General features: G+C 42.8%; 5 protein-coding genes and 1 long non-coding RNA gene across 8 annotated transcripts; 2 read left to right on the forward strand and 4 right to left on the reverse strand.

Annotated features, from left to right (window-relative positions):
- Positions 1-212: 212 nt before the first annotated feature.
- On the forward strand, positions 213-13786 carry lamc2 (laminin, gamma 2). Its single transcript, XM_018753554.2, has 22 exons — positions 213-413; positions 2339-2512; positions 3258-3378; positions 4277-4404; positions 4576-4707; positions 5057-5246; positions 5799-5911; positions 6649-6864; positions 7147-7323; positions 7420-7653; positions 7801-7937; positions 8242-8398; positions 9029-9234; positions 9694-9773; positions 9929-10066; positions 10276-10420; positions 10569-10718; positions 10936-11050; positions 11660-11856; positions 12026-12184; positions 12393-12492; positions 13400-13786. Exons 1-22 carry the CDS (start codon positions 332-334, stop codon positions 13651-13653), a joined length of 3405 nt encoding a protein of 1134 aa, XP_018609070.2. The 5' UTR covers positions 213-331; the 3' UTR covers positions 13654-13786.
- Positions 13787-13812: 26 nt separating this feature from the next.
- nmnat2 (nicotinamide nucleotide adenylyltransferase 2) lies at positions 13813-29861 on the reverse strand. Its single transcript, XM_018753555.2, has 11 exons — positions 29432-29861; positions 25429-25517; positions 25149-25216; positions 22340-22418; positions 21892-22015; positions 20325-20405; positions 19983-20027; positions 18195-18271; positions 17746-17847; positions 17352-17419; positions 13813-16201 (listed from the first exon to the last, which is right to left on the reverse strand). Exons 1-11 carry the CDS (start codon positions 29514-29516, stop codon positions 16099-16101), a joined length of 921 nt encoding a protein of 306 aa, XP_018609071.1. The 5' UTR covers positions 29517-29861; the 3' UTR covers positions 13813-16098.
- LOC108935174 (uncharacterized) lies at positions 28435-35182 on the forward strand. The gene is made up of 3 exons (XR_001966187.2): positions 28435-28807; positions 29104-29239; positions 35003-35182. It is a non-coding gene; the product is annotated as an uncharacterized LOC108935174 (long non-coding RNA).
- A 3331-nt stretch (positions 35183-38513) lies between these two features.
- On the reverse strand, positions 38514-84587 carry LOC108935245 (xenotropic and polytropic retrovirus receptor 1 homolog). Its single transcript, XM_018753703.2, has 15 exons — positions 83816-84587; positions 77025-77076; positions 52266-52367; positions 50233-50453; positions 50004-50153; positions 49804-49887; positions 49068-49149; positions 48629-48816; positions 47955-48134; positions 46974-47142; positions 45629-45823; positions 42450-42616; positions 41902-42041; positions 40512-40733; positions 38514-40190 (listed from the first exon to the last, which is right to left on the reverse strand). Exons 1-15 carry the CDS (start codon positions 83882-83884, stop codon positions 40130-40132), a joined length of 2082 nt encoding a protein of 693 aa, XP_018609219.1. The 5' UTR covers positions 83885-84587; the 3' UTR covers positions 38514-40129.
- Positions 84588-85134: 547 nt separating this feature from the next.
- On the reverse strand, positions 85135-86041 carry LOC114910201 (uncharacterized protein DDB_G0271670-like). Its single transcript, XM_029250361.1, has one exon. The coding sequence runs from the start codon at positions 85594-85596 to the stop codon at positions 85165-85167; it is 432 nt and encodes a 143-aa protein (XP_029106194.1). The 5' UTR covers positions 85597-86041; the 3' UTR covers positions 85135-85164.
- A 14344-nt stretch (positions 86042-100385) lies between these two features.
- On the reverse strand, positions 100386-106925 carry LOC108935066 (LIM/homeobox protein Lhx4-like). 3 transcript variants are annotated; one of them, XM_029250570.1, is made up of 7 exons: positions 106667-106925; positions 105087-105258; positions 102914-103116; positions 102535-102689; positions 102265-102436; positions 101604-101738; positions 100386-101089 (listed from the first exon to the last, which is right to left on the reverse strand). In XM_029250570.1, exons 1-7 carry the CDS (start codon positions 106746-106748, stop codon positions 101016-101018), a joined length of 993 nt encoding a protein of 330 aa, XP_029106403.1. In that variant the 5' UTR covers positions 106749-106925; the 3' UTR covers positions 100386-101015. The 3 variants fall into 3 exon arrangements, with proteins under 3 accessions (XP_029106403.1, XP_018608856.2, XP_018608855.2); XM_018753340.2 differs by having other exon boundaries at positions 100386-101092; XM_018753339.2 differs by having other exon boundaries at positions 101016-101738.
- Between the last annotated feature and the right edge of the window lie 25879 nt (positions 106926-132804).

Here is a 132804-nt window from a genome sequence, read left to right on the forward strand (position 1 = left end):
GAGGGGCCGCAGTAAGCGCTGTACATGGTGTGCAGTACACAGCAGTACTTGTGCAGTGCTGCTCTTGCGGTGTGTGCGTGCGCGTGTGTGCGCGTGTGTGTGCGTGCGTGCGTCTGTGAGCTTCCTGCGTGTTAATCACTGATCGGTGAACTTGAGTCTTTGAGTCACCATTAGTCACCACGCCGCTGTTTATAAGCACACACACCCAGAGGTGTCTCTCTCACTCACTCACACTCACACAGTTCGTCTGATATAAGCGCTGCGCTTGTTTACCGGGGTTTATTAGGACAGCGGTGCCCGAGATCCCTCTACCCTTACAGGAGTGTGAACCATGAGGACCGTGTTCTTATTTCTCTGCGGATTTTCCTCGCTTCTTATTTTCTCTCCAGTCCAGGGTACCAACACATACAGATGTGAGTATGAACCGCTGTATTCATATTTCTTTCATGATCTTTTGTAATCGATATCTACTTATTCTACAGATATATTTCATTTGGTTTCTGCTTATGTACTGTATTTTATTGTTACGTAATTAAAAGGAGTGAGAAAAATATTTGCGGGTTTTTTATGTTGGAGAAAATGCAGACTTGGGTTCTTTTTGGCTCTTACAGAAAACATTAACATAGTATGGTGTAGAAACTTTAGAAATTTCCAATGTATAAAAAAAGATGGGTTAATTTTTCATTTTGATTTATGTTGAGATTACAGCATATTATTTATCCTTTTTGCTGGCTACATAAAACTATTACTTTTTTGAAAACAAGCAATTTTTTCTTCACTGATAATCTTCACAGTAATTTCACTAATAATCTGACACATCATACCCACAAAAAGGGTACAGATCCATTTTTGAGCTAAATTTGTGACATTCAGAAGGATAATTCATGTCCCTCCCTTGTGGTCTGAAGGTGTTTTATTTATAAATCTCTCTAATCCTGCATTTAAGTCCCTTTGATCCACATTCTTAATCCGTATTGCTTCGGTGTACGTGGCTATAAGGATATGTAAACAGTTTAAATTATTTTTGGAAAAAGTTTTTTTTTTTTTTTTTTTTTTTCCTTTTTTAATTTAAAACTGTAGCGTTCGGCCTCCCGACTTTTTCAGTTGGCGGCTGAAATCCCATTTAATGTCTTTCATTTCTCTAACTTTAATAAACGGAGTTAACGAGAAGTGTTGCTTTTCCGTTATTACGATTTTACAACGGGATTTCGCCCTTTACTTGAGCCTAACCGAGAAAAAGTCTCCTCGCGCAACACGAATCACTCGTAAGGTTTTGCCATTTGGCGACACACGTGCACCTGAGAGAGAGAGCGGGTGGTCGACCCCCTGGCAGGAGACCCTCTCTTCATCGTGGTACTTTACCTGAATCACTTCAGTAAGAATTCTTGCCTGCTGTTTGAATGGAATCAGACGGTAAAGTGCTCTGAACAAGGGCATCGGCTTCATAAAGGTTAAGGATAATAATAATAATAATAATAATACTATACACTCAGGCATAGTAAGGTACGCGAAGATGTGACTTACGGCACCGGTTGACGGCTGTGGTTTTGCTGGTTTCTCACATCGATATGAATTTATTACCAGGCGCCTCCGCAACCCTTTTACATTTCATACGATCCCAGTGTCCTGTTGACGTTCTTTCCTGCACTGATTTTTTTCGCACCTTTACAGCCCAATGATTGTATTTGCGTAGGTCCACAGGCTGAAGGCCACACACCTGTTTATTAACGTCTGATAAATTACTTAGCGTGAGGGTTAGTCAAAAAGTTTCCAGGATAACGCTTTAACCTTTTCGTAAAGATTGTAGCAGCTACTTTTTGTCTTCCCCTGGTATTTGCTTTTAAGTGCAATTAATAGCGCTCGCTGTAGGAAGCATTGCTCGTTCGTGCCGCCACTTGTTCGCTTTCCCATGTAAAAGGGGAGATGTGCTGCGCGCGATCTGTGCGCGTCTCCGTGCATCAACTTGATCTCAGAAGCTGCGGACTGTAAGACTCCTTCGCCCTTCTCGCCGTGTTGCCCGCTGCGTGATTTAACATGTTCATACTCGGGTATGGATTATATAATTCATTCCTGCTCCGAACTGTCAGTGTGAGGTGTGGTCTTTCCCTCCGAAGCAAACTTGTCATTTATGAAAATAACAGGGCGAGATACGGAGATGGGCTGATTTTACCGGCGGCTGTTAAAAAGGCCCCGGCAGCAGAAAATATTACGTGAGAGCGGAAGAAAAGCCCAGTTAAACTATGCATGATTTTACTGCTGAAGCGTCTGGTCTGCTGCGTGTTTTTCTCCGATATGTGTGTCATTAGCGTTATTGTAACGCCTTAAATCGATTCCGTAGCCACGCTGTGCCGGTGCAACGGCAAGTCGAACCTGTGCGTTTTGGACTCCGACGGCGTGCGCTGCCTCAACTGCCGGGACAACACGGACGGGCGCAACTGCGAGAGCTGCAGACCGGGCTTCTACCGCCAAACGCCCGGAGACAAGTGTCTGCCCTGTAACTGCAACTCTGCAGGTGGGTGAACATGTGCACAGCTGATCGTCTCCCATGTGTCCTTGTGGAAATTATAATATAATATTTGAATTAACGGGGGGGCGCGGTGGCGCAGCGGGTTGGACCGGCCGGGTCCCGCTCTCCGGCAGGCCCGGGGTTCGAGTCCCCCTTGGGGTGCCTTGCGATGGACCGGCGTCCCGTCCTGGGCACGCGCGCCCCCTCCCCCTCCGGCCTTACGCCCTGTGTTGCCGGGTTAGGCTCCGGCTCCCCGCGACCCCCTGTGGGACGAGCGGTTCGGACAATGTATTTGAATTAATGTTAACGGCAGCACATTCCTCATCTATTATCAAAGGCCCTCACTGACATCGGGGTCGCGGTGGTCCGCGGCCTATCCCGGAAGCAAAGGGCGCGAGGCAGGGTACGCCCTGGACGGGATGCCAGTCCGGCACACGCACTCAGCAACTCGCGCGTACGCGCACGGCCTACGGGCCGATTAGATTCCGCGGGTCACCTAGGAAGGGACCCAGGCGAAGACGAGGACGGGAAAACGTTGCGCGCAATGAATCTGATTCAAAGTGAAGTCCAAACCCTCAGGAGCTTGAGGCTCCGGTGCTGCCCAATTTCCCCCCTTCGAAAAGGGAAACCTACACATTCTTTTCATTGTAGTCGTGCACCGTGAACAGGACAACGTGCTGTACCCCACGCGTGTATCACAACGGCTGTACGCGAGGGCTTTTGCAGTTACCCCCGCTCTTTTTGGATCCAGGTTCCGTCGGTCCGAGATGCGACGGTCAGGGGCTCTGCGGCTGTAAGCCCGACGTCCAGGGGCCCAAGTGTGACCGCTGCGCCGGCGGAGCCTCCCTCACCGCACACGGATGCACGATCCCGTAAGACTGACCTTTTCCTCTTCAGCCTCACCTCTTTCGCGGTAAAATCGCTGATTCCGATACTCCCTTTTTGTCCGCCTCTCCTGCAGTTGCTGGAAAAAGGGATTTTTTAGGAGGAACTTTTTTCCTGTAGAATATTCATGACTAATGAGAACGTTCCTGTAAAGGAACAAAATTCCTTTGATGCAAAGCATAACAAAGTGTGTCATTAATGTGAATGTTGTTTTTGACATAGAATTAAGTTTCTTTCTGGAGATGCTTCAAAAAGAGATGGTCGTTATTATTGTATACAATATTAAAATGAAGTTGTTCTAATAATGAATGATTTTGATTTACACACCTGATTCAACTTACCTGCTTGGTTTAACCAAAGCAACTTGGGGTTCCGTTATTTCTGCACCTGCCCTGCTTCCCTTTTTCTAATACACATACGATTTCTTCTAAACCAACATATGGAATTGGTCATTACACACATATTGTGTCAGATGAGAAAGACTGCTTCTCACTGAAGACCCATTTTGTGGTAAAACGAAGAGACACGGGGCTTCACGTACTTTGAAATAGCCCCATATACTGTTCCCGTGCTGTGATTTAGATACCGGTCGCACTGAAATCATGTATATGGATTTGTGGGGCGCTTGCTTTTTCGAACGTTTGTTTTGACGATACGACGGCTTACCACGTCTTTGGTTTTTTTAGAGAAACGTCCTCGCCGTACCGCTTCACTGGAGTCCCGTCCGGTCTCCCATCGCGTTTTTCTTTTAACCGTTTTAGAGAGCGGTTTAGGAACAGCTTTTAAAAGCGGTCCTCCGAGAAACGATGATCACTGGAGATGAAGCGAGTCTGGCGGGAATCGCTGCGGGTGACAGGCGCTGACAGTGAACCGTGTTTCCCACAGCTGCAGCGACGGACAGCTCGTCGGCAGCGAGCCGGACTGCCCGTCCTGCTTCTGCTATGGACGCGCCACCGGCTGTTCCCCGGCCAGGGGCTACTCCGTCCACACCGTCTCCTCGTCCTTCGGCACCGGTAAGCGTTCTCGCGTCGCTTTTTCCGCGACGGGCCGCGGGCCGACTCCGCTTCGGAAGCGGCCGCGTCAATCGCGGCAGGGACGGACTTTCTGCGGGGAAATCTTTGGGAAACGCTCACCGGATCCATCGCGCGGGACGGTGCGGTAATCGCGCTCGTCTGTGTCCTCAGGCTCCGATGGATGGCGCGCCGCAACCGCCGGCGGAGTTTCTCCTTCCGGAACGAATTTCCGCTGGTCCTCCAAACATCAGGACCTGGAGGTCTCCTCCGCAGACGGCACGCCCGTTTACCTGTATGCCCCAGGTAGGAGCCGTCAAAGCCGCCGAGGGAACTTCAGAATCAGAATCAGAATGAGAACGAGCTTTATCGCCAAGTATGTTCACACATACGAGGAATCTGTCTCGGTGACAGGAACTTCCACGGCACAGACAGAAAGACGGTGACAAGACACAGATGAGAAGATAGAGTATGTGAATAAGGGATAAAAAATCTAGAAAAATATATATACTTAGCGTAGGTACTGTTGCTGGCACGTGAACCCCGGGAAGCCGAGAGGTGGAAGCGGCTGGATTTTACCTTGCGTGCAGCAGGCCGTCCTTGCGGTTCTACATATGCTTGACCGCAGCTGTGCTTTTTCTCCTCTCCCTCCAAGCCTCGTATCTGGGCAACCAAGTCTTGAGCTACGGCCAGACTCTGTCCTTTTCCCTGCGGCTGGACCGCGGACATCGCCGACCATCCGACGCCGATGTGGTACTCGAAGGGGCGGGTCTGCGGGTCGCGGCCTCGCTCGGGGACCAACGGACAGCCCTCCCCTGTGGCCGCAAGACCGCCTACGCCTTCAGGTAGAAAACCGTCGGGCGGCACGACAGCCTTCTGTCACACGGGGGGGCGTGACACCTAGATCTGTCCAACCGGGTGCTGCTCCCAGAGGTCTCGCTGCAAATCGCTTCTTTCCGTGGCTTAGATCACGAGTGGGAATCCTGCAGTGGCGGGGATGAGCGAAGGAGGGCGCAAATAAGCCAGGGTCGGTCTCCCGGCCGCTGTACGAAGCGCCGCCGCTTTGACGGACACCGGCGTGTCACCGGTCGCTCGTTCTGGGTGTCGCGTTGTCCCAGAGTGAATCTCGGCAGGGAAGAGACAGAGGGGTTTGGAGGCGCGCGCATCGGCGGCCCTCTGTTACCGGGAGTCAGGAAGGTGTCGAATAAACTACGTGTATAGAAGTGACGTAGAACTGGAAGCACCTAAAATGGGAATTAAACATAGAGTAAACTGGTGACGCTGAGATACGGATTTGGTCTGGTGAGCTACGGCAGACCAGTTGCACGTATGAGATATACTGGTCTTCGGTTCCCAAGAAACGTCCTCACTTCGGTGCCCCGTCACGTGCTCCGCAGGCTCCACGAGCGCCCGGGCGGCAAGTGGCAACCGGCGCTCTCCGCTCTCCAGTTCCAGAAGCTCTTGCAGAACCTCACGGCCATCAAGATCCGCGGCACCTTCGGGGAAAACGGTACGTGCTCTTCTTCCGGTCGCGCTCCTTCTACAGCTTCGCGAAGGGCTCAGCAAATATTCACGGGGGCGCGAACGTCATACGGCTTCGAAAAAATCCGAACCGTGACCGCTTTTAGCCTAACGCGGGACGTGTCTCTGCACAATGGAGGTCGTGTCGCAGGAAGTTCACACACGCACCACTGTGCACCACTCCTCGCTACACTACTTGCTACATATACCGTAGTAAGAACAACTTTGAGAGTCTAAATATTGAAATAAAGGAAAGGTAAACATTACATGTTTAAATATAATATTGTAGATGTTAAAACTGAAAGGGGGATGCAGTGGCGCGGTCCTGTTCTCTGGTAGGTCTGGGGTTCGAGTCCTGCTTGGGGTGCCTTGTGATGGACTGGCGTCCCGTCCTGGGTGTGTCCCCTCCCTCTCCGGCCTTACGCCCTGTATTGCCGGGTTAGGCTCCGTGACCCCGTATGGGACGAGCGGTTCAGATGATGCGTGACGTTAAAAATGATTATTCATCCGATTGTGTGATACTTTTCTGCACTGCATCTTACTGTTAGGTTTGTATACTAAGCTACTTAAGTGGTTCCCCGAGGTCATTTTTAGTGTACCAGTTGAGGGTTAGTATCATGATCATGGGAACTGCAGCAGGAGGGGCTTTTGAACCTGGGCTCTTTGAGCAGCACGCCACCTGCTGTCCCGGTGCTTTCATTCAGGGTTTCCTCTGCTTTTTTCCAGCCTACGGTTACCTGGACGACGTAGAGCTGATGTCCGCACTCCAGGGGCCAGGAATTCCGGCACGATGGGTGGAGAACTGCAGCTGTCCCGTGGGCTACGAGGGACAGTTCTGCGAGCGGTGTGCTCCGGGGTACGGGAGGGAGGACCCCGCGGGGGGCCCCTTTAGCCCGTGTAAGCCCTGCAGCTGCTACGGGGGCAGCTGCGACCCACAGACAGGTGAGTGCAGCCCACCCCCGTTCTCTTCTGCCTGTTGCAACGCATTTTGAGCCATCGTCACTTGATTTACTTCGTCGGAATAAGAACGCATTGTTTGCCGCCTATTCGCTGAGATCATGACTGTGCATGTAGGATGATAAGACGCCTAAAACCACACTAAATACAGGGAGGGGGGAATGGCGCTGAGCTCACGCTCGGGTAAACGCGTGCCGAAGGAACGGCACCACCGTGTCCCGTAACTGCGCACCCCGTATGAACGTGGACCGATGTGTTCCGCGGCAGGAGAGTGTTTATCCGGCGACGAGGGCGCGGCCGTGCGCACCTGCTCTCCTGGCTTTTACCAAGATCCAGAGCGGCCTCAGTCCTGCGTGAGATGCCCCTGTCCCCAGGGGGTCGGCTGCTCGGTGAACACGCGGACCTCGGAGGTGAAGTGCGACCGCTGTCCCCTCGGAGTCACCGGTAAGGGTCGTCTTGCCGTTCCCGCGGCTCTAGCAACGAAACCGACTTTCCCTTAGTTTTCCCGGCCCCCTCACCGCGTCTCCGCCGTCCCGACAGGCCCGCGCTGCGGCATTTGCGAAGATGGCTTCTACGGCGATCCCTTGGGCGAAAGCGGCCCCCGGCAGCCGTGCCAGCAATGCCGGTGCAGCGGACAGGTGGACCTCAACGCCGTGGGCAACTGCGACCGCCTCACGGGTCGGTGCCTCAAGTGCTTGAACAACACGACTGGCTTCTTTTGCGAGAAGTGCCAGGAGGGCTTTCACCGCAGTCACCCGAGCCACAGCTGCAAGGGTGAGCACCTCGAACGCCTCCGGAGCTTCGTTATAAGAGCCCATCTTCTGGGCGGCGCAAAAACGTCGACAGAATTATTGTAGGAAAATTTCCAAACGAACGCAATTTCCAAATGACTCGATGTGTCCTGCGAATTTCCCCCCCAAGCTTGCAACTGCAACCTGCTGGGATCCCTGTCAAGCAAGTGCAGCGACGCCGGTCAGTGCGTGTGCAGAGAGGGCTTCGAGGGGCTCAAGTGCGAGCGGTCTGGCTGTCCAGCCTGCTTTGACCGCGTCAAGAACAAGGTGGGACTTGGTGATTCACGGGTACAAACCCGCCTCTTCAAACACGTGCCGGAACCGTAGGCGAACGCTGCCTTCGCTCGTTATCTTCTATACTATATTGATGTTGTTTTCTATCTATTGTGTTTGAAAGTGTGAAGTTGTGCTTGGTGTCTTTACAGTTCTTACCATGTTCTGGATGCAAATCCACAAACAAACCCTGACGCAGCTCGTGATGTTTGAAACCGTTCTCTTGAGCCGTCTCAAAGTAAAACGCGTATTTGTGAAGCAATTCATTATTTTTATGACCTTGTGTCCTTAACTGCAGATGGAATTATACTCTGGTAAACTGCGACATTTGGAAACTTTGCTCGGTGGGGTAGACAGCGGCAGCTTGCCAGTGACCAACGCCCAGATGGAGAAGGCAATCCGGATCTCGGAGTTCCTGGTGGCAGACATGCAGAAGAATGCCAACCAACTCCTTGGTAAGAGTTAAGGACTGCGCGCAACTTTTAAAAAAAAAAAAAAAAAAAAAACACGCTAAATACAAGCTGAATATAGATGTATTACATACATGCTGGGAGTCAGCAAATAGTTGTTCCAGCTTGGCACGTTACAACCTGAAGGTTGCTGGGTCAAATCCCCACTGCTGCCGTAGCGCGCTTGCTGAAGATACTTACTCTGAGCTGATGCTGTATGTAAATCATATAAATATGGCAACGTAATGAAAATATGGGCTGTTGATAGCGTACTGCTTAGAACTGCTGCCTTTGGACCCGAAAGGTGGCAGGTTCGACCCCCACCTCCAGCTGTAGTACCCTTGAGAAAGTTACTTACCCTGAATTGCTCCAGTAAAATTGCACGTATTGCCTGTATAAATGGGGAAGTAGTTGTAGGTGGACTAAAACTGTAAGTCACTTTAGAGAAAAGTTTCCCCTAAATGAATAACTGTAGATGAAGGTGAATCCAGAAGCGTTACAGTGTATTGCAGGGAATAAGGCGGTGCGTCAGTGCCCTCTAGCGGTCACGATTGGAATCACCGCTCGTCTCTGCGCGCTGGGCACCGAGTAACTAACTGGCATAAGTTCAACAATGTCTTGTCATCTTTAACGCAGATGCTGAGAAAGAGCTGCTCGTCCGGCTGACCGACCTGCCCAAAATACAGGCTATCGAAGGCCGAAACCTGCAAGAAGTGGTTCAGACTCTGGATGTAATCAGGATGCTGAATCAGCAGTACCAGCTGCAGCTGAATGACATCCAGTTCCTGATCAGCGATATCAGGAATACCCTGGACAAAGCCAAAGAGCACATTAGACGGGCTGTGAGTCTCGGTTTTCTGCTTTCTGTCTTTCAGAAGTAAACACTAGGGACCTGTGCACTTTTTGAACATGTTAAAGAGGAACAAAGAGGGTGATGCAATCAATTTTATACATAAAATATTATATGGTCTGTCTGTATGTACAGTATGTATGTCTGTGTGTATGTGTATATATTCATATATTTTAGTACATTTTGTTAAGATATATTTTAATATGATCATATATGTTAAAAAGAACTGAAATACATTTTCTCTATAGAATTGCGTCAGATGAGTATTCCTGGATAGGCACCCACTGAGGGGAAATAATGCCCCATATATTTTGTCCGTATTCCTGAAAATGAGAAATTAGACGAGCTTTAAAATCAGACATAGAAATTCAGCTACATCCTTCTTAGGGACAGATGTAGGCAATGAACTCTATTTGCCAGTGATCGCTAAGCGTGTTTTCTCCTGCGTCAGGAACTGCCACTGGGTGATGCAAGTGAAGATGTGGGCACTCTTTCCATGCTGGTGGAAAAGGCCACCTCCTTGGCTGAGAAGTGAGTACAAGTGAAGTTCTGCAGAAAAGTGAAAGTGGTCAAACTTGTGTAATTAAGGTTCCCGGAGCTCATCAGGAATGGCTGGTGCCCATGACAGATTGTCTTCTTCCTGCAACTGGGCTCCTGTTCCTAAAGTCCCTTTGGTGATGTTTCAGGCATCAGGGCGAAGCGGAGATGGTGGAGGGTGGGACCAAGAACGCCCTCGCTGATGCAGAGAAGGCTCTGGGTCTGATGCGCTCTGCCATCTTGGGAGAAAACAAGATCACTCAGCTTGTGAATGACCTGAGAACAAGGTAAGGTCAGGAAATCAGGTTCACCTTCGGGAACATGGACCGAGTAGAGGTTCACAAGAAGGTGAAACGCAAGACGTTCCGCTGTTCCGAGTTCTGCTCTTGCTCTAAGAACACGTGCTGGGATTACACAGCATGTCTTTCTCTCATCTGGTGCACGAAGCGTGATACTCCTTACAACGAGCTGAGCGCTGTGCTCTTGTCCTCCGCAGCTATGACGGAAGCGCCTCGCTTGTCAAGACCATGGATAGGACGGCCGATCGTCTGAGCACCACGGCTAGAGATGAGATCAGAAAGGCGGCGGACGTAACGAAACAAATCCCTGCGATGGAGCTCAACCTGTTAGATACTCTGGGGGTAAATACTCTTATGATGAAATGACATTTTATGTTTTCATCATCTGATCCGGAGCAAGAACAGAAACCTGAATGTCTGCAGTTGGCCTTTGTGCGAAACGTGCTTCGTGAAACCTGTAAGAGCAGCGTAACGATCGGAATCTTTGCAGCCGCAGATGGGAAGCCTGTCGACAAAGTTGGACGCCCTGAAAGGCCAAGTGGAAGGAAACCTGACGGATTACGCCAATTTTAAAGCACAAATCCAAGATGAGCAATCGCAGCTGCGTGATCTTCTAGCCCAAGGAAAAGCAGCCGAGGAGGTGCGCATGCCTAATCCTGCTTTACGCCACCTGGAAATTCTAATAACTAAGCTTCAGGCTACATTGAAATGTTAATATTGCATTCGTGCTGCGCTGCAGCTTCCATTTGTGCTAGGAGTAACTGAACCCGTGGAAGTGTCATTTTAGAAACCCGGGTGGGCCTTCGATCGGTATTGCGGCGTCAACTCCGCCTCACTCGTTTTTTCCTTCCCGATAGAAACCTAAAGAGCTTCTGGCGAGAGCAAAGGCAGCCAAGGCTGATGCAGATGCATCTCTGAGAGACATCACAAAAAATCTCGACGGGGTGAATGATGTCTATAACCGGCTCAAAGGTAGGCTCGTTGTTCTAAAGTGGCCTATTTGACTTTCTTTCGAGAAGTGCAGCGTTTTACTTATTTAGGTTGTCGTTTCTACCGTCGCTGGGTCTCCATAAAACTGAAACAATGAAGGATTCCAGACAATATAGAAGAAAAAAATTTCAGCGTAATGATAATTTTGTTGCTTCGTAATATTGTCGTATCACCTAACTTTATACAGATGAAGATAGATGGGATTTGATGGAATTTTCATTTGACAACAGCAAAAACATATGTATAAATTATGGTTTTGTTATTACTGCAGACAAAATAAGAATTTATAACTTCTACAGAACCTGTGTCAGTTATGTTACAAAGTATTTCATCGTTTCAGTTTATTTCTTCATCGATGTACTTAGTTTTTACGACATCGTGATACTTTAATTCAGCCACCTTTTGGATTATTACAGACGTTTATGAAGAACGTCCATCGTCTAAGGCCTGTTGTGTGATGCGAATGTCAGTATATGTACAGCACATGCATGATACAATGACTGTGAAACAGGTCCCCGGAAAATTCTAGGGTTAGTAAAAATCCGAAGACACGTACGCTGATAAAAGGTCAATGTTGTCATTTTACTCAAGGGTTCAATAAAGAGATCGGCACCAACAAAGCTGAAGCAGATAGGAGCATAAAGAAACTCCCGGCCATCAGCAGGACCGTTGACAACGCTGTCAGCAGCAACTCCCGGACTCTGTCAATCCTGGACGATGTAGATAAAGACTACAAGAAGGCACTGGGCACTGTCAGCAACCTGGAAGCCATTGTGTCGCAAATGGAGGTAAGGACACGAGATGTGGCTTTTTTTTTTTTTTTTTTTACGCGCTGAAAATATACGATTCGCATTACCTTATTATATTAAGCTCCCTCGAAACGGCCGAGCGGACGTGACAAACTTCTCCTCTGCGAAAGTAGCTGAACTGCAACGTGTCTTTTTGCTGCGTCCGCAGGACATCTCCTCCACAGCGGCAGAGACTTACGACATCCTGAAGGACATCGACGCGTTCAAGGGCGACGCGAAAGAGCTGAGCGGCGAGACGGAGATTACGATGGAGGAGCTGAGCTCGGCGGTGGAGGACACCAAGCGCCAGGAACAGGAGGCCAGAGAGGTCAGATTAGAGCCAAGCGCTGCGGAAACTTTTGAAGGGCATCACAGAACCACCTCAGTCCTCCCTTTGGTCCAGTGAATACCAGCAGCGAAATGAAACGCAATCGCGTGTCAGTTTTCGGATATTTGATTCGGGACCGTGGCAGTTCGGCGTCGTGTGGAATCGTCTTCCCTAAAATACGTTTTCCTTCTCTATGTTGCCTCTCTAGGCGTCTGCACAAGGAGCAGGATCCTACCAGTTTGCCAAGAATGTGAAGGATTCCGTTACAGACACAATGACAACCATTAAAAATCTGCTGGACTCATTTGGTATGTAACCGTGGTAGTAGTCATAATAATAATAATAATAATAATTAATAATAATAATGGGGGCATGGTGGCGCAGCAGGTTTGGCCGGGTCCTGCTCTCTGGTGGGTCTGGGGTTCGAGTCCTGCTTGGGGTGCCTTGTGATGGACTGGCGTCCTGTCCGGGGTGTCTCCTCTCCCCCCTCCAGCCTTATGCCCTGTGTTGCCGGGTTAGGCTCCGGCTCGCCGCGACCCCACTTGGGACAGGTGTTTTCAGACAGTGTGTGTATGATAATTTTTACAATTTTTCATAATTTTACCATTTTTCATTCACTGATTTGGGATCAATCCCATGTGTTCACTTTGTTGTGTCAGATCTCTGAGTACAGCTGGCAGCCAGTAAGTATCTGGCTGTAACACAAGCTTCGCTGTCAGGAATTACATGCGAAAAATAAAAACCCTCTTTGTAACCGTTCTTCTTTCCTACACACATTATCTGTATGACCAGAGTACAGTTTAGACATTCGAATTTTTCGCATACGTGCTTGTATTTTCCCTTCGTTTCTTGTGTACAGCAGAGGTGGCAGTACACAGCCTGGCTTTCTAGCAAGAGAATAACAGATCAATGTGCCAGGACACGTGATAATTTCACTTTTACGATAAAATGAATTTTATGCGAGTCGTTTGCATTAGAGTAGATCTTGCCATGATGGTTAAAAAAGTGGTACCGGGCTGCATAGGACATTTTCTTGGAACGGTGCTTAACGTTCACCGAAAGCTGTTTTTCATTATCGCGCCGGACATACAGCATCATAGAGTTCTGGAAAAGCTCTGCTTTTGCCGCATTTACCTCGAAACGGCGCTCCGTGACACACAGGGAGCCTCGAAGCTGTGCGACTCACTCACTCGCCGACCCGCGTTCTTCATACAGACGCGCCGGGCACCATGGACGGGAAGAGGCTCGAGCAGCTGGAGACGTCCATCGCCAACACCCGCGACGTGGTGAACCGGAAGCTGATACCCCGCATGAACTCCCTGGATGAGATGGAGGCGAGGCAGAAGGCCAGGTCCGCTATTCTCCAAGCGGAAATCGACAACATCTTGAGCGACATCAGCAACCTGGCGGAGATCCGGAAAACTATTCCCGACGGCTGTTATAACTCGCCCCCCATCGAGAGACCCTGAAGGCTCTTGGCCCGTGACCCCGCTTGTGACCCCGCTTGTACCGAGGACACAAATATGACGCTCAAAGGAGATGACATTTTATATTTAAAGAAAATGTGAGTTTTTAGGTCAGGCAAAAAAAACCGAAGACCTTCTGTATTGTTTTTATTGTGTTTTAAGTTTTGTAATTGTAATTTAATATATGTATTTGTATTTTTTATTTTTGTAATATTGCAAGTTACATTTAATGGATTTAAAAAAGCAATACAATCCCACTTCAAATACAATTAATTGTCCGGTCACATGCTCCATATACATACAGTACAAAGGATGAAAAGATATACAAAAGATTTCTTGGGCCGAAAACCTGACGATATAACTTTAGATGCCACACTGTTAAAAAATAAATTTGCTAAATTAGTAGGACCGGTGGTACTAAAATATATGCCATTAGTTCTTTGGAATCCAGAGTTCAGAAATGGTTCTTTTTCACCAAACAAGTAAATTTAAACCTCTCTGTTCATTACTCAGTCTCCTGTGAGAGCAGACAGTGACGTACAAAATTACTTACATACCTGACAGTCCTACACTTGAACCTTTTATACAGCTGGGTATTTTATTTGAGCGACGACACTTAATTCACTTGCTGGATGGCAGGGCCCCCTTCTTGGACCGGTACTGGGAACCACTTGGTCGTACATTCGGTTCCCTTTCCTTCTGCTACTTCAGCAAGAAAATAAAAAACATTTCGATGCATTTTTTTTTCACCTAAACAGCATCTACATCCAAGAGTAAATGCCCTGTATTTTTTTTTAATGCCCTTTATTTATGACGCAATTCTGCATTGACAAAACTGAGCAGCCTGAAACCTTTAGAATAAATATTTACCTTTGGATGTGGCACGTTGAATGTGTGGAGAAAAAACTGAACGAACGAACGAACGAACGAACGAACGGGCACCGGGAGGTGGGCAGTAATTCCTTACAAGGATCACAGGATGTGTAGTTTTTGGCTGTCTGGATGCGAAATGACACCTCCTTGGCCTTTTAGGGTCTCAGGAATGTCCCCGTTCGGAACAGATTCCTGCCAGCTGTTAATATGCTGTACGCCTGCAAGAGCCAGATGATATTCTCTCCCTCAGCAAAGGCTTTAATAAATCAGCGAAAACCAGCAGATCCCGATGGCCTTCGCAGGTGACGGCTGCCCGCTGCCGCTGTACTCTCCCTCTCCTCTCTCTCTCTCTCTCTCTCACACACGCAGGGATAGGGCTCCCCGTGCGTTTACACCACCGAGTGAATGAGTGCTACAGCTACTACACTGAAAATAACAAAGTATCCACCAGATTCGTGTTCCCTTTCTCAGAAAGCAGGCAGGGTTTCCAACGATTGCTTCGCCACTCAGCATCTCAGCATTACTTCGAAACAGGAACATAAAGGTACACACCCAGAGCTGCGCTGCTACTACTGAGACACCGTGTGCTGCAAACGGCCATGCTGCTCTTCACGGACAGATCCGTCCAGTCAGGTCAGTCACGAAATGAAAGCGGGGACAGCGATGGCAGGCGTTTAAGCGACACACAAATATCCACGCTTTTCAGTGTCCATTAAAAAATCCTCAGAAAATAAGATTTTTGAACTGTACATTGATTTCCTTCTTTTTTTTTTTTTTTTTTGCTGATTTCAAAATGACCTGCGTTCCCTAGGCTTCCCAGTATAGGCTCCGCGTTGCCACAGCCGTCACGGTACGAGGGATCGCTGGAAACATTCGTATTCGAAAAGCTTTTGAATCAAGTTCGACTCAGTTTAAAAATACAGGTGTGGGGAATGGGAGCTCATCTTACCAAAAAGTAATGAAGAATCTTACAATCGTGTGAAAGTCGGGAACTAACGTGGCGTGTGACACGGTGCTAATGCGCATCCAAAAAGTATTTTCCGTCTCGGACGCGTCACAAACGACGCTTCCTCTTTCTCTAACTCAGAACATGTTGACTTGAATCTGTTGGAGAAAGACAGGCATGCGAAAGACAGATATGGTTCTCTCTGTGCACAGACACCTTCGTTTCCTAGCAGTTTAATGCTAACACATTTACTACCAACTATATTCTACTGTACGAGTAAACAGACATGCCAAAATAATACTTCAAAGCATGCAGTAGAAGGAGATTAAACAATCAGGAACGGAGACCCAAGGTGACGTCTGCGCCCCCGCTCTGTCTCTTACAGACGGACTACTTTGTGCATTCGCTTCTGGCCTTTTGGCACATTAAAAAAACCGTATTGGATGGGGAGGCGGGGGGGTCTACAAACTCCTGGCTTTTACTTCCTCAGGATCCTTATGCTACACTTAGAAGGAATGGACACATTGACTGCTCTCGCACACAGAAAAGCAGAGGACTGAACGGATACAGCTTGTACACGAGGGGACGGGGTGGGGATCGGGGCTCGGGGCTCGGCGTGGAGCTGCGCTCTATCCAGAAGTGTTGATGTACAGTTGACTCTGAAGGATGTAATCAATGACCGGCTGGCAAAGGTAGTCCAACACATGTCCGTCCCCATGCTGAAGAGCTAGCCTGTGCAAGCAAAGGGGATATTTCATATCAGAAATGAGTGCAATGTCTTCCAAAGAAACGTCATTACAGAAAATACAGCGTGTGCTCTGGTTTCCTCGCACAGTCCAAAAACACATGTTTCAGGTGAATCGATAATTCTAAACTGCTCTTGGTGTGTGACTCTGTGTGTGGCTGCACTGCAATGGACTAGTGTCCTGTTCAGAGTGTACCCTGACTAGCATTGTGCCCTGTGCTTCCAGGATAGGCTCAGCACCACCATGACCCTGACCTGGACAAGCAGTTAAACACAGCAAGTGAGACAGGAAGCCAGTAATATACTAATAGCACACTAATATTACTACTACTACTAGTAATAATAATAATAATAATAATAATAATAATAATAATAATACTAACTATTACATTCCCATTTGTCTTTATACTGAATGGTATTTTCTTCACTGACCTATTTTAGAAAACTGAATGCTACCTGTGTTTCTGTGCACAGTAATTTGCTGGCAGCAAAAACACACCCTGGATCATCTTAAATCATCTCACTTCTACAGTAATTAGCCTTCAGTGATACAGTAACTGTGAACTTGTTATATTAGTGCTGAAACAGGCAACTTTTCACGCAGCTTAAACTGTTATTCCCAATGGCTTTCAACAACTCACTCAGCCACTTCTGTTAAGTGTTAAGCCCAACCCAGAATCACTGGATACAAGTGTGATCAGAGTGTCCAATTACCCCTCAACTGCATGTCTTTAAACTGCGAGAGGAAACCAGAGCATCCTGAGGAAACCCACACAGGCATGTGGAGAACATGCAAACTTCACACAGACTGAGCAGGATTCGAACCTACACCCAAACAGCCCAGGTGCTGTGAGGCGGCAGTGCTACCTGCTGTACTACCTTGCCAGATTCTAAAAGTCTGACAAATTTAAAAAAAAAAAAAAAAAAAAAAAAAAAAGTGATATACCATAACATGTTATTTATCTTACTGGATGAACCATCTCCATTACTAGGTAGTACACTACTGTACGCTACACTACTCTATGCTACCCTGCTATAATACCTGTAAAGTAAAAGATGGCGTATATGGCATTCAAATGCTGTTTCAGAAATGCAAGTGAAATACAGAAAAGGAGAGTGAAGAAATATTTTCCTGACCTGCTCTTGGTAGAACTGACAATGGACATAGGGTGGTTGATGTCATCTTTGACCACAATGATGTTATCCTGAAAAAAGACAAACAGCTTTGGTCTCAGAGAACAATAACAGTCCACAATCAGTCCCAGAATTTTACTGAACTGCACATTGTTATAATTCTTAGACAAAATGTGCTACTGGCAGCGGGAATAATGATGCTTTTGTTTTTCTTTGCATTGAGTATTGATCTGCTGGTTGAATGTCCCCTGGTTTACCGTGTTTTAGGAACATACATGTGAACAGCAATGCCAGGGAGCCGTGCCGTTTACCGTGCTATACACACGTGTAAAGAACAACGTGCGCACCTGATGCTTTTGCTGTGTCGGTGTGAAGTGAGAGTAAGAATAAGGGTCACCTTGTACTTGCGGAGCACAGAGGAATAGTTGATTATTCGCTCGGTGTCAGTGCCGTCACGGGGTACCACAACGATGCCAAAGTCGCCCACAATAACCTCCATCTGAGAACAGAGGGAAAACAATGACACGTCCTGTCAATCTGCCTTTCGTCTATACAGAATACACTACATAGTGACAGCAGACTGTGATATAAAATCACACGTACTGACAAATGGAAAAGGTATAATGTTTAAACCTGCTGACCACGTAATAATTCTGTACCTCACTGTCCTCAGTGGTTTCTTGATTGATTCCTCTGAGGCTGAGAAGTTTAATTTATCGAGTGCTTTATTTAACCTCACAAGTGTTTTTCCAGGGGTTATCCTTGGTTGCCTTACAGCGCTGGACCAGCGATCGGATCCGGAGCAAGAAATGGTTAACGGAACACGAACAATGAAAGGAAACTCACATCGGTGATGTTCCACAGTCCGGGGATGCAGAAAGACTCCAGCAGATCGCTTCCGCACAGCAACAGGATGCGCAGTTCTGCACAGCGCAGCAGACAAAATGCCACAGTGAGCAAGACAACACACACACAAACACACACAGCAGCAATAACATGTATCTGAATCTCAACTGATTTCATCTGACCTTAAGATGCTGAATCATTTGTCCAGCTTTACATTATAAAATAAAGAGCAATAACAGGCACTAACAGTGAACAAAAGGGCTATTAACTGAAATAACGTAATTTCTTCTCTTTGTTATACACTTACAGAGCACTTTATTAAGACCACTATGCTAATACTTGGTAGGGCGTCCCTTTGTTTTCAAAACAGCCTCAACACTTCGTGGCATTGATTCCACAAGATGTTGGAGACATTCCTTTGAAATTCTGGTCCACTGTGACATAATTGCATCACGCAGTTTCTGCAGATTTGTCAGCTGCATATTGTACCAAATCCCAAAAGTGTTCTACTGGATTCAGATCTGGTGACTGGGAAGACCACTGAAGAACACTGAATTCACTGTCATGTTCATTAAACCATTTTTAAGACAACTTTTGGGACTTTTGTGATATGGTGCATTATCAGGCTGGTAGTAGCCATTGGGGGGTGCAGTGGTGCAGCGGGCTTGGCCGGGTCCTGCTCTTTGGCGGGTCTAGGGTTCGAGTCCTGCTTGGGGTGTCTTGCAATAGACTGGCATCCTGTCCAGGGTGCATCCCCTTCCCCTCTGGCCTTGAGCCCTCTGTTGCTGGGTTATGCTCCAGTTCACTGTGACCCCACTTGAGACAAGTGGTTTCAGACAATGTGTGTGTAGTAGCCATTAGAAGATGGATAAATTGTGGCCATAAAGGGATACACATATCAGGAATAATACTTGGATAGGCTGTGGCATTAGTGATGACTGACTGATATTAATGGGTCCAAAGTATGCCAAGAGAACATTCCCCATACCATTATACCACCACCACCAGCCTGGACTGTTGACTCAAAGCAGGTTGGATCCATGGATTCATGTTTTGGACACCAAATTCTGACCCTACCATCTGTGTACCTCAGCAGAAATCGAGATTCATCAGACCAGGCTACATGTTTCCAGTCTTCAACTGTCCAGTTTCGGTGAGCCTGTGCCCACTGCAGCCTCAGCTTTCTGTTCTTGGCTAAAAGGAGTGGAACCCGACGTGGTCTTCTGCTGTTGTAGCCCGTCCACCTCAAGGTTCAACATGTTGTGCATTCTGAGATGCTTTTCTGCTCACCACAGTTGTAAAGAGTTGTTTTCTCAGTTACCTTAGCCTTTATGTCAGTTCGAACTAGTCTGGCCATTCTCCTCTGACCTCTTCCTTCAACAAGGTGTTTCCATCCACAGAACTGCCACTCACTGGATGTTTTTTGTTTTTTGCACCAAACTGAGTAAACTCTAGAAACTATTGTGTGAAAATCCCAGGAGATCAGCAGTTACAGAAATACTCAAAGCAGCCCATCTGGCACTAACAATTATGACATGGTCAAAATCACAGAGATGACATTTTTTCCCCATTCTGGTGTTTAATGAAAACATTAACTGAAGCTCCTGACCTGTATCTTCATAACTGTATGCATTGTGCTGCTGCCACATGACTGGCTGATTAGATAACTGGATGAATAAGCAGGTGTACAGGTGTTCCTAATAAAGTGCTCCGTGAGTGTATATAAGTAACCAAAATACCTTGAAGTCAGTGTTAAGACTTGATCCATGTTGGCATGAAGAAACTTACCAATTTCTTCATAACGCACTGCAGTGCCCAAGTTTGCATTCTCATCTGTACAAAATCACACAGACATAAGGATGTTATTTCTCTTTGTACTCATTCTGAAGGCAGTGGTACACTGAAACCAGGGCACACCAGTGTGTGAAAGTGGAATTTCAACACCTTTGTTTTTAAGACATCCCTCCTGGAGAGGAACACATTTGTGTGCACCAGTGGTTTTACACTTTGTCATTATAATTTGTTTCCAGTGACCATGGCTTTAATCAGAACACACACCCCTTATGGGCACAGACACAACCCATCCCTACTGGCCAATGAACAGTCATCAGACAAGGTTCACGCGCTTACCCACAAACGCAAAGCGCTCAATGTGCGGGCGGACACAGCAGATTTTTCCAAGGCTGTCGCTCATCTTTCCCCACAGCTTAACTGCAGAAGGAACACAGGAGAAGCAGCAAAATTCTCAATAGACCTTAAAAAAAAAAATTCACATTTACTTCACCGGAACACTGCGCACCGGGAAGGAGGTCTCAATGTTTTTGCTTCGTTCACAGTTTCATCCAGACCCACTTACATCATACACACTACGAGTAAAAAGTGTGTGAGGGCACCTGGGCAATCTGGGAAATACCTGTATGGAACAAACTAGACAGAAGAGTGAAAGCAAAGCATCCCACAAGTGTCCTACATGTCTGCGAACTGCTGCAGAAGATCTGAGATCAGAAGATCTGATCATGTTGGCTCATTTCCTGATCAAATCAAATTTGGTAACCAAATTCTGGTTTCCAGCAAATGGACTGGCACTTTTGATTCTACATATACTGTACAGCTATATTTTTTTCACTAGGGTAGTTCAGGCTATATACCTGTCACAAGAGTATTAAAGCAGTTCACCTTGCAGTTGAGCTGGCAACCTCCAGGTTACACACTGTGTCCTTAATCATTGCACTACTTGTTTACCTGGCAGTGAATCAGGAGAATCAAGGCATCTATTTAATTGCTGGGGTGTAGCATACGATATTTATGGGCTTCCAGGCCTATAGTGTCCTCATCCACAAAATTGTCTCCTACTGACTTGAAATGCATGGATGACAACAGGTCAGATATTTTCAAGACATATCTTTAGAACCTGACCCAACTCTTGTACAAAATAACTATACTCTTCCCCTGGATTAGAGGACATACTCATTTCTGAAAATTTACTAGCAACATTTCTGTTTAATGTGGAATCCATTTAAAACTGTTCACAACGAGGCAAATGACTTATGTTCCTTTACCCTCCAAAACTCACCCAAATGTTACAAAAACTAAAATGAACAGTCACACTGGATAAGTGGTCTCAGGAAATTGATGACTGAATGGAACCATCTAAACACTAAGAGTAATTGACTGGTGTGCTGGTGTGTAATAATTAGTAAGCCGTGTAAGGCCGTCATCAAACAGCAAGACAGCATTGAAGATGATGCTAACAACTTGTTATTATCATAATCACTGTCATTATCATAACAATGAGTAAATTTCCATAAAACAAATATCTGGAAACCCACCGATTTTCAGTGCTGGATTAATGAAATCTAAAGCACAGTTTTGAAGAGAAAAAAAACAATATCTGGTTTCCTTCACTATTTGTGGTTCTCTCCTTCTCCTTCACTGCTGCATACTGCTATATCTTAGCGATCGGGTCCAATTCTTGTCGTACACAAGGTCTATCAACAATATAATCAATAAATGAGAACGTTTCAGTAGTGATTATATTTCAAACTCGTTGATTCCCAGAGAATCAAATGTTATTATAATGCAAACTATTGTGTTACAGGAACTATTGTGTTGCAGCATTACAGACAGCCACGGACTGCCCTGGGAACCACGTTACATCTCAGAAAACCACAGTGAAACAGAAAACCATGTTACTGACTGGCTGTAGGCTTGTTGTTGGGGACGGGACTCTGGTAGATGGGGGTGTTGTTGTTCTGTGGCTGACCGATCACTGGTGTTGTGGACGGGGAGTTGACATTGGAAAGAATACATCCAGTCACCCTCTGTGAAAGAAGAAACACACTTGTGGTGCCCCACTTACACACACTCTGATTTGCAGATTCAGCTGGCATCACTAGTCACAGCATAGTTCAGTTACAATCTGTCCAATAACAGTACAGTTGATGCACACGCACCAAATGTTGAACACAACAAGGAAAGCCAGATTCTACACTCATGAGCTCACATTTCTGTCCTGGATTTTGTTATCTTGCGTAACATGAAACTTCACATGAAACTTGCGTACGGACCCTAAAAAATTACAAGTACCGGAGAATTCTTATAACTGATAGGCATTGTCTTTATGACGTCACAAGGCTGATGCTGACCTTCATGAGGTCACGGTGGTGTTCCAGCACAGAGCAAGTGGTCTGCCAGGTGTCCTGGTAGCATTCCCAGGGGTCTACCCTTTTAAAGCAACATGAAGCATATTCATTGACAACAAGAATACAGGTAATACAGACATGACTTGAAATAATGCCTCTGGTGCAATAAAGTTAACTCAGGAAGTACAATTACTTTGTGATAGTGAGAGGCTCAACACCAGTGGAAATCCCACTCCATCACTACTGTGCTGTCCTGTGCTTCCTGTCCCCGGGAATGAATCTCATTACCGTTTGCACGTATATTTAATTAATCACCAACTACACCAGGGAAATGCAAAAAACCTTTTCCAGTTCTATAGAATTATATATATCTCTCTACACTGGAGAAAATACATTAAAAAAGACCTGTAGCCTGTTATTTAGAACGTGACTCTACTTATCGGTCTCTACACTAGAAGCTGTAATAATGAGTTCATATGACCTGTTTATATAAATTGTTAGTGCAATTTCTTTATTGGATTATCAATGACATGTATATTTTCATACTTCAGTCTTTATATTATTTTTTCCACACAGGTCTAAGAACAACATACAGGACTGCGTCATAGATGAGAATTTAATGAAATCCATATTACTTCTTGTGCTGCATAGGCATGCACAAATATTTTTCTGGGAAAGAACATCACCCTAAGAGCTATAAATCAAATCCACATCTAGTCTACCAAAGTGTGTGACCACTAAAAATGGAATGACACTAGAGACCGATGTTGCTAAGAGCCACACTGTTCCGTGTCTCAGCACCGACTATTCACTCTTCATTCAATATTCAACGTGTCTCTTACAGGCAACATGCGCGACACAATATAATCCGTCTTATTGTACATCCGAGAACTACTAAATGATGTTTCAATCCTCGAATCCCATTCAAAATTCCACACTTTCCTCTGTCTCCAAAAAGCAATTTTTCTTCATCATCTAAAATTTAGAACTATAACTGATACTATGCAAATACTGTAAACATATGAGTAGTAGAAACTGCTATTTTGTTAACTGTGAAGAGAAAGATACAGGACTAACTAAATGCTGCTGGAAAAGAATTTTCAAATGCAGACTGTGACATTAGTCATCTGTGAATATGATTTACATGCATAATTTTAAAATTAATGAATGCATTTAACAGAGGAGAAACTTCACAGTTACGTTCATTCATAAAACATGACTGCACGACTGAGGCGAGACTCGTGTTTGAAGAAGGGCTACTCGGAGTTTAACATTAGTGGTGCACAAGTATTACTGTGCAGAAAAAATGATCGAAGGCGCAGACCTTCAACACAGAAACGCTATACACAGGTTGCTTGTGTGTACCAACCAATTTACTTGGCTTCATTTGTCCATTATTTAGCCAAATATATATTTACTATGAGCAATTTCTGTGCATTTTAAATATATTATGAAGGTATGTCTCAGTTTTAAATTATGAAGAAAAATCTCATCATTCAGATTTATGTAAAATCATGCCTACATTCTGATTAAGTATTCTAATTAAAATGGTAATGAAGTGTTCAATAGCAGGAAATAGGCAAAAAGAAGCACGCACAGCAGGACAATCATGAAATGATTTTCAAATCCCTGCCTTAAAGTGTTTGAGCAGCTCCAATATGTGCTAATTTCCTTAAATTATTCAACACGTTATAATCCATTTGAGTCTATCTGATCATTTCATAAGGTAAGCAGGATAAGCGGAGAATTCATGAAATACTGAAGCCATGCTAATAAGCCTGCTTGATCAGTGAGGTTTGCCTGACATCAGTCCCAACAGCAGCAGGAAACAAACCTCTCCGCGCAGCTGTGGCATCTTTTTGTTGCTACCCTCTGTACAATAGTGCTGTGACCTATTTTTCAGTGCTTCTTTCTAAAAATTACGCTCCATTCTGGCAACTCAAGATACAAGAACAAAAGAAGTGCTGCAGAATAAATCCTTTCAAGCCGAGATAAAAATTTATTTTTTAGATCAGCAAAAAAGTAAAGATCATGTTTGCATGTTTAATAGGATTCTGAATTTTTTTTCTTTGTGGTTTGTGCTACTTGAACGTAACAGCGCCTTTGAACGCCTTTGATTTGTAGGGCACCCCCTGCTTGATCTCAAAATCATATTAATAAGCTAAATAAAGAGTCGGCCTCTTTTTCCTGCCTCTCCCATCACCGAAATCCCTTGTCAGTGCTTGTAGTTTTTTAACTGCTGCTGGAAGTGCTTTCATAAATAAACAGGTTGTATTCGAAAAACAACTACTCTGTGCTCTGCTGCTAAATCCGTATTAAACCTTTAAACACAGAACCCAAAACGTAATCATTTTTGGACACTTCTTGGACATCTGTATTTAGAGTGTGGTCCTGGGTTGGTCTTCACCGTTTCCCGAGGACACCTGAGATAATTACAGAATTCCCATTTGGAGCCGCTGTTAATCATTTTTTTGAAATTCACATCATATAGGCATCTACAACAACCCCTTTATTCATGTGCTCATTATAATTACTAACCTTTATCTCTTTGACACTTTTGTCCAAAGTGCCTTACAATGACATGAAACTTAGATTTATAATGGTTTACTCATTTATACAGCAGTTTACTCTTACAGTATCAAATCAATACGATCTGGGAAGCTTCATACTGCAAGGTCACAGTCCTGAACACTACACCAGCTGCTCGTGATGTTCCCTTTCCCATCCCTATATATAGACACACACACACACACACACACACACACACACAATTAATGTCACATGTGGTCCAGAACTTCCTGACAAGACTCACCTTATCCACTCAGAGGACTGAACTGCTAACTGACACATGGCCAGCCGATGTTTGCTGGACACCAGACCCTGAAAGAAAACAGCACAGGAGAGCTGTTACACCTAGGTATGTCTCTAACAGTCTCTTTGTTTACTTAGAGAAGTAATATTATCCCGATATTCCTGTCTCATGTAAAACTTCATGAGCCAAAAGTGTAAATCTAAAAAAGAATCAGACAATACATTTCGCAACCTGAAGGGTCACAGCAGGTTATGATATCAAATAAAACAAATGATCTTACCGGTTTTCCATAGGAGTCATGGACCGGGGAGATGATCCCACCAATTACAATGAACCTTCCTGTCTTGTGCAGATATTCTCTGGCTTTTTCTGCACAAGACAGATATACACAATTACCATGTGATGAAAATTGTTTCACTTCCTATAAAACTCCACTAAACTCCAAAATGACCCAGTTGTTACACTTGTGTTTTTTTGCAGATTTGTGCTGTGTTTCAATGTGATGAGTCTGTACCTCCTGCTCTGAACTGCACAGGCTCGCACGTTGTATTTAACACCATGTAACGTCTGTGTCCCACATACAACCCCGATGACATATGAGTGCATAAAACATGTGACAATCTGCAGGAATGGCCTATTCTCTCATCTGAAACAGCTCTATCTGTGCTTTCCCAGTTGGACACATCAGCAGAGTGCAATTTTTTTCCTGTTTCTTCAATCAACATGTGATCAGACTAATTCAGCATGGATTTGTGGGTCCATGTAAGCAGCTCATGGCCAGCAATCTCACACACACACACACACACACACACACACACTTTCTGAACCGCTTCTCCCATATGGGGTCGCGGGGAACCGGAGCCTACCCGGCAACACAGGGCGTAAGGCCCGAGGGGGAGGGGACACACCCAGGACGGGACGCCAGTCCATCGCAAGGCACCCCAAGTGGGACTCAAACCCCAGACCCACCAAAGAGCAGGACCTGGTCCAACCCACTGCACCACCGCGCCCCCTTCTGGCCAGCAATCATTATGAAATAATTTAGCTGAGGCACATGATTTGATATGCTATAATATTACTATACAATAATTCAGTTACAATTATATCATCATAGCACCCACCCCAGCCATAACACCTTTGGAGCCCTACCTTCTGGGAAGCAATACAGAGCAACGAGGACTCAAATGAGGCATAAAAAAGCCTTTTCCCTCGGAGTGTCCCTTATTGACCTCCGAAGTGCACATTATAAGCCATATCATCCTCAGAGAAATCAGTTACAATTTTTCACTGGTTTCACAGTGTGTGCGTGTGTGTGTTTGTAGGTATGTATATATATATATATATATATATATATATAAAATTATACATTAATTAAAATGTCAGGTATTACACAAAATCATATTTAGTTCTGCTGCTGTTTCCACTTCTATTCTAATACAATCTACTCATTCCAGCAAACAAATTGTATTATTTACTGTATTTTCTTCAAAATTTGATATACTGTTCTTTTAATGTTGTGTAATGTCTGATCTTTTACATAAATTTGACTGAATGAGCACCCACTATGTCAAATTTCCATTTATATTTACATTTATTTATTCAAATTTCTTTCACCCACCAATGTACTTGCCCTATAAATTGATATCAGTCTTATATTAGTAATTACTAATATGGGCACACATGGAGGCAATTCTGCCCTCATATGAGTTTGTGTGTTGAGGACAAATATTCCCACATTTTTTTCTAATGCCTATACTTGAACTTTCATAGTGTAGTAGTTTTTATTGATTCCACATTTCAACTTACATTTATTCATTTAGCTCATACTTTTCTCCAAAGTGGCTTAAATGTTATTCTAGCTACAATTATTTCCCCATATTTGTACAGATGGGTTATTTTACTGGTGCAATGATGGCTCTGCCAAAAAAATAAAAACTTCATCACAACAAACACACTTATGTTCTGGATCAGCCGTTGTCCCCCAAAATGCCCTGTGGTTTTACCTCCATTCATCATACACACAAACCTATGATTCAGTAATTGCCCAATTTTTCCCATGGCCACCAGCAGAATGTGATTTAATTCGTTTACTTGTCCACAGCATGGATATATTACTAGAAAATCTACCCAACTCTCATTAGAAGAAGCAGTCTGCAGAGGGCTGACACTGCATACACACTGTATTTCCATTTGAGAAAATACAGTCACCTGCCATCTGTCTGCCCCCCCTTGTCTCAGATCATAATGAACATTAATAATACACACACATGTTCACATCAAGCTTCTTTCATGCTCTGCAAGTCCTTAAATATTTTTCCATTTTCTGGCGTTGCCACGTCCTCCCTAAACCCTGCAACTGGTGCTTGTAGTTGTATTTATCAATTTTTGGGTGGTCAGTTTAGTCTTTCAGTGCAGATTAGCAATATTGCATAAGGCGGTGAGTCTCTAACCACATAAGGGACAGTATATAGAACAACGGATGTACTGATGGATGGAAAACCTTTCCTACTGGACTTTTTGCTGCATCACAGTTTTTCCAAGGTTCCATGTAAACATTGATATGAAGGTTAAAAATCACCATATTATAAAAATGGGCATGAATGTCACTCAGATTACATTTAAAAAAAAAAAAAACCAGCAGGACTCTAGGATGGATGAGATAAGAGGACCACCCCACACAGGGTGACCGGAAAATGATGCAAGGCGCCAGAGACCGTGAGGAGCTTGCGAGGTTGCAGCGCTCGAGGAACGACTTCCTATTTCTGTGCGACACACACACACACACACACACACACACACACACACACACACACACACACACACACACACACACGCTCCATCCATCAGGTCACAAAATTCATCACCAGATTCAGAAAAATCAGCATCTAATGACTGGCAGTGATGAATTGAAAAGGATAAGGGTAAAAAAAAAAATCATGAATATCCTCAAACAAGACCACATCTAAGGTTGGCCATGGCATCGGTTATGATGAAGCGCAGATAATGGAGGATGTGAATTGAAATGCACGCATATTTCCATCGCAGTTAACAGTCTTTCTCTCGCAGGCTTATGAAAACCCCCTTACTGACAGAGCGCTGGAAATAAGCAGCAGTGCATGAGATCAAATGTATCAGGTCGATTTAAAACGTGAAACGAAAAGGCAGCAGATGAGGTTATTTGCTGGTGGAAAACAGGTCATAGGAGCTGTACTGCGGATGTGTACGTGTGTGAGCTGTGAGCTCTGCCTGTGTGTGTGTGTGTGTGTGTGTGTGTGTGTGAGAGAGCTGTACGGGGGTATTCCCTGAACAGGAGCGACATGCGTCACAGCTGTTTCACGTGTGTTTTCGCAGGACTCTCACCACATTTATTCCCCACATTCACGCACACTTGATTTAGCAGAACATCCCTCCCTCCCTGCGGCCTCCCACTCATTCACTCACCCACTGCCTCCCTCCTTCTTGCACCGATCGATTCCACGTCGTCGTCGCTCCACGGACGGAGCCGCATGTCAACAGTCAGTTTCTGTCTCGGCCCCCGTGACGCAGTGCCAGTCAGTCAGTCAGTGTGTTGCCCTAACACACTTCGACATGTTCCTCGCACCACCACCGTCTCCGCATCAGATCACGTACACCTCTGCCATTTTCTGCTCTTTCTGCAGGTAACCCTAATTACTCTATTTAATAATTTTTCTTGCGTGCGGCACAAATATGTCACAACAATGAAGCGTCGTTACATATATAACACACACACACACATATCCCGTGAAACATGTTTGTTTAAAAAAACGACTGGCGCTACTAGTCTAATCCGCTTCATAAATATGGAGCACCGTTACGCTTATAGCCCAAAGTGTTTCTTGCGGAACATCACAGACAGAGAAAGGAGGATGTTGAAAACGTCGCGAACGTGACGGAGATGTATGTCGTTATGTGTGTCGGACGGATGCGGCGTCAGGTTTCAGCACCGCGGCGCGCGGACGGCGACTGACTGGCGCTCGAGGCCCGGCGGTTACGGCGGAGACAGACACAGCAGGAACTGAGGAAGAATATTATCGACACGGAGGAGGAGAAACGGAATGGAAGGCAAAAAGGTTAGCCGAGCATCGTGCAATATGATCGGGAGTCTCTCTCTGTGTGCGTGTCGTGTGTTTGTCTGTTCTGTGAGCCGCTGTACAGAGCGCGCGGCTGCATTCATGATTCAGTGGGTGACGCGGCGCGCGGGACACAATAAGCAAGGCGAGCAGCAGCGCGCGGCACGGAACGGAGCGGTACGGCGCGCTCACCGAACATGTGGATGTGTCCCTTGGTGATGGGGTTGAAGCTGCCGCACGACAGCAGGATAACGTGCGTCTTGGCCGCCTCGGTCATGGCGACGTCGCAGCTTCTCCCTCGTTCCTCTCCGGCGGACTGAGGCGCTTTGTTTGCTGTCTCCGGCGCTGCCGACGGAAGGCGAGGCTGAGTCGCGAGGCTGCGTCGCGCGGCTGCGCTAATCCCCGTCAGTGCGCGGACACGGCGCGCGTCACCGCGGCCTCCCCCTTAAAGGCGAAGAGCCGCACTGTGCGCTCCTGCGAGGCGAGCCTCGGCTCATCCCGTTATTGCTGCTCCGTAATCCCGGTCTGCTTTTGTACAAAGAGCAGGTGCGCGAACAGCCCCATAATAATGGCTCGTGGGGACACTCACTCAGCATGAAATATTTGTGCCGTTTTGCTGGGTGTGGACAGTACCACGCTGCAGGCGCCCTTCTTTGGGTACCGCTCCTGAATTTACTTGGCTTTAGGGCTATACTATACTAGCGGCTTGTAATCTCAAGGTTCCCATTTCAGATCCCACCTGCTGCCTTCCTACTTTTGATCCAAGCTCTCACCTAAGCTGATGCAGTAAGAATACCCAGTTATATAAATGGGCAAATCAACGTGAAGCTGAATTGAAGAAGGGTGGGACACAACATGGGGCTGTCACCTCATGATCTGATGGTTCTTGCTTCAAAGGCCCCGTCTCCTGTGGAACCCTTGGTTGAGGTGCTTACCTTGAATTCCTCCAAGAAGATACTCACTTGTATAAATTGGTAAAGCTGACATTCTATGCAAGAGCAGCCACTTGCAGCTTGTCTCAAATTAGCAATAACCAAAAGTTACTTTCATCCGAGGCCTTTGAGCGAACCCTGGAATCCAATAGTGGAGTGTGTGCTGTGGTGTGAAATATGTTCAAGTGATTAATATGCTCTAGTTAATACGTTTAGAAAATGTATGTCGTGTCTTGGCTTCATGCTCTGTGTGACGGTTTAATGCAATGGAAAATGTTGGTGGGGAAACAAGATGAAAAGAAACTTTGATCTTTAGGATGCGTCCCAACACTTCTTAAACGGGGAAAAATCAGAGCATTGATCAATTTTGCGTCGGACGCAAGGGAAGTTTTGAAACTGTTGCCATGCCTTATTGATGACCTATGTATGAGCTTGCAGATAAAAGGAGGCAACACAAACTGATCAGGGAGACATCCAGCTGTCGGGGGCTCTCCCACCGGCCGATGTCGTGAAAAGTCTTGACGTGTCTGAGTGTTTTGTGCGGACCTCCTGCGGCTGATCAGTTCCGGAAAAGGAAAAAAAAATTCTTTCACAGAGCATAGAGGTACGACGAAGCCGTGTTTCAGTCCAGCTTTTGGGTTGTGTGCTACAATGCGTGCTTGCAGAGGTATGAAAAGAGTAAAATTGCTCCCTAGTAGAAAAAAACCAAACATCTATGATGACAAAGCAAGGATGACCCTACTTGGATTCTCACTGTTTTCCAAGAATCACCACCAAACCAAACTGAACTCTCTATCCAAACAGAGGAGTGCATGGCTGCAAGAGTAACTGGAAAACCTGGCTGAAGCGGGCGACGCATCCATATCATACCCACGTGGGGTCTGTAACAAATTTCCAAAAACACAGGTTTATGGGTCACTCTGATGTTGTACAAAAGGAAGTGTCTGGACTTCAGGTGTAGGAGATGTGTTTGTACAACAAAAGGATCGGGGATCAAACAGGCCGTTCTCACAGACTCCATTCTCCAGGATCGTGGTCATCGGTGTTCTGCTCAAGAGTACAGTTTAAATGAATGGTGAGTGATGAGGTGTTAGAGGGAAGATGTTCTTTAGGTGTCTGTTCCCTCCTCTCGTTGTGGGTGTTACAGCCTCTCAGTGCCACAGCAGGTAAACAGGTGTTCACCTGACTAGGAGTGTGGGCTTGTTCCATGAGGAAGTTGACTGTTCAAGTCCCACATGCAGACCTGTCGATGACCACCTGAAAAGTCAATTAAACTGGGCCAATCCCTTTCTGCAGGGTGACATCTCCTTCCTTAGGAAGGTGTTCTCTACAGTGTTATGGTCAAACAGCCCCCAGTCCATCTTCAGGTCCCAGATGAGGGTGTTTGCAGAGAATACGCGTAGAACACAAATTTCTATTTTTTTTCTGTAATTTCAGTTATTATGCCTTAATATATCACACTTTTTTTTCATGTTGCACATTTCCTTAGCTGACTTATGTAAGAACTGGAACTGAACTGTTGGTCACCAGTACAGAGAGTCATTCCACAGGTACAGCCTATCTGTCTGTATATTTTATACCTTCCTTTGAAACCACATGGAAATGGTAATAACTGTCTTTCAAAAAAAATGAGTCAATCAATAAAATGCTGTCATGTAAGTGGAAACCAGAATGTAAAGTAAATAAATTCATATTCCTATAATGTATTCAGAATTGATTACTGTGATAATGTTGACTAAACCCTCAGTAAGACTAGTAGGCTACTTTAGCATTTAAAATATCCTATACTCTACCTGTTAGTATTTTATTTACTGGCACCTTACTTTTTAGTTCTAGTTTGGAACTTTAGTTTAGTGTGTATAATTGACCTCGCATGACTCTCCTATCCCTTCCTGCGAGTAACATCAGTCTCAGAGATTGGGCATAAGATTGACATTCCGCTGTCTGCTGCCAACTGTTAAACATGGTGAGGGACCCATAATGGTATGGGCAGCCATCTCAAGGGAGTCATTGGGTCTGATTGCTGCTCTGCATGATCGTGTAACGGCCAAGAAATATGAGGCCATTTTGCAGGACCTGGTGCTTCCATAGTCTAGGATGACAATGTCCCCCAAACACACTGCTAAACAAACGAAACCAAAGGTTTCATGAACACCAGGATGAAGTGAAACACTTTTCATGGCCTCCCCCATGACCAGATGTCAATCTTGCTGAACCTTCATGGGAAGCTCATTTTTACACATTTCATCCCTTAAAAAACTGGAGGCCTTTCTCCTTGAAGATGTAATGAGATTTTCTACACACAGTTCAGGACTTGTATGGCAGCATTCCAAGGAGGACTGACGATGTTCTGAAGGTAACGAATAGCCCTGCTCCTTATGAGGTCCTTGACAATAAAGTTTTGTTCACCCCTGTACTTAACCTCTAGTACTTCCAGTGTTCTCATCTATTTTATACTGGAAGAGCATAAAGGAAGACAACTCGCTTAAGGTAGCAAAATTAAAAACTTTAAACAATCAACAGAAAGGGTACAATTAGAACAGTTCTTAACTACACTAATAATTTCATGTATGCCACCTCAATTTGCTGCATTAAAAACAAGTTAGACTTTATGCCTTACAGCGTGAGCATTCCAACGTACCCATGTAACTTCCACACACACACACTATATAGATACATATATACACACACACACACACATGCTCACATGCTACTGCCAGCCAGCACCACTAGGTTTACATTTTTTTTATTTAGCTGATACTTTTCTCCCAAGCAACTCACAATGTTAAGCTACTTGTAATTATTTAGCCATTTATACAGCTGGGTAATTTTACTAGAGCAATTTAGAATAAGTACCTTGCTCAAGAGTACTACAGCTGGAGTTGGGAATCAAACCTGTGACCTGTCACTCCAAAGGCAGCAGCACAAACTACTATGCTACCAGCTGTTCCTGATTGCAAATGAAATGTCACAGAAACAGAGCATGAACCGTCTCAGCTTGCCTACACCTGCACAGTAATTTACTAAACAAGATGCAGTTTGTACACTTTGCAGCTTTGTGGGAGAACCTTGTTAAAATTCTGTATATTTGCAGGGGATCATGATTCTGAAAGAGAGTAAAGAATGGTCACTCCTGGTCCTACAGAGAGGGGTCTAATAGAAAAATTATGGTAAATGTCAGTGTTCCTTGTTCTCTTTAATAACTTCGTAGCTCATGATGTACAGCTGTGGGTGAACACTGATTCACCAAGTCCATCTGTTAAGGGGTTCAAATAAGGTTCAAATAAATTTTAAAGAACTCTTTTCTGCCTTCACATTTTGTGTCACGGTTCTTGAAATGTTTTCTTCAATATTCCATATCATTAAGATAATTTCATGCAGTCATGAAGTTCAAATAGTGAAAGCAAAGGTGCCGGGACAGTAGAATTGTCCATTATGATTGCTATAGCGTTTCCTATAGAGTGCAGTTCCCACTTCTTGGATTCAAGTTAACGTCTAAATCAGCATGGAGTTAACTGAACTGGTCTCATTCCTTCAAGTTACAGGGAGGGAAAGTTTCCCACTGAGGACATGCAGAATTTTCTTTATTTGTTCTTTGACATAAAAGAAAGTGCAGTAAAGAGGTCTGTCGCTGCTGTAATGTGTCTGTGATCCAGTGAGGTCCTACAGTGTTGTTCTGTTTAACCCAGTTAGGATCTTGCTGGAAAACCTCCAGCAGCAGCACATCAAGATCCTAAGTGGTCAACAGCATACACCTGGAGCTCCAAGCCCCCTGGAAAGAGCTCCACCACATGCTCCAGGACCTGGTTGAGGTGGTGTTCTTCACCCCCTCACACACATTGCCTCTCTCTGGCCCCACTGGGCATGTTGCTGCAGGTTCCATGAACTTACATTTACATTTATTCATTTAGCAGATGCTTTCTCCAAAGCAACTTCCAGTGAACTCTGTGTAGCGTTATCAGCCCACACACCTTATTCACCAAGGTGACTTACACTGCTAGATACACTACTTACAACAGTTCACTAATCCATACATCAGTGGAACGAACACTCTCTCTCTTTCTCTCTCTCTGTCACTCACACACTAGGGATGAACCTGAATAGTACGTCCTTGGACTGTGGGAGGAAATCGGAGCACCCAGAGGAAACCCATGCAGACAAGGGGAGAACATGCAAACTCCACACAGACTGAGCAGGGATCGAACCCATATCCTATCACACCACCCAGGTGGTGTGAGACAGCAGCGCTACTTGCTGTGCCACCCATGTGGTGAGAGTGCAAAGCAAGTGTGTTGAGTAGTATGTGTGCTGCCAGCAGATGTGGCAAACAAGTCAAACTCCTTCCGACACAAGGAGTGGGAGTCAGATCTGGTGTTGGTCTACTGGCCTGGTTAACCTGGGTGCTCCAGGACAAACAGATTATTTCCACAACTGCACAACTCCCTGCAGCCACAGTTTGCGTTGGAGAACCTTTTACAAGAGCAGGCAACATCATTCATCTTCTACAAATCAGCACCTGTGTGTGAGCTGACATTGGCAGGGTGTGTGGTCATTAGTTGTGCTCTGTCTTCAGGAGAGAACACACACAAGAGGGGTGTATGAAGTCAGCTCAGCTTAGCTTATGCGGAAAGACAACAAATGACAGTATCCAGCACCAGCATACACATTTACAGAATTACTGTCTAGCAGGTCACTTGATCTGATCGTCAAATCAAAGCAACAGAACTTTGATTTTGGGAAGACGCCTCAATATGGGGGAGGGGTAATACAGTAATCTTTAAGTGCTGTTGCTGCCCATGTTCGTGTCTTGAAATTCTACCATTAATTTCAGATGGAGAAGAACAAGTTACTAGAGGACCAGCTGACACATGCTGTCTTTCAGAATGAAGTTAGAGGCCTGCTTAAGAAATCTCAGACTGTGAACAAGTAAATCACTGCTAATTTCATGTTGGATCTGTTGTGCTACAGTGCTTATGTAATGTGGTTTCAAGAAATAAAAACATCCAGGTAACCCCCCTAAGTGTGTGTCATTACCCGGAAAAATTAATCTTATATAACAGACTTTGGAGCTGCTCTTCTGTTTTAAAACAGGGTAACTGTCCACTGGGCCCTGAATACTAATGTTGCAGGACAAATTAAAAAACATCAACTCAACAAGGATACTACTGAATACTCTACTACACTACACTACGTACTCATTTGCATATGAGAATAACTATGTGGTAACATGGACCTTCAAAAGGTTTAACCTTTGAGAAAACAGTGACCCCCGAAAGTGTATTTCACCAAAAATATAAAAGTTAATACATTTAACAGTGCAATTAACTTTTAACTATAAACAAATGTCAAACATGATCTAACAAGTATTCTTAGACAAGCAAAAAGACTCAGGGCTATTCCTTTAAAAATAAGCATTGTTTATAAAAACCCAGATATGACAGAACCACGAAAGTTTATACAGAATACAAATCAGAACATCTGGTCGACTAAGAGTACAGCGCAATACACTAAACATTACAAACCTGGCTACAAAATGGGCATTTTAAGACAAATCAGCTGTTGTCTTCTTGAACACATAACCACAGAGGTTATAAGAATTTAAAAAGAGGAGGAAAGAGGAAAGCTACCATCCATATCTTACACAATCAATGTAGAAAGAAAGACAGATTAGCAGACTACAACATCGAGGAAGAAGCAAAGGAGCAGAGATACAAAGCACTCAAAATCACAGATTTACAAGCATAAAAGTCTGCACATGTCCCCCAGCTGTTTCTTCCATCCCATCACAAATGTGAGTCTGTCAAGGTTTTTGGTTTTTTTCTTTAACTGTCAGTTTGAACTCAACTCAAACACTATTAGGTCAGTTGCCTAATGTCAGCACGTATGAGGTTCAACTCAGCAAATGGACAACACTGTCTGATGGCCTGTTTTTCTAGCTAGGTTCCAGCTAGGAGTTTGTGTAAACTCATGACATATGCAGACTTGTCTCTTTGACCCACACACAATCCCCAAGGGTGAAGCAAAGTGAACAAATTGTTTAAAAGAATAAACTTCACATTCCCTAGACTATGTGCAGGATAATGAAGAATTTCAAAAAAAGTTTGTCAAAATACTGTTTTTCAAAACTTCAGTTGAAAAATTAAAACAACATTTTACTAGGCACAAGCTTATGTTAATTATGTGTCCACATAATTCAACATATCTGAAGTGCATACTATGAAAATATAGTAAATTGGCAAAGCAATACAAAAACAACTCTCATGGGGTGTAGTGGGAAGGGGGTAAAGGAAGGTCAAGGTCAATGAGGCATACAGAAAGGAGAAAAACTGGAGGACTGGTATCTAATTGTTTCGCTCGGGGGGGGGGCTGTAACATCTCCATTAGAAAAATAAAAAAAATTTAAAAAAAAAAAAAGCCAAAGAGGCCAGAGCGTCCCATGCAGCGTTTGGTGATAGGGTTGGCTAAGTGTTCTGATGTTCAATAGACTATATAGGCCGCAAAGGCAGCTACCTACCTGACCAACAATACCCAGAGAAATGTAGTCTTGTGAAATTGAAAACATTGCGATGAGTGAGAAGAGCCCAAATTATCATTGCACCACAGGAAATTGAGTTATTTGGAAAGGGAACAGCAATATGGGACTCTTGTGTAGAAATTCATTATCTATCAAAAAGCATTTTTTTACAGCATTTTCAGTGATGTCATCTGTATCGTTATAGCTGTCATGGGTCTCCAGCCCCTTTCCTTGTTATGAAAAGCAGTGAAAATACAAACTTATACCCCTCACAGCCTGCTCACAATGGAACAACTGTGACAACACTATGAACATGTAATGAATACTTTGAAGAAAAGTCTGTTTTCTAAAAAGTCTCAAAAATCAAAACTGCTTGCAAAATTTGTAGAATTTCTGGTTCTTAGTTTGTAATTCCAAATGTCCACAGATGATTTTCATGCTTTTATAAAGTAGGTGACGTTTAAAAAGACAAAAAGTAGACAGGTGGACAATACATGAAAATCCGCAGTGACCTACAGAGCTATTTAGATCAATGATAATCTGTAACAGAGGGCAACAGCAGATAGAGGAGAGAGGGGGAAAAAAAGGAACTCAGATGACCTTTCTTCAAGATTCAAAGGGGGGGGGGGAAAAAAAAAACTGGGATATCACCACTTTTCCGGTCGCACTGATTACACAGACATAAGCACAAAAATAAGTTTTTTTTCTGTAGCTCTTTGAAGCAACTGAATGCCCATAAAGATTTATGCAATACCGATGCAGAAATTTCAGAATTCTATGTTCATATTAAATCAGACTTAAGCCTGAAGTAATATAATGGTGTACTAGAGATGAAGTAAAATAGAAAACCAAACTGCAGATGGTTTTTTGTCTCTGAGATTATGTTGAAGAGACTTGTACCAGTTACACCAATACATAACACTTTCAAAATGTTTTCGCTGTATCCCTGGGCAATCACATACAATTACAAAATAAATGTTTATGAATAATTCTTCTGCATTTGGGTATTCTTTGGAAGAGAATACAGATTGAGGACTGTAAAGTTTGGGCTGCTCCAATTTCCTGAAATTTATAAACATCTTCCCTATCATGTGTGACCTTTACTTAAGTATGGTCAAACGGTCCTGCCCAGTTGACTTTTTTTGGCCTCTGCCTCCCCCCCACGCAGTTACACAAGAAGGGACATTACATTTTCAGTGATGACAGTGAGTGATCAACACCCCAGAATGCATATGCAAAGAATTGAGTGACAACAATCCAATAAGATATAGGAACATTACTCAGCATTTTGCTGTGCACATATGGAATTATACTACTCAGTAATATCAATAAACCCCTAACCACTGCCAGATTGTAATGAAGCTACATTAATGTAGAAGACATTCTGACAATATCCCATTTTATATGAAGGATTTTCTTTTTGGAAATTTTTGCTCCACACTGTCTGAAACCATTCTTAGTGTATTTGGTCTTTAGAGAAATTGTAGTTTGCTTACTAGGGAAAGTGTTAATTGTTTTTTTTTTTTTTTTTTTGATGTTACTATAGTCTACTTAAGACAGGTGTTCAGTACAGAAAAATGGAATACCAAAGCTTAGGTAGCAAATAGAAAAGGATGGACCCAGCTTCTCCTGTGCCACCAAACTAGCTGTATGCAGGGAAACCCCTTTGGTCAAACAGTCTCTCCCTTAAGTGCTCAAAAGCCTTCAGGTGGTAGGGAATGACTTCAGCTCTATGAGGAGACTTTGAGAAATCTTTTAATATCGCTGAAAGTTTGAACATTTACTTTTCACTGGCTGATTTACGATACCTGTGGGGAATTTATAAAAAATAAATTTAAAAAAGGGGGGCTGACCTGAGAGGTTAAGGAAGCATTACATGCTGATCTTCCCAAACACACCCTCTCAGCCCCCATAAATTTAAAGAACTGCTTGAAAAAAATTACAAATACTGACATTTATCAAGTATGCAGATTTGCATGTCTATGTAGACATTTGCACACACTATAACATGCAATGCTCAATCAGTTAAACACGGTGAAAAGTATAGTAAAACTAAGTTTAAATCAGGTCTGTTTTCGAGCTGTTTCTGCAGGATAAGAGGAATGTACTACGATACAAGTGACTTTTGGATGGATGGGAGTGAACATGTTTGGTCCATGTGCTTGAAATGGCAAAAGATCATTTGGACAGGTGCCAGGGAGGGCCCTCAGCACAACACTGAAAGATGCGGGGAATGATTAATTGCTGTATGTTAAATGTCAGTAAGACAGAGGAAAGTTTGCTGCGACTACTGTACTCAAATGTATGTGATAAAGACATTACTGCAATATACCCAATACTGCAGATGTTAAGATTTTACCCACTTAGAAAAAAAACATATCTTTGCTCTCCCAATGTGGACAAAGGCAACCCGGATGGCCCTAACTCAGCACAAAGATGATATCTGCAGCTGATTCTCTGGAACTGAACTGCTATGAATTCTGGCCTGTTATACTGAATTTGATAATGTTCAAGTACCTGTAGCTTCACACGTTTTCAAAGGAAGGTTGTATATACTCAAATAGTTAAAACTACTCAGAAAGTCAGGAAAAATGGTGCATTCAATTCAAGAATGAAAAGCTCAGATTAGTTCTTCCTGAAAACGTGGCTGCATGGACTTTTCTTTGGTATCCATAGGTACAGTCCTCTGGGTGGTGGAGAACTGTGAGAGGGGAAGCCGTTCTCATCAATAGATAAATTTGTGGCCACTGAATTTTTTTAAACCCCTAAAGGACCTGTATTTTCATAAAACATGGTAGAAACCTTGGTTCAATCTTTACCACCTTTGAACATTTTGACATCATTGCACATACATTCAAGCCATACATTTATAAATAATAATGACAAAGAAAATCAAATGTACAATGAAAAAATAAATCATTCACAGATTTAAGTATGTATCTGTATGTACGTATATATGTATACAGCCAGAGCTTTACATATTGCAATAAAGAATCATAAACAGCTTGAACCAGTTCATCCTCTGGTTATTGTCCACTTTCCCATTGTATTATCTATATTTGGATGCTCTTTTTTTATTCTGGTATATACATAAATATTTTCAAAGTCTATTGTTTCTGATATTCTACAAAATGATTGGCAAATTAGACTTGACGAGAAATATACAAACCCAAAATAATGTCTTCTAAAAATCAGGAAGAGAACGAAACAGGATCCCAGGAGTGTGTGCATACATTGTTCTGTGCCGTGTGTGTGTGTGAGCGCTTGTGTGAGAATCCTTAAATACAGATCTGTTTGTCCACAGGTCATTCATGCTGGGTGCATGAACAAGTATGGATATATGTCTGTGTAATGCATACAGATTTCAATGTGTGTGTATGTAAGTGACCTTGAGGTGCAGAGAGGCAGCTCTGTGATGGACTGATCAGAAGGGCATGATCAGTCTCAGGTGTATGCCTCATCATCTGTGTCCTCAATCAAGACCTTGGTGTCCCGCACCTTGGACCTGTGGAAAAAAAAGAGGGTACATACATTGTGGTAGCCTGGCTTTTCAAACTGCAACTTCTATCTTACACTCCAAAGACAGACTACTTCTCAAAGTAAAAAAGTAGGCATCTTAGTGACCATGACCCTGACACCATGATTAAAAGGTGTTATTAGTTCTTAAGTTCACAGAACCAGAGGAACAGGCTATTGTACCTTTCAAATACTAAAAACATTAACCTGTTTAAAAGACTCCACTGGCCAGCTATATCTAAGTGACTTCAGGTGTACGCTCCTGATAAGAAAACCGTTATAAAAGGGTGATGACGGGAGCTGCTCGTACTGAGAGGCGAGGCGGGGCCGCCGCAACGACATGCTGTAGCTGCGCTTCCAGCTCTTCTTGCCCTGCCGATTGCGGACGCCATCCTCCTGGTCCATCATTTGCTCCAGCAGCGTCTGGTCGTCAGCGTTCAGAGGTGCCACTGAGATGTCCCGCACCGCCCGGAACTCGCCACAGTTGTTCAGGTGCTCGTTCTCCAGGCGGAAGAAATTCCACACAAACCGCCTGAAGGGAGGATGAAAGCAGAATTTTAGCAAAAATGTCTTAAGAAAAAAAACTGGTCCAGAGTTTATGTATGACATGAAACAACGAAAGCAGAGGTTCTTAACCGTTTTGGGGTTTGTGGATGGTGTTCAGGCTTGCTTGTGTGTGACTGACATGTGATGGATAGGTGATCCATGTATTACAGCGTACCCTGCCTCACATCCTAGGCCTCCCATATAGGCCACAGACCACCATGGTTACTGATAATGGATAGATTCTGTGGTTCTTTTATAGTTGTAAATACCAGCAATTAAAAAAAAATTACAGCAAATTGCTTTACAGCTGAAGCCCATGTTTCCATTGTAAAGCACTTTGAGAAGCTTCTTATAAAGTCTCTATATAAAAAAATTAACAGCAGTATTTTCTGAAAGACAGCAACTTTACTGTAAATACTAACTCAGTTATTTCACTAATATATAGAGAATTTATACCACACTCTTACACTACCATGGAGCCTTAATCTCAAGATCAAATGATTAGCTACTGTAACACCTCATAGTATAGCATCTGTAGGCTTTGCAGAGTGAAATACAAAGGCAGTGATCTTGTGAATTTTATTTCTCTGTATCATAAACATCAGTGAGCAAAATGATCAAAGTGTCAGTCTATGGTGTACCATGCCAAATGCACTGTTTCATGGATAGACTCCAGACCTCAGCAAACCTGCACTGGACAAGCGGCTACTTATAAGGAACAAAGAAAAGAAAATATATAATGAAAAGAAAAGCATAAGAGTGTTTTGAAACTCTTAAAATATGGTATCATTGTTATGCATATAAATATCTTTGATTTTGATATTTTATTAATTTTAAATAATCCTCACAACAGGACTTTGTCTTCAAGTATAAATTTAATCCATTATGTGAGAAACAGGTATAGTACTATAGTAGTCAATGAATTGAGTGTAGTATTTGTTTTATTTGAGGGCATTTTTAGGAGGGATGCTTAACTTTCTTTGCATTCTTGAAGGGTTTTGAGGACCAGAAAAGGTTAAGAATCTCTGAACTAAGAAATATATATGCCAAGGGAGACTGCTTCATCTCACCTGTATTTAATACATCGAGTCATTGAAACTATTGCACAACAAGGTGATGGACAACATAGTGTATGTTGTACAGGGGTACTCCACCTGAAGACCTCCAGTGGAGCCAGTACAGTGGCAAGGATGTCAGAGGCCGAAGGCATGACATTCAGCGTAGTGATGGAGATCTGAATGGTCCAGGCAAAGCGCAGGATCACGTCCTCCACTATGGCACAGTAGTAGTAGGCCTGAGCAGAGCAGAGCAGAACAGGACAGGACAGTAAGGGACATACAGCTATGATAGCCTGGTAGTCTTACAGAGAGAATAGAGAAATATCAAAGATTGAGTGAAGAATCTGCTTTTTTTTTTTTTTTTTTTTTTCATTTAAGAAAAAAAAAAAAGAGCAACATGGCAGGGTCTTAGAAGGACAGTCCAGGGTTCTTATTTAAAGACAATAAACGCTTTGGCTTTTAATTACAGCCTGGATTTCACCCTGTGAATTCCTTGAGTTATTAAGAGTTTGTCTTGTATACTCTTGTATAAGAGTTTAGTTGTTATGTGTACTTGTACAGCACCACTGTCTCTACAGCAAATTTCCCTTTAATTTAGAACAATAAAAGTAAAAATTAAAATTCAATTAAGCTGGGCCTCTTACTTTCTGTGGGTAGACTATCTCCTCCCTTAGGAAGGTGTTTTCTCCAGCGTTGCGGTCAAACAGTCCCCAGTCCATCTTCAGGTCCCAGATGAGGGTGTAAAAGGAGCTGATTGCTGAGAATACAATCAGCAGGTAGAAGAACACCTGCGAGTCTGGGTCACTTTTTGCTGAGTGGAGGAAAGACAGTGACGTTGTCTGTCAGCATGGGACAGAACACTTAAACAAGGAAGCGTGAACCATGACAATTCTGAGCAGCACTGAAACTAATGATGCAGAGAGAATAACACACAGTAAACTGTAAAAGAAAAACCCAAAATTTTTTGAGGAGGACTACATTTTGCCACAGGATTCCCTGAACTTAAAGATTATGCAAGAATTAAACCTGAACTGTTCCTGTTGTCAACAATAGAGGGAGTCATTCCACACTAAAGCACTTCAACCTCAAATATTTCCAGTGTTTTCAGCTTGTCAAAGAGCTCCAAAGTATGAAAATCATTTAGAGAAAGAGCATATAGAATGACCACTTATATAAGAAAGTAACAAAGAATAAAACACCTAGAAAACAGCAAGAATAAAATAAATTAAATTTAAAAATTAAACATTTCAATTTTTATAAATTAAGAAATGGGAAAAAGTCAGTTGTGGCCTTACATCTCCCAGACTGCCTTGCCTGTTCTAGTGTAAGCATGCCTGTTTCCATGTCAGTCTCAAACTGGTAGATTTAGGCATGCACACAAGGCACCGGCAGTGAAAATTGTCAGGTTTTAAATGAGATGTCACAGAAACACATTAACATTTATTCGTTTAGCTGAAGCTTTTATCCAAAGCAATTTACCAGCACCAAGGTATACACGGAAAACCATGGTCTGATAATAAGAGCAGAAATATGACCATTTTGTTTTTAAAATGTTCTCAAGATTGTATCAAAGTGGGCAAAACATTCCTAATCAAATTTGCTGTCTGAAAAAGGCTTCTATTCCTTGGCAATAATTCTATCTACTGCACAGCTTGCTTTGACCAGAGGCTCCAACTAGGAAATCATGCTCTTAAAAAGCTATTGCTTTTCCCCAAGTTTAAATTTACATGTGACACTTTAATTTTACCACAATAGATTTGAAATTTAATGCATTAGATACAGGGGGGCGAGGTAGTGCAGCAGGCTTGGCCAGGTCCCGCTCTCTGGTGGGTCTGGGGTTCGAGTCCTGCTTTGGGTGCCTTGTGATGGACTGGCATCCCGCCCTGGGTGTGTCCCCTCCCCTTCCAGCCTTGCGCCATGTGTTACTGCGACCCTGCTCGGAGCAAGCGGTTTCAGACAGTGTGGTGTGTGTGTGCATTAAATACATGTCAATGTCTTTTAGTAGTTTTATTCCTCCAGAACAGTTTTTCCCTTTCAAAGTGCAGGTTCATCCATCTCACTTTACATGTCCTGCATGTCAAACTTTTCTTGCTCGGTTCAAAAGCAATGTTCAGCATTCAGATTCAAGAAAATGAAAATATTAAGAAAGACTAATTAACTAACTGAAAAAGAGTTAACAGTGTTAAAGACACGGCATACAAAATGCAACTGCACAAAAAAAGAACTGTAGTGCTGCTACTGAGATGCAGCTGAACATGGAAATCACACTCCAGCGGAGCCCCTGACTGAGAACAAGTAGCTCCACCGTCTGCTGTTCTGTTACTCACCCTTACTGGCCGTGGTGTGCTGTGTCTCTCGCTTTATTATTGTGAAACGTTCAGTAGAATTTATAGTATTTCTGGTAGGAATAGTATATATTAATAACTTGCAGATGCTCTTGCAAGCTGCAATATATGAAGTGGTGGGACCCGAATCTGAGACCCCTGCACTGCATACATAAAATAAATATTAAACTATCTAAGACAACTCTTGTAATTACTACAATAACTCATAATGCTTCTAACCCCACTCGAGAGATATTCATAAGGAATTTGACAAATGAACAGTAAATCAAGTCACAGTCCTTTGTAATGACATTGCCTTTCAAGAGTACTCTTATCACTTCCAAGTTTTATATAAGTTTCAAGTAGAGCTTTGCTTAAGCTATTTGATTAACATCCTTAAAACTTTTCTGCTTTGTATTCCATTAATCTGAGTTGAAATTTAAATTATGTATAAAGTGTAAACAACAGTATTTCAGTTTTGGCCATGAAGGGCAAAAATTGTATTTCTAGGGAGTCAGTGAAATATCTAGTTCTATTAGATCCATTTAAAATTGTGCTTAGAAGAAACCCATTTAAACCTTTTCCAGTGAGATTTGAAGAGAACTAGAGTTGCTGAAATTACACTGTTAGTACAGTGAAAAAACATTAAGGGGACACAATCATTAATAACCTCCAGTACATGTCAACAACAGTCTTCAAACATTTAGAAATTAAGACTGCTATAGCGATTTATCTGGGTTGAGTAGGAGTATGTAGGGGGTTAAAAATCTGCCTACGTGAATACTTAACATAATACTTTATATAATATCTAAAATGCTAAATTAGACGCAGGAATTGAACACAAATTCTGAACGGAATTTCAAGCAGAGATGCAGACATTACAGACTGGTCCAAACAGTATGTGCATGTAGGTAGATAAAACAAAATGCTTGTATCCCCTAAATGCTATTACATAAACTGTAATTCTGAATTGAGAACTCAGGCAGTAAATTCAGAAGTTCTCCCAAACTCCTGCAGCAACTACTGTGCAAAATAATATCATACACAGAAATTACAAAAAATATTTAAATACAGACATTGTTAGAAAGAATTACTGTGATAAAGAAATCAAAGCTTTGCTGAATTCAAACAGCTGACATGATTGAAAATAAAATAAAAACTACAAGCTACGTAAATATATATTCTTCACATTTTTGTATGAGTTTAGCCAAGTGCAGTGCTTTGAATTGGCTGAAGTAGGAAAGAATGCATTTCAGAATAGCAACAACCCCTGGAGGAGGATTTCAGGGAAATAGTGAAAGCTAAGCGTGACTGTAGTTCAAAAGTCACATTCCTAATTGAGTAAGGCCTTATTTTTCCTGATTTTCAATCCATTCTCTTCCTCCTGTGTATGTCAGTCATTAACTAAATTTGAGAAACCCCTGGTGTCTGACAAACAGAACAAAGAGGCAAGTGGACTTCACGTCACCATATAACTTGTGTTGCACCCAGGTGCTTACCTTTGTGGGTATGGTAGAGTGCTTTGAACGTGACCACAAAGAAGGTAGTGGAGTATTTTCCGGCATTGACCAGGTGTGGGAAGGCGCGTTTGGTGTCGCGGTAGCGCCGCAGGCACTGTACAAAGCGGAACCAGGCAGGCAGACACTGGATGATGGCACGCACACCATACAAGTAACTGTGGCATATTGGGTCATCTGTGGAAGGGAAATGACACTCTCCAGTCAGTTGAAACTCCTCAAATGACAACAACCTTCTGTGTAAAGACCTTCACTTAAACCCCTAGTGACACATTTCCCCCTCTCTTTTCAGAAGACAAATACATTTAAAATCAGCTTTCCTGAAGAATCACTTTGAAACCTTTAAAGGTAAAATGCAAAGAGGATGTGATAGGAAGCTTCTTCATGAACGCAAGTACAACACAAAGCTCAAATCCTTGAAGAAGAGGCAAGAATTAACTACCTTTCAGTGAGTCAATTAATGCCTTTTTACACCCAAGTCTCAGGTTGATAAAAAATGTCTTTTGGTAAGCTTCAAATGTGCTCTTCCATCATTGCTCATAATCTTGCATTCAACAAGGGGTTCAAACACTCAAGTCCTTCATTCCTTATTTTTCTACAAGTTGAGTGCATCTTTTTGTTTGAGTTACTTATTATTTACCCATTTATACAGCATAGTAATTTAGAGCAAATCAGGCTAATTACCTTCATCAAGGGTACAACAGCAAGAATCCCTTGAATCCAGAAATAAACTATAAAAATGTTAGTATTAACTCGATTATTTAAATCATACAAAAACCTTTTATAACATGAACACGTCTTACAATAGCGTAAATATAGCCTTGATACTGCAATGAAATGAAGTTCATCTAATGTCAAATGTCTCTAGCCACACTACATACATTTTAAAGCACAGTGATAGACAGGGGCAATAATCTTGAGAACTATTTTTTTTATCTCATAAAAAAAGTTGGTGAAATTGTGAATTATGAAAATGTCTCCATCCAGGGTGTACCTATACCCTATGATTCTGGACTCCAAGCTTCTAACACCCTCATCAGAGAAGTGATTAATGATAACGTATGAATAAAAACATAACACAAAAAACAAGCTAAAAATAATAATCTGTGCGATAAATATAATATAGTGTTTTGATGTCCAGGAACTATTCCTGCTATAAGAATTAATGTTAATTCCCCCCCCCACAAGAATTTGTATAATGAGGTGATTTCATAAACAAATTTATCCAGTTATTTTAAGAGTAGGTGTAGATATACATTTCTTTTCCCCATAAATGGCTACATGAACAGAGGAGTGGGTTAAGAAGGGGTCTACTGGGCCATCTCACCGGTGGGGTCCACAAGCAGTCCTTGCTGATTATTCCAGCTGACCTTGAAGCTATAGAAGCAGACCAGATACTGTAGGTCTGTTAGCACCACCACCAAGGAATTCAGCTGGTCTGCCAGCCAGAAGTCTGCAAACTCCACCCTGTGGAAGGGGGCCGTAAACACCCGGAACTGGAAGGAGACAAACGATAAGAGATTCTATGGTGTTCTCTCAGATATTCTCATGAAGTCAAAAATAAGTTAACAGCTAACTCAGCATTTTACACACTCGGCAATTATACCAAAGCAAGTATGAATCTGTTTTTAGCACTAGATGCCAAATCAGTTATTGCAGTTTAATATGTGTAAAGGCAAGGAATGCTAATCTGAACCACCCCAGATAGCAATATTAAATTAATGTTATTAAAGTGCAGGGGTGGGACGGCATATCGAGGAGTGCCCTGTGAGATTACTAACTACATTCTGCATCTCCAACAACTGTTTCCAATTTCATTATTCCTGCTTTCTGTAGCACAGTAAGGCTCAGGATACTCAGCTTGTAACATTAATTCCTGCTGTTATAAGTGCTTTTATGTTTAAGACATTTAGACTAATTCATTTAGCTGATGCTTTTCTGTACAGCAACACACAATATCAGCCTACTTACACTGATTTAACCATTTATACAGCTGGGCTTTTTGTAAAAAAAAAAAAACACCTACATTCCAGCAGTCCTTTGTTATCGTTTTACACAACTGGCTGAAGTTCACTTATTTCTAAAGATAAACTTACAATCCAGATAACTGTGTTCATCTTTGGAACAACTGTTTCTATCAGCTGTTATTTAGATCGAGAAATGTACCAACTCGATCCTTCACGGATACTTTTAATGAGACAAAAAAAAGGCAATTTTTGTGCCTAAAAAACACTAAGGAAACAATGGTATTATCAGCACTATCAAGGCAAAGGTGTGCTAAGAGGGTGGAACTAAAAAGTAACCTCACCAGTAGCTTCAGCAGCCAGAAGCGGGACTTGTAGTAGCAAGTCTTCAATGGATTGATGAGGAAGAGGAGCATAAACCCATAGAAGATGAGTGGGTTGGCCTGCATGGGCAGGAAGATCGAGTTTGCGTACAGGCAGGACAAGATGCTGAAGCACCACAGGACTCCGAGGAAGCCTGCGATCTATAAGACAAACATAAAGGCAGATGAAGAGGGATATTCCTCTTCACACACATTCCACAACTTTTCTAGGCTCCAAACTAAATAAGGTCCATGTCTGCAGTTATGAATTTTCAAAGATGTGAACATTTAACAGATTATTTTTAGAGAAGATTATAAATGCCACACGTTTATATGGCAAATCAGTCAACCAGCAGGACTGATTAGGAGGATTGTGGAAATAGTTTTTTTTATTTTCAGTAATTTTAATGTTTGAACCACAGTCAAAGAATTTTAAGTTATGGGAAGTTTTAATAGAACCTAACCAGTGGATAAATTGAGGGACATCAGTATTACTAAGCTTTTATTAATTGAATTAACAGTAAAATTGACTTTGGATTTAAGAACAAATTGAATTATCAAGGAACTTCTGGGCCCAGTTCTGTTTGTAAATTGAGGAACCACTATACACTCTTCATGGTTGACTGCCCCTAGTGCTAATCTACTTCCTCTCTCACCTCAAAGAGGTGCTGGTGGGATAGGTTATCGCGGGGGTTCAACTCAAAGATGAGCACGTGGTTGACCCCTGCCTGACGCCAGCCATAGGTGTTGATCCCCAGCAGGAAGAGGAACTCAATTAGCAGGAAGCCCCCTCGGTAGATCCGAACCAGCGGCCACACTTTACTGCCATTAATAAACAAGGCGCCTAAACAACAACAACAACAGCAGCAATATTAATTATCACTTTTACAACCTTTTTATAGACATAAGACAAAAGAAGTACAGAGAACTGAAAACATAGTTACAGGAACCCAGTTATTTATTAGGTCAAATATTAATATCACTCACTCAGTGTGCCCTGAACAAAGATCTACTAAATAAGGCTAAATTAATAAAAATTTTCATTGTAATGTGAAGAGTTGCACATACACAGGGGGTTCACTGTTCTACTCATACCTTTAATGATGAAGGCCACAGTGAGAACTATGAAGGCTCCACAGTACAATCCCACTCGAAATGTTGTCCAAGCTGGTGCTGGCTGGTAAGATAAAGACATCAAAGAGAAGTTAAAACATAGCCTTTGCCAGGTATACTACCAAATATGAGAAAGCTTGTCAACAAATCTAAATATCTGACCAAAAATTTTTGGCTGCCACAGCAGGACTTAAAAAAAAATAATAATGTATGAATATAGGTTCAGTACAAAGAGTCAAATTTTTGGATATTTTCCATTTTCTTACAGTGCCACATGTTACAACTCAGGTGTTATAAAGATGTACCAAGTTAGAACAAAAAGTCATGTGTGGGAGTTGTATTTTAGCACTAACGGCAAAACATGCTCTTGGGAGACAGCCGAACAAGCAAAATGGAGAAAGACAGGAATGCAAAAACAACAGAATCAGACTTCAGTTATTTTTCTGCCCGTTTAGTAAGACTTTCTCAGCATTAAAATTACACTTTAACTCAAAACAAAATACTGCAGATACCTAACAATTTTACCCATAGTAAAATAGTGTGCCCATAAAATGGCTTCAGTAATGTTTGTTTATACAACAGTTCTGTTATTGCGAATAGCTTAATAAAGATTATAGATGTCTAAAACAGTCACATCCGTGTGGCTTTTTAAGAGGTCCAAACGGCCACACACACTACGTGTGCCAAGAAGGGCACTTGTAGCAGCTGCCACACACACCTGTGCGGCACCCAGTGGTGGAACTCTCAGCCTCTTCATGGCCTTCTGTCGGTCTCCTCCCTCCAGCTCTGTGGTCACCAGGGCCTACAGGCAGGCAGAAAGACAAGTAGACACAAGCCAGTGAATATCTTGAGCTGTTCTGTTGAGCTCCAATGTTGCAACAACTCAGCCAGGCAATGGTGTGATTCCGTGACAGGTACCTCGGTCTCTGATATCAGCTGTGTGATCTTCTTGCACGTGTAGAACGGGGCCACCTCGACATGAGCCACCCGCCAGTCTGCACCACGTTGCGTCTCCAGGATCTTGTCATGTTTCTTCAGAATCTTCCGGAAACCCGTGAAGTTGAGGTTCTGGAAGAGCCGTAGGGTTAACTCAGTCTAGGATTCATGATACCCAAGGAAACGGGCTGAGGAAGTGCAGAATGCTCACCTGATAGTTCTGTAGCAGTATGAGGCTGAGGTAGAACTCACTGAAGGCCAGCTGCAGGTCCTTGATGTTGCGATACTTGACTCGCTCCTCATGTGACAGGTGGAACACTGTCTTGCGGCGCCTGCGTAGACCAGGTGCATTGCTCTCTCGCTGTGCATCGAGAGATGACTGCAGCTCATTCTGAAGGGTGGCAAATCGCCTCTGTGCCTCTGCTAGTTTCTCTGGTGGAGAATAAGTGTGTGGAACAGTTACAACAACTTCCCAAGGACAACAGACATAGTACGACACATTTGTTATTACAGCAATATTATCCCTTTAACAACACAACATTTCATCCTTAATATGCTGGTAATAACACATTAACAGCAGATAATGAAGAGGCTGTGAAGTTTCACTAAAAAGCGAAGAGCCAAAAACTGGGACTATCATGAAATCTGACAAAAAAAAAAAATTAAGGCACAACAACTAGCACAGCAGTAGGTCACAAAATAGTTGATAACTTCTGCTTCTCGGAATCAGCAATCAACAACAAGGGATGTAGCAGCTGGGAGATATACCAAAAATGTGGAAATTAGAAAGGCTGCGATGAAATACCTGGAAAGGTCCTTGAGTGTATCGCAATATCTACAAGCAATGTTCAACATTATGTTCTTATGTTCAAAGTTATGTAACAGCGACACTGAAGAAGCAGGATATGAAAAACAATCCTTTTGACTGTGGTACTGATGACTTAAGGGCATCACGGACAGTGAGGATAAATAGATGGTTCTTGGATCAAACAAACCCGAAGCACAAATATTAAGACTAAAGATATGCTCTGGGTGTGTGATGTAAAGAGTGGATTCAAGACTTATACTTGTAAAAGCCGGAAGGGGAAAACAACCGGATGGATGGATTCAATCATAGCAACAATGGACACACCCCTTTTGAGCCTAAGGATAGGACTTTCTGAATGCACGTTATGTGATTGCCAACGTCAACGTGACAGAACATAACTCCATTCACAATCTGGATTCCTCAAAGTGCAGTCTTGTCACCTGCAGGTGGTACACTTCTGTGTCACATCGACTTAATAAATTTTTAGCAATAGCCTCAGTCTCAAAAGTGGAATGCTCTTGATAGATAATAAGGCTTTGTTTCTTCAGTCAGTGTTCGTACAGGGGATTCTTGTAGACTGCTAGGAGAAACTGACACAGAACCAAGCAAGCTCTGTGGCTCGTCACACACAGATCCATCTCCGGATGCCAGAGGCCCATCCCTGGTTTCTGTTCAGACCACAGATGACACTGTGTGACATCTTGGCAGGGACAAGCAGAGTAGCAGGGTACTTCAAAGACCTCACTACAAAAGAATGAAGCTCTCTAATAGGCGAGAGGAGTGGGTGCAGGCGCTGAGGCAGACCTCCTAAGGCACATAAAATAAACAACGTATTCTGCTCTTGCAAGGCTTCATAAAGGCTAATTAAATCTCAGCGCAAGATGATTTATATATACAAAAGACTGCCTTCATGGCTGGTCAGTCTTCATGGCTTGGCCATGGACACTAGCCCTCCGTTAACCACGGGTATGAAACACTTTTCTTTGCACTAGGGGACAGGAGCAAAGTAGCAAGTTTGAAATAACGCAGCAGTGGAATGAGTTTGGTTAAGTCAGGTGTTTCTGGGAAGGCTGGGATGACTCACAGGGCTGGGGTAATTCCTCACATTTGTTCCCAGAACAGCGCTTTTTGGAAGTGAGGATATCTGTGTTGATTAAAATTTATTTTGGCTGAACCGGCAAGCATACAGCTTTCAAGGAGTGAAGTGGTTTGTCCTAAAGAAATCAAGCTAACTGAAAAGAATGCAAAAGCAAACTGATATGGACATCACTTAATATTTACATTGGCTAAGCACTTTGCGCATTCTGAACTGCTTTCACAAACAACAATACAAATTAATTTAGAGAAGATGCCTTTCTGTGATTCAAGAAAAATATACAGACCTGGACAACATGTACTTCCAGTTCAGTTCATATGTTGTTATAATATGAAGTTACCTGAATAGAAAGTGTTGATTTTAGCCAACTCCTTCTCACATGCTTGAAAGAACTTCTCTTCAAACTTAGCGTAGTATCTTTTGACTGTGTCTTCATCTGTGACTGAAGGACAGAGAAAGACAACGGGTGCAATTCTTTCATTATTATATTCAAATAGATTTTTCCATGCAGTACTGATGTTCTAAGTATTACACAGTTACACTTATATGGATAAAAAATTATTCAATATTTGAGAAGCCATCTTGAAATCACCCAAACATGGTGAAAAATGCAATAAAAATATTGCAGCAAGACAGATTTATTTAGACTTGGATAGAAAATACAATAACTTGTTTTTCAAAGGTATATGAATACAGCAGTTAGACGTCTGTGGTCAAATTAAAAAAAAAACCAAAGTATTTCAAAAGGACCCTATTGCAATTTTACAACTGTCATTAGCACAAGACAGAACATAAATCACTCCATTAAAAAGTACATAGCAAGCAACAATAACACGCTAAATACAGAAGCTACAGGTCTACAAAGCAACTGCGTGCCGTAAGGTTTTGAAGTAGCTTGTTGCCAGTGTGAAGCAATATGGTTTTGATTTTATGACTGTGTGCTACCCATCATTGCCAATTTAATGGAGCCCAAACCAGTTAGTTTCCAGTAAATGAACCATGATGGAAGGATCCAGTCTTCCATTGTGACACTGGTACATAAATCCCATTAGCATTTATGGTCTTCAGCAATGTTCAAGTGGGAATTCAGACAGGATTAAAAGCATGAACACATACTCTCACACTCAACATACAGTATATACTTATTTCTCTACAGAGACGTGTAGAGAAACAAGCGGAACAAACCTGAAGACAAATATAAAGATAAACACAAACACACACACACACACACACACACACACACACACACACACACACACCAGAAAGCTTTACTGGAAAGCTCTGTTGAGACTATACTGGCAAGTTCCTGGCAACCTGTAGGGTAATATAAAAAAAAATTTGCTGCATGGACAAGTACAAAAACCCCTTGTGGCAGGAATGAAGAATGGAGGACAGGGATAATCTGTAGTAGACAAGAGTCAAAACGGCTGAAGAACAAATGATTAGATGATCTGCAGCTCTGTTCTTTACTGAGTTGCATCATATGCACCTTCTGCTCCAGGAGAATCCACACAAAACAGCTAAATGGCAGAGAACCAAAACAATACCTGGCACATGGACCCTCACAGTCCCTCAAAACAACTGAATGATTGCTAAACGTAGTGCCATCACTGACCCTACAGAGCATATACTATTTTTTGTTAAGAAGAGACTGGATGCTAAAGAATGCTAAGAGAGTTCCATAAGCCTAACACTACACTGTACAAATGCTTGACAGACAATGTGTTATGTAAATCTGTCAACACTGACACTGAGCAGGGTCCTAGAGCAATTTCCTCCTGTTCTTGGCAGAGTGTTCTCACTCAAAGGCCATCTCAGTTCATTTCAAAGTCACAATGAGATCGGAATTCTCAATAAACAAGAACAAAGATACCCAAGATGGTCAATATTAGACATATTTCTCAACTGTCCACTTCTGCATTTTTCAGAAGCATTTTCATTTATTTATGTTTCAAGGCAAACCACCTGAACTAGGAGTGTTCACCTTGGTGTCATTAAACCTTCAGTATGTATTTAAAAAAACAGCATAGTCCTCATGTGATTTTATTATGTAACGGCATTAAAGTTCTAAGATTTTTTTTTTTTTTTCCCCAAATAAGATTAAGATTCTTTCACAGATCTTGTCTCGACAAACCTCCAGTGAGTCACATATCCAGGTCCCAAATGGAGAGATTCTGAAAAAGATTCTAGGAAGACTGTGCATTTGCCATTACAAGGTAACACAATAACTGACTCGGGGTAGAGACTACTGCATGAAACATTTGGAACAGAACAGAATTCAAAAAAAGCAAATGAAGCCCTGAGGTCTTTCCAAGACTGCCTTACAAGAGACACCCAATATGTATATACTCGGAAGTGCACCAGCATCAGAACTGATCAGTAGGGATGTTTTGTATTCAGCATCCTGTGCACAGATAAAAGCCTGGGTAGAAGATGAATTAAACATTATGGCAGCTCCGTTAATCCATGTGGGGACAGACAAAAAGTGGTCAAATTTCTTTTGGGGTCCCTGTGAAGATTGTTCTCACTTCCTGCAAAAGCACGAAGTGAAGCACAATCTGAACATTCCTCCCCCCCCATTTTTATCAACCGCGTGTCCTATGTAAGGTTCAGTTGGTTCGGAGCCTATCCCTACAGGCATGGTACACCAATGACAGGACATCAGTCCATCACAGGGCACACACTATGTATGAGTCACCTATCCCACTTGTGTTTGGATGATGGGAAGAAACCCACACAAACAACGAGAACATGCAAACTCCACAGAAACAGCGGAAGAGAGTCAAGAGATATACTGTGTACTGTGCTAGTTTTATAGACCAAATGTCAGGAAGTGATTCTCCATTTTTGATTGGCCATTCGGAAAAAGCCCAAATGCTATAGGTCAAAGTAAAAGCACAGAGAACTGCTCCACGTGCATTCACAAAGCTGCACTGTGGACAGAGGGGACAGTGCACTTCTCCCAGCATGCATGGCTCATTCTGTCTTCTGTCTGCATACTCAACATTATGGACAGACATTAAACAGATTGGCAGACTTTGACAGCATCCCCAAAATAAAACCATGAACAGAGAGGTAAATTAACAGTCCACATGGTGCCCAGACTGCAAGTAAACAGGAAGCTGAAACCGATTACTTTTTCTTTAACATTCCGAGGAGGTATACATATGTTCGCTAGGAACCGCACATAAGACAAATGAGAAACCCTGTTGGATAAAAGATGGAACAGAGTTTGAGTACTCAGGGACAATGGGGCTCCACTGCTTGGTGCATTATATTCTAAAATACCCAGTGAATCTCAATAACTCATCACTGCTGAAAAACCAGATAGCTCAGGTTTGTTCCCATTGCTGCGGAAACAATTGTATATCGTTCCCACGACAGCATATAATTTATTTTCCTCTGGCTTTTTCATGAGTCTGAAATGGATTTGGACAGTTTACTGAAGCTGAAAGACACAAAACACTGTCCATGGTCCTGAAACAAAAGGAGCATGTGTACAGATCATAATTCTAGAGAAATATGATCAGCTCAATTCTGAAGTAGAAAAGATATTTAAAAAATTCCTCAAAAAACATAATTGCTAGACATTTTAGGTATTCTAAACCAAAAATATTATTTCCATGTGTTCTGTTTAACCAGTATGTGTATTGGGAATTTGGAAATTTACTTTAGGACAACAACCAATTCAGAAACTTTGGACCCCATGCTTGTTAAGAGGCGTTTAATCTCATCCCATTTCCATCTATTATAAGAATAATACGTGGCTTGGAGTTGGAGCATATTATAAGTCTACTGGTGCAAAGTTGTGCATAAATGCACAGGAGAAACATTATGAAAATCAAACCTGAGAACAACAGTTCAGAGACAAACTGTCAACATGACTTTCATGAATATTTATGATACGTTTACATTTACTTCTAACTGTCCGATATTCTACATTTTTGAATTGTTAGAGTGGAAGAATTAAATCATAAAAAAATCAAGTTACATAACATGCCCTCTTATTTGTTTGATGAACACACGATCGCCAAAAATGGCTGCAACTGCTTTTGACAGCTCCTGATCTCATCCTGTACACAAAGGGACCTACCCATTTATTAAAGTTTCGGGGATGACAGACCCAGTGATCCATGCTGCCATTTAGACCAGAACCAGTAGAACAGATGGTTTCTCAAATGTGGAGAATATCAAGCTGAGAAAAACCCACAGTCATCATTGTGACTTCTGGGAGTATTCTTCCTTCTCCCAAAACCACATGAAAACATAAGACCTTAAAGTGATGTAAAGCCTTAAAACACAGACTATGAATTACCAACTTAGGAACAATTTCCCAAATCTAACTACCAGTAACATCGAACAGCCCTTTACATAAAGGTCATGCATTATATGCCCTTTAAAAAACTCCATTTGAATCATATATCAGAAATTAACAGAAGCAATAAACATGTGACATTCAACTTATCCCAATCTTTACAAAAACACTATCTTCACTGAAAAGATGTGTATTGTATGTCAGGAATTGGAAATTCTCATCTGACCAGTGGTGGCTGTGATAAAAGTACTGAATTAGCCCGAGAACTCAACTGAATGTCATACAATCTTGTACAATCACTGAGTGCCGATTCAGCTCCCTTGAGAAGTCAGATGTGCCGAACGCTCAAAGGACGGATGGGTTGAGAGGTAATCCATCACAGACACCAACTTAACTGAAGTCAGAAAACCAAAAGGACTGCACAAGACAACACTGCATTTCAGTGAACATTTTAATCTTTATCCAGTGACTTTGTTGCAGACTGTGGGTCACCTGTGCTGGTAAAATAATCTACTGAAAAAAGTCAGCACAAAGACGGCTGACAGAGTTGACCATCAACACCAAAAATGTAAGTAGGAATGTTATTGCAGTCATTAGTGTCCTTAAATGCACACATTAATCTTGTCAGGAAATCATGCCAAAATGCAGTCTCATTAACTTGTTCTCTCTGTTGAACAATTTATAGCGAGTCACAGAAGAGCAGATGGCCATTAGTAACTATTTACACCTCTGAGGAACCTCTACAGCATTTCCCATTGATTCCATTAAGCTTTTTCCACCCAGAAAATTTTGACAAACTCTTGGCCACATCACCAATCTATCTCCCATGCTCATTTACGACAAAACAGAGGCCTGAAAATATATTCTTGCCTTTCCTGACCTGTCCCTCTGTCACTTCAAGGGACTCTAAGTGGTTGTAAGAGAGCAATGTTCATGTCACTGTCTCTTACAGGTAGCAGTACATATTTCATACATTATCCAGCCCCTCTTCATTCAATTACACTGCTGCTGAGTTTAAGCAGCTCTGGGTGGTTCTACCCCCATGACAAAAAGATCAGTGATCTCATGTTTGAAGAGCCCGGCAGGCACCAGGTACAGTATAAACATGGACCCCTGCCAATGTTTGCAAATCAAGTTGCCCAATATGTAACTGGATTTAAGTGTTCTATGTACTCAAGCTTTTGAGTCTTAATCATCTGCAATATAAGCGAACATTACACTGAACTGTTATTCAGACAAGGACCTGAAAAGAGAGTACATCATTTTTTTAAGACTTGTATGAAATGGCACAACTGATCCATTATTTGTGCCAGACTTTGAATGATGATATGAGCAATGAGAAGTAATCACTTGGTGGTCTGATGCCACTTTGCAGTAAGCAATTATCTACCTCATGCTCTCTTGCTGTTTTTTTTTCTTTTAAAACAAAAGCTTTGAAATAGAGAAAACTGGAAAATGTCACTACGACAGTGTTTTACCTATTGAGAACCCTGTATACAGTGCTTGAAAAACTGTTTTTACCCACAGGCCATCAGGCTTGTGAACGACACCCATCCACTGCCCCTCCACGCATCACAGCAGACACAATTCACCCTCTGAGCCCGAGAGGTGTCAACTACCCCCCCATCCCTCCTACACACACATACACATCCACAACGCCAATAACATCAGAGACCACAGACTACCTCCTCATACCTTGCGTACACAAATACACACCCCCCCTTCAACTGCAAAGAGACCCAATCTACCCCTGCAGGACTTTGCACATGTACGACTTCCATGTTTACATTGCGCACTGCACACTTTATATACGTATATAACCTTGTTTCTTGGGTTTTTGCACTAATAGTAATTTTTTTGTAAATCTGTGATTTACGCCTTGTGTTTTCCTGGTGTTTTTCTTCTGCTTTTCTTTCCTTACGTCCTTATAATTTATGTCATAGGCTCCTGAGAGGATTCACAGAGTAAGAATTTCATTGTATGGTGTAACGAACTGTTTACAGTACACATGACAAACTCTTGAATCTTGAACAAAAGTATGGAAAAAATAGCACTAGTATCAAAGAATCTAATTAGAATCTCAGAGTGACTAAACCTTTCCAAAACCACTATTCAGACACTTAGGACTGCTTTGCTCACCAAAAAATCCTTATGCTTTGTGTGAGTGTGATCAATTAAAAAAAAGAAGTGTGTGTGTGAGCACGCGCTCACAGTGGCTGAAGAAGGGGAGGTTCAGAAGGTCTTGACTAATGTCCATCCCAACCTAAAGGAGAAAAACCCCTGTGGGACTGAGAATCTTCATACCACTGTCCTCACAGCACAGTGACATAATGGGTCCAGAGGATAGTGATGAATGGAACAGCAAAATTTTCCCTTGACTAATGTCGAACTGCTCAGAGCTTTCCTCCCCTCAGCTCTGTGTAACTGCGGCATTGCTGTTGGGGAGCATCAGAGATTACAAACATAAGACAACTCTTGACTTTGCACAGCACTTCGGGTCCAAAGTCTGAGGGCTGCAGTGTTTAGTTCAATAACTAAAGAAAACAAAGATCTCTAACCAAAGTGAAACGCTTAAGAAGTTGCCTCTTACTGGTATTCAGTAGTTTAAATCGTGTTCTGAGCCGCAATTTCTGTAATACAGCCATTTATCCAAACCTCATGTTAAAAACATGCATTAAAAGAAATCTCAGGATAAAATTTCTGACATGACGAACAACACACTGAGCTCTGCTGAGCTCCTTTACAACATGTGTTCAGAGGTGCTTTTCAGCAGATAAATGAACACTGAATGAATGAGGAGACTGAATCACAGGCCCCACAGTGCTTCACAGTAGTATTCTTCTGAATCACAGGCCAACACTATGGTCCTCTGGTTTCTTAAGTATACTCAACAAACCCTACGGAAAAGTGATCAGGAAATATCCTGCTTTTCAGCGAGGAACAATAAAAATCTCAGCAAATGCAATTCCTAAGACTGTTAAATCAATCAAGCCAGAAAAGAACCATTACAGTTTCTGTGAGTACATCTCCATCCATCTCATTATTCAATATCCTGCTGAGCTCTAGCATATTAACCACGAATTTTAAACTCACAAATTCAATAAACTGGATTATTCTATGCCACCGATTTGCTGAATTAGGTTAGTTACATTAATAAACCTTATTTCTGATATAGTGCTAAATGGCGACACATCCGATCCAGGAAGAGAATGAACAGAAGGCGCCGAGTGAACAATTTTACAGTGCAATCAGGTGAGCTGGGAGGATGCCTCATGCTCCCATGTTTATTTCTGTGAGACTCTGCTGCATTTCTGCTGGCGAATGGTGGTTGTAGCCTTTGTCACGGGGTATCTCCTTCAGGCCCCCTGGCAGCAAATTGATGTCTCTGTTGGAACTAGAGCAGCCGGACTGCTGTTTGTGCCCAGGACGTTCACAGAGCTGCAGTCAGGGGAATGCAGGCCTGCGGTGCATGGCGGAGATGGCTAATGGGCTACATTCCAGTCCCACAGACCACAGCTGCCACCCTCTCTCCCTCACCATTCTGTTTCATATCATCAACACCAAGCATTTTTATACTTCTTTTGCTCAAACAGAAATTATCTACATGGTGCGCTTCCAATGAAGCAGTATGAAAATAGTGCTTTGTTTGCAAAATAACTGATTAGACATGTCATTATGAGGTGTTTTTACAGATAACCAAAGGGAGGTTAAAGTGGAAAAACAAATACAGAAATCTTTGTGCAAGGAAAAAAGTTCATGCTTCAAGAACTGTTCTGAAGATTCAAAAAGTTGTAAAAGGTGGCAAAACATTTCATGACATTTACACGCTGACAACAAGGCTTCTTGCAAATCTATCACTTTGGCATGATTAACAATATTAGTCATATGTTTGAATAACCAAACTGTCCAGTGACTGAACTTCAGTTGAAAACCTGATTACTTGGCCTTAGCTGCATTATGTCCAGTAGCCCTCTCATTAAACAGAATACTCTATGTGGGCACTAAAATGAATCTGCATCATCCTTTCCATCCCAATGGTCCTTACCTGTATGTAGACTTTGGTCAGGATAAGCAAAGGTTGCAAAGGTTGGACAGGACAATCAAATATCCATGACATGCTTTTAGGAGAAGGCAATGAGTATAATGGGAAGAAGAAGCTGAATGCAAAACATTGTAATAGTAAATGCTAGTGATGGCAAAGTTATCTGGACACTTGAATACTTATATACACACACACACACACACACACACACACACACACACACACAGTCTGAAACTGCTTGTCCCAAGTGGGGTCGCGGCGAACCGGAGCATAATCCGGCAACACAGGGTGTAAGGCTAGGCTGGAGAGGGAGGGGACACACCCAGGACGGGATGCCAGTCCGTCGCAAGGTACCCCAAACGGGGATCAAACCCCAGACCTGCCAGAAAGCGGTACCCAGCCAAGCCCGCTGCGCCACCGTGCCCTTTCAGTACTAAAACACAATAATTATGATTCACAACTTAAAACTCATTTAATTGCGTTCTTCAAATTTTCACGGATGCCGGATCGGAAAACAGGAGCATACACCAGAACAGTCCATTTCAATAATCTGTGTAATATGCAGGTATGGAAAGGGACACATGGAAAAGAAATTCCATAAGCAAGGCCTCAAAACAGGCTTTCAGATGTAGTGATGTTTGAGGAAACATACATTTCAAGGGTACAGTGCAGAATTAAGGCATGGGAAGTAAAGAATTACGCAAGACTGCAAAAAAAGAGATTATTTGAAATGCTCATACTTGGTGTATAAGCACATTATTCACCACAACTTCATTATTTGGGGTTTCTTCCTGAAAGCCTGACAAGAGGCTCTTTCAGTCTGTCAGCATCTGACAGGAGGGAGGAAAAAAAAAAAAAAAAAAAAAAAGAGAATTAAATACGTGCTCACCACAAACGTGGGGAAAAATGCTAAAGAAGGTTTGTGCCTGAAACATGTTGGTGTCATATTCTTTAGAGTTTACAAAAACAAACAAATATAGCTACTATTGTGAATTCTGGCCTTGTAATACTTTATTTCACCATCTGAGAGATAATTCTCTGTTTAATCTCTAGAATCATGGCTAAAAAAGGTAGGTCCTATTTTATTTTTTTAAAGAATAAAAAAGCATTTTACTTCCATTTGAAGGGTATTCAACTTTTCCCGTCTCCCAAAAAACAGAAACATGGAATAATCCGCTCTGAATGAGAATTTTCCTCATAAATAGAAAATCAAAGCTGAAAGAAAAACTTCTTATTTTTATGACAATTTTCACTTAATGTTTGTTTATTACAGTAATATCGCATTTTTTCTCCCACCATCTATTAGTTACAATTTTTCTGTTGAAAAACATATTGTACAAGTAATGAAACAAGCAATAAATACAAGCAATGAATTCACACCTTCCAATATTTGAAATATAACAAAATGAAAACAATGGCTTGTGGATGCCCCTACTTTTCGCCCTGCAACGTACCCACTATCAAACAATGTATTATGTTTATTTGCACGCAAGCAAAATCAATGAGCTGAGTGGTGGATTACAGCACAATGAACCCCACCCAACACAAAGAAATCCCACAGCTACAAAGTGCACCTCTCTTAAATGGAGCACAAATAAGAGCTGCGAGAATGGAACACAGCGATGAAACACACACTGAGCCTCAACAGTATCACAAAACTCCAGGGAAGAATTATCTGAGCTGTGAAGATACACCGCCGAGACACAAAACCCCTCAAAAAAAGAAATAAATAAAAAACAGCAGGAGAGACACTGATATTCAACAGCCTACTATGAAACACTGAAGTCTTAAAAAACATATCAATAACATGTATGTATAGCCAGATGTGTACAGAGGAAAGAACCAATATTATACTCTGCACAGACTCTATATGTTTTCACAAGGCTATAAGGTCACCTTAGTGAACACCAAAAAACTTGGTGTCATGATTACTACAGCAACATTCAGGACAGTTTGTCCCACTTGCCCTGTGAATGACACTTTATACTTGTGGCTGCTGTGCTCGACTGGGCAGCTGTGGCCCCTTGACAGCCCGAAAGAGGTTTTGTCTCCGCTCCCTTCAATACGCTCAGCTCATCAGTCCAGGTTCTATTTGGGGTCCTGCGCTGGCCCAGCATCCTGTGCAATGCTCCTTCTTACCTTCTGCCATTATACCTCTGAGGTACTAGAAAGCACAAGGTTATTAAAATGTCAAAGGTATTCAGTGGCCCTGTGCCTGGTTCCTTTGTACCTTCTGCTGCTATACCTCTGATTTACAAGGACACACATAGGACATAAGGTTATTAAAATGTCAGAGATACTCAGATTAATGACAATTTACTGGCAAATTTCCCTCTACCTATCATTGTATTTCATAAAATACAAGCGGTTTAATCACTGATAGAGACCTTGCTGACAATTAGAGCATTCCAGAAATACGACTATAGTACTCATTGTTCTCTATGACTTTCATTAGAGACCCTGAGAAAGTCAGACAGCACTTGGAGGTATGACATGCTGTAGATATGGCTAGTCAAACTCTGCCCATTCTGTAATTACTGCATAATTAAACAATGTTACATTTTTATTTATGTTACATACACTTGTCCCTCATTGTACAAACACAATTTGGATCGGAAGTCTGTAACTCAAGTTGTAGGTAAGTGCAACCACTACAACACAATCAATAAAATTTAATACTATTCAGTGCCTCTTTTTCACTGTTTAGGCTGTTAAAACACACCAGATAAAGCCACAACAAATTAAAAATTCATTCTGATGAACTATTTTCATCAATAGCTTATACAATGTAGACTTTTTTTTTTTTTTTTTAAAACATGAGGCAACATTAAAGTCTACTTTAAAATAAGTGAAAATAAAACATCTGTAATGCCAACCACTTCATTAGTGCATTACACTGCTTCATACAGTGCTGTGTTTCTACTGCAGATCAGGTGTCACAAGAGAAAGAATCACTGCAGTAGCGAGAACATGTTGGACTGTCACGGAGAATCAAGTGAAGAGACCATATTAAAACATATTTCACCTGAAAATATTGACTGTGTGCCTTACAGGAAACTCCAACTGGCCAAAAAGAAACAACCTAAGCATTAAATATGTTTGGCAGCATTTAGTTGCTTTTATAAGCCATTTTCTCTTTAGAAAAATTTTACAAACCAGAAAGGCAAAGAAAATTGGCAAAATAGCAAAGACTCTGCCCAACCACTTATCCAAGCCATGATGACATCCCATGTGGACTACTGCAACTCTCTCTGTAAAGCGCAGAGGTTCTCGGTCCTGGCTTCATTGCGGAGGAACAAGCTCCCCCTCTCGCTCAAAACTGCTGAATCCTCGTCCACATTTAAAAAGGGTCTTAAAACTCATCTCTTCCGGACCCACTTTGCCCATAATCTCTTAAGTTCATACAAAGTATAAATGTTCACGATCATGCTCAGGTCAATCTTTTACAGAGCCACTCCTGCAATGTAACGATAACTGTTTACATGTATCTCAAAAAAGTTAAGTTTTATGCAGCTACTTGTGTGATGAACGTCAGTACATATGGTAAAGGAAACTAACTGTACTTAAGAGTGACATCTGCAGCTATGTCTTTCTCCTACAGTAATGCACAAATTGTATTTTCTGATATGTACATCGCTTTGGAGAAAAGCGTCTGCTAAATGAATAAATGGAAATGTAAAATGCATAAATGAGTAAATCCTGGTAATGTACATTTTTCCAATTTCAGGGTTTAAGTAAAAAAGTTGCAAATCTGGACAGAGATAGTGGTTTGTATTTATGTACAGATTTTCTTCCTTGTGAAATGTACTGTGCAGCAACAGCACATATTTGTCTTCACATGAAAATGATGAATTTACACATTCATTGTGAACAGGGAATAACCCTTGACCTTGCTTATTATTGCTCTTCTTCAAACAGCAGATGTTTAAAGCCGTTACTATTCTTTACACAACAATTGTTCAAAGCAGTTTAACTAGGGGTTATGAAAGTCTCTACATTGCTAGTTGTTTTTTTGGAAATCAAAGTATATCTTTTAGGTTAAAAACATACCCTGTCACCTGAAATCTCAGAACATTTTAGCATTTAGGCTAGTTGACTGAAATTATATGGTATTTCACTGAGTGTTATTATATACCTAAAGCTGCTGATGTTCACATTCTAAGGAACTGTTGTTGAGTGTACTAAAAATGATTGTCTTTGGTAGGAAAGCAGCTTTTCACCAAGACGAGATTCCACTCCTCATGTGTCCTGGACAGAAAAGAGGTTAACCAGAGCGAAAAAAAAAAGACTGTGTAAGATAGACAATGTAAAAAGCAAGGAAGACCCCTCTCTGAATCCTAAGCTCAGGGAGATGGAGTGACTGTATAACAGAACAAAGTGAATGAATATCACTTAATGATAAAGGTGACAATTTAGAAGACCACAAAGGAAACTAAAACAGAGTGCAACTTAAGGACAGAATAAATAGTGGAACCAATACAACAAATTGGTTTCAAAATCAGTACTGTACTTGGGTTACTCTGGAGGCAGCATGTTGCAGTGGTCAAAAAATGTCTTGTCTTACACTTCAAGAACTTGGGTTCTAATCCCACCTTCTGCTGTAGAACCCTTGAGCAAAGTACTTTGCCCAAACTGCCCCCAGTAAAAAAAGATTATCCAGCTATATAAATGGGTAAATGACAGTGGGTTACCATGGTAAGCTGCTAAGTAACTAAAAACAAGTAGGCCATTTGACTGGTTCCCCACAGTCCAGCAAACAGGTCAGTCCCAGATGAGGGCAAATCCAGTCACTCTCCAGGCAGACAGATTAGAGGATATTCATAATGAGTCTGCAATTAAACTGACCTTGGCTCAGATGGACTTTGAGAGCTGATCCTAACCTAAGTGCTTGGGGGACTAGTAGCAAGAACCCACCTCTGCCATCTTCCCTCGATTTCTCTCTTGCTACGACTGATCTCATTCAAGCTGCATTCGCCGGGTCCATCTGGAGAGCAGCCATGCTGGATTGTCTGAGGACAAAGCCCCACACTGGCGTGACCAGCAGAGGGGCTGACGTAAAGAGACCATTTCGGTATCTACATGGGAAGCAGGCTCTGACTCACTGTCTGGGAGCTGAGTGAGTCAGAGCTGCTCATACCTTACTGCAGCCTGGTTTGGAAAGCATCGGTCACCATCTGCCAAGAAGGACACGTTGACAAGTGCCACCGTGAAACATGAGAAGTCTAACTGTAACCAGCTGGAATACAGCAAATGTCACCATAAAGCTGCCTGCAGATCTTTTTGGATAAGTTTACGGAGCCCATTAGCTGAAGCTTTGTGTCATTTTCATGCACAATAATGACTTCCTGTTCTCTTAGCTTCCTTCTCAAACCTAGAAGGTTGGTGTGAGATCAGATGCAGAAAGGGATTAAACCATATTATCATCCATTTCTAAAATGAGCACTCATCCAAATAGTGCTTTGCAATATCAAAAAATGCACCACACATGTTGCTGGAATACCTTTAATTTTGAAATAGTTACATTTTACTAACACTGCAATTTACACTGTACTGTAACAGAAACCTACAAAACATTTCCATTCGAATATAAAACACATAACTGACAGACTTAGAAAAAAGAAAGGAAAAAAAAAAAAAAAAAAGGTGAAAAGAACCAGCCTGCACCTTTGCTATGCTCATAATAACACACTGTAGTTGTTGCTGTTGTAGCTTTCCTTCCCAAAGTAATTGGGAAGATTTGACATATCTCACTGTGCTCCTAGACACTAGCTCCCCGATTTCTTCTAACTTTCAGCTTGAGTCAAGACCAACGCATTTTTCTCTGCAGCCAGTAAAGTCCAAAAATAAAACTAATTTCTTCAGGTAGTTCAGAGAGCCTAATTCTGCATACATACCCAGGCTTCTTAAGTCTTCAGAATATACGAAGAAGTTCTCTGTTAAGCGATGTTAAGCGTTAACATTGAGATAAAGGCCTAACCTTAATCACTGAAGCAATATGCTGCTGACAAAAGTACATGACCCATTGGTGACAACTAAATTGTTATTTCTAAATAAATGCAATTATTGTGAAATTTCATGAACCCAACTTTTTAAATACATTACCATTTAGCTGATGTTAAATCTGAAAATGAGCCACAAACTTATACAGCAATTAATGACTTGCTAACTGAAACATTAAAGAGCTTGTTTAAAGGAGATGGTGTTATGACAAGTTTAAGAAAATAATAAATTCAGAACCGAGATAAAATATCGTCTCCGCAAATAATACATTATCTTTTCTTCTTTCTACTCTGATCTGCCTTGCATTGGATTTGTCCAGCTCCCATAATCATCAATGTAATAGGGTTTATCTTAGCTTCCAAAGTTGATCCAATTCCCTTGTCATTATAAGCTGTGTCGACACAAGTCCCTATCAGTCCTTATCCTGGTCACCTAATTGTATCTTGTATTCAATTTATGCCAGCACTGCAGTTTGCTCTGAATAACAGCATCAGCTAACAAAGCAAACCACCATCACGTTCTAGCTTGTAGAGCTTACCATAGCTTCAAACTTTCACATGAACATCAGAGAATTTTTTGGACTGTGCGACAATATAGGTTTCAAAACCAGTAACAACATTACTCATTAAGACAAGTGATTTCATTAGAGGCAGCGAATCTGAGTTAAATTTACAACCAAGATGTATTTCAAAACAAAACTAACTATTGAACCAAACATACCTCCAGCTATATGTCAATGCTCTGTGCTCTTTTGTAAGGAAATCTAAGTAAATAATAAGAGTTTGCCTTCTTTTTTCAATGTAGGATCTGTAACCAGACCTAACAAAAGCTACATGAACTGTGAAGACATCTGCTAATGCCAGCAAAACAGCTAAACTCAGTCTGCACTACTGAATACTAAACAGCCATTAAAAAAAGAGTGAATATGAATATACAGAATTTGAAGGGTTTACACAAATTAGGTGGGTGTCATTGTTCATTATACTTAACTACATGCATAACTATTTTACAAAGTAAAATTGCAAATCCTCAAGTTGAAAAAAATGCATCCAGAAATCACTGAAAAAATAAGCCAAGTGAAATGTAACATGAGGTGCTTCATAACATGAAAACAATACTCTTCAAAGAAACAAATACTTTAAAAAAGAAACAGAATAGTGGACTATATACTCCAGTTAAATAACGAACTCTTGACCCAAGTCCCATGTGCATATGCAACAGGCTTCTGCATAAAGACATTACAACACATGTTAATACAGCAATACTGCATGTAATGCTATCCAAGAGGCAATGTAACATTTGCTCAAAATCCATCTGGGAAAAAATATGTCCATTTTATGATAGATTGGACTCCAGTCCTGGGTATATGCCGATTAGCCTAGGGCTCCATACTTCTAGGATAGGATCTGAAACACCGTGACCCTGCACTGAACAAGTGATTATAAATGATGACTATGTGAGAGTAAGGGTTTATTTCTGAAAATTCTCTTCCTGGCTTCAGATGGAAGTAGGAAGTAGATAACAGAATTAAATTAAGCTTGCGACCAAAACAGGACACTTTGCTGGAAAAAAAAACATTTCCATCTCAGTATGGAATAAGCTGATGATGCACCACAGTTCCTTAATCATAAATGTTCCCATGACATCCAATTAAAGCCGTAACACTTTTAAATAAAATTTAAAAAAAACAAAATGTATCTTTTGCTCAGTTCTACAGAGACATTTCTCTGAAGTCACTGCAGGATAACAAAATTAAAGAATCGTTTAAATCAATGCTTAATGCAGTTTCTATTAAAATTTAAAAGTATGACATAAATTGGAGAAGGACCATGGGCTGAAAATGGTTTCAGAGATCCAACACAGGAATATAACATTTAAAGTAGTAATAACCCTATTCCAGCTTTTCACCCATGTTGTGCTGGTTCTGCTGTGACCCAGTAGTGACAAGGTATTGAGGGAGATACACAAAGAATCAAAAAGATCTTTCTTAATGCTTGCAACACTAAGATGTTCAGATTAAAGTATGACAATGTTGTTTTCATTAGGTGTACTTCTCAATTAACACTCATTGCATTTCCATGTGAAAATCCGAATTACATTTCAACATCTTTACCTGAATTGTGCTGGTTAGTATGGTAAAACTTATGAAAAGCTTCAAAAGCTAAAGGATTAAAAAAATTTGAGGGTTGTAATTTATAATAGGCAACTCTTTCCCAAATGCAGCTAATAACTGAAGATAGGTTACTAATTGTAGGTACTGTCAATACCTTCACAGACTGACAGATGTTTGTTTACACACACTTTCAGAACCGCTCGTTCCATACGGGGTCACGGGGAACCGGAGCCTACCCGGCAACACAGGGCGTAAGGCCGGAGGGGGAGGGGACACACCCAGGATGGGACGCCAGTCCGTCACAAGGCACCCCAAGCGGGACTCGAACCCCAGACCCACCGGAGAGCAGGACCCGGTCCAACCCATTGCGCCACTGCGCTCCCAGATGTTTGTTTAGTTCCAAGACAATACAGAAAACTCAAAGGTAGGAGAGGTATCTCCTGTTTAGGCTCCAACTGATCAGCTGGGAATCCATGAGAAATCCCAACTCTTTATTTTCCAAGTTGAGTAAACAACTTCACCACTCCAAGACCTGTCTGCACAGACACGATAAGAAAAAAAGCAGTGGCACTGTGCTCCGACTGTGACGCTGCACTCTGGAGCTGTGACATATCCAGTGTGAGACTGTTTTAGCACCGATCACTCCAACAACAGAAGAAATGACCTCGCTCAAGCTATTAAAATCAGAATACTAGAAAAAATAACAAAACATACTGCTCAGCAGGAGACTAATGTCCATGAACAGTACATCTAGGAATCGCCACTCGAGATGTTTTACTTAATGCTCTGAACAACGCTTAGAAACGGCATTGTAATAAGAGACTCATGCTCTAATTGTTGCTTAGCATGATGCATGGAATAGTCTGTCAGTGGGTTTTTCCACAGGAAACCAGCTTGCAGTGAGCTCCTTGTGACTTCTGCTTTTTTGGTTTCCATTATCAATGGCAGACCATAAGTATACGTAATTTAATGCTGAATCATGTATGAAAATGGCAAGTTCCTAATTAGGTTAACAAGGACCTGTGTAAATGAGATAAAAAGCACAGGACTGCCTTCATATTAAGTCATCTGGACTGCTGTGCGAGATCAATGAGGCTAATGACCAGCAAAGTACTGCATCATCTTCTGAATTAAGAACAGAAAAGGATATAACTATCCTTGCCCGCAAACAACCTGTACAGCAGAAACAGACTCATTTTAGAGAAATCTAGGTGGAAGAACTTACGAGTTCACCCAAAGTGTTGATGTTCGACCACGTGGGGCACCCACTGGAAGGCACGATCGAACACGGACGACACTGAACTACACGAAAACACCTTGGCCACTACTGATCCATACTGTTATTATAGTACCAGTGCATGAGCTACAGTCTGACAGCAGTCACATGCAGACATTGTCACTGAAGATGCCGAAGGACTATACATTTAATGAAGCGTTGGTTTTCAGGGAGTCAGTCTGCCACCATGGAATGCATAACTTCTCATACACAAACAGCAAAGCAGGTGCTTAATTATCTTTACAAGATTCCCTGGAAGGTCACCTGTATGCCGGTCACTGGGTCTTCATTAGTGTGCTAATCCAACACTAATATGATCTGCTTTCTCTGATCACTCTGATTGGTTGAGGAGCTGTTGACACAGGGCTCATGCCGCATTTGGCTCATGCCAGTTATTGACAAGCTTTGGGGAGGGGTTTAGAGGCTGCAGTACACGTACGCACAGGAACGAAGACAATCCCTGTGGCTCTGGATCAGTGATTCAGAATCTGCCTGCCATCCAACTGCTCTCAGTGTGAGATCTCAATGATGACACGTCGTAATGGACCAGCTTAATAAACCTTTCACTCATTGCATTGCATCTCATGGGTTTAGAGAAAACCCAGAATGTACACTTAGGGATCCACATGGCACAATTGTGCAGTTTCAAACCTCCATGGTGCTAGTAGTATAAGTACTAGAGAAAATGCTTCATTACAAGTGCATTACCACAGTTCTATTCGGAAAACTTAAATCCATTCTACCACCTATTTAGACAAGAGATGAATGAAATGTTATAAAAGATGCTAGTTTGTTTGAAGAGTGTGAATCAATCCTCAAAACAATAGGTTCTTTGGTTCCGGGAAATGACAATGATGTGTGAGAATTTCGTTTTTTTACTTCTGAGAACAGTCATATATATTGCTACCCCGTCATGTCTGCACTGTATGTCTTCCCCAACAACCATCATTACTCTTAGGATTACCTTCAATTTAGCCCAAAATAGGATTGTGATTATAACTTCCATGCAGTCAGCTATTGTTAAAATAATAGCAATTTACAGTTAATCGTCACCAATTATCGTTTTTACTCCAGTATGCAGGTGTGCTACAGGGTGCTTTTGTAAATGCAAGATCAAGTTTCTTCAGAGTGCTTAAAATGCTGAGCATGTATTTTGGACACAGAGATGGGTGAACTTACCATGGTAATTGAGAACACAAACATCCAATAAAGTCCAAAAGTCACTCTGTATTTACTTAAGCTCAAAGCAAGAAAAAACCCAAAGATTAAACAAAGGAACAGATGATGAGGCAAAAAATGTGAACAAGCTAATCCTTGTACAGTCTTACCTGCATCACCAGAAATGAGCACAAACTGTTCTTGAAAATACTAAATTGGAAATGATAATATTTCAAACTTTAAGGTTTTTTTGCATTGCGAAATTTATAAGCGAGGGGGGCGCAATGGCGTGGCAGGTTTAGCCTGTACCTGCTGTGTAACGGGTCTGGGGTTCAAGTCCCGCTTGGGGTGCCTTGCAGCGCCCTTGCATCCTGTCCAGGGTATCCTCCCTCCCCCTTTGACCCTGTGCCTAGTGTTGCCAGGTAGGCTTCGGCTTGCCGTAACCCCATTCGGGACAAGCAGTTGTAGACATTGCAAAAATGTATAAGCACATTACTATAAGCAAATATCATTTCATAAATTTACCATACAGAGACAACAGAAAATATTGTTTTAAGGCAATGTTACAAAAACATAATGTACTGCATCTTAATCATTCCCATGAGAGTTAAAATGGTTTAACTAACAGCTATTGCTTTGTGACTGGAAAGCAGAAATATTGCACATCCTCCAGAAACTGAGTCATAATTTCTGAGCTTTAAAAAAAAAAAACATATGTCTGACATAATAATAGCTACTGCATATGCAGTCTGGCAGCCCACAACAAACTATACTGCACAGTACATCTGTCTCCATCATATGATTCTACTAAAATCCTCCACACTGCTACTAAGAGTAGGATGAAAAGGATAAAATTGTAATTTTTCTTTCCTCATCTTGAAGGTATGCAGTGGTTACAGATGTCACTTGAGTGTGTGGTCTGCTCCTTCAATCTTAATACAAAATAACTACCTAGAACACCATCACAGCACTCAGAGAAAAAACACAACAGAATTTCTCAGTGGCAGTGTGATGTCCCAAAGGTCCATTTTTATTGCTGGTTCAACCAGTAGAACTAAATCAAACAGCCTCATGAGATACAATGGCCTTCATTGCTATAAATTTCATTGTTCCGAAGGAAAATTTGCATCATATGTACATGATGCCATGGATCTGGCTGAAGAACTAAAAATCAAGAAAATATTTCAAATTATTTTACATATGTGTGCATATTTCCTAAGAACTCAGTCTGTTTATAGAGAGATCATTTAAAATCTGTCACCAAGACAAATTCCTTGTATGTGCGAACATACTTGGCAATAAAGCTCGTTCTGATTCTGATTCTGATTCTAAAACTAATTCATTTCTTTTGGCAGGGGGAAAAGATCCTGATGCACTACATTTTGTTGTATTCTTGTATGGCATGGTTTGGGACTCCGCTAACTTTAGATTAACTGCATCCTTGTGAAATTTGAATAAATCAATAAATTATTCATAAAGACTTCCTGTATCCTGAGAAGGAACAGGTCTTGAAAAATCTTGGAAGACTGCATTGCCTTGGGGGTAAAACCTCCCACCTCACAAATGCATACCAGTCACGTCATAAAGGAAGCAGAATTATTTTGGAATTAAGACTCAATTTTGTTTGAGCAATTTTATTGCAACAGTAAAATAAAACTGTTTAACAATAATATACAACACTTGAGGGATTATTACGATTGCTACTTTCATTTCAGAACTATTTCTCTCCAGCACTTCCAGCTCCAGTTATTATTAAGCTAAGCCAAGAAATGTCAGTAGAGAACAAGACACCAAATATCATTTCCTATGGTTGACTAGAATGTTAGTGGTAAGGACAATAAATACCATTACATTGTGAAGCAGCTATGAGTGTGATGCTTTTACAGAATGTGAAGTGAAGTACAAACAGCTTTAAAAGCAAGCAGACACAAACCATTGTTTTAATCTTCTTCAAAAGCAACTTTTTCTTTCTAGACAGCAACAATGTCAAATTAAACACAAAAGTGAATGACTGTCTTGTAGGCTGGAATTACCCCAAATCTTATCTTATAAACCAAGGCTAACAATAACGCAATCTCATTAACAGTTTTATGGGAGAGGCCCATAAAATTAGGTTTCTTGATGTTCAAATTGCTTCTCAATTAAAATACAGGCTTCACATTTTCACTGTTTTAATGAAAGTAAAAATATCTCAGAAATGAATGCATTAGGATTTTACACAGGGGAATCAGTAACTCTCAGCAACCCAACAGTGAAATGAATTTTATCATGAACTACTGTGAGTGTTTGGATAGAAACTGGCTAAACCTGTTAGGACAATATACACCAAACCAGACTCTCACCAATTCCCAGACAGACCTGAGAGACTGAAATGCAGAGACAGATGCTGACCTCTCACTGCCTTATTTCTGCAATGCATTTGGTAGATATTTTCCTTATTGAACCACTAAACACTTGCCCAGGGATTCTGCTAAGGGGAAGAGGTTTTTATTATTACCTAGAAAAAGCATTGATTGTGAAAATTTAAGCATGACAGAAGGCCCTGTGGAGGCATTGGTGATTTAGGAGGGGGAAAAAGGAGGACCTCGGTTGTTATTGCCTGAGGTGTTGTTATACAAGGATCAGGAATGGAAATGAAACTGGTAAAATAAGGCTTTTGAAACAGCAAACACAGAAGTGGAACGTATTCAAAACTTGATTGCTCATGATTTTTTTTTAAAAAAATCATTATTCCAAACAGCATGCCAAAAAAGACACTTTGCTAAAAAATTTGTGGTCATACAGTCACATACTCACCAGCCACTTTATTAGGTACACCTGTTCAACTGCTCGTTAACACAAATATCTAATCAGCCAATCACATAGCTGCATCTCAATGCATTTAGGCATGTAGACATGAACAAGATGATCTGGTGAAGTTCAAACTGAGCATCAGAATGGGGAAGAAAGGTGATTTAAGTGACTTTGAACGTGGCATGGTGGTTGGTGCCAGACGGGCTGGTCTGAGTATTTCAGAAATTGCTGATCTACTGGGATTTTCATGCACAACCATCTCTAGGGTTTACAGAAAATGGTCAGAAAAAGAGAAAATATCCAGTAAGGGGCAGTTCTGTGGGCAAAAATGCCTTGTTGATGCAAGAGGTCAGACTGGTTCGAGCTGATAGAAAGACAACAGTAACTCAAATAACTACTCATTACAACAGAGATGCTCTTCTGCATACTTTGGAACACACAACATGTAGAACCTTGAAGCAGATGGGCTACAGCAGCAGAAGACCACACCGGGTGCCACTCCTGCCAGCTAAGAACAGGAAACCGAGGCTACAATTCACACGAGCTCGCCAAAATTGGACAATAAAAGATTGGAAAAGCGTTGCCTGGTCTGATGAGTTTCGAATACGACATTTAGATGGTAGGGTCGGAATTTGGCGTAAAAAACATGAAAGCATGGATCCATCCTGCCTTGTATCAACAGTTCAGGATGGTGGGGGTGGTGTAATGTGTGGGGGATATTTTCTTGGCACACTTTGGGCCCCTTAGTACCAATTGAGCATCGTTTAAACGCCACAGCCTACCTGAGTATTGTTGCTGACCATGCCCATCCCTTTATGGCCACAGTGTACCAATCTTCCGATGGCTACTTCCAGCTGGATAACGCACCATGTCACAAAGCTCAAATCATCTCAAACTGGTTTCTTGAACATGACAACGAGTTCACTATACTCAAATGGCCTCCACGGTCACCAGATCTCAATCCAGTAGAGCACCTTTGGGATGTGGTGGAACAGGAGATTCACATCATGGATGTGCAGCCTACAAATCCACAGCAACTGCGTGATGCTATCATGTCAATATGGACCAAAATCTCAGAGGAATGTTTCCAGCACCTTGTTGAATCTATGCCATGAAGAATTAAGGCAGTTCTAAAAGCAAAAGGGGGTCGAACCCAGTACTAGCAAGGTGTACCTAATAAAGTGGCCGGTGAGTGGATACAGTACAAGGCTTTTATGTGTAGTTATAAAAATAAATCGAAGAGTCTGCAAGCCAGCAGTGCTTTCACTGACTCTTCAAATTATCTAAACAATTTACTGCTCCAAAGTCCTCTGCTGTAAATTACTCTACCAATTCTGTTCCAATTATTCTAATTTAATTTTACCAGAATTCCAGCTGATAGACTTAAGTGTACTCATATGGTTTGTCTTTCTCTTAAACACCACTGCAAGTGCTGTTTAATTACAGCTAAAGCACCAGGCAAAAAGGTTTAAGATAAAGCTAAATTCTCAAAGTTAAACCCCAGAAGCCAGCAGGATATACAGTATATAGACAAAGGCATGTTTTACTCATACAATTAACCAAAATCATCACGAAGGTACAAGCCAAAGAGGTACAGTTCTGATATGGCAAAAAGGAAGGTCACATTAACATGGATGAGACACCCTTGATATTTCACTACTTGGACATATTAGGGAAAACTGAATCTGTCTGAACTGTAAAAATCTCAATAGTGATGACTCAACTTCACTGACAGAGAGGAATCATTCTGGACTCACTCTGCCACCTTCAGTACCCTTTTCTCAATCGTCACAGTTCTTATCACCCCTCGAGACATTACCTCAACAAGTCCAATCACCTACTACCCATTACCTCTTGTTTTCAAGACTAAGACCATCCATGTTTACTTTTTCTGCAAGTGACTTCTTACATCAATATGAGAACAGTTCCAACAAAGGCAATGAGCTGACTACTACCAATGTTCTCTACAATAAGATTTAAAGGCACCTGGGGCTGTGATACTGCCATGCCAGAGAGAGGATGCTGTACTCCTTCCAGAGACAATTCCAAACTTAAAAAAGCTCAAATGCTGATGCAGCAGTTTTATGTATCACTATTTTTTTTTTAATTTATAGAAAGGTAATCCAGGAAGCTCATGTCAAAATTTACAGTTCATTCAGCAGATTGATCGGGGGGAAAAAAAAAAAAAAAAAAATTAACTTCATTAATCACTAAATCATCAGAGACAATGAAAAGCTTTACATAGCAGAAAAGCCCAAGATTCCTCCATCCACTCATGTAGCATGCATGACAACACTGCAGTGAGGAGATCCCCCACTCCAGTAAATCACTGGTTTAGGCAGAAATGAGGGAGGCATTTAGAGTAATTACTGGTGGGCAGATACTAATAGGAAGTCAGCATCATACCTTAAATATAGGGTTACCAAGACCTGAACATGCCAGCTGCTGACATGACGCAGAAATGAAAACATGAATACGCAATGTTTTTTGAAAGTCTGTGCTGCTACTGTTTGATAGAAATGTCAAAGTTGATTTGTAAAATAACTTAAGAACTCTTTGTCGGGTTGGCCTATTTCCTGTGGAAGTCCAAAGCCTGCAGCACTTGGCTATGTTAACGTCCCTGGATCAGCTAAGTCAAAATGCAGCCCTGGTCAAACCACATTTTTCACTGGCATAGTGCTTTTGGAGAAAACAAGTACAGAGGAAGCCCTCTTTCAGATGCAAACAGAGCTACTCTTATGGGATCACTTTGATGGGTCCCTTGAGCCTTGGCTATTCTCCATTCCCAAACAACAATCTCAGAGAACGGTAGAGGAAACAGCTCTTATAGTGCTGCGAATGTGAAATCCCTCACAAACATTTCAAATATTTCATAACACACTTGTTTGCACTTTTGACATACAACATATGCCTAATAATTTCACAAGTCTTTCTGCAACAAAAGTAATGTCCAAACTTTAAATTTATGTAAGTATAATGGGTACATCTCCCGTAAGTAATGATCAAGAAATTTTTTTTTGAGCACGTACAATGTTTTAAATTTTAACTTCATATGAAGTACAGTAGTTGATGAAAGAATAGCCAAGATCGTCACTAGATTTCAGGAAACACGATCCAATAAAACAAAATATAAAATGCAACAGCATGAGGGCACCTAGAGGAAAATATTGCTTCTAGTGTTCATTTTTACATGTAAATGTAAAAAGTATGGACTAATCGATGTGTTTCTTTGTATTTTACAAATAAATTTTTCAAATTGCTCATCCTAGGCACATGACTAAGAGCCTGACTCTAAAGCATACTGGTGGTACCATCACCTCACGTACAGAGGCTGAGCTTGCATTGGAGACCTTCATACTGTGCTGGGGGCCAGGACAATGCTGACCATGTGGCCTTCCTTACCTTCTATGGATGGAGCCTGGTCCTGTGCAGCATAAAGCATGTCCTTGAATGCCTAGAAAAAAAAGAATAGAGGACAAAGTTTTACACCTCCCAAAACAGGAAGAAAAGACATTATCCCATCTCCAGTGTGATGGAGATTTCCAGTAAGTCTGCAGCTGGAAAACCCCTAGAGTACGACACGGATTCATTTACTCTTCAGCCCTGCAAACAGCTTATTTTAACAACAAAGACTGATGAAAAGAAAAGCTTAAAATGACAGTACATCTCATAGAGTATAATTAGGGTTTTAAAAGAAGGATTGGGAAGGAGACGGTCAATCATTTCAGGCTAACATAAAAGATCAGTTTATGACCAGGAACATTTAAAACAAACATTTATTGTAATGGAACAGCACAGTATTGTGGAAGAGGTATAATGTACTTCATGACAAAAACAGAGCAAAGTCCTTGATAATCAGCAGTGAAAACTGAAAAATTCAACACTGCTGCCTTCTTTTCTGCCTTCTTAAAAAATGCTTGGTGGTCAGCTTTCATGTTTTTGAATAACCAGTTGTGAACAATGGCAATCCTTCTGCTCATATTAAGATTTATTTGCTCTGCACTAAATGTTCAACAATAAAATCAAACTACTCTGTGACAATGTGTTACTATATTAAGACATGAGTCATTTTCTGTATATGAAACCATTTTCTGATCTGAATAAACTCATTAAACTGAACTCCTCTGTATGTGTACTTTCAGATCAGCTGCATTTTTAATTATGGCATTTACTTAATGAACAGTAAAAAAAAAAAAAAAAAAAAAATTTCATTCTGTCCAGACACATTTGGACAGGTAGCTTATTTTTGGCAAAACAGACTACATGCTTGCTTGTAAGAAATATGGGATTTTATTGGAGCTCTGGGAAGACCATGAACCTCTTCAGTGTACAGAACTTTTGTCATGTGCACCTTTCCTAATAATTATTTGACATAAAAGGGGCCAGAAGTCTACAATGTTTCATATGTTAAAAAAAAAAGTCACTAAATCTATTGTCAAAACAATTGCATACAGATGGGAATTCAGCACATCAAGTCAGTCCACCGTTGCTGCTTGAGACAGGCCCTTAGCCCTTACATTTCCAATATTATTACTGATAGTCACAACTGTATGGACAAACCCTTCTGTAAAAAAAAAAAAAAAAACAAGAACACAGGCTGGGTGTAACCTGAGGCATTAGAAATTAAAATCTGGAATTTCCAACAACAGTATTTCACAACTAGAGCATTAAATCTGCCAAGCAATCACAGAAAGGCAAATGTATCACAAACTCAAACAATACTTATATGATTGTGACATCTCTTTATATGAGGGTCTATAAATCAAACACAAAACATTACAAAGATTGGTGCAGAATTCATTGCTATCCAATTTCCTATTTTATACACACACACACTCTCAGAACCGCTTGTCCCTTACAGGGTCACGGGGAACCGGAGCCTACCCGGTAACACAGGGCATAAGGCCAGAGGGGGCGGGGACACACCCAGGACGGGACGCCAGTCCACCGCAAGGCACCCCAAGCGAGACTCGAACCCCAGACCCACCGGAGAGCAGGACCCGGTCCAACCCACTGCGCCACCGTGCCCCCCTCCAATTTTATATTCTTTGAGAAAAAGGCCATGTCCGTGTCTTTCAATACATTCGTTTTTTTTCTATGTTAGGGCATGCCATGAAGTTTTAGGTTTACACCATGTTAATACATTACATAACAAGGTATCATTGCACGAGTGAGAGAGGACAGCACCGCAGGATTACAGGGGTCACGTTCACCACACGCAGCTATCGCACTGGTTGACTGCAGAACAGACACTCATAGCTGGTCACTGTAGAGTCACATTGCTGGCACGCTACTTTCCAAACACTAAAATAAACCACTACAGTTGTGGTCTACATATAATGAAAAAAACACAAGTACTATTGTGTTTGGTTGATCAGTATTAATGTAATTCGGTTCAAATGCTTTATTCATGTAGGAGTGGTCCTATCACAACTGTAAAGTGCAATTATCTGACTTTATTTCACATCTGATAAGGTGTATGTTAATTTATTAGGCAGTGGAATAACTTGCTAGTATTTCCTTCATTACTACCTGTGTAAATATCCGAAGAAGCTAAATTTATACAGATCATTGCTCATTCTGGACCCATCTGACATTTAAGCAGGCCATTTATTGCAAGCAATAACCAGATAGAACAGATGAACAAAGAAATCACTGGGAAACACTTCAATGGCATAAACAGGGAGCGAGTGGGAGTTGGATATGCGTCATCCACTTGATCTCTCCTCAGACTCAAAATGCTTTGCCTGTGGAGTGGTTCGGCCCCTTTAACATTACATGCACTGAAAGTCAAGAGCTTCCCAAAACAAAAGGTTTAGCAGGCAGTTTATCCAGTGCTGGGTGGAGCATTATTCCCACACTGGCTCGTGTTTCCAAAACAAGCCGAGGAGAGAACCCCTAGAGGATAGGACAGCCGTTCTAGAATGTTTTGCTGGTTGCTAGCAGGACCCACCTGCAATGTGAAGAGTCAGCAAAGCAAACAGAACATGTCCAGACACACACACGGAGCTTCCACTTTTCCTGACCTACAGCAAAACGTCATCTTTAGCATCAAGGGTCAGTCCCAGCACTCAATCTGGGAACAATCAGACTGGATCCTTAGCCACTACGCCATCAGCTGCCTTCCCTGTACTGAATGAAGGAAGCTAGAGCCATCTACCTTCAGGCAGCATAAACACTTCCTTGTCTCATCACTTAGACTGGATGTTAAAGCTTAACTTTTTCCAACTCATTTTTTCACACCAATGAATGTTTTAAGCCAATTAACACGTGCCCAGCCTCTGACGTGTGAACATCAGACCATCCCACACCGCTGGTGCAGCTGAGAGGGCAGAGGCATTCCACACAAAGGGTTCATTCTGCCACCACACTGGGGTCTGCTTATGTGGTCAGTGTGGGTTTGAATCTGTCTGTCGTTTTGCCCCGACTGACAGATTCCCTGTCCTTCCAGAGTCCCCGCTGCACCAACATTCACCTCACTGCCACAACCCACAACCAAGGCTGTCATATGGACACACAAAGGGAGACAGTTCTGCTTAAAGAGAAGACCTCAAAGCTACTGGCTTGCAATCATACAAAAAAGGATTGGATTTTTACTTAAAATGACCTTAAGCATTCACTCTGCTCTCTGACTAAACATAACAAAATTAAGAATTTATGGTGGTCCAGAACCTACTCCTGAACTACAGGAAGCAAGGCAGAGTACACCCTAGAGAGGACCACCAGTCCATAGCAGTCTCAGTAACTTTGCAATAGTTGTGAACTAAAGCCTAGAAGATCAAGGAAAGTAGTAGCAGGACCAAACTGATCTCAGATATCATTCTGACAGCATTTCATCATTAGAAAACAAACAAGTGTGGTTAATTACAGCAGCAGTCAGTATATAATGGATGGATGGATGGATGGATGGATGGATGGATGGATGGATGGTCAGTCGGGCCCAGTAGCAGTGAATCCTCCTGCCTCTGTGGTATTTGGGACTATAAGATTCACTATACCACCACATATTGTTAACAGTTATAGAAATACGCTCAGAATAAGCTCAAATCTTTAATAGGTTTCACTCCACAAACCAGGGCAATTCAACCACACCTGGAGAGGGCAGAATCCAGTAGGTTGTTGTTCTCCCCTGTGAACTACCTGACTGAACTTACTGCCCTGATTAAACCTACTGAACTCACTTTGTTGTAACAAAACCTGGAAAACCTGCTGGACTGAGCCCTCACAGACACAAGCTGAATAGAAGACTTACATGGAAACAATCCTCAGGAAATTCTGCAGAATAACTTGATTAAAATAACTGAGAAAGAAGAGTACCTATAACCATGTAGTAACTACAGCCTAGTGATACATACTTAAATGACGTTCAGGTAATAAAATTTTTTTCATTGCTATACTACTAGGGTTTGACTTGATCTTGTCCATTTACTAAGCAGCGGGAATGTACAGCAGTTCATAATAGATATATACTGTATATGTATATCCAGTGTCACTTGACCTGATACGACTGGCTAAAATCAAAGAAAACTTCTTAAGGAGCTGGGCCATTCCTTGTGCATGGAGAGTCTTCAGGCATTTCTGCAAATCACTGTTAAATCACAATGAACAACAGAGATTGAGGGAGTCAGAGGTGAAACTGTCTACCACCAACATGGGCTACAACAAATCAGACACTGGTTTTGGCACAACATGCCTTCTATTGTACCCTGTACCCAAACAAATGACCATGGGGTCAAAATATCCACCTTGCTGCTATGTGACTGAACACAAGAAAAATTGCACTGAACATGAAAGACATCTGATGAATGGTCACCCCTATCTTGTCCTCCCTCTTCAGGAACCCTCATTTCATTTTCTTTCTCTACGAGCAACTCCAAAATTCCTTATCCTTATTCATTTGTGGAGCTCCTTCTATATAGGACCCATTAATACAAAAAGGTTTTACAAGGGAAAAAAAAATTCAGTCAAGTTGATCACCAAACCAAAATCCATAGTTTTTCATTCATCCTGAACCCTACATTCAACCCCAATTAACCATATACAATTTCTTTATTTCATAAGATTTATCAGCAATGCCAATGTCCCAGCAGTGACTGCGGCAGTTTTATACCTGAAATTAATTCAGTGTTGAGTGATCAGGCACTCAAACGGATCTCCACATGGAATAAATGTGGAGCTGCGAGAAAATAGTATTATTTACGCTACTTGGCCTGTGAAAGCTGAACGATTCACAGTACAACCTTCCCCCAATCAACACCACACACATTACATTCTTCAACATACATGCATACACAGCAGGTAAATGGTCAATATGCAAGTCAGCAAACTGTTCTCCTGCAAAAAAAAAAAAAAAAAAAAAATCAACTACTGCCTTTCCACTATAATAAAAATGTAATTTTGTAAAAGACATTAAGGTTTTTGCAGCCTTGCACATAACACTGTCTGCTGCAAGCCTATGACTAGTTGATTTTGGTAAAACAACCTGATTAGTGCTAAATTTTGTAAAATGCATTGTGACTAATATGTTATAAATGGTAAATGTAAGTACATAAAATGGTCAGAAGATTTCAACAGGACTGAAAGCTGGAAAACAACACAAACAAATTTATCTAAGCTAACAAAAACAGCAGCTTTAATGGGATATACAAAAGGGTAAAAGGAATAAAAATTGCCAAACAACAATTCCCATTGCCTTAACACCAGGCATTCCAGCGTGCTGCATTGGGCAGTATTATGAGGGACAGGTCTTTAACTGTAGAAAGTAACGTATGATGGAGAAGGCTACATTTTCACAAAGGTAAATGACAGAAAACGGAAAAAACAGGTATCGCTTTTTTCTATGGTTCACGGTCGATCTACCTCAACATAACCCATTTCCCATCCTACTCTCTACATTAGCTTACAGTGCAGTGGCACTGCGCGCAACTGCTGCTTCACAGAAAGCAGCCAATGTTGATGCATTCTTTCACCTTGACTACTCCACTTAAAGTGTGATTAGTAAAACTCAAAATGAGGAATAAGCTCAGTGGCACGGGGGCTCAAACTGCTAATGCCTCACAGCTCCTGCGCTGTGATTTGGACATCCGAACCAGGTTGAGCCTGCGTGCATGTTCCCTTCGTTCAGATGGGTTCCCTCCAGTTGCCCCTGTACAGTCCAAACATGTGCTTCAGGTGAACTAGGGCTCTAAACGGCCCAAAGTGTGCATCTGTGTGCGTGAGAGAGAATATCCGTCTTAACGTTGACTTGTATTCATTTAGCTGAAGCTTACAATGTTAATCGACTTAAAAATATTGACTCGTGATTTATGCAGCTGGGGAATTTTTCACTGGAGCAATTTTAGGGTATCGGGCAGAGCTCAGATTCAAACCTGCAACCTTTGGCTGCAAAGGGCAGCAGCTCTAACCACCAGGCTACCAGCTATCCCCCCTCTGTGTAAACTGAGCTCTGCTATCCCAGGCAGTAGGGCTGGTGGTGTGTCCAAGGCAGCAGCTACAGCCCAGAGGATATAGGAGCCTTTGGGAGGCTGCGATACTGCTGTCGAGATGCGCATGCGCGCTGCGCTGCCCGTACTGCACAAAACACATCGTTCAAAGTGTTTAAAATAAACCGCAATTTGAACCGTTTTGATTTTAACGTTGCAACGTAAACCCCTCACACTGCTGCATTTAATCCCAACAAGACGCATCTAAATTATGTTTCACGGCAGACCAGTAGCCTAGGGGGGCTGCTCTTTCTTTCTTTTCTTTTGTGCCTGACAGGATGCGCTGCCCTCGTTTACACTCGGAGTCGGTCGCTCGCTTGTTATTTTATAACAACGAACTGGCTGGCGACACAATGAAGCCGTACTTCTTTCAACAGAATTTGTTTCTGTTGACCCGTCCTTTTGACTTCTACTGCCCGACAGGACAAGGCAAGCTTCGCGTGGTTCAGATCCACATTTTTAGGTGAGGACTTCTTTCATTGTGACACACAGGACGAGCTGCGATGACAACCGCGACTGCATCGGCTTCCTTGCGAGCAGGTACCTCCAAGTCCAAGTCGTCATCATTTCGTTTGAAAATGCGGCTAGTTATTCGCGGTCTGCCGCGGACAGTTCGAGCTGCCCGCCCGGCTGCTCGTTGAACCGCAGAGAAAAGCGCTGTCTCTGCCAGTGCAGCTCCTGCTGGTCCGCGGAGACGTCAGAAAAACTCACCTCATATTGTATGTATTGTTTCCTCCACTCGGGAGTGATGTGCGCCGAAAGGTGCTCGGTGAATTTCATCCTGGCCGGCTTGGTGCGGCTCTGCTACTCGGACTTCTCCCGCCGGCTTCAGCCCAGCAGCACCAACGAGCTGCTCTCCTCGACCTCGCGCAGCCGCAAGCGACCGTTAACGCACAGCGATGTGGGCTCCGCGCCTCGACTCTGTTCGTCCTCCCAAAAAAAAGGTATCCTCTCCCACATATTACTACTGAGCGAGACGACGACGGAATGTGCTACATGTCCACAGAGGACGAGGAATCAACATCGCTCTCTGGTAGAACCTACGAACGGTATGCCGCTGCTTCCGTCGAGCGCCCCGTTAAATGACTCGCTCTCAGGTCCCTCCGATGCGTCCCTAGCGAACCTCCATCCGCCATCACAGTTCGGGCGACGTCATGACGCGATGACGCTATAACGTCGTCGCGCAACGACAAACTGCCATTACGTCAGTTTGGTACTTCCCCGGTTTGGTTCGCTTAGGTCACACCAACATGTCGACCGGGTAGAGAACACTGCATGGCTCCTGCAAGATACTACAGACTGTCCTCGATTTACGACGTGTGCGACTTACGACGACAGACCCGTTAAGTTCACTGCGATATTTTCGAGCCCCCGCTGTGTTTGGTTGTAACGTGTAACTGCGACCGCTTCATCTGCTGCGAGAGAACATCATCGCGGTTGGCTGCGGCGCTGCAGGATTCAGAATCAGGATACTTATTATTGTATTGTTGTTATTATTATTATTATTATTATTATTGTTGTTGTTGGGCTCTAGGTGTTGTGGTGTGCAGCAGCAGCGCTTAGCGTGTGTCACGCTAAACTTTTGTGCTTCCCTTCTTGTTACTTTCGAACTGAAAAATGGCAAGCAAGCGGAAAGGTGAGTGCTGTGGCGGCGCTGTGAAGAAAAAGCGCAAGACAATAGACTTAGAAATGAAAGTGAAAATAATAGTGCAGCACGAAAATGGAAAATCGGTATCGACGATCGCGCGCGACCTGGGCTTCTCCCACTCCACCATATCGACGATAATAAAGGACAAGGCGAGGATCCGCGAAGCCGTGAAAGGCTCGGCGCCCCTCAAAGCCACGATCATCACGAAGAAACGCCAGGGTCCCATAGACGAGATGGAGAAGCTGCTGGTGACTTGGATGGAAGACCAGACGCAGAAGCGCGTGCCCTTGAGCCTGCTCACCATACAGGCGAAGGCGAGGAGCCTCTTCGAGGCGCTCAAGGAGCGCGCGGGTGACGGCTACACGCAGACGTTCACGGCGAGTCACGGCTGGTTCCAGCGATTCAAGAACCGCTACAATCTGCGCAGCGTCAAGGTGAGCGGGGAGTCGGCGAGCGCCGACGCGCTCCTGCACAGGTACGTGGACACCTTGCAGCAGCGGGGCTGCGAGCGCGACGCTGCTGACGCTGCTGCTGGCGGCGGAAGTGCGGAGGTGCCGCTGCTGGCCGAGCGCGTGAAGCGGGAGGTGGACGACGAAGAGGGCGGCGGCGAGCAGCTCGTGGAGATCGTGGCCAAGCAGCTGTCGGACGAGTATCTCGTAGAGCTGGGGGCCCAGAAAGTGGCGAAGGAGGAAGAGGAGGAGGAAGAGCAAGAGGAGGAGGAAGAGGAGGAGGAGGAGGAGCAGCGCGGGGGTGTTGCTGCTGCTGCTGCTGCTGCTGCTGAGCCCGCCAAGGAGTTCTCGCTGACGCACATGGCGGAGGCCTTCTCCGCTATTGACAGGGCCATGCAGCTGTTCGAGGAGATGGATCCCAACGTGGAGAGGTTTTCCGGCGTTGACAGGCTGGTCCAGGAAGCGCTCGCTTGCTACAGGGAGATCTATCGCGAGGCGAAAAGGCAGACGGCGCGCTCCAAGTTGGACGCGGTCCTGAAGGAGCCCGGCGGCGGCGATCCGAGGCCTTCGACGAGCTCCTTCGAGGGCTTTTTTTCCTGCGAGCCGTCTACGCGTCTCCCTGTTCTGCTGTCTGGCACCGAAGGACATGATGTGGATGATCTTCCCTCCCCCGCCTCCTCCTTTGGTCATCCAATTAATTTACATGTTTGAGAGGAGGGGGGAAAAAAAAAAAAAAATCTCAGGCCCAGTGTGTATGCAACTCACTGCATTTGTGGTAAGTGTACAGTAGCTCAGTGCGGTATTTACACGCACGCACACACTGACTGAAACCGCTTGTCCCGAGCGGGGTCGTGGCGAACCGGAGCCTAACCCGGCGACACGGGGCGCAGGGCCCGAGGGGGAGGGGACGCACCCAGGACGGGACGCCGGTCCACCGCGAGGCACCCGAAGCAGGACTCGAACCCCAGACCCACCGGAGAGCAGGCACGGGCCGAATCGGCCGCGCCAGCGCGGTATTTATTATTCATGAATCTGCAGTATTACAGCTGGTAGCATTGTGATTAGAGCTACTTGCCTTTGGACCCAAAATCACAGGTTCGAATCTCACCTCCAGCTGTAGTACCTTTAAGCAGGGTACTTAACCTAAAATCACTGTAGTTAAAATTACCCAGCTGTACAAATGGGTAGAAACGTAGGTACCTTAACATTGAAAGTTGCTTTGGAGAAAAGCATCAGCTCAACGACACAAAGAATTGTAATGTAAATATAATCACCTATTCTCTTACTTCATTTTATAATTACAGTTCTGATTTTATTATTCTGTTTTAGTATTTTACCCTTAATGTGTAAAATTAGTGAAAAAATATAACAAAGCCACATTATGAAATGTAATCCTGGATATACAATCCCTTTAATTTAACTTGGTTTTCGTGTTACCACAAAAGTAACTTATGTCTGGGTTGTCAGAAAGGAATTGAGGACCATCTGTAGTTTCTAAAAAAAAAAAAAAAAAAAAACAAACACATTTCATCTGCAAAAACGTTTTGTTACAAAAATAGTGTTTATATTAGAATTTTTCTTTTGGTATTTTCACTATGAATGTATTAAGTGATTATCACTTATCGCTGCCATAGAAAACTTTAAAGTTCGGAACTAATCACTTAGATTTAGACATATTGATAGTGGTAATTTTTAAATTTTTTTAAAATAATTTTCCAAAGACTAACTAGTATTAAAAATATTTTTCTAGCTACTTACTGTACATTCACATTATGGAGCAGCTGGTGTTGATAGTCTAGGTTTTCTCCCTTCGAATTTGCCTCCTGCTGTATTACCCTTGGTCACGGTACTTGCCGTGAGTTGACCAAATAGAATACCCAGCTGCAGAAATAGGTAAATTACTGTCAAGTTAATTATGTGACATTGTAAGTCACCTCGAACCAAGGCCTCTGACAGTCGCAGTTCAAAAATTCTTTCTGTTGTCCGGCGCTTCAATAACGTGGATGTTGTTATTGGCTGTGTGTCAGTAATGAGGAGCAGTGAGAGAGAAGACTTCTTCAGCCCGGACTGGAGCCTGCGTGACCCCGGACGTCTGACGTTCGCCGGAGCACCTACGGCTTTGTTTAAATCCTTCCCCGTGCAGTGCTCTTCATACCCTCTTGGATTAACGTCTGTGCCGTTTCCTTGGGAACGGCGGTTGTTTTCACAAATATTATGTTCAAGGTTGGTTCTGCCAAAATTGTCTGAACTTTTTAGTCCCGCTGCTCTAAGACTCTTTTAGGCTCTTTATCCCCGGTACTCCGTTGCTCGTTGTCCGAGCAGAGTGTCGTATTTAACGACAGTGCGCAAAGGAGGCCGTGGCCTGTTTCGCACTTTGCTGTCACAGATGAGCAGCTTCTTGGGAACAGTGTCTCATCGGTGTGAAACCCGCAGCGACGACAATGATCCAAACTCCATTCAGCTTTCGGTTACATTTGTCATGTAAACAGCTATATAAAAACCGTTCACTCATATACACTAGAATAGCCTGAAGTTAAACTTGATTGACTTAGAAGTTCAAGAAAATAAGAAAAAATACAACAAATGTTTAATATTGGTGATACACAGAAATATGTATGTTGTTAAGCATCATTGAGTTGTATAATTACCTCCGAAATGTTCTCTGTTAGTATGAAAAAACGTGTACCAGAGGCCTAATTTTATGTGTTTAATGAAAATGGAAGGAATTATGAAACATAATCATTGACACTTTCATTTGAATTATGAACCTTTTTTTTATTTTTTAGGTTTTACATTTTAGTGTTTCAGGTGTGTGCAAGTATTACCTCCAAGTATATTTCACTTCTATGTGTGTATATGCAGTAAACTGAACAAAATATTTCTAACGCTGTTATTGTAATGCATCACTTTTTCAATGCTGCCACCTGCTGCTTACTTGCTGGCTGCTGCCACGCACCATGCGCATCTCTACCATAAGGGTTTTTATATACAGTAATTCCTGGTATTTGTTCTGCTGGTAACTCGCAAATACAGGCAGATTATGTGTCGCTTGATAACGCATTTTAACACTCTTAAGAAAATAGCAAATATATTGCTCAGGTAAAGGACTTATGGTGCTGCTCATAACAATAATAATAATAATAACAGTGATGTGTGTCCCTGGTCTCTTTGACATTACCTACGGCTGCTTGACCTCCTTTGTTTATTATTGCATTCAAGTTGCTGCTGTTCAATTAAATGAGCTCCATCACACTGTAATTGAGTTCTGAAACAGTCTGGAAATTGATGATGTTTGCAGAAAATATACAGATATATATATTATATACATTATATATACTATATATATATATATATATATATATATATATATATATATATATATACACTGTGTAGATGTGTACTGTAATTTTTAAAATAAGATAAAACATATGGAAGTCATGAATGTGTCATACAAAATACAAGAGCTTCAAGGTATTGTCATGCAAAAACATGAAATAATTAATTTTATGTAGATTTTTCATAGGCATCAGATCTTTACTGTGTTTTGAGTATATTCATTATACCCATTATAATCCTGACTGACCTGAAGTATTTAGAAAAAATACAGTATAGTACTGTCGCTTACCTTTATAGAAATCTTACTGTAGTGTTCTAGCTGCAAACATTGCTTTGATAAATATTTTGGATACATATGTTTAATATATGGGATTTTTTATGAATCCATTTGTAAAGACACCCATCAGAGCAGGTTGGTGTATCCAAGTGCAGTTTTTTTTTTATTTACAGCAAATCAAGTGAACACAGCCGGAATAACTTGATCAAGCACGTCAGGTAAACTTGACAGCACTAGTCTGCACCGAAGACAAGCGCAAGACTGAGCAAGGACATGTCTTCGGCTCTCCACCTTTGTAGCCGGGACTGGCCGTGAATCCGACAGCAAGCGTGGACCGCCCTGCTCTGGAAAGAGCCTCGCGGCAGGGTGTGGTGACAAAGGATGTGACATCATCGAGTCACTGTAAACCAACTCTTGGAATAATGACTGTGGGACTCGGGTTGAGATCAGCAGCCAGTCAAGGGAAACACAGATATTGTTTTTTTAAGAAACACATTTGATTTTGTTATTGAGAAAAAGGTTGTGCTGTCGCAGCGGGTTTGGCCGGGGCCCGCTCTCTGGTGGGTCTGGTGTTCAAGCCCCGCTTGGGGTGCCTTGTGATAGACTGGCGTCCCGTCCTGGGTGCGTCCCCTCCCCCTCCGGCCTTGCGCCCTGTGTTGCCCGGTTAGGCTCCGGTTCACCGCGACCCCACTCGGGGCAAGCGGTTTCAGACGGTGTGTGTGTGGGTTGTGCTGTTGGGCAGACAGGCAACAGAGGGCAGTAGTAAACTTTCACAAGGGGCGGCTCTCAGCCACCTCACTGATGCCTGCTCTTCTCTTCTGTATGCTTAGGCTACACTGATCCGGTGGTCTCTGAGCTATACCGCATTTTTTTCCATTTTACTACAATGGAACTAACCGTGCTACTGGAATACATAAAGCCTTTTCAGACTGATATACTTGGGCAGTTTCATGGTTTTCATGAGAGTGCAGTTGATCTTGTGTGTTGTGGACCTCTCAGGGCTGGAAATGTTCTGTCTCTGTTCACGTAACTGACGGATTCTAAACTAACACATATGGACACTTGTTTCAGTGTGACCCCCTCAGTACAACTGAACAACCTCTCCCAGCTTAGGTTTTTAGTACGGAAGGGATCAATATTTTTTGAAAGCACTATTTAGCTGAGATTTAGTGTCGTTTCTACTTTTAGTATTACATTTTGATGCAGAGTGTTTACTTTTAACTGCCCTGTGTCAAAACATGGGAACACTCTTGGAGTTTGAAAGGAAGCCTGTAGGGGGCGCTCTCTGTTTTTAATGTAGCAGCTTTGTTACATTTACATTTTTCTGTAAGTGTAAATGTAACAAGCTACATTCTGTTTTCCCCAAACCAGATACACAGACTGACTGAAACTGCTTGTCCCGAGCGGGGTCGCGGCGAACCGGAACCTAACCCGGCAACACAGGGCGTAAGGCTGGAGGGGGAGGGGATACACCCAGGACGGGATGCCAGTCCATCGCAAGGCACCCCACGCAGGACTCGAACCCCAGACCCACCAGAGAGTGGGACCCGGCCAAACCCGCTGCGCTCCCACTCCCGGACTATATAGATGGTTGCTAATGCATGCCTAGAATTTCCCAGACCACATGTGTGGCCGTCTATAACAGAATTGATTGCCCAGGAGGTCACTGGAACCTAGGTTCATACTGGTTTACTTTTCTCTCAGTTCTTTCTATCACAGAATTCATAAAGACAGCAAGGCAGAGGTTTAATTCAATCAATCGCAATGGCGAGAGTCAGAACAATTCTTCAACAAGCCAGCGATGAGTTTAAGCAGGTCTTTATAGGTATCAAGCAGAAGGGTTCGGCATAAATAACATATTGTTAATGACTCTCTACCCAATTTTTATGGGGAAGTGGTATCAAAGCACTAAATATAAAATGAAATTTTGCCGTCCTTGTTAATGGTTCTGCTTTCCTAAGGTTGAGCTGACCAGGGCGCACATCCTGGTGTACCATGCAGACGTCCTTTCAGAGATAGTATCAGTTCCCCAAACATCCACAGCCCAAAATCAGGCCTCCTAAATCAGAACCTCATCTCGCACCCCAGACCCAGGTCAAGACGGCAGGGCAGGTCAGGCTAGCTGTAGTTTCACTTCCACACTTGATCTGGGAGTTTTTTTGTTTTCCTTTCCTCAGGTACCAGTTGGTTTGCTTCTGAACATTCCATTAGCAAACTGCCTTCAGTGTTTATAGCCTCTTTGCTTTCTTCTACCATCACTTGCACGTCACTGTACGAGCTCAGTTCTCCAGCGCAGTGTCACATTAAGAAGAGTACTCAGTAAAAATGAAGTGAAGCATCAATCTATTTTTTTTTTTTTTTTAAAAATGGCATTACTGTATTTTCCTTTGTTTCACTTCTTTCACAATGTTCAACATGAACAGGAGGTTTGGACCCCAAAAGATAATAAAAAGCAATCAATGGAAAAACCACAGAACAAATGGGCTGACCAGTGTTATGGTGCACTGACGGGGCTCTGTTTTGCATTACAGCTGTATTTCATTCAGCCGAATGTTACTGACAAAAACAAAGTGATTAATTTCTTAATTCTTTGATAGGGAGAAATTTAATTATATATAGTAAAACTGCATTAAATAACCAAGTGATTATTTTATCAACTGAATTGCCCCATAACCTGAATTATGGGAGATTTCATTCTCTTATGGACAGATAATAATCTGGGATGAGGGGTAACAATTGGTACAGTGCTCCTCTACATGGAAAATGTCATATTTGTGACACACTCACACACACACACGCACATACACACATACTCATTCCTATTCTCTCTGCACAGAGACAGTGAAACTGGACTGGTCATGGGGGGGATACACTGCTGTTCCTCATCTCAGAGCCTCATTCACTTGTCTTAAAAGCAGCTTTCATAAAATGACAATTTCATATTTTACACTAAATTATTAGCATCTTAGAAAAGGAACCAGGGGGAATAATAAGTGCAGCCTGTAGTGTAGTGGTTGGAGCTGCTGCCTTCGAACCCAAAGGTCACCCATTTGATTCCCACCTCTGGCTGTAGCACTCTTTAGCGAAGTCTTCACTCTAAATTACTCCAGTAAAATTACCCAGCTATATAAATGGGTCAACAATAGTGGGTTATTTTGGACAAAAGTGTTAGTTGAATGAATATGCGTGAGCAGAACATGTGTAGTGGATCAATTGCATCTCATGATGAGATCATAAATTGTTTACTTTTTGTAGCACCAAACCTTGACAGGTCACCTCTCAGCATTCCACCTTCTGTGTCACCAGCTACTGACAACGCCCAAAATTTTTGCCCATTATCGGCCAGTCCACACTGTTTATACGCTAGTGGGCACTGAAAGGCCTGTGCTCTCAGAATAGCTGACTAATTCAGTAATTACTGCATATTGCTGGCTGCCAGTGCTGCTCTCAATGCCTTACCGCACACTGACTCAGTCCCATTTTTGGCTGCATTTGATTTGCATTTACATTTTGTCCTATAGTAAGGCCAGGATGGAAATGCAGTAATAAAATCAATCTGTGAGAAATGGTCCCTATCCTTCCAGCTAAACATAAATGGACAATATGAGCGTGTACAGATGTTAATATGAATGCGGCTGAACCCAGTAATGTCAATAAGCATGGAGTGGAATCCTGCCCTGTCTGGTGTAGTTAATCTGAATGGTGATTAATGGCAATTGCTTCTCAAAAGAGCATCAATATAGTGGTCCCGTGCATGAAAAGTAAAGCCGGAGGTTTTCGGTTCTGGGTCCGTTGTGGTGGAACGACCTCCCCCTCTCACTCAGAGCTGCTGAAACTCTGCCTACATTCAAGAAGGGTCTGAAAATTCACCTCTTCCGGATTCACTTTGCCCAAGATCTCTCCAGCTCATGTGTGGTGTAAATGTTCATGCACCGTAACTTTATGATCATCCCCAGATAAGCCTCTACACAGCTGCTACTCCTGTATTGTATGTAAATATTTGTGTACCTCATAAAAAAAACTGTAGGAATGTTATCAGGATTCATCTTCCCTGTGTTTTACGCACCTACTCGAGCGATGAACATTGGTGCATCAAGCGGAAAGAAACAAACTAGGTTTACTTAAGAATCACGTCTGCAGCTATGTATCTTTCTCCTAATGTAATGCACTAATTGTATTTTCTATGAGATGCATGTCGCTTCGGAGAAAAGCATCTGCTAAATGAATAAATGTAAATGTAAGTACACTGCAGAATGACATTGATCTCCTCTGCACAATATTAACTGTCTGGTGATGGAAACCTAGACATTTTATCAAATGTGTCACTTTGAAAGAACAATATGCAACAGGCAAGATCAAAAATCATATGTTGTTCATTATTTCCTTGTTCGATGTGGTTGACTGGTGCAGTACATGGAGAGACAGAATGAGAGAGAGGAAGAGCAGAAGAAGTGAAAGATGTAGACAATGGGAGATTTTATACAAAGGAGACTCGTGCTAATGGACCACAGTTGTTCTCAACGAGCCCAGGGCACCATATGCTTTTGTCACTTGCCACATTGCTGTGATGTAAAAACTGGTTCCCCCACAAACTGAACAAACCAAGGTTTTAGATATATTTTAAATGAAAGTTTGCACCAGAGTACATTGGAAAAGAACTTGGCGTCACATGACTGCACAGACAGGGTCAGATAGGGTTGATTAAGGACAGTTGAGGATGTTTCCTATGTTGTTTTAAAATAGCTTTGACATACAGTAAGTGGGGGGTGCGGTGGTGCGGCAGGCTTGGCCGTGTCCTGCTCTCTGGTGGGTCTGGGGTTCGAGCCCCGCTTGGGGTGCCTTACAATGGACTGGTGTCCTGTCCTGCGTGGCGCCATGCATTGCCGGGTTAGGCTCTGGTTCACCGCGACCCCCGCTTGGGACAAGCGGTTTCAGACAATGTGTGTGTACAGGAAGTGTCAGGGGGACTCTGAGGATAAATTTAGGCACATAGCCTATAATCCTCATAATTTCTATAACAAAATATGGCTTTACTCTGGACCTAATCATCAGCCCTTTTGTACAGAGCCAATATGAAGAACATCAAATGTTACTCTTCACTATTCTGTGCTCTTTGAAATGTTACCGGTATTTATACTGTACTGTATATTTTTCATCCTTCCTTTCTTTCTTATGTGTTTCTTCCTTTTATTTCCTTCCTCTCCCCATTGGGTATTTAGCTAGATCTTAAGGTCCTCCAAGGTTCTAGGTACAGGGCAGCCATTTTTCTCAGTTTTACTTCACGTTTTACCAGTTTGCTTTGTACTGAACGCAACGGACTTCTGAGACACATTACCTTGTATGTCCAAAAAAAAAAAAAATGGTTAGAGGTGAACCCAAGTGTGGAGTTTATTTTTAAGTGAAGTGTGCGAGTCATGAATCATGGAGTCATGGTGAAGTGAAAACATGAAGAATGGGGGCAGAGAGACATCGGAATTTGGATGGAGAGCACAGGAGAATGGATGAAGACAGAAACGTACTTGGAATTAGACCGGGGGCTCAGGAGGAAACACTCTCTCACACACATAGAGTATGTAGCTCTCTGGGATCTGTCTGTGCTGGCACTCCATTTTCCTGTCCTTGATGATGGCGACCGGTTACAGATTTGTGGACTGGGGCTGGCAATTAATTGTATTGGACCAGCCCCTGGTGTCACGTCCACGCCCACAACTCAATCGACAGCACCTGACTCCAGTTCAGCACCTACCCTGCAAAAGACACTCCAACGCCCAGACCGTTGCGGAATCTCGTCAGGGACAACCGCCCTTTCTCGTGACTCTTCGGTCACAAGCATCGCTAGCTCTTCGTTCACACCCTCCGGTTTCTGACTCTTCGCTTCGTTTCCCAGCCACGTTCACGGATCCTTGTTCCTGTCCGTTCACCGTTCAACCGACCCTTCACTAAATCCCCTGACCTCGCCCACGGATCTTCGCTCTGACCCTGACCACCGATCGACCGACCCTTCCCCGACACCGAGAACTTGCCTCATCCCTCGTCTCTGGACGAATGACGCTGCGCTTGGGTCCAGCCGTCCCAGGCCCCTATGTTTCGCGTGACACCTGGTAGGGATGACACTGTAGTGCCTCCAGATTTCTTCCTTTCGAACTTTAGTTTTTCCTGGTTCCATCAAGGCAGTCTTGGAGCGTTGTTGGAGAAGTTGAAAGATCACTGTCTCTCATGTTCTCCATTTCTTAGGCAGGTCTCCACAAAGTCCCCTATTAGGTACAGTTAGCTTGATGGCATAACATGTACTGATCCACATTATTATCTTCTGCTGGCTGCGGGATCGACTCACTAATGGGCTGTTGCTAGTGACGCTATACACCTCTACCTGTTTCACCTTCTCTCTCCACTGATTTTCTCTACCAAGCTATTTATAAACATCCACTAGGTAGGCTTCATTAGCAGACCTTTTTCCGATTTATACCTCTTGCCACGTGTAAAGTTCAAATGTATTCCTTCAGTCATTGTCGATAACTGCTTGTCTAATGCAGGGTCATGGTGATTCAGAGCCTAACCTGGAAAGAAGCCCAGCCCATCACACAGCTATCACACACCCCCATGATCTCACACAACACAAAATTTGGGTACGTTAGTCACCCATCTTTACAGTCACCCACTTCGAAAATGTATATGAACAATTTTACAAATGGTGCATCATATTAGTCAGATTTTGCCTTCCAATACAAAATTTAACTGTGTGGTTTGGTAATAATTTTTATTTAACATACTTCCTTCTGCATGCTTAGTCAATTAATGTTTTTGTTAGTTGTAAGATTGTGCTGTTTTTGTTTTTATCTGTCGGTGTCTTGTTTTGTTTGATCATGATTTCTGCAACTGCTTGAGCTGGTATTACGGTTTCTATTGAATATTGTGTTGGTAAAGTTTGTGCTTTGAATACAGGCCAACTGTATCGAGTCAGTTTTGTTGGAGTTACTCTTCTCAGAAGTATGTTCCCTTTCGTTTTGTCAGTGTGGCCTGGTCAGATTAGTGCAAACAGATTATGGCGACTAAACCCCTTACCCTTAATTATTTCTGTATGTATTTATATGCTTCAAAACCCACCTTCTGCCATTTCCAGAAACATCTGCCACCATGTCTTCGAGAGAAGAGGAAATATACATGCTTTGCAAATAAACCTTCCAAATGACTTTTCTGCCAATTAATATTTGCAGTTTACTGTATGATGTTATTAATATCTGTTTTGTACTCCAGCATAAGCTTTAGTTATTTGTGGTTCTTTTATTATCCAGCATTGAGTTCCATATTGTGAGAAATATATGAGACATAAAAAAAATTGAATTCTCATTTGACAGTCATTGTTTGTCATCAAGTACATTTGCACTCCTCATGTCAACATTTCATAGGTAAAAATGCTGCGGGGAAAGCAGGGAACCAACTGCATGGCTTGGTGATTCATCCTCAGGCATGGAATTTAAATCAATATTCCACCCCCTCGGGACCCGCACTAACCAGTCCAATTAATTTCTTCCTCTTGGACTATCTGCCCTTAGAGCAAACAATTGGATCTTACTGAGAAATGTTTGGCACCAGGCATGAACACCATGAGCTACAAGAACATAACATATCTATTGAAACTTTATGATGACTGGGAGAAGAGATACTGAACCCCTCCAGAACAAAGACTAGTTATATAACCAGTAAGAAACACGTTGAAAGGTGTCTGTGCACATCCTCCATTTCATCCATCTATTCATCTGTCTTTCCAACCAGTTTGAGATGGTATCTGTTTGCATTACTTTGTAATAATTCTTCATTTCAAAAACCTTTGCATGGATTTTTCAGAATAAAATTATTTGGCAAATATATATATATAGAGATGTGTACTACGTGTTTATGTCTGAACAGGAGGTGGGGTGTGTTGGAGTGTCACGCCCCCAACCGTGTGCCCAACCATTGCACCTGCACCGAATCATGGAGACTGGCTATGAAGTGGCTGCTCAGACACTTTCAGACTGCGGAACCTCGGTAGAGCAACTGCAACTCCTTGCGATCCCCTTGTGTTCTCCCCTGTGCTCTTCCTAGCTCCCTCCTCCCTTGCCCTTGGACACAACTCCCCTGGTTCCTCGACTTCTTGCTCTCGTCCTCTCGACTCCATCCCGTCTGTAGGCTCCTTCTTGGACCATGACATGGACAGAGAATGGAGTGGTGGCAATACAGTATTTCCCATGTTATACAGTCCAACCCTACACCTCCTGAGTCAGGTACTGGAGACCTCCTGACACATGTTCCTGTTTCCATGCTAGTTGGGGGTCACTGTACTTGCAAGCAAATTAGAACTGAGAAAAGGGTCAGATTTTCAGGGTATAAAGATATGACTAAGTATATATAAGTGATGAGCTCTGGGAGGCTAATGACAAAGAATAGGAATCTGTTTCTGCCTTGTTTTGCATTTTGCTGCACTGGCTGCAACGTGATTAATTGAGGCTTTGCAGAGCACCACAAATTGCACTTCTCCACTGACCTCCCAAGAGTAATTTCGTTTTTAATGGAGCAATATACCGTGTGAGGAATAAGGACAAAAATGAATAGTTAAATCTGGACCCTGAAATGACCTTGCAATTTCTAACAGTTTTTAAAGATGTTTAAGGATATTTCTATAGAAAACAGAGAAGCCAAAGAAACTTAAAGCTAGAGGTTGAAAGGCACTTTCCTGTTGCTATGTTTTTCCTATTCACATCATTCAACTGATGGATGAAAGCAACCATCCATAAAGGGAGAGGCCGACTGACCCTGCCACATCTAACTAATTAAAGCTATGGGACCATTGGACATCAGAGCTGCGAAAAAATAACTTTGACAAGAAGATGTAGACCTCTGCTCTTGCCTTTACTACTCCTGTCTTTACTACTCTCCTGGTTAAGGGGAGCTAGCTAATTTATAAACCACAGCTTCAAGACCAACGCTGGCTTGAGACCTCCAGCCCATTGGCCTAAACTAGCTCCATGTGCATTTTCAAATATGAGGAACCTGGAGAGCTCTTGTGGAACAGGTCTTCCGAGTAATGCAGAAGGTCATGGACTGCAGACATACTTCTAATAAAATATCTACCTGAGGAACTTGTAGATTCCATTTAATGTGCCAACGGCACATTACAAGTCTTATATTTTTGGTCTAAATATCTAGAAATAACTATAACTGTTTATGAACATTACATTTTTTGCATTTCAGTCTGCACAGGAACACCAACAGTCATTCAGTTCAGGACTCGTTGAACTCACTATTTGGCGAGTTTACATTTTTAATATTATCTGCCAAAATTCAACGTTCATCAGCAAATGAACACTTTCAGATTGTCTTTCCCTAATGCTTTTTTCCACAGGATCAACCCACACCCACACGTACTTCGTATTATGTCACTTAAGGTGTATTTGGATATTCTCCAAATAGCCAACACATGGGCTGCTTCTAAATCCTTTTTCATTTTACTAAAGTCCATCTGATCAAAGTACCCAGCCAGACCCTGTCGTTCAAGCAGATGGGAAATTAAAACCCGAATCTGAGTCTTTAACTGCAGCTTCATAAAGAAGCTAATGCATTTCTGACCAAACAATGGGGATCATCCATAATCCTTTTCTCCCCAAATCTCATATTTATAGGAGGTGTTAAATAATGCTGACAGAAGAATAACGTGCTTTCTGCTGGTATTATAAACGCACGTACGTGATGCACAAGTAGTGTGCATGCAATGCCTCCAAAGGCAGTACTCCGTATGAACTGCTTTACGGATATATCCAACACTCAAGCCACTGACTGGTGCCTTCCTTTTTGTTGGGCTGCGAGATCACTAAACTTGTTTTTAGTGTGTGACACTAAGCTTACTGTGCTCCCATTAAAGACTTACATTTATTCATCAAGCTAACACTTTCCTCTAAAGCAACATACAATTAATTTCCCATTTATACAGCAAGGTGATTTTTACTCAAGCAATTTAGGATAAGGACCTTCCTCAAGGGTATTATAAATGGACATGAAACTTGAACCTGCAAGCTTCGGGACAAAGGCAGAAGCTGTAACCCCTACACTATCAGCTGTCCCTATCTGTTTTATCCACTGCCAGCAACTGATGCTGCAGTTTGTATCCCATATTCCACAATCACCGTTAGTAATCATTCCTTCCAATCCATAACGGTTCTCATGTCGCAAAAAACCATTGATTAGATTGCTATAAGCAAGTAAAGCGCATTTAACCCCAGTATCTGTGGGTTGTTTTGGGGTAAAAACAATGAAAAGGCATGTCATTGTCAACAACCGCTTGTCTCTAACGGGGGTCACGGCAAGCCGGAGCCTATCCTGGAAACATAGGGTGCAAGGACACGCGGGATGGGACGTCACTCCAATGCAAGGCACCCCAAGCAGAGCTCAAACCCCAGACCTGCCACCCTGGAGGCACAAGCCAAACCCACTGAGCCACCACACCCCACAATGTAAAGGCTCTTGTCAATAATTTCTCTTATACAATAAACTGGGTCCATAGCTCTCACTGGAATATTACTTCTATGGTTAAGTATGACACACCGCTGAAAAGAAACTCTGGGGCATCATTATAAAGTTGTTTTTTTAAACATTAATTTGCAGATATTATTTTTCAATGCAAAACTCTTCATTGTTTGACCAGGGTCAATATACAGTATGTTGAAACACCCTTGTATTAGTATGGGAGCAGGTAGAGTAGTGAGTATTGAATTCTTACGGGTGGGGTTAGCCAGGTCCTGCTTTATGGTGGGTCTAGGGTTCAAGTACTGCTTGGGGTGCCTTGCGGCAGACTGGCATCCCGTCCTGGGTGTGTCCCCTCCAGCCTTTTGCCCTGTGTTGCTAGGTTAGACTCTGGTTTGCCGCAACCCCACTCGGGACAAGCAGAGAGTGTGTGAATTCTTACTTTTGAGAGGTATGTAATAAAGCCTTCAGAATAATAAATATTGCTGCCCTTTAATGCGATTAAAAGTGAACTGAATGCATTTTTAATTAAAGAAAAATGAAAAATTCATGACAAAATTTTCATATTTCATGCAGAATTTGATAATAATTTTGAGATTAAACGTGCTTCTAAAAAACAAGAGATCAATATATGCCATATACCTCGTTTTCTAAGTCGAACAGATCTTTCTTTCCTCTGGACAACTGCTATGGGTCTACATGTGACAAAATACATGCAGTTTAAAATTAGTCAACAAATTTCTGATGATGTAACTCTACAAAGCTTCAGTTTTTTAGTAGATGTGTGATGTGCTACACTGACTGCTGAACCTATCTGCAACAACAGACCTGTTTTATTTTTGTTTTCCAAAGAATAAGTGGTTTTGAAAAAGCCCAAATTCTTTCTATATACAAGAACACATTCTTAGATGGAAACTTACAACACAATATTCTCGTCATGTATTAGGCTTGTTCAGACACTTATTACATGTCAGCTTAGTAGAGATCTTTTCTTCGATTTCAGTAAAAAAAAAAAAATCTGTTTATTTCTCATACAAATATTGCAGACATGAAGCCATAGTACAGATGGTGTGTGGATATTTAGCGCATTCGTCTGATGCTCTTACAGAGATACACGGAAATGAAACAACACTTATCCAACAAGACTTTTAACACTGAGACCATACAAATACTAAAATAATTCAGACTGAAATAAAGTTTTCCGAACATAACATATATTACAACTGCACAAAGAATTATTTGGGTCGATTTAATGTGAGAAGTACTGCAGAATCTTCTCGCAGAAATGCTCTTGAAGTTGCCGTACGGAAATTCCTCGGTACAAAACGTTACTTAAATTCCATGTTACGTTTTACGAAAACGATTGATCAGACGGATTACGTTTACCTGGGTAGTGTGATGTACTGTATATAGTAATCCTTAGTAAGAGGCCTAACTTCAGCGTATGCATCATTTTTCAGCGTCTGACAATATGCGATATGTGATTCATCCTGGTGACCATTCTGACAGATTGCGGAGGAAAGTATTCCCACAAATCAGCCCCCAGACAGCATCTCCACACAGCATGATAAGCTTTGAGTCAGAATATTTGGTTTCACTGTGGATTCTTTCACTTTGACCGTCATCTTTTTTTGTCATGTCTAAAAAATAAAATAGTAAGTGCTTTGCCATGCATGAACTGTTGGCAGGAGCAGCAATTGCCATTTAAGAACCTCTTGATTCTGAAGGGGATCCGCTGCCTTTTCCCTGTTTGGCCCCTTCATATTTCAAGTCCAGCACTGCTAGAAAAGAGAAGGTTGTCACTGCTTGAATCCCAAGGACCTGAACTTTGCCCTAACAATATGATCATATGACTCCACCCATGTTTGTGTCCAAGAGAGAACTTGTAGGTCTTTTCAGTTTCTTCCCACCTGTATGGTTTAGGGTTGCTGCTGTTAATCATGATCTCCTTAGGGAAATAAAAATATCAAGTCTGTGAAAGAGAAACCTTAAAAGGCTCCTCCTCTGAATTGTGTGCCCTGTGAATGTTGTGTTTGGCTATTCAGAACTGGGAATGGTCCATTTCATCCAGCCAGGAGGCAGGACTGGCAGGGAAGTCTGGGTAGCCTGCACTACTCCCGGTGGAGAGGTCGGAGGAGGGGCCACCCGCCATCATTTGCAGTGCCTCGGTCATGGCTCCCTGCCCATCATGCACCACCAGGCTGTTTGTTGCAAGACCCAAGCTGCCCAGCAAGGGAGTGCGGCCAGGCAGGGAGCCAGTGGAAGGGGAGCGGGGGAAGACATAGGGGCTACCTGCCCGCTGGTCGGGGAAAGGTTGTTCCGAGTCCTCCGGTGGGAAGCCTCTGTTCAACAAGATCCCGAGCCCCGTGCCATCCACGCTCCCATACTGTCTGCCCGCATGGTTCAGTTCTGACAGCATTTGGTCCTCTGCAGACAATGAAAGAAATGTTACGATTGGGCTCCCGTGATGTGTTCTAACGCTTCATAGCTCTTGTTACCATATCGAAAATGGTGTCATGTGCTCAGGTACAAGACGTGCAGGGTAACAGCACAACCACGATTTTAGTTCCTGCAATCCTCATTCTACAGCTCATAAACTGCACTTCCCTTTCAGAATGACTTTTCACAGCTGTCAAACGCGTGCCGCTGTACTACCGGAACGAAGTAATAACCGAGACAGAGCTGAGCTGTAAAGTGCGCTAGAGCGGCCTTTTCGTCACTGTCCACCGTTCAGAAGATTTCTGTGAGGCGGAACTGTGTGGCCAGAAAAGAGCAGACATGGACATGATTCATATGTGACTGACATTGTCCATTTGTGCCGTAACATACCATCATCAGGTATTGACAGCTACTGATCCGCTACTGGCTGGAAATTTTCCCAGTTGGCAAATGAAGTCATAAAAAACCTTGATGGGGAGAAGTGACTTCTTCCCCGACTGCTGTGGGCACCCACCTCTGAAGCTGAGTTCACAGTCGCTGAGGCCCCCATCCTCCGGTGAACTCTCCCTGCGTGCCTTGACGTCACAACGGCTGCGCTTTCCGCTCCTGTACAGCTGCCCCCGGCGATGCCGACCCGCATCCTTCTTCATCCTCTTCTCCTTGGCTCGCCGGTTCTGGAACCACACCTGCAAGACACAGGGAGTGGGACAGAGGAGGGTGAGAAGGTGAGGTGCCGCCCCACCCAGAGGAAATCGGGTTAGCAGGCACAGGTTCGGGGCTGTACCTGAACCACCCGCATGTCAAGGCCCGTCTCGGAGGAGAGCTGCTCGCGGACGTGCCGAGCCGGCTTCGGCGACTTTTTGTAGGCATTCTTAAGAGTCTCCAGTTGTTTAGCAGTGATGGTGGTCCGGGGTCGCTTCGCCCCCGATTCGGAGTCATCTGAAGGATGAGGAACATGAAGAGTCAATGCGCAAGGCGTCGTGTGTTTGTGCTGACCTCGCTCACTCCTCAGATATACAGGTAACATCTTTTGACACCTTTCTAATGAGATCGACTTGGTCTGCGCCAGCCATCGAGCCATGTACCGGTAGTGTGATACCACACCCAACCGCAGCTGCAAACCGAGCTCCTGCGGAGGAAATTTCAAGTGTCCGGCAGCGTACCGTTCTGCTTTGCTGTTTCGTAGTCCTCCTTGCAAACAAGCCTGCCGTCCTCCATAAGGTAGAACCGGTCCCCGGTGGACAGCTGCCGGCCGCACATGACGCAGGCGAAGCAGTGCAGGTGGTACACAAAGTCCTGTGCCTTGCGCACCACCTGGGTGGGGGGGATCCCCTGCTGGCACCACGCGCACTTTGTCCCAAAGCGCCTGGAAAGACGCAGCAGCATACGCTCACACACCGAGCACATATAGCGCACGCGGCCTTGGGCAGGTATCGATCAGGAAATACCGAACACATCATACTGTTAATGCTACCAACCGATATGTACAACGAATCCTCTTCTGAAGTAAATACTTTCTTTTCAAGTAGAAGCTCAGGAATAAAATTGCTTCACTCTTATTGTGATTGTCAATGCTGCTTCTCCTTATTCTACTTATTCCATAAATAATAGTTACAGTACTGCTACTACTACATGTAATCATTTTAATACAGGTGGCACGGTGGCACAGCAAGTAGCGATGCTGTCTCAGAGCGTCGGGGTGGTGTGAGAGGACATGGGTTTGGTTCCTGCTCAGTCTGTGTGGAGTTTTCATGTTCTCCCTGTGTGGGTTTCCTCCAGGTGCTCTGGTTTCCTCCCACAGTCCAAAGACATGCTGTTCAGGTTCCCCCATAGTGTGTGTAACAGAGAGAGTGTGTTCCACTGATGTATGGATGAGTGACCCAGTGTAAGTAGTGCATCTAGCAGCGTAAGTCACCTTGGAGAATAAGGTGTGTGGGCTCATAATGCTACATAGAGTTCATTGGAAGTTGCTTTGGAGAAAAGTGTCTGCTAAATAAATGTAGATGTAATAGTGGTTGGCTTTACTATGGCATCATGTTGTAAGTGACCAGAAATGTTCCATGGAGACACTATAAAACTCAACAATGACACCGCTGTTGTCCTAAAACTCTGTGATTCTGTAATAGTTTCTTGTTGTCAATACTTGTATTACAGCTTCATATGCAGTTATACTGTTAAGTTTTTCTGGATATAGCATAGAGTCTACGTCAGCTGTAAAGCTATAGGCACAACCTACAAATGCCCTAAATTTGCCAAAGATCAAATAAGCAACAGATTCATTCGAACAGAAAAAAAAATCAGTATAAAAAGCAGCTCAACTGGAATATAAAATGAAATAAAAAGTAATTGAAAAGATATTATTATTATTATTATTATTATTATTATTATTATTATGTCAGCATGTACTGGTGGCAACAGCGATTCATCTTCTTTATGCCAGGTAAAGCTGTGAATATCTCAAAGCTTGGTATTAAGTGCATTAATCTTCTCTATATACAGGTTCCCTGAAAAGGATAATAATGAAAAGCCTACATATTTACACTTCTGTACTGTCGGCAATGTATGTTTTCTTGCTTAGCACTCTGTCATCTTGTTGAGAAGAGCACTTTATAAACATAATTAAACTGAATTGCATTAAATTAAAGCGATACAAATTTTGATAATATATAAACATTAGACAATATTATAAATACACACACACACACATTTTCAGAACCGCTCGTCCCTTACGGGGCCACGGGGAACCGGAGCCTACCCGGCAACACAGGGCGTAAGGCCGGAGGGGGAAGGGGACGCACCCAGGACAGGACGCCAGTCCGTCACAAGGCACCCCAAGCAGGACTCGAACCCCAGACCCACCGGAGAGTAGGACTGCGGTCCAACCCACTGCGCCACCGCACCCCCGGTATTATAAATATAAAAGGACATTTATATATACTGTATAGACAGACACACACACACACACACACACACACACACATTTTCGAAACCGCTTGTCCCATACAGGGTCGCGGGGAACCGGAGCCCACCCGGCAACACAGGGCGCAAGGGACACACCCAGGACGGGATGCCAGTCCGCCGCAAGGCACCCCAAGCAGGACTCGAACCCCAGACCCACTGGAGAGCAGGACCCGGTCCAACCCACTGCGCCACCGCGCCCCCCCTACTGTATAGACAATGCAATAAATAATAATTATCAATAGAAATATATAGAATACAGATAAGTAACTAATAAACGAATACATTTCTATTATAACCATTTTAAGGAGACAGACTCATGTGATTTTCACAGAAGAGGTGTGAAGGATGTTACTGATACCAAATAATGGCACTTACTTGAAGAAATCATCCTTGCAGTACACATTTCCTCCTCGGGAGAAACACCTGTCCACTAAAAGCTTTCTGCAGTCAGAGCACCTGAGACACCTGGAGTGCCAGTGTCGGTCCAACACTCTGAGGATGAACTTGTCCATGATATGCTGCGTGCACCCTGCACATTGGGGGATTTCTGTGGAGCAGAGAAGTGGAGCAAAGTCACGACATGAGAATTCAAGACCTCGTTTAGGACAGTAGGTGGCGTAGTTTCTAAGGCTGTTGTCCTGCAGTCAGACAATGCACAGGTGAAATCCCCAGCGTGCTGTGGTGGCCTCGGTGGAGCTGTAACCCTAACAAGTTGATAGCAGTGCTGGTTCCGGAGGCTTCTGTCAGTGCTGAAACTGCAGCAGTTTATTTCCTATTATTTCATTAATTCACTTATTTGATGTGGTGTTACATAAAAAACAAATGACATCAATGATATTTTCAATGTGGTCAATATAATGATTCCAGTATTCTGCAGTATTGTGACTACAAAAAATAAATAAATAAATAAAAATACACTGAATTAAAGTTTAACAATCAATTAAACCGCTGAGAACGTTAAAACCCATTTATCGTTTAAAACCGTTAAATTCACTCAATAATTTACGAGAAATATACCCCTACAGACTATGAGTTACCGTGATTTAGTATTTTCTTCGTTTTATGTTGCTACCTTTGCCGTTCTTACCTGTCATTTGATAGTTGTGAAGTCATAATTAAAACCGTTACATTTGTGCATCATAACAGTGCTGTGCAGAAAATTCAGTTCAACTCGAACGACACGAAATAAAACAGTTCTCCAAACACAAAAATAATCTGATCTTTCACTTTTTAAGACCTTTGCAATTTTTTTTTTCTACAATCACATAGTAAATTCATTAGCATTGTGGATTGCGTGCATTTGTTTAAAATGTAAAAAGCGTGTGATCGTCTCGCACATTAATTGTAACGATTATTTTTTCACACTGTTTTTCAGCACCCAAAGGCTGGACAGCGTCCCTTAAGTTAACCTGCGCTCAAAAAACGGGTCTAATAAAAGGTGTTTACTGCAAAAGAAAGAGTTTGGACGTTAAAACCCAGCACACACTTAATCTATGCAGTGTAATGGAGACAAATGTCACGGTATAGAGATAAATGCTTTTTTGTCTAATTTCACATAGACCTTAAAGCCGCAGAACTGCCATTATGATTATAAATAGAAGAAACGACTGAAAGTCCGACCAAGAATTAAACAAATCGAAAGGAGGCTTACAATTAAGTGTCATTTTGCGTCTGTATATACAGGGAATTTAACTGGATTCAGCTTTACACATTTAATTGAAAAGTTGATAAAATCACAGTTTCTTTTCTACGTGTTTCACTGCATCGTACTGATGAAACGCGCAATGCCGTCGGTGGAAGGAAATACATAATAATAATAAAAAACACACTCAGTGAGTGATATTAATTATGTCATAATAACACATACACAGCGCGAGCAGCAGTGTCCCCCCTACAGAGAGTGTAAAACTCTTTTCAGAAAACGCGGTGAGAAGACAGTACGCGGTCACGCTCACGTTGCGCCGACGCTCCCGCCGGGACCTCGCGCGGACCCTTCGCGGCACTCCGTGTGGCCGGTGGCGCTGCCGCCCTTCGCATCCTGCCCACGCAGCGAGTGTCTCAGAGCAGCGTCACCCACATCTCCGCGTGAGCCCTGGATGCAGAGCATGGAGACAAAGTGCTTTAAAAAAAAAAATCCCGCTTTCTCCACAATCCCGGCTGCGCCGTTTGCAGCGCTGCAGCATCCGGCAGGTTTCCCTCGCCGTCGCGCAAACGGGTTCCTCCGCGACGCGCGAGCTGGGGGTGGGTAGGTGGGTGGGGTCATGACGTCACCGCGAGCCCGGCCTCCACCCAAAGGCGGCGGAGCGGCGCACCTCATCGGGCTGCAGCAGCGCGGCGAACGCACTCGACGGATGCCCTGGAACACGCTTAGTTTAAGCAAGACGAAGGAAGGAAGGAAGGAAGGAAGGAAGGGCATCTGATCTTTCGTCCCACTTCTCTTCGACAATGTCAATGACTCGCCTTTGAAGTGAACACAGCCGCTTCGCGCTCTTTCATCACCGACTCGGAGCGGATTTTAAAACTGTACGAGACACTGACTGTCACTTACGCACCGCTCATTTATATTTTACATGTATTCATTCAGCAGACGCTTTTCTCCAAAGCGACGTACATCTCATAGAAAATAAAATGTGTTCATTAGGAGAAAGAGACAAAGTTGCAGACGTGTGACTCTTAAGTACAGTCAGTTTCTTTCCACCATATATGAATCAATGTTCATCAAACGAGTAGCTGCATAAAACTCAGAATATCGACGATTCCTGATCACCTTTCTAGTCATTTTTTTTTTTAAATAAAGATAAACATTTACGCACATCATTACAGTAGTAGCTGCGTAATCCGGACACGATCTTAAAGTTTATAGTGCATGAACATTTACACCTTGCATGAACGTAAGAGATCATCATCATGGGCGAAGTGAGTCTGGAAGAGCCTGGTGACGCGCTTCAGTTTGCGGGACACATGTATAAGACTGGTATTTTCTGCAAAAAGCATTTCCCACACATGTCCCACGTAAAAAGGCACTCAAAGCGCTTGGCCCGTGTAGGATCATGATGGTCCGGAACCCATCCAGGACGCGAGGCGCACCCGGCTTAATGGGGCACCATCCCACCGCGTTACAGGGCAGCCACACAAAAAACACTGCCTTGGGACTGTGGGGGGAAACCTGAGCACCCGGAGGAACTCCACACAGACTCACCAGGGACCGGATCTGCTTCCGAACCCAGAGCCCAAGCGCTTCGCAGAATCTGTGTTACCCGCTGCGCCACCGTGCTGCCCTTCTCGTCCCGCAGTTTATCAGGCGGGTTCGTTTTGAAAAGCATCGTAAATTAATTTGAAGCCCATCAGCAGTTGCTGAGGTTAGTATTCATTGTGCATATGGGCACAAGTTCATTAAAATATTAATGCTAATCGGGCTTGAAAAAAATGCGCTGCTCAACGGGGCATCAGAATTATATGCTTTCCACAAACAAAAGTATCTGACAAGTTGAATTTAAAGTTTTTTTATACATGAGATGTTTTCACATTTAAATTATGAACTAAAACACACAATTTTAACGTTAACAAAAGTGTTATTTATTAACAATTACTGGAGTTTTCGCTGTCACTTATAGTATTTTTTTCTTTATATCACAGTTGCTGTTTGTACCTATTTGTTATCTGTCCGGTTTTCAGATAATTCATTTCAGGACTGTGTCAATTACAAAAGATGATCGGAGTTATGATGCAGTCAGTCATCAATAAGTGATGAAGTGTACAAAAATGGAGCTGCTGAAAAGAAGCGAATATGGAGAGAAGAATCCGTTGAAACTGAGGAAAGTGAAATGTAAGCATTTATCTAAATTATTTTCATTTCGTTGTCATTTATTATTGTGTCTCGGAATTTGCCTCCGTTTAAATTACAAATAAATCTTAAGCATTTAAGATTGTTTTGCTAAAATTCTTATTTTTTTGTATGCGACAGAAATTTTTAGTTTGCGGAAATAAACTACTGTAATAACAATACTGACACAGCGACTTAAAAAATTGAACGAAATTTATCTTTTTGTAAAAAGTGAAAAAAAAAATAGATTGCATGGAGAGTCAATACGAAAAGCCAGAACCAAAAAAACCATTCTTTGTCTAAAACAAGATAATTAACACATTAAATAAGCTCTATTATACCCCTTTCCTTTGATAATAAGAAATTAATGCAAAGAAATGCATTATACGATAATACATTTTCAACATTAATTAACTGAAGTGAAATAATTAAACATCAAGTAATAGTTTATCTGGTGTTATTAAATCATATTAATATAATTTCAAAAAATACAGCAAAAAAGAGATAGGTCAGGTGCAACGTCTACGCCCGAATCGATGAATACTCCATTTTTACCACAATAAACGCACAGTTAGGGAAACGGATAAGAACCAGTAACGAACAGTGGATGTTATATAATAATTATAATATTGTACTGCGTTTAGAATTAAAAGACTTTAGCACGGTTCACATTTCCTACTGGAAAACAATTTCCCACCCGCTTCTCCCCTCATGCTTCACGTGCACGATAACGTTTAAGCGTTTCTTTAATAATTTTTAGTAACAATTAGTTTAATAATGGGGGAAAAAAGCGTATGTGCAGCTACTCGTACCGTAATGTACCGCGTGATTCGTACAACAACGGAATGCGACAATTTCACTAAACTGAACTGAACTCTGGAGTCACGTGTCTGAGTCCAGTTCGCGCCTTCTGTGACGTCATGTACTTTTCCTTTTCTTCTTCTGCTGACGTCATGTACTTTTCCTTTTATTTCCTGACGTGTGCGTCGCCGCTTTGGTTAAGAAATTAATAAATGTAAACGAACAATTGTGTGCTTGTTTCAGGTGAAAAAAAGTGACCGCTGCTGTCAATGTTTTTTTTAGAGGAATAATTCTGTTCCTGGGAGGTGCGATGGTGCAACGGGTTTGGCCGGGTCCCGCTCCCTGGGTGGGGTGTGGGGTCCGAGTCCTGCTTGGGGTGCCCTGCGATGGACTGCTGTCCCATCCTGGGTGTGTCCTGTCCACCTCCAGCCCTGCGCCCTGTGTTGCTGGGCTGGGTTGGGATCTGGCTTGCCATGACCCCCCCCCCGGGACAAGCAGCCTCAGCCAATTTGTGTGTGTCTTACATTGTCATTTTGTCTTTAGTCACTACAGAAAGCCAAAACCCCAAGAGTCTCACTGAAAACACAGAGAAAACCCCGGTCGGCCTGAGCGTTAATTCTCATTTTGATTGCAATTAAAGGACAATTCAATTACTGTAAATTACGACAGTATGCGATGGAATGGTTTCTATCTGTTGTGATTTTTACTACAGTAACTAAGGTCTTGCTTATCAGTTATGCTGATATTTAAAAAAATATAGTCCTTTGTGTGACTAAAACCTAGACATGCTACTATAGTAAGATATACAATATTTTACCCCATGTTACAATATTAGAATAATACTCACTGCGTTATTTTGCTCCATGTGTGAAACACACATATTCTGACAACTCCTCCTTGGGCATGTAGCTCAAGTAAAACACATGTAAAAATCAAGAATGCATGTAGCAAGATTCTCTTGATGCTGGGACAGCTGGTAGTGTAGTGGTTACCGGCGCTGTCTTTGGACCCCAAAGTCACATGTTTGATTCCCACCTCTGGCTGTAGTACCCTTGAGCAAGGTGTTTACCCTGAAATTACCACATACACAGCAGGGTCATGGTAAGCCAGAGCCTAACCTAGCAATACAGGATGCAAGGCTGGAGGAGGAGGGACACACCCAGGGTAGAGCAGCAGTCTGCCACAAGGCACCCCAAGCTGGGCTTGAATCCCAGACTCACCACAGAGCAGCCCCTGGCCAAAACAGCTGCACCACAATAGCCCCCTTCTAAAATTACCCAGATATGTAAATTGATGATGTAATTGTAAGTACCTTAATGTTGTAAGTTGCTTAAGAGGAAAGGTGTGAGCTCAATGAATAAATGTAAGAGCAGGCTATTATTGTTTCAGTGAATATGAGTATTCAGCAAAATAAAAGGAGTTTAAGTACCATATACTGGCTCCTGCAACCTCTTCTTGTTACAGCACCTCATCTTACAAATCAGAGCTCACACGGAACACAGCTGTGCCAATAACATCACAAGAAAAAAGCAACTGGTCCAAGTCATGAGCTGAAAGAACATCATTTAGTCACTAACATTTTCGGTTATTGTCATTCATAACCAACCAGTGTCAACAACTGCTTGTCTCGAGCGGAGTGGCAGCAAGCTGAAACACAGGGCACAAGGCTGAAGGGGAAGAGGAAACACCCTGGACAGGACACCAGTCTATCACAGGGAACCCCAAGCAGGACTCGAATCCCGGACCCATCAAATCTGCTGCGCCACCACACCCCCACCGTTTGTGACATACCTTAAGAAATGTTATTCTTATCCTTCATTTAGCTGTTGCCTTTGTCCAAGACAAGTTACAACAATGTACCAATAGTGGGTTTTTTTTACATATGAATCAGAGTAAGTATCTTTATCAAGTGTGTAGAACCAGGAGTGGGATATTTTCCAAGAACCTTTAGGTTGCAAATCAGTAGCCTTAACCATCATGCTACCTGTTGCTGCTACGGATTATTTTTTTCTTATTAAAATCTGCTCCGAGGAGGGCACAGTGCTGCAGTGGGCTTGGCTGGGTCCCGCTCTCTGGTGGGCCTGGGGTTCGAGTCCTGCTTGGGGTGCCTTGCGACGGACTGGCGTCCCATCCTGGGTGTGTCCCTTCCCCCTCCAGCCTTGCGCCTTGTGTTGCCAGGCTAGGCTCCGGCTCACCATGACCCTGCTTGAGACAAGCAGCTTCAGAGTGTGTGTGTGTGTGTGTGTGTGTGTGTGTGTGAAATCTGCCCTGTGCCATGGATTAAATCTACTGTAACGAGTCACAAATTCTATTCAGTGTATATAGAAGTGGAGGCCGAGTCTCCTTGAGGATTGAAGCCAACAAGTGACTGTTCTGTTAGCAATAAATGACCTATGAATGACCTGTTTCCCCTTCTGTGGGGCTCCTGGGAACACTCATTTGTATTTGCTGTCCAAATGCCCCCATCACTCCACCCCTCCTGCTGTTTTTGTCCCAGTGGAATGTCTTACTTATTAAGCAGGAAAGGAATAGATACATGTTCTGAATTGCTCCAGTAAAATTTCCCAGCTGTATAAATTTATACACAGTTATAGGCAGCTTGGTGGCGTAGCGGGTTTGGCAAGGGCCTACTGGGTGGTGGGTTGGGGGGTCGAGCCCTGCTTGGGGTGCCTTGCGATAGACTGGCATCCCGTCCAGGGTGTGTCTCCTCCCGCTCCAACCTTGTGCCCTCTGTTACCGGGTTAGACTCTGGTTCGCCGTGACCCCTCTCGGGACAAGCGGTTGTACACATTTTGTATGTGTGTGTGCGTATATATGCAGCCCAGGACTATCATTTTGCAGAGCACCGTGAGCTAAATGAATAAATGTAAGTTTAAATGTTCTGCAGTATAACAGTCATTCCCAATGACGTTAGAATTTTTTCAGATGTGAGGTTTAAATGTTTTTATAATTTATTAATGCAGTTTTTCCTTGTTTTCCCCATCCTATCATTTACACTATTTTAGAACATCTGGCAGTGACTCTGTTAGAGAATTGTCAGGTACTGAAAGGTGACACTTTGATGAAAATCATCAATGGACACTAGCAATAACTGACCTCACCGTTTCGTTAAAGCAGATCATTGTATTACATTAATGTTACGTTACTGCAAACTGTCCAAACAAAGTCACCGCAATAGGATGTGTGTGATTAAGAGTGTTTACGTACCAATGTGTCTGCTGTCTCATCACCAAAAATCATATTGAATATTTTACAGATATACTGAAATAAGTTTTAACACACCACTCACACATTTTTGGATATTTACAGCAGGATTTTTTTTTGAATATATATATATGTTGACACCTTTATCTGAAAGATCATACATATCATCAGGTTTATCCATATTTAAAATTGCCATTTCCATTTCCTTGTTTAGTCGACACTTCTCCCTACTAAGTCACAATTTTCTCCTTTAATACATTTGAACTTTATAACTGATGCAATTTAAGCTAAGTGCACCTTTCAAGTGTTCAGCAGCAGGGGTCCTTCACAGCGTGTGATCTGACCATCTTCAGAGTCTGCATGCCTGTCCACCATAATACCACTAGATCTCCAGCTGCATCTACTCTCCTGCAGTCTTCTGACTGCTGTGTCCCCGTCACACCCCTGCTGATCACTTCAGAAGTGTCAAGTAGAAAGGCCCCAGAAACCAACTCCACTTTAATAAAGTTTATTATGAAGCTAGCTTGATCCTCCAGCTAATCCCTCACAGCCCAGAGAAAAGATGGATTACCACGTGGAATAATCCCAATGAAACAGTTAGGATTTAGGCTCTGCTACAGTCCAGATGGCCCCAACAGACAGACCTCGACACGAATCCTCCGCCCTGTCTAGCCCTGCTCACTTTCCAAATTAAGCTACTATGGAACACGGTAAAACGTTAAACTTGCTACATTTTTCAGAACTTGTCATCAGACTCTAAATTGACCCATACATAACTGCCGGTAAGAAGAGCAACAGGGAAACCAGGGTATGTCCAAAAGCCCAAATCAAATGATTCTGGGGTATAATTTGGAGAGTCTTTGGAGTGTAGCTGGAAAAAACCTTGATGCCTTTATGAGCGTGAAGGATAACAATGAAGATGTGGATGAACTCACACACAGTTGTTGATTCTTCACTGACACAAACGCACCTCAAGATAAACAGCAACCATGCGGAGCCCAACTCGAATTCAAACTGAAATCTGGCTTCTGGAGTTGGTACAACACACAAAGCTGGGCTGTGGGTGAAATGAATGGAGTAACAATAAACCAATGAAGCTTTTCTGTCTGCATCATCATGTGAAGTTTGTGTGGAAGAGGTGTAGGGCTTTTTACAGATTTTTTTTTTTGCTGCTGGGCCTTCACGGCTTCAGTCTTGATTTCAAGGACTATTTAGACAGCCAAATTTTGTGGAAGGGGCAGCACAGTGGAGCAACCTGTAGCACCAGTGCCTAGGAGCTCATTGGCTATGGGTTTGGACATTGTTTTGCTTCCAGATCAGTTTGCGTAAAATTTTTATGATCTCACCATGTTTGTGTGGCTTTCTTCTCAGCCCTCTGGCTTCCTCCTACACAGTCCAATTCAGGTAAACTGATGACTATGAGTGGCCAGTCGTAAGTGTGTGAGTAAATGAGTGTTAGCAATTGCCATCAGATGGACTGGTGTCCCATCCAGAGTGTAACCTGCCTCATACCTTATGCTTCTGGGATAGACCATCAAAACCCTGAATTTGACAACAGTTGCTTGTAATCTGTTAAATAAGTTCGTTAAAGGATTGTTAACAAATTGGGGTCTGACTCCACTGTGTTTATGTGACAGGGCCATGCAATCATCAAAGATCAGTTGTTGCTTAAAATGCCCACGCACTCACACACACACACACACACACACACACACACAAACTGCTTGACTTGAGCAGGGTCACAGTGAGCCGGAGCCTAACCCAACAGCGCAGGGCATGGGACTGGGGGGGGACTCACTCAGGGCAGGATGCTAGTCTGTCACAGGACACCCCAAGCAGGATTCAAACCCCAGACCCACTGGAGAGGAGGCACAGGCCAAACCCACTGCACCACTGCTCTCCCTTTGCCTGAAGTGAAAGACCATAAATATACAATGCATGTGGCCAAGAATCATGGAAACCTCTCCATCCCCCACCCTGAAAAGGGTGCTGTCTTTAAAATGGAAGTTTCATGAAGGTGAGTTTTCTCTTTAAACTCTAGAATGCCCCTAGATAGAGCCATTGGCTGATGTGTTATTGATTAAAGGCGGAAGTTGGGGGCTTTCATGCCTTATACCCCATGTTTCACACAGGATAATCCATTCTTTCTAACCGTGTATATGCAGCTCTTACAAGGGGTCTAAAATAAGGCACTGCTATGCAAACAGGTAAAAAAACACTTATCTCACAACTTCATTTGACTCTCTGGCAGGGTCATGATATAGAAATTTTTTATTTATTTATTTATTTATTTATTTATTTATTTTTAAACAGAAAAAACAGTGGACCTAGCCTTACTACCAGACTAAAACACTGAATGTCTTTTTTTTTTCTTTTTGGTTTACAATTAAATTGAATTGTCTTCACCTTGTAAACAAGGCCCCCATGGTAAAGTGTGACAGCCTCCCCCATCCCGCTGCTGCCGGAGAAGGGACAGCCCCCGACCTCTGTTTGCCACTTAAATCAATTGTTGAGCTGCTTTACAAATGGGCCCATCTGCTTACTTTGCTCTCCCTAACAGGGGATACTTAACACACCCACACTGAGGGCTGACACTCTTCCCAGGGGAAGGCTGGGATTGGAAGCACAAGCAACTGGGGTATGAAAGTGGGTGGGTCTGACCTTCTCATCTGCACCCATCCATCCTTCCTCTGGGCTTTTATTTAGCTGAAGCTTTATTCCAAAGCGACTGACGCCGTTGAGCTATTTACAGTCATTAACCTGTTTACACAGCTCAATATTTTTTACTGTAACAATCCAGGGACAGTACCTTGATCAAGGGTACTACAGCAGGATTGGGATTTGAACCTGGGTCCTCGGAGTGCGGGGAAATAGCTCCAAACACTATTCTACCAGCTGCATCTAATTAATTTATTGCAGTTGGTGGTACAAATCACATCTTTTATTATTTCAACCAGACAGACCTCAGCAATCAAACAGAAACTTTTCTGATTTTGTGAATGTTACTCAACAAATGCAGTGTAATTTTCATTCTGAAAATTAACATATCATTGTGGTGAGCTTTGAATGTCGCTCGCTCGCTCACTCACTAACTCACTCACCGTCTCAGGGCTGTGGTGGTGTGGAGCCTATTCCAGAAGTACAGGGCTCTGGGCTAGTCAGGGTACACCCTGGAGCGAACACCACTCCATCGCAAAAGTTTCCTCACATGCACGCATTCGCTCAGGATGGATTATTTAGAATCTCCAGGCCACCTTAAAGAGCGCACGTCAAGAGGAAGTGAATGTTGAGCAGAAAACTTTCCATAAACTGCTCAGAAGATGAAATAGACAAGCGAGTCAATAAACGCTCTGTACCGAGCACAGAAAACTATCTGCTCCGATGAGGTGATACCCAAACAGCGCAGTCTGAAGGAAACCCAAGTGGATCCCATGTGGCTGAGCGGGGCAGGGCTGGGGGACACTGTACTGGGCACTCATGTGTTCAGTGGAAGTGTTCGCACCGTGTTTTCTGCTGAAAATGAAAAGGAAAGGGTGCGCAGTTTGAATTCCCAGCTGGCTAAACGAAAAACGATGAATGATTTTGATGTTAACGATATTTTGGGTAGAATACGAAGGGCGGAAGAGTAACTCCCACAAACGGTGGATAAACAGTATTCGGGTAAGTGTGGCCGAGCAAGAGCTCGAACGCCGTGACCTCGTCCCAGAGCAAAGGGATGCGGAAATCGGCAGTTCTCATCTTCCCGTTTGCTTGGGACACGTATTTGTGCGGACGGAAGACAGTGTTAAGGCACGGTAGTCAATGTACAGAACTTACAAAGAAACAACTGAAGGCTGAGATACCAGATGGGCCAGCCCGTTGTCATACCCTTAAAAAGAGTGCCTGAATACTTAATCTGAATTATTCGAGTGAAATATCTTTCACTCTTGGCCTCTGGGTTCAATTTGTCGCCCTAACAGGATCTCAGTGAAACACGGTTAACATCAAAATCTCCTGAGGATTAGGTTAACCCCAAGGCCTTGCCTAAGGTGATCTCTTTCCTTCATCTGTGGGTTGTGCACGTCCACCAGGAAAACAAAAGCAGGTGTTACAAGTCAGGCGAGGAGGAGCCGCAATGAGGTCCGTGACAGTTAATTCGGCTCTGCAACCTGTGTGGAAGAATAACAAGGACTCTTACAACTTATAAAGTAAAGTATTTTGTTAATACAATCAAGATTCAGAGAACGTGCTGCACAGAATACTGCCAGCAAACATTAATCGTCCCCCGAAGAGGAGAGCTAGAGATGAACAGATGAGAGGTTAACCAATCAGATTTAAAACAAAAGAGAAAACCCTTCAACGAAGCGTGAGAACTAGATTGTGGTCTTCCATGAGTTCCCATGAAAGACTGATCCATCCAACATCCAAGAACTAAAAGATAAGGTAACAATCTGAGCAAATATACATATTGCAGTGACCCATGTTACTGTGTTTAGACGGGAATATGTGTTTCGTGTAAATAGCTGGATTGTGGGTAACTTGTAAATAACATGTGCAACCAGCGGGGGCACTTCTGGGGGAAATGATGGGGTGACTGTGTCTACCAATATGTGGTAAAGAACCTGGGGGTGCTAGGCAGGCTGGGAAGGCTGGCTGGAGGTGTAGGTCCTGGAGTAAATGGGTTTCTTGGTCTGAAAGCATTGTTTCCCTGGTGCCGGTGTTCTAATAAAACATTTGAGATGAACACTGCCTCTGCGTCCTTCTTCGCCCCATCCCAACCCATGACATTGCACGCTACAATATTGGAGTGGTTTAGGGCTGGCTAGGGAGTTGAACCCAGGTCTGTCTGGGTGCCGCTGCTCATGGCGATAGGCAAGGAGCAAAACTAATTCAACAGGACAAGTAAGGATTCTTTAAAAGGTGATGTTTTGCTAAGGTAACCCTGAAATCAGATGGTCAGCAAATTCATATTTGCAACACCTGGGCAACCTTTCATTTTATATCACTGACGTGTATCAAGTACATTTATTCATTTAGCCAACATTTTCTCCAAAGTGACTTTGGGATTATTTACCCATTCATACAGCTGGGTAATGTTACTGGAGCAATTTTAAGGTAAGTACCTTGCTCAAGAGGAGGCTCAATCCTGTGACCTTTGGGTCTAAAAGCAACAGCTCTAACCACTACACTACTTGCTGTCAGTACATCTGATCTGGGTACAAAATGGAATGAGTCACCTGGCAGCATAAAGAGCATCACTTACTGTATCTGGTCCATTTCAGTCACGTCATTCATTGAGGAGTTTAACGTACATTATCTTACACTGCACTTTTACGCTCAACAGCACAATGTCCACATGTCAAAATCATCATCAACCACGGAACCGACGACAAAGTTCCTTCTACATTTCTCATATTTATGTCGATTTAGCATTTCATATCACTGCAAATGTTTGATGGTTCCCGTCCTGGGTGTGTCCCCTCCCCCTCCGGCGTTACGCCCTGTGTTGCCGGGTAGGCTCCGGTTCCCCGCGACCCCGTATGGGACAAGCGGTTCAGAATGTGTGTGTGTGTGTGTGTGTGTGCGGTTTGATGATTAGGAAATGATGGTTTGAATGACGAATTGATGACTAGCAGTTTGCATTTTCAATTTCAATCACATCTCAGAGTTGTTTTTCCTGCTCTACAGTTGCAGGACCATCTTCTTCTGTGTCTATGGTTTTGTTGAGCTTCAGTCATGTGCACCAGCTTTTCTCTTCTCCAGCCATCTTCTCCAGAAAAGCCACTAACCACTGAGCACCTCAGTCTTGCCTATACGGCCACGTCATCCGCACTACCTGCCACAGATGAAACAAAGGCTGATGCTGGAGCTGAGTATGATGCTAGATGATGCTAGATGAACATTCACTCATGTGTATTCCTCATACAGCGGTCTCCGTGGGTGTCCAGATTAGCACTCTGAGAAAGTTTGATCTGCTCATGTCTCTTCATGGGATGCCTTCAAAGTATGAAATAATTTTGTAGGTCGCACGTGTGGGATAGTGGAGTGCAGAGTGCAGAGGGAGGTCTGACGAAATGCCAGTATAAAGGAGTCTGGGTGGTCATTGCTGCAATCTGAATTCAAGGATTATTCGGCACACTGGCTGAAGGTGAGAAGGGAGGATTTGTCTGTCGCTCTCCTCCTGTCCAACAGTAGCAAAAGGTGATGTGCCTGTTACGCCACACACACCATGGTAACTTTCGTATGCAAAGGATGACAGAGTCCCCTAGTTTATGAGTCAGCTGCATCTTGTGAGTCTCTCTCCTGGTTGTGTCACAGGTTCATCTTACCTTCATTCTGGCTGAACCAGGAATGGCTGGATGAATTTTTATGTACAGTGTATGAGCTGACACACAAGGCAGGGCTCCAGAGGTGTAAAACTGCGAGTATGGAGAGGAGGCGGTAACTGTGCCAGCTGGTAGTGTAAGGGTAGGGGCTACTGCCTTCAGACCCAAAAGGTTGCAGGTTTGAATCCCACCTCCAGCTGTAGTTCCCTTGAGGAAGGTACTTAGCCTGAACTGCTTCAGTAAACTCACCCAGCTGTGTAAATGGGTTAGTAACTTAATGCTATAAGTTGCTTTGGGGAAAAAAGCACCAGCTAATTGAATATATGCGTGTAACCGGGGGAAGAGTGTGCAGGCAGCCGAGTGGCAGGAAGAACCTGAGTGTCCCTGAGGGGTCTTACACTTGACTGCACTTTGTCACAAGCGCAGAGGCATGAGCCTGTGATTCTGTCTCATGTGGGAGACTCACACGACAGATCTAAGATCAACAGGGCCACTTGGATATTCATTGCTGATGAGCCACCATCTGTCACCACCTACTAATGGGACCATTTGGCAGGAAGGCAACAGGAAAGAGCTTCCATTGTTTTTATGCAACAGATTAAAATGCCCTCTCTCATCTGTATGGCTGTGAGGAGGGTCAAAAATTAAATGAATCTGCAATAAATTGTTTTCTTCTCCATTTGCCGAACAAAAGCCTACTTCCACCTGCCAAGTTATTAAATGAAACAAAACACAGGAAAAGAAATATTTAAAAATTCAGATTTATTCATTAGCTGCAGAAGCACTGGGAGTGCCCTTTGATTTTTAATAATTGCTTTGAATATAATTAAATGATTCCATTAAACCCTTCCTGGATCGGGGCCTTGACGTGGCGGAAGGGCTTGCGTGATCTAGGGATCTTCAGAGCTATGTCGTCAGGAGCATTATGCTCCTGGTAGGGTCTCCCAAGGCGAACAGGTCTGGAGTGAAGATCCAGACTAACACGATCCAAAAACCTCCATGAAAAAAGTAAACAAGAGAGCGTTTACCCTGCCTGGAATAGGGTCACCGGGACCTACCCCAGAGGCAGGCCTGGGGATAGTGTTCCTAGGCAAGTGCCTGGTGGCCGGGCAGCCCATGTAGCCCGGCCGGGCTCACCCCGAAAAGGCATCGTGGGGGGCCATGTGGGCCCACCACCTGCAAGGTTCAGCATGGGGGTCCGGTGCTATGTATACCTGGCAGTGGGAGGGGGCGGGGTGGCGCATGGCGTCACAGCCGCTCACAACGAAACTGGCTCTTGGTACGTGGAATGTCACCTCACTTGGGGGGAAGGAGCCGGAACTGGTGCGGGAGGTTGAGAAATATCAACTAGGTATAGTTGGGCTCACCTCCATTCACAGTGTTGGCTCTGGAACCAAACTCCTTGATAAGGGGTAGTCCCTCCCCCACTCAGGAGTTGCACGAGGTGAGAGGCGTCGGGCGGGTGTGGGGATACTCACAAGCCCCCGACTGGCTGCCATACAGTTTGAGTTTGCCCCGGTGGACGAGAGGGTCGCCTCCATGCGACTTACGGTCGCAGAGAGGAAAACTTTGACTGTTGTGTGTGCTTATGCACCAAACAGCAGTTCAGAGTATTTGGCCTTCTTGGAGAAGGTGGGAGGGGTCCTGGACAGGGCCCCACCTACAGACTCCATAGTCCTGCTGGGGGACTTCAACACTCACATTGGCAATGACTGGAAAATCTGGCGGGGGGTGATTGGGAAGAATGGCCTGCCCGCTCTGAACCCAAATGGTGAAATGTTATTGGACTTCTGTGCTAGTCATGGTTTGTCCATAACAAATACCATGTTCGAACACAAGGATGCTCATAAGTGTACTTGGTACCAGAGCTCCTTGGGCCAAAGGTCAATGATCGGCTTTGTAGTCGTTTCTTCTGACTTGAGGCCACATGTTCTGGACACTCGGGTGAAGAAAGGTGCTGAGTTGTCAACTGATCACCATCTGGTGGTGAGTTGGATCAGATGGCGGGGAAAACTGATGGACAGACCCGGTAGGCCCAGACGTTTAATGAGGGTGTGCTGGGAACGACTGTCAGAGGACCTTGTCCAGAATGATTTTAACTCGCACCTCCGGGAGAGCTTCTCCCATGTCCCAGAGGAGGTAGGGGATGTGGAGTCTGAATGGACCCTGTTCAAAACCTCCATTGTGGAAGCAGCCAGGCACAGCTGTGGCCAAAAACTTGTTGGTGCCAGCCAGGGCGGAAACCTGAGAACCAGCTGGTGGACACCGGTGGTGAGGGAAGCCATCAAGCTGAAGAAGGAGGCCTTTAGGGCCTGGTTGGCTCTGGGGACTCCTGATTCAGCGGACAGGTACCAGCAGGCGAAAAAGGCAGCAGCGGCTGCGGTTGCAGAAGCAAAATCCTGGACATGGGAGGAGTTTGGAGAGGCTATGGAAAACGACTATCGGTCGGCTTCAAAGAGGTTCTGGAGAACCATCCAGCAGCTCAGAAGGGGTTGGAGGAGTTTTGCTCTGATGAGGACATTGTCGAGAGGTGGAAGGAGCACTTTGAAGAACTCTTAAACCCGAGTGATATGCCTCCCTTACAGAAGTCAGGGCCAGAGGCTTTCGGGCTGTCAGAGTTCATTTCCCTGGTGGAAGTCACTGAGGTAGTTGGTAAGCTCCACAGTGGCAAAGCACCGGGGGTGGATGAGATCCGCCCGGAAATGCTTAAGGCCCTGGATGTTGCAGGGATGTCATGGTTGACACGCCTCTGCAATGTTGCATGGACCTCGGGAACAGTGCCCTTGGATTGGCAAACCGGGGTGGTGGTCCTTATCTTTAAGAAAGGGGACCAGAGAGTGTGTGCTAACTATTGGGGCATCACACTTCTCAGCCTCCCTGGGAAAGTCTATGCCGGGGTGCTGGAGAGGAGGCTCCGGCCGATAGTTAAACCTCAGATTGAAGAGGAACAATGCGGATTCTGCCCTGGCCGTGGAACAGTGGACCAGCTTTTTACCCTCTCACAGATCATTGAAGGGGCATGGGAATTTGCTAATCCAGTCTACATGTGTTTTGTGGACTTGGAGAAGGCCTATGACCGTGTTCCCCGGGAAATTCTGTGGGAGGTGCTTCGGGAGTATGGGGTACCGGGGCCACTACTGCGGGTCATTTGGTCCTTGTACATACGGAGCGAAAGCTGTGTCCGCATACTCGACATTAAGTCAAGCCTGTTCAGTGTTGGTGTTAGACTCCGCCAAGGTTGTGCCTTGTCTCCACTCCTGTATGTGGTTTTCATGGGCAGGATATCAAGGCGCAGTCGAGGTCAGGAAGGCATTCTATGTGGGAGTCGGAAGGTGATGTCTCTGCTTTTTGCAGATGATGTTGTCCTTTTGGCACCGTCACATGGCTGCCTCCAGCATGCACTGGAACGGTTTGCAGCCGAGTGTGAAGAGGTGGGGAAGAGGATCAACACCTCAAAGTCTGAGTCCATGGTTCTCTCATGGAAAAGGATGGTATGCCCCCTCCAGGTAAGGGGAGAGTTTTGCCCCAGGTGGAGGAGTTCAAGTATCCTGGGGTCCTGTTCACGAGTGAGGGAAGGGAGCGTGAGATCGGCCACAGACCGGGAGCAGCGGCAGCAGTAATGCGGTCGCTGTACTAGACTGTAGTGGTGAAGGAGGAGCTGAGCCATAAGGTGAAGCTCTCCATTTACCGGTCGATCTACGTCCCTACCCTCACCTGTGTTCATCAACTCTGGGTGATGACCGAAAGAATAAGATCGCGGATACAAGCGGCCGAAATGAGTTTTCTCCGCAGGGTGCAGGGACTCACTCTCCGTGACAGGGTGAGGAGTTCGGACATCCGGGAGGAACTCAGAGTAGAGCCGCTACTCTTCCGCACTGAGAGGAGCCAGTTGAGGTGGTTCGGGCATCTGATAAGGATGCTCCCTGGGCGCCTCCCTTTGGAGGTATACCGGGGACGTCCGACTGGGATGAGACCCCGAGGTTGGTCCAGGACCCGCTGGAGGGATTATATCTCACAGTTGGCCTGGGAACGGCTGGGGATCCCCCAGGTTGAGCTGGAGGAAGTTGTGGGGGAGAGGGGTGGCTGGGCCTTTCTGCTCTCCCTGCTGCCACTGTGACCCTTTTAGGACAAGCAGGACAGAAGATGGATGGATAGATCCCATTAAAGAGGTGGGTGTTTGAATGAACGTAAATTAAACCCTATAAAAATGAAATCAGCGTATTTGCAAAGAAATTGTATTTAAACAGAATGCCAGCATGACAAATTGTGAAAAAAGTACCATAACCCCAAGTACTTACTCTAACTTGCTCCAGTAAAATTACCCAGTTGTGTAACTGGGTAAATAATTGTAAGTAGCTTAACCTGGTAAGATGCTTTGGAGAAAAGTATCAATTATATGAATAAATGTACAATTAAGCAACATCTGCACGTTACTGTCTACAGAAAAATCCCAGCCTAGTAAACAAACACAAAAAAGACTATGATCCTCAGAAAATGGCACAAAAGAAAAAAGTGTTAATTAAGCAAATATATATAATTAAAAGAAAACCTAAAATAAAAAATGAATTCAGTGTGTTGGTAAGAAACAGACAAAACAAAACTGAAAATATTTACAAGTTTGAATCTGATTTAATATAAGATCCTGAAAGGATAATAAGAGTTGGGGACATAGTGGTTACTTTTGTTGTGATGGTGGTTCAAGTCCCTGTGTCTGCAGTGTGAAACACTTTTGCAGAGGAGAGGAATCACACTCAGGGGGTGTGGTGGCACAGTGGGTTTGACCAGGTCCTGCTCTCTGCTGGGTCCAGGGTTCAAGTCCTGCTTGGGGTGTCTTGTGGTGGACTGGTGTCCTGTCCTGAGTGTGTCCCCTCACCCTCCAGCCCTGTGTTGCCTGGTTAGGCTCTGGCTCTCTGGGACCCTGCATGGGACAAGTGGTTTCAGTCAATCTGTGTGTGTGTGTGTGTGTGTGTGTGTGTGTGCGCCAGAGGTGAGATTCAACCCTACAACCCTTGGGTCCAAAGGCAGCAGTTATAACCACTACACTACCAGCTGCCCCCAGAGGGATTGAACCCATGGCACACATTCCTTATTTCAGTGGTAGCTGCTGGAAAGCTAGAACATTAAACCTGTCATGTTCAGCAGTCCAGAACCTGAATATAGGAGGAGGAGGAGATTTTGAGGACAGAACCACGGTGATTCAGTGATTACGTGACAACTCCTCCACCTAGTGGTCTGCCTGTGTTATTACAGCTGCAGGGACAAACTCTCCTCAATGGACAATACGGGTGGAGAGGAAACGGCATGTTTAAAAAAATTAAAATGACATTATATTCCAATTATACACTAACTGAAATGGATATTAGTATATATTTTTTGCATAATATAAATCTCCAGCATTTGAAAGAATTTCAACACACCAGTTCATTTAACTGATGCTTTTCTCAAAAGTAAGGGGTTAGGGTTAGCAGCGGGTTTGGCCAGGTCCTGCTTGGTGGGTCTGGGCTTCGAGTCCCGCTTGGGGTGCCTTGTGATGGACTGGCATCCCATCCTGGGTGTGTCCCCTCCCACCCAGGCCCTGCACCTTGTGTTGTCGGGTTAGGCTCCAGCTCGCCCTGACCCCGCCTGGGACAGGCCTATCCCAGAAGCATGAAGTGTGAGACAAGGCATGCCAGTGCGCACACACACACACACACACACACACACAGAGTGGGCAGTACACTTACTGGACAAAACCCTGCTATTGCTCTACTACTCTTGAGAAAGACACCTCTATGGAATCTGTACACTGAAACACCCAGTTCTATACACTATAAATAAAATGGTCAAATAAAGTCAGCATGGATCTGTGTAAGTAAAGCATTTAATTAATAATAAGACTGGCTACAGTGCATGAAATTAAGGAAAGATCTGGAAATTTCTTTAAGCCTTTAACCTTCAAATTGTTAAAACTGGATTTTGTGCCCACATTAGTCAGAATTTACTGTGTGCTTAAGTACCAAAACACAAGGGAAGGCCGAATGTGAAACACGGGTATCACAGTGAAGGAAAAACCAAAGCACTTCAATGTGGAGTTGAAATCTTGGAGCAATTAGGTAAATCTGCTTCACTTCTTTTTGATAAGTGCATAGTGCATTGATAAATTCTTCAGTTATCTATCTATCTATCTATCTATCTATCTATCTATCTATCTATCTATCTATCTATCTACTCATAAACCTGAAGTACCTGTTGGAAGAGTGAGAACACCTGGTTAGCCTAGACAAGGCTTGTGTGGGATGAACTGGACAGAAGAGTGAAAGCAAAGCAACCAATGAGTGTCCTTGACTCATCACTCTACATACTGAAATTTTACAAAATCTTAATCATCAATGTCAGCTACATGTGGATGAACATATAAATAAATACATAAATGTATAAAATATGCTAATTTATACCCACAATCAAAGCCTGCAAAAGAATGCCCCTAGATATCTTTTTCGGTGTCTTTTAGGGTGAGTCAGTGACTTAGTTCCACATCAGAGATGCGGAAGAAACAGTTCATTAACACAAATCATTCTGCCCCCTCAACAGCAAACATGTGAGGAAAGAGGATTTCTTAGAAGACCCCCACTTTGAAGCAAGATCACTGCAGTAAGGCCCAGGTCAGCATCTAGTACCTCACCTGATAAACACCTCAGGTGGGTACAACTCTACCTGTTCTCACACACACACACACAAACTGCTTACCCCCAGCGGGGTTGCGGCAAACTGGAGCCTAACCCAGCAACACAAGGTACCCCAAGCAGGACTCGAACCCCAGACCCCCCCAGAGAGCGGGACGCAGCCAAACCCATTACACCACCATACCCCTCTGTGTTCACAACTAAATATGCTTATATAAGTACAGACTTGATACAGATAGTTATGACTATCTGCCATGTGATTTAAAAGATGTGGGGAATTCAGTCCATTACTGGTGAATCGATCATCCTACAATCCAACATTTGTCCTCATCCCCAAGATTTTTTAAAGAGGATGCTAGAAGAAGGATTCCCTCAGTGTTGGGACAGCGTCTGCATCCTGCTGAGATGATCAACAGCGGAGCCTGCCCCCATTGCACACATAGTGGCTCTTCTCTCATTAACAAATGGAATAAAGAAGGAGGACGGAAGAATGCCAGCAATCGGCAGCATGGTGGAGATCAGTTCCTCGTCATCTTTCCTCAAATAGCAATGTGCTGTGTTGAGAAATTCAAGCTGGACTCAGTCAGAACCTAGAAGATCAAATACTGTGTATTGTAAATATTATGTTTTTCGCGTTATAGTATGGGGGAACTGCTCTCTGGTGGGTCTGGGGTTCAAGTCCTGCTTGGGGTCCCTTGCGACGGACTGGAGTCCCATCCTGTGTGTGTGTCCCCTCCCCCTCCAGCCCTACACCCTGTGTTGCCAGGTTAGGCTCTGGTTCGCAGCAACCCCACTTGGGATAAGCAGTTTCAGTCTGTGTGTGTGTGTGTTATAATATTGCATTTGGTGTGGCTGCTCTTATTAACCCTTTAGTTTTATTTTGTTCTTCTATTCCTTACATTTTTCGTGCAATACGCTGATTTTCTGCATTCTCTACCTTAGTGTCCATAGTGGTCTTGAGGTCTTTTTACTGTATTGCTTCACCGTACCATTATAAACAAGAGCACAGTTTCCACATAAAAAAAAAAATCATGAGCAAATTATGAGCTCAGGTTTTCACAGCTGAGTCTGAAGACTGGCATTTTCAAGGAGAACCTTCTGCCAATCAAATTGGTATTTTTTCTGTGAAAATATTGCCATTTCGGGCTGATGGAACATCATTGCCATGCTCTTCACACGCCACATGGCTGCTGTTCACAAGTTCACTGACCACAGATGTGAGAAACAGGTGTGACTGGAATGCTCCTGCGTAGGACTCCGAGGCTATTTAGAAGCATCTCTGTTACAGATGATTTGTCCACTGATCTATTGGCCCTGGGTTCTGGTCTTGCCATCCAACACATAAGAAAAGATGCTGATATCAAAAATATTAACTGCTAACTAAGGTAGCTGACGATTGAAGCAAATAATAACCAGTACAATAACCTTCGATAACACATAAAATTGTCTGAGAAGAACAGGCTTGACAGACTCCTTGTTTTGTCACCCCTTCATGTTGGAGGTCTCAATGATTAACATTCCAGCTGTTCAATTCCGTTCTGGTACGGACTGTTTACAATAGTAGCAGAAGTTCACCATTTTCAGCAACAGTGCGAAGAACTCCATGCCTCTTGGTTAATTAAAGCTTGGAGAGTGTCCATGGAAACAAGACTGAGCACAGATGGTCACATTTGTCAAACGTTATGGCGAAGACGGATCCTCTCGAAACCTTTCCCCAATGCTGTCAAAAATCCCAGGATACAGAGTACGTGACGTAAGGAGAGACAGACTTGTGTGTATGGATGAACATGGAATGAGGTGTTATTTTGATGTAAAATAACACAGGAGCAAAAGCTGATTGAAAGTGAGGGGCTGAAGCCTCTGTTTGGTGCTGCTCCGGGTGTCATGCTGTCAGCTCAGAGCTTGAAATTCGAGGCCGGATGTGTTAGACGCAGTATTGCCAGGGGTGCCAATCCTCGAGAAAATTTACTCTTTGGTAACGCAGAACCGTGTAGGATGACAGTGCCACAGGTAGCACTGGTGCCTCACAGCTCCTGGACTCTGGGTCCGGATATTGTTCCAGTATGGCTCAGCTTATGATAGTTTTGCATGTTCTCTCTGCGCTCACTTGGGTTTATATCCGAGTGAACGAGAGTGTGTGATTGTCCTGTGATGGACTAGTGGCTCATCCAGAAGGTACCTCGCTGCGCACCCTATGTCTCCGGGACCGACTTTGAATCACTACGAGCCAGCACTAGCCAAGGGATTCATGAAAATATGGGACAAAAGACTGGTCTCTCCTACTCATCAGAAAAGCCCAAACTGCAAGGTGATCAATTGTTTCCAATTACAGGTGGTCCCCAATTTACGAATACTCGACTTACGATGGTTCGACTTTAATGGTGAGCTGGCGATAGACATTCAATAGAAACCATACGTTGAATTTTGATTTTTTCTCGGGCAATCAATATACTGTGCGATACTCTCTTGCGATGCTGGGCAGTGACAGCGATCCACATCTCCCGGTCTGCCACGCAGAGGTGTGTATTAGGTGTATTAAATGCATTTTCGACTTACGATATTTTCGACTTATGATGGGTTTCGCAGAATGTAACCCCATCGTAAATCGGGGACCACCTGTATTCGGCTTTTGGAGCCACAGGCTTTTTTCCTGTGTATGACCCCAATGTCCCTGGCCCGTTGCCATCTCCTTTCTCAGGTTGAGGCCGAAGCAAAGCAGTTCCTGAAATACTATTCAAACACATCTGTCAAACCACTTTTTTATTAAACTAAAGGAAAAGAAATATACCGAATGTGATTGTTAATATAATAATGTGTAATAACATGGTCATAAAACATTCTTATATAATATGAACATTAATAAAAAACTAATTTTAACAGAATGAAGTATGATGTAAGCACAAAATAATAAACTTATTCTCATATAGTAAAATCTCATTGACAATAAATGTAATTATAAAACATTAGTGCCGATAAATGTAAAGATTATTCATGAAATACACAAGTTAACAGTTTTTCATCCTTTAGCAGTGTTGTATAGGGGATGGAGTACATTCATTCACTGTATACATATATGCTGTCTGGTATAATGTAGATGTATGAATATTCTTGGTGGTTCATTTTCAGTTCACCAAGACAGAAATGAAAATTTGGAAGATCGAATTTGCATGTGAAAGTACTTAACCGCCATAAAAGTCAACTACATGAAACTGAGAAATATAACATGCACGCGTTAACTGTAATCCTCAGATGGAAGCCACTGTTGTGAAACATCACATTACAAAGTTTTGAAGGAAAAAGTCATAGGAATGTTTACCTTAGAAAGGGAATATTATGTCAGACTCCTTACAGTTTGGAAGAAGAAGAACAGCTTATAATGTTCGCCATAGGAGTAATGTTTCTAAGTTTCAAATACTGTCTCTCCTACATTTAACAGTTTTAATATTCAGAGCAAGAGCAAGTCTTTCACATTTCCATTCTGCTTCTCTAAGGACATAAATACTTCAGAAGTTTCTTTATCCCAATAATGAAGTGCACACATATCAGGACATCATTCAAAATTCTGTTTTCTTAGCAAGTCCCTCTTGCTTTCTGTATATGAGATTGAGGTCAGTTATGGAAGAATATGGGATCTTTGTAATATGGGATACCATGAAACAAGAACTCACTCTTGTGAGAAAAAGTTTGTGACCCCCCTCCTGAAATGTTACGTGATCTTCATCGAAGTCATAATGATAAATCGACGGTGTTATGCGAAACACAGATTTTACATTGCCATACCTTCATTGAACAAATGGTTTAAACGATCACAGTTTTTTACAGAAAGAGTAAACGCACCTCTTCATTAGCAATAACCTCAATAAACACTTTCTGCAGCTGCTGATCAGACCTGCAGAGTGGTTAGCAGCTATTTGTAGGCATTCTTCTGTGCAAGACTGTTTGAGTTCATGTCTAATTTGAGATCCCTGGCTTGAATGGCCTGTCTCAGAGCACCCACTGCTATTTAGCTCTCTGACTTGGCCGTTCTCGAGTATGAATTTCATCTGTTTCAGCCACTTTGTTGTTGATTTACCTTTTTTGATTCATTGTTACAGGATTGAACTTCTTTCAAGTTTTAAGTTACAGACAGATGCCCTGACATGCCGCTGTTGAATTTCCTGATGCAACCTGGCATTCACTGGTTCCTCAATATTCAAGCCATCCAAGTTGTAAAGCAGCCCAACACCGTTATATTTCCACCACCTCGATTCACAGCTCAGATAAGTTTTGGTGTCGCTATTTAGTGTTATTTTATTCTCCAAACACAATAATGTGGTGTATATTTACAAACAAAGTTAACGTTCTGTTCCATCTGTTCACAGAACATTGTTCTAGCAATGCTGTGGAACAGCAGATGACTTTTAGCAAACTTGGGAAGGGCAGCACTGTGGTTTTGGAGAGCAGTGATTTTCTCAGTGGTAATGCCCTATGAACAGCACTCTTTTTCAGTGTTTTCCTTGTGGTAAACACATGAACAGAGACATTTTCACATGCAAGTGATGTCTGCAAATCCTCAACACCAATGGAGCTGAATTTCTTCCATTTGTAAACGAACTGCCTGACTGTATGCCGATGGAGGCCCAAGTCTTTAAACATCCTTTTGTAACTCTTTCCAGTGTTATGAGCTTCGGCAGCTTTTTCTGAGGTCATTTGAAATCACTTTTTATATTGGTAATCAGTTTCACTGTAGGTTGTCTAGTCAAACCATAATTTTGCTAGTTTATGTAGTAGCACGTGTGAACTCTTGCTATTCTAGAAAAGGGAGCTGACTTAAAACCTTTTAGAAAAAAATTTCTTGCCTAACTGTAACATGGGTCCTTCTACAGAATTCTGTTGCGGTTGCAATAGTATACAATTGTGCGTTATTTTTATATATGCTTATGAGTTAGCACAGAAGATGACATGTTTGAAAACACACATGCACACATTTTCTGAACCGCTTGTCCCATGCGGGGTCGCGGGGAACCGGAGTCTAACCCGGCAACACAGGGCGTAAGGCTAGAGGGGGGAGGGCACACACCCAGGATGGGACACCAGTCCATCACAAGACACCCCAAGTGGGATTCGAGCCCCAGACCCACTGGAGAGCAGGACCCGGTCCAACCCACTGCGCCACCATGCCCCCTTGCTTGAAAACATAGTTAATATTAATAGATTTTTGATTTTATTTCAATTATATGTATTTGTGTACTTTTAAATTCAATCAAAATTTGTGACAAAACAAGCAATTACTAGCAAAAGGCAATAGAGGTACACTTGGAACGTAATGTGAAATTATGTAATGTTACATCATGGAATGTTTATTTATATTTCTAGTGAGGACCTGCATAAAATTCTCCTAATGATCTCCATGTTCACCTTCCACATGTTCATTGTCCATGTGCTCAACATACGCATATAAAGTACATTGTTCACACATTCTCCTTGTTCACTTGTTCACTATCTATACATTCACTGTTAACAGGTTTACCATCCAGATGTACATAATTCATAGAAGTGGGAAGAACAAGGCAGAGAAACATATTCTCTGGTTTCCCTTTAACACAGTTTGGGGGAATTCATTAATTAATTCAGTTAATGACTCATTACAAATTTCATTTTTAGAAGCAGCAGTGATTGTGTGTCTGTGGGTCACATCAGGACATCATTATGGGTAACTGTTATTGCTTGTTTCTTTCAGAGCAACTGTCAGATGTGTACAAGCCACATAATTATTCAAAATTGCTCAGAGAACAGATAGAAGCAATTACAAATGATCTGCTTCACCCTACACAGGTCATAACTTTACCTTTTTATACCACTGGATATTTCATCACAAATTAGCAGACAGTTGTTCATTGGTGTTATGTGCCTGGTGTTACACAAAGCTGCTTCAGTTACTCTTGAGTAGCAAGGTGCAGAACACTGTGTTACTTAATGTAGTGATAATTTAAAGAGGTTATGCATGCAGACAGGTATTCCATCAAGCTGAAATATTTGTGACATGAAACTTGTGCTGCTTAGCACCAGTATCTCAAAAAAGCACACAGGGACCTCTTGGTGTTCATTGTTTCAGGCTGTGAATGACTGCCATCAATAGCAATGCAGACGACAAGGCATCCAGAGACACATTCTTATATGCCCTTGTCAGTATTGAGTTTGACATGAAAACAGCATCAGGAATCTGTTAATGGCATGCTGGCCTACAGCCTTGGTTGCCAGCTCTCCCTTTGGAGATGGCAGTATATGCAGGCTTTTCGTACAACCTACAGTATGCCTTGCTACGTATTACAATTGACTTTAACCACTTTTTGACTAAAGAAGTTAGATTACGTACTTTCATTAGAGGCATAATTAAATAAATTCAATTCATTTCATCGCGGCTGTAACAAAAACCTGAATTTGCTTTGGATAGTCAAGATAAAGGTTGGTGACCACTGTGCTTACTGCAGCCGTTGGAATGTGGAACTCATTAGTTTACTTGGAGCAAAGCATGCAGTTGACATATAATTATGCTAAATCTGAATTCTTTTATTCTGGATAAACCTTTTACATGAAGAACTACAATTTTTACTAATCCTGATGGTCGTTTAAAGTATATGGACGGATGACAGTATTACAAATAATGCACATAATACTATTACATTAAACTTATGTGGCTCCTTATTAGTAGTCTGTGATCGTTTTTGTATAAGTGTATTTAAGTTTCTGATTATTTTATTTAACAGGATTTGCTTAGTTCTTTTCACATGTTACAGTTAGGCAAGAAATTTTTTCTGAAAGGTTTTAAGTCAGCTCCCTTTTCTAGAACAGCAAGAGTTCACATATGCTACTACATAAACTAGCAAAATTATGATTTGACTAGACAACCTACAGTGAAACTGATTACATATTTTACTTTGTTGAAAAAACTATTTACAATTCTACAGTTTATTTATCCAGTGGTTCTTGGCCATCATTCTAGAGGACCTTGCATTTTTTTCTTATCAAATTCTTTATTATGAATCTGACCGATGAAGGTATTGAATCTTGTCAGTTACAGAATATAGATGTTTTGCGATGACTGTTATTGAGATGTTTGCACGCATCATATGCCTAAACTTTGAAAGTTCCATGAATATATTACTCTAAATCAGCAACCTCGAAACCAAATAGTCTTTGATTTAACTGAGATTATTTACTAAATCATAAGAGAATAGACTGAGGGTGGTGTGGAACAGATCAGAGCGGTCACCGTAGGAAGTGTAGCAGCTGTGGTTGTTATCTTCCCATCTGAAGGT

This window comes from Scleropages formosus, chromosome 3, assembly GCF_900964775.1.
Source record: "Scleropages formosus chromosome 3, fSclFor1.1, whole genome shotgun sequence".
Lineage (NCBI taxonomy): Eukaryota > Metazoa > Chordata > Actinopteri > Osteoglossiformes > Osteoglossidae > Scleropages > Scleropages formosus.

Coding starts and splice junctions, on each gene's coding strand:
- lamc2 (XM_018753554.2), top strand. CDS start 332: ATGAGGACCGTGTTCTTATTTCTCTGCGGATTTTCCTCGCTTCTTATT. Junction 7,324..7,419: donor CTGTCCCCTCGGAGTCACCG/GTAAGGGTCGTC, acceptor CCGTCCCGACAG/GCCCGCGCTGCGGCATTTGC. Junction 8,399..9,028: donor GAATGCCAACCAACTCCTTG/GTAAGAGTTAAG, acceptor TCTTTAACGCAG/ATGCTGAGAAAGAGCTGCTC.
- nmnat2 (XM_018753555.2), bottom strand. CDS start 29,516: ATGACCGAGGCGGCCAAGACGCACGTTATCCTGCTGTCGTGCGGCAGC. Junction 22,016..22,339: donor ACCACCGTGACCTCATGAAG/GTCAGCATCAGC, acceptor CTTCTTTCACAG/AGGGTGACTGGATGTATTCT. Junction 20,028..20,324: donor TGAGCGCTTTGCGTTTGTGG/GTAAGCGCGTGA, acceptor GATTTTGTACAG/ATGAGAATGCAAACTTGGGC.
- LOC108935245 (XM_018753703.2), bottom strand. CDS start 83,884: ATGAAATTCACCGAGCACCTTTCGGCGCACATCACTCCCGAGTGGAGG. Junction 42,617..45,628: donor ACTCTACCATACCCACAAAG/GTAAGCACCTGG, acceptor TCCTCCACTCAG/CAAAAAGTGACCCAGACTCG. Junction 40,734..41,901: donor GCTCCACTGGAGGTCTTCAG/GTGGAGTACCCC, acceptor TCCTCCCTTCAG/GCGGTTTGTGTGGAATTTCT.
- LOC114910201 (XM_029250361.1), bottom strand. CDS start 85,596: ATGGCCCTGTCAATAGCGGAGAAGGCCTCCGCCATGTGCGTCAGCGAG.
- LOC108935066 (XM_018753339.2), bottom strand. CDS start 106,748: ATGCGAAGGGCGGCAGCGCCACCGGCCACACGGAGTGCCGCGAAGGGT. Junction 103,117..105,086: donor TGCAAGGATGATTTCTTCAA/GTAAGTGCCATT, acceptor GCGTCTTTCCAG/GCGCTTTGGGACAAAGTGCG. Junction 102,690..102,913: donor CGAAACAGCAAAGCAGAACG/GTACGCTGCCGG, acceptor CTCATCCTTCAG/ATGACTCCGAATCGGGGGCG.